Raw genomic sequence first — 143,006 nt, forward strand, 5'->3', positions numbered from 1 at the left:
GACCCGCAGGGGCCCCTCCGCGGCTGCAGTCCCCTCCTAAAAGCGCCTCCGGAGCGCACGACCAGAACCACTTTTTCTTTGCGCCTCTGACTCGTCCCCGCCTGCAGGCTTTCGCTCCGGGCTCGTCCTCTCCCTTCCCTGCTGGGCCCGCTCTTCCGGAGCCCACCCCCGGCGGCGGCGGCCGCTGGATTCCGACTGGCGCGGGGCACCGTGTTACCCCCTGCCTCGGTTTTATCTGTTTCTTCTCTCTTTCCTTCCCCGGCGTTGCAGCGGACCCCCCTCCCGCCCGGGTGTCATTCCTCACCGCTGAGTGACAGCCGCAGGCCACGCCCCCTCACGGGGCGGTCCCCGGGCGCTCCCCGCCGCCCATTGGCTGGCTCCAGCTGGGCGACGTTCGCTGTTGCAAACTGAGCTGGGCGCGCGGAGCCGAGAAAGTCTGGGTCTGGCTTAACCCTTCTGCTCCCGGGTCCGGTCCGCGCGGCGCCCTCCAGTAACCAGAAGGCAGGCCCCAGGCGCGCCGCGCCAGAAACCACGGCTCTTGGTTTTGCGGGTGCATTCACCTATTCCCGCGCTTTTACGGAACACTGTGTTTAGCTGAGCCAGTCTGGGGGAAGACCCAAGATACACGCAGTTCCAGAAATCACGCGTGTATTTTTTTTGTGCTCTAGAAAGGGTCACAGATTCGAGGAACAACACGCTTCTTTCTCCCCCTGAGAGTTCCGCGGCTCTTCCTGGCCAATCCTTGTCGCTAAAATAAATCAGTTCATTAAAATCACTCTATTACGTTTTCTTTCCTCGTTGCATTGGATTCGATTCGATTTCTGTGGAGGCATTGAAAAGAAGGAAAAAAGGGTACGGTCAGAATGATTAACGTTAGTGAGAAATGGGAAGGCACCTTTAGAAGAGTGTCTGGGCATTGCCTGATTATTCCCTGTCGATGCTGAATGTAATCGGAGTCAGTTAAAGTTCACGCCAGGAAGAAAAGAAAACCCCCTCCCAATCTGTTCTTTACTTATTCTGTCACTCGTGATTTGAATAAGATTAGGGGATATGTGTTTGTTTAAAAGAATTTCTAGGAATTCCCATAGCAAGGATTCTGAACGGACATTAAACGTTCTTAAAAAAAAAAATAAGGAACACATTGTTTTCTGCAAAAGAAGGAACCAGGCTAGGAAACACAAATACTGTGGGTGTATCAAAACATTTGTGACTTATTTGTGTTGTTTATTTTTAAATTAAAAAAAATCTGCTCCAGGACCATCCTGGACTGTCTCCCATAAATTTTACCAGGGGTTTAACTTAACACCAAATACACAACTGGAACCATGAAGTCAGTTTAAAGAACTGTGATTTTAATTTAGCAAATTGCAGGGACTGGTGGTTTTGGTGCCACTAAAATAAACAACATTTCCCCCTGGTTGCTTTCTCTTGGGTGGTTCCCGCTCTGCCCCGCAGGACGGGGTACACCCGCTGTCCAGTTTGCAGGCTCAGCGGGGAATGTTGCCGCATCCCTGCTTTCCAGCTCTCCAGCCGCAGGATGCTTCTTTTCATCGTGCGCGCACACACGGCACCGCAGATCCTATAGTGTATTTCGGGGTGGGGGGGCGCTCATACTTGAAGAGGTCATTGCCCTTCATCACTCTTGACGATGACATCAGTTTTGTTAGGGAAAGGTGCTTAAAGGTGGAGTCAGTATCCGGCAAGTGTAAGGAACCGCGCGCTCCTCAGGCCGGGAGGGGGAACAGAACAGGTTTGGAAAGAAAAAGTGTCCTTTCCTTCCTCCCTCTGACCTTTATTTATTCTCCAGGTCACCCCTACCTTCCCATCCTAAGTCATTGGTTGTCATTCCCCGGGGTCAAGGTGGGGAGGGGGTTGAGCCAGCTCGCCCAGGAGCTGAGAGCTGGGCAGGTGTGGACTGTGTGTCCCATTGTGGAGCTAGGAATCGGTGTGGACGAGTGATCGTGTGAGTCTGGACACACACGCAGGCAGAGATGTTTGGGGACTGAGTAACTGAATGTTAGAGTAGCTTTGGGGGCTATCCAAAGACTGACTTAGTTGCCTCCCGTGTTTAAAAGAATTCCGAATCAAAGTAAGGTAGAGCCCTTGACACAGGCTCGGGCAGAGGCGTTCACAGGGCGGAGAGCTGTGGTTCGGGGATTCTGTGTGCACCTAGTGTAACAGAGTGGCGGCATTCCGCGGCTGCGGGGGCGCGCGGCCCGGGAGGACCGTGTCGTCTCCGGCGACTGCGGCGGTCAGCCGATCTCCAGGTCTGGTGAACAGCTGCAGGCAGGGCCGGGAGTTGGGTGTCGGCGGAGTGTAAACACTCGGGTCTGGAGGCTGCTCCAAATAAGGGCTTGGGTGGGGACGAAAAGGCTTCGCGGGACGGGGAGCCAAGGTGGTCGGAGGCACGGAGATTTCTCCGGGTACGTTCAGAGTCGAGGCCGGGGAGGGTGTGTGTGTGGCGAGGGCTCAGCAGCTAACGCAGAGCCGGAGATCCACGGGGATAGAGAGGCATCCGCGCACGGGCGCGCGCGGACCCGGCTTCCAGTCCACGGAGGGCGATTTGCTCCAGCGTGGCTGCGAGCTGGTGGAACCCGCGGCTGCAGGCCCGCGCCTGGAGGAGTTAGGTCCGCGCGGCGCTCCGGCCTGGGCTGGCCCCGGGAATCCGCAAAGCTGAAGAGCCCGGCCGACCCGCCAATCTTCGAGGAGATACCGGCTCGCTCCGCGCGGTGCCTTCCTCCTCGGCGCCTCGCCTGGCTCTTTCCTGGTCTTCTCCCCCTCCCATCTTTCCTCCCCGCCATCTCCTTGCCTCCTCCGCAGTTTGGTGCCTGCGCACCCTCTGCGTGCCCCCAGAGCAGCCTGGTTCCGAGGCGCTGCTGGGCCGTGAGGTTTCCCCGGGCCGCCGGCGGAGCCTGGGATGTGGGTGGGAGAGACGAGGGGCCGGACAGGGAGAGGCCCCGGCTCTCCCGCGCGCGCGCGCCGGGAAGCTGCCACCAAGCTCCGCGCCCCTGCCGCCCTCCACCTGCAGCCTCCACCGCCCTTGGTGCCCCGGAGGGGAGTCGCCATCAGTGCTCCCGGTGGCCCGAGGACGCGCTCCAGGGGCTGCTGTACCATGGGAGGCCACGCGAGACTTGTCTCAGACGCTGATGGCCTTGACTGGAGACACTTGCCTTTTCTGAGCCGCAGTCTCCAGTCCTTTAAAACGAGGGTTTGTACCGGGGGCCCTCGGCGGCCGCTGCGGAACTGCGCGAGCTGGTGGTCGGGCAGGAGGCTCCACCCGGTGCAGGCTCTCCCGGGCCAAGTCCAGGCAGAGGCCGCACCGGGGACTGACCGACTGCTCCCACGGGCAGGCTCCCGTGGGGGCTCCAAGCATCCCAAGTGCCAAGCGACTCGCCATTTCTCCCCCTCTTACCCACACCAGCTCCCGAGGTCCTAAGTCGTCGGTTTCCAGACGCCAGGGTGTTGTCACGCACACGGCCCAGGTGTAGACTGCACAGAGAAGCATTGCTCTGGGCCGAGGTGGCTTTGTATGTAAAGACATGCCGCTCCCCAGCAAAGTTCCAGAGGCCGCAGCCTATTGCTTTATTTAATCTACATAACCTTGAGGGTGTGGTGAATAGAAAACATGAGTGTCCCCACTTTGCAGACGAGGAAACTGAGAGTCCCAGTTGAAATGACTTGACCCATCAGCAAGTGGCTAAATCAGGATTCAGGTCTGACTTTGTCTAATGCCAATCCTGTCGGGTTTTCCATTCTAACCGGCTTTTCTCATAAAGCTTCACGTTTCTTATTAAATGTTTCTCATCGCCCTCCTGGCCCATTTCAGTGGATCCATTCATCAGAAAAAGAAAAAGAGAAAGAAAAAAAAAAAGCTAGGAACTTAAGGAACTCAAGCCCTTAAAGAAGGAATTAGGCAGGAAAATCTAAGGATTTTTCTGTTTCGTGCATTTGAAAACAAAAGACGCCAAGGCCTACGGATCTGAGCCCGAGGCTTGTGATGTGGAAAGAGAGAAACACCATTACGATTGCAATCAACACACTAAACCCTGCGTAGTGGGAGACGACAGCCAGGGGATGGAAGTCTGTCAGGGTCAGAAATGCGGGGCCCTGGGCTTTGCATGAGGCTCTGCGCCGCAGCGAGGCGACTCACGGAGGACACTTTCTCGGCGAATCTCCAGTTTTCTTACCTGTACGCAGACAGCCAGGGCTAGAGATCACAGCTCAGGTTTACAAACCGAAGGTCAGGTCTGCAGAGCCCGCCTGGGTACAGTGGAGGACGAGCGCCACCTAGCGGGCACGCCTGCAGCACGTGCGGCGTGCCGATCTAGTGGAGCACGGAAAAGAAAACGTTGGCTTCACAACACGGAAGGTTTTTGCTGTTAGTTGTCTGTCTCCACAGTCTCACGTTATCAGGGATCTACTAGCGGCAGTGTTCCTTAAAAAAAAAAAAAGACTCGTGCAGACGCAGTCCGGATCCCCACTGGAGACTCACCTCGCTCAAGGGCAGGAGGGGAGTACTGGGGCTGGGCAGGGTTAGGTGGAGATTCGTTGTAGAGCCCAGGGGGCTGCAGAGCCCACAGACCTGCTGGCCTAGCACATCCTTGCTTCCTCTGCCCCGGCTCCTCGGGCTACCTCCTGGGGGTCGGCGACCCAGGCTTCCGCCGGATGCTGGTGCCCATGCCAGGCACATGTAGTCTGCCCGCTTGATGGAGTCACGGGAAGGAGTTTCGCAAGACTAACTGGGGTATTTCACCTTAAACATCAGAAAGTTCAGGCATCACCAACAAGCCTGTCTATACCTCAGTTTCTTTTTCATTCGGGTTGTCTGTTAAACATTGGGTGGATGATGATGCTCGCTCTTTTTCTTTCTTTCTTTCTTTCTTTCTTTCTTTCTTTCTTTCTTTCTTTCTTTCTTTCTTTCTTTCTTTCTTTCTTTCTTTCTTTCTTTCTTTCTTTCTCTCTCTCTCTCTCTCTCTCTCTCTCTCTCTCTTTCTTTCTTTCTTTCTTTCTTTCTTTCTTTCTAGAAGAGGAGGTCTGGGTGGATAAACAGGAAGATATTTATTATGTGCAGTTGCTTGTGTTGAGTTTTATACAAAACGCAAAGGAAGTCTTCTGAATTTACTACCTTTCTGAGTCTAAGTAATTACCCCAGGAGCTCTCAAAGTGTCATGCCACATTCTCCTTGCAAAGTTCCCCAACTAATTTCCCTTTCTCTAGCCTCTTCCTTTCATTCCTTTAATATCCAACCAGTCTTTCTTCAGATCCTACCATGTCTCAGGCATTGCTCTAGGCTCTGGGGTTCAAGGTTCCCCCCCACCCCACCCCACCCCAAGGGACTCGTCTCCGTAGCTAATATTCCAGGGGTGGAACACCATCAAGAAACAAGATGCTTAAATGCTACGAGGGACAAAACAGCAGCTGGAGGGCAGTGCTGTGAAAAGAATGGAAGCAGAGTGGCCTGGCAGAGGTGACCCAGGGCTGCTTGAGCTGGATTGCGATCCAAAGAAGAAAGAATATAGGGGAAGAGGTTTTTCAGACAGAGGGAAAAAACTAGTGCAAAGGGCACATGGTGGGAGCAATTGCAGCGTGCTCGGGGACCCAACAGGGTGATCCGGACACTGGAGCATGGTGGGTTGGGGGTGGGGCCGAGTGGCAAGAGTTGGGGTCCCAGAGGCAACCAGAGGCCAGACTGTGCAGGGCTGTATGAGCCACAGTGAGGAGTGCGGACTTGGTTCTAAGAGTGACGAGACGCCATAGGAAGATTTTAAGCGAAGAGTTAACTGCACATGATTTGCATCTGCAAAAGATTACTCTGGATGGGGGGGACAACGAAAGGAGAAGTACGGAAATCTGTTGGAAGCTACAAGCCGGAGACAACAGCAGCTTCTCTTAGGTGGTGTTGGCGATGGAGGGAGTGGGCAGGTGGGGCACTGATTTTGTAGTATGTATCATTTGTTTATTTTTAAACTGGGGTAAAATATACACGACATGAAGTTTACCCCTCGAAGCATTTTGAGGATGCCGCTGAACGGCGGAAAGCACATTCACGTTGGTGAGCACCAGCACCACCGTCCGCCTCCAGAACTTTCCTTGCAAAACCGGAACTCGCCCAGCTGGCCATGAAATGCTAACGCTTGATGGCCGAGGAGCACGAGTATTCAGGATATGAGCTGGAAGGAGGAGTGGCCATCGACTTGGGTACTTAGTGCAGATTTCAGAGGTGCTCAGGGACACCGGGGTCCAGGGGGATGGCGATGGGGGGAGGTGCCCTTCACCATATCATTCTCTCCACTTCCCAGCACAGGCAGGTGAAAGTCTGCGGTTCCTGGGAACACCTCGCCGCCCCCAAACCCTTGGCTCCTGTGTCTCCAGCTCCATGTCGTCTGCCCTGTTCCTCCTTGTGCACAGCCCACCCGCCCGTGCATTCTGGCCAAGGACACAAACAAGCAAATGTGCTCTTTTTAAAAGAGACTGTTCTCCACGGCCAGCCTCGGCTCAAGCAGTCCCCCCCAGTTCTCTGTCTGCCCAGGACTCTCGCACTCCTGTGACATTCTGCTTCAGGGACCCAGGAAACCCAATGTTTCATCCTCCCACGTGCCCAGTTGGACCTCTTCGTGTTTAATTAAACCCACTAACCTGGACCAGCTGCCACCTGGTGACGGTAAACAAAGATGCAGAGTTCAAGAGTGGGCCTTTCTTAGAGCAGCGTTCCCTGCATTACAGCCACCTGAGACCCCCTCACAGTTTGCCCTCTCTGTGTCCGCCTAGGTCACTCTTTCCTTAATACCCCATGTTGAGGATTACTGTTGGGGCTTACCCATATTTTCTTAATAGTACTTTTTTAAAGATTTTATTTATTTATTTTTAGAGAGGGAAGGGAGGGAGAAAGAGAGAGGGAGAGAAACATCAATGTGCAGTGGCTGGGGGCCATGGCCTGCAACCCAGGCATGGGCCCTGACTGGGAATCGAACCTGCGACACTTTGGTTCAGAGCCCGCACTCAATCCACTGAGCTACGCCAGCCAGGGCTGCTTAACCATATTTTCAAGTGAACCTTTGTATGAACGACACAGAAATAATGCAAGTGTATTTGTATAGAGATATATAAACAATACCACATATACTCTTAGCATATGCAACCTTAAAATATATGTCATGTCAACAAGGCAGTGCTAGTCAACTGGGTAGACGTGGCAGGGTTCTGAAGGCCGGGGCCTGAAGCGGGCTGTCTGTGGCGAAGACAGACGGGCAAGGGCTAGAGAGGTGTTACAGCACACGGGTGCCAACCCGGGCCTTGCTGAGATAATCAGAAAAGCTAGAAAAGAACGGACCCAATAGACACGTGCCCATAAATTCACCAGAAGACACACGAGGTGTGTCTGGAAAAAGCCCAGCCATTGTTAATGGAATGAGAATGGTTTGCCAACCTCCCTGTAACCTGGCAGCCAAGGAGAGTGGACTGGAATGCGCATGTGTGAACAATGACGACTTCACTGTACTAGTCAGTGGGGGTGGTAGACGCCATGGAGTGAGCATGTGCACTGTGTGGCCGTCACATTCAAAATAACTGAGTAGAGCAACAAATCTGCATCAACTTTTGCATTAAGCTTGAACGTTCCTCCGTGGAAACTATTTGGGTGATTCAGAAGGCCGCAGCCGTGGGCACCTGGTGATTGGCAGCTTCCTCACGACCGTTCACCTGCTCATGCATGGTGTCTCGTGCAGAGTTTTTTGGTAAAACATCAAATCAGCCAGGTGACTCAGACTCCCCACAGCCCATATTTGGAACCCTGAGACTTCTGCCTTTTTCCAAAGCTAAAATCACCTTTGAAAGGGAAGAGATTTCAGACCATTGATGAGATTCAGGAAAACATGACGGGGCAGCTGATGGCAGTAGGGAGAACTGTGTAAAGTCTCAAGGTGCCTACTTGGAAGGGGACTGAGGTGTCACTGTCCTGTGCACAGTGTTTCTTGTGTCTCGTATCTTTTTCAGGGAATGTCTCTATTTCTCACATTACATGGCTGGACACCTTCTGGACAGACCTCACATGCCAGAATGCCCAGAGCCTCATTTTCCACTTCCCCAAACCTGGAACCTACTTGGATGCTCCTTAAGAGTAGCATGGGCAGCCCTGGCTGGGTAGTTCAGTTGGTTAGAGTGTCGTCCCACCACCCCAAGGCTGTGGGTTTGATCCTTGGTTAGGGCGCACACACAAATCCAGCACAATGAATGTGCGAGTGGAACAGCACTCTGGCATTTCCCTCTCTCTCTTCCTTCTTCCCTCCCTCTCTCTCTAAAATCAATACATGAAAATTTTAAAAAATTATCCCATTAAAGTAGAGTGGGTAAAGCATTTACGATCATTCACAGAATAGGATACTACTTACTATACAGCAACAAGAATGAATGACCTACAGCTACATGCAGTCATAGGGACAAGTCCCACAAGTAATGTTTCAAATGACTCACCGTGTGTCCCCTTGGCCTAGAATGAGCCTGGCATGTGCTGTGCTCTCAGCAAATACTTATTGAATGGATGGTCTCATTTTATCCCCCACCACCCTGTGAGGTCAGTGGAACGGGTACCGCAATTTCTGCTTACGGACGAGGAGCCTGAGATGTAAAAGCCCGAGTGATTGATCCCAGGACGTGCACACTACTACCACTGAGCTAGGATGCCTGTCTCACAGCTCGCTCTGTAAACCGTGCTAGCTCACCCCAGGCCTCAGGTACACAGCGATTCCCTTTGCCTTTTAGCACAAATGACATATTTCAGTTTCTTTTGTTGTTGTTAAATCATTTTCCGAGGCCTAACTCGGGGATGTTTATTTCCATTCCGGGATATTTTGGACTGGGTTCTGAAAGGGAAAGGGCCAGAAGGCTGTGCTTTCAATGAAAGGGGCTTGGGGGGAGGGGGCCGTGCTGGGGAGAAGCGTCCTGGAGAGATTTATGTCCAGGAATTGCAGCAAACTGTCACTCTGCCTGAGTAAATGTGGCTAGAAACAGGAAGAGGGGAGAACAGGATATCGGGGTAGCTCTCAGGCTTAATGGAATGTCAAGTGAACAGATGGGGCCGGGCTGTCCTGGGAACCGTCAAGGGGACAAGCTCGAGGAGGCTTCGGAGAAATCTCTGCACAAATGCAGGTGAGCTGGGGCTGGGGCGCGTGCTTCCTGTGGATTCAAAAAGGGCCCTTAGTGAAATGTGAAAAGGAAAAACAAAGGCTCCTTCTGTCCAAACCCTCTTTCCAGATCAACCTATGTTCAGGTCAGAAGGAAGTAGGGGTTGGGGGGGTGGGGTGGAGGGTGGACACATTTGTTAAGACATGGCTTTCACTGAAGGGTTAGATTTACTTTTTTAATTTTAAGAATCCAAAATGACCAGTTATATCCTTTTCAACTCCAAGAAGAACGTTTACTGGGGAAAGGATCTCTCTGAAGCACCAGAGGACCCCAAGAGGGCCGGGACGAAGTCAACAGCAGTGTCTGAGGGTAAACAGAGACCCATGAGTCAAAAATAGGAAAAGGCAAGTTCTTGTCGAATATAGTTTCTTTTGGTTGAAAAAAAAAAAAAACCCAAAACGGTGAGTTTGACCATTTCAAGGAAGAGTCGCTGAAGACCGACAAATCAGTTTCTGCCAATGAAAACAACCCTGAGCTTTGATGACAAACTCATTTTGAAAAGACGACACTTAAGAAGGAGTGCAGACCGGATTCTGCTCGTGGTCACAGGGAGGTGCACTGTTTTAGGAGTTAACGGAGAGGCCGATCCATCCGCAGCTGCGAACTGAGTGAGTGAGGACACACGGTTTCTGCAGAGGATTTGAAAGGTGGCCGTAGGGTTTTTATGTTGGGAAGCGTGGCATCCTGGGCATTTGTCAAGGCCGGACTCCTGCAAAAACACTCGGGTGCTAGAAGAATTACACACTTGAATTGCACACTCAGAATGCATCACCGAGCTTACGAGGGAATAAGGGAAATCCACAGTCACGGGTGTTCTTGTGCAGACACCTATGTGCACAGAGGGCCGGCTGGATGGATGTGGGTGGGCGGGCCTGTGGGTCTGGCCGATTACTAAGCCGCTGTGTCGTCACTCCACCCAGCCATCTCTGTCCTGCTGTGTGGTGCAGGCCTGGGCCCCTGCCCACACCGTCTCTCCTGTGCTGGCTGGCTCCCCAACTGCTCTCAAGCAGGGGCACTAAAAAGAGACCAGAAGGCTCAAGCTCGAGGAGGAACTTGCTTCCTCTTCTTGGGCCACCCTTCCTTCCATTAGCATCCCCCAGCCAAGATGGCCCTTCACCTGGCAGGGACAGCGGCTTGCAGGGGCCACTGGCTCCAGATTCCCCAGTCTCTGAGAACGGGCCATGGTGTCCCGTCTGAGAAGCCACCAAACAGGCAGCGCCCTTCTGGGTCCCAGCTCTTCGTGGCCTCCCCTCCCAGGGCCTCCCCACCCCCCAGCCTTCCGTTCTGCTCCCCGAGCCCAGGGGCACCGTGAGGGCTGCTTCCTGAAGTTCCTCGACATCACCTCGTGTCGCCCTGGTGCTTCTTTGTCCTCCCATAGCTCTCGAAGCCCCTGCCCAGCATGGAAGGACCTGTTAAACTAACCGGTGTGGTCTCTAACAGCTGACCGCCCGGTGACCACCACAAGCTCTAGAGTAGTCACTCTACTGTGATGCGGCAGGAGGAAGATGCTGCATCTGGCCTTCAGTCCAACAGTGAGGGACACCCCGGGTACCGGGAGCAACTGACCTGGAGCAAAAACCCCTGTTCCCTCCAGCGTTGGGCCTTCAGACAAACAGCTAGAGGGGGAGCGGGTGGTTGGTACTTGGGGGAGGGCCCAAGTGGGAGATGCCTGGTCTCTCCAGGGCTGCCACAAGCCACAAGCAAAACCCTTGGAATCCCCTGATTTGGGGGGCAGGGCTCCCTGCGAAGAAAGCATCGCACAAGCTCTGGAACCACCTGAGATCTCCCGTCTCTGCAGCGGCTTTCGTCTGTGTGCGGAGCTGCAGGTGTCCTTCAGAGACCCCGTGTGCCAGTCGGGGCGTGTGCGTCCCGATGAGAAAGCCCTGGGCAGGCAGGGAGGCTGTCTGGGACTCTGGGCTGCACTTGGGCCCGGCAACCACTTACAACCTCGGATTAGTCAAGCTTGGGGCTGGGTAGGGTCTCTCATCCGTCTGAGTCTTAGTTGTTGCAGAGGCTGTTTCTCAGAATGCTCCTGGGGCTTTCAGAATCAAACTGTGGGAGTGAACGAGCAAGAGGAAGATGTGGGCTACCGGCCTTAAGGGACCCCAAAGGTAAGAGAAGTGAGGGGCACCCCCAGGACAACGGCCAGAGGAGGCCGGTCTGCCTGGAGAATCAGTTTCGGCAGCAGGCGTTCTGGCCTGGGGATCGTCTCTCAAGGTCCAGGGGTGCCCGGCCGGGGCTGGCCCAGCCTGTTCTGGGCACGTGGCTTCCTGGGGTCACGTGCGGGCACAGCTCCTGCTGTCTGCTCTGTGCCACAAACATGGTGGGGGGGCGTAAACCATCAACGCCTTTAGGAGAATATGTGATTTTAAGCCAAAGCACAAGGACTAACCGCAGAATGAAATTTATATTTAATTCCATTAAAATTAAAATCCGTTCACCAAAAAGTACCATAAAGAAAGCGAAAAGATCAAGTCCCCACTGTGCATATGTGTGTACACGTGTGTGTTGGGGGGTATTCACAACACATACACACACAGGTTTATTATCCTAGAATATGTAAAGATACGTTTCTACCTTTACATAAGATTATATAAAGAACTCCAACAAGTCAGCCAGGAAAACACGGAGACCAAAATGGACGGAGGACGTGGACAGGCGTTTCGCGGAAGAGGAAAACAAGGATGGGAACATGAGAAGATGTTCGGTCTCCTTGCAGCCAAGGCCGCGGAGACTTTCCTCCACCGGACGGGCAGAGCCTAAGAAGTCCTGTCCCTCGAGACGTCAAGGAAGACAGGTGTGCTGCCTGCGGGAATTCACTGCGGTGACAGCATGCGGGACACGGCTTGGCACTGTCTCGCAAACCTGAAAATGTGCCTCCCCTAGGAGTGAGCCCTTGCACCCTGCAGCGGAAAGCTGGAGGTCGCGGCGTGGGGGTGGGGCTGTGCTGGAGCTGGAGGCGGCGAAGCGGCGGAGCGGTCTGGTCCTCTGGTTCACAGGCTCATGTCTCCCTGGGCAGCAGCCAGCTTCGTCCTCCCACGTTCACCTCAACGGGCCCACAAACACCCTTTTCTCTATGTACAGTGATGATAATAACTCTGGGAGTGCCTGCCCACAAAATATTTATAGAATATTCACGGAAGTATTGTTTAACCTGACAACCCCAAGACCAGGAACAGGTAAATAACAGCTAAGTGTACTGTGATATAGTCTTCAAATGGGATACTTATACAGAAGTGAAAATGAATGAACTTGAACTACATAACACTAACCACAGAGGACTTTCAAAACACAGGTGCAAGAAAAAAGCAATTCAAATGGTCCTTAAAATAGGACTCTTATTTGCATCAAGTGCAGAAACATTCAAAACTTAAAAGTATTGTTTAAAATTGTATTATTTACATATGTAGTAAAATGATAAACCTGTAATTAGAAAGGTGGTAGGTCTTGGGGGCATGCTGGAATCTTCCAAGGCATTGTGGGTAAATTGGATTTTTAAAAAACAATTCTTTATATCATAATTATGTATGTACATTACCTATGTGTACATTATATACATGCATATAATAGCTCTGCATTTTTATCACAAATATTCTATAATCTTTTTTCAAAGACTATGAAAAGGTAGATGTGAAACTTGTTTTGCAAAACATCTACATAGTTCGTGAGCTGGAAGGCACACTTTCCCCTACACACGTCATAACATCTCTGGAATTAGGGTGCGTCTTAAGATCGTTACTGGGTCTGTGGCAGGTATGCTGTAGTTGTCAATGTCATTGTCATGCATGAACTTGTTCATAACCAGTCATAGCTTGTCACACCCGAATCATGTGCATCACTGGCTCCATGCTCTTTGATTTTAAACATTATTCAGAATCTCTTTAAAAAGATGGCATTATGACTTGATGTCACTGTGTCCTCAGAAAGTCACAGAAACCTCACAGCAAGAAATACACTTTGTATTGGTGAGGGCGAGGCAAATATTCAGTGTTCGAGAAAATGCTGTGATTTTACCGTTTCTTCCAAAGCAACGACTAAGCACTGAGACCGGAGAAAGAATATCCATAAGCTGGTGATGCTTTTGTGTTTTGCTCCGGAGATACGCTCGAAGGATTATCTAATCCATGCCCAGCCACCCAGCTAGAGGTGGAAGGAATTGAGGAATGACATTTCAAAGCAAGTGGGTATGACAGATTAATTCATTTCTGTGTCAGTTTTATTTTCCTTAGTAGGAAAGAAAAAGGATGAATTTTTATTGCCTATAGCATCTTAGATTTGGTGGAGTGTAGGTTTTGCATATATGTAAATCAAAGAAAGTCCAAAGGAATTACCCATGAGAGGTAATAGATCTGACTTGTGGGATTACAAATGATCCTCTCCATCTTTGATTTTTCAAAAAAGATTTATTTTTAGAGAGAGAAGGGCAGGAGAGAAACATCAGTGTGGTTGCCTCTTGTGCATCCCCTACTGGGGACCTGGCCCTGCTACCCAGGCATGTGCCCTGACTGGGAATCGAACCAGCAACCCTTTGGTTCACAGGCTGGCACTCAATCCACTGAGCCACACCAGCCAGCGCTGAACTATTGAGTTTTGTCTCTCCAGGCCCCATTGACCTTCTAAGGGTTTTTTGTTTCTTTATATCCTGGTTCCTCCCCTTATTTATCGAAGTACCAGTTTTTCAGAGTAGACTGCAGAATTCCTTTTGCAGCGTCTGCAGCGATCTGACACATTAGGGATCCGGTGGGAGGGCTGTAAACTCAGATTTTGAGTAGCTCCATCTTGCACCCCCAATGCTGGGCATGGAGTCGGGGCCCATCACCTGTGCACTTCCCAGAATGGCAGTCCAGGGGAAAAGCCTGGCTAGACCACGTTCCCCTCCCCTGAGAAAATTGTCCGTGTCAGCGTAGCGTGAAAACTTCTTGCTCTTGACTTAATCACAAAGACAGCCAAGCAGCAATTTTAGGAAATGTAAGATACTCTTGCACAATAGATGGACAATAAACAGACGAAAATCAAAGTGAAGCAGAAGAATAAGCACAGAACCTTTTTTCAGCATTTGTTTGAGTTCCAATTTTCCCACTCTGTGACCAAACCAGTTAGGTTTTGTCAGCTGCCTAGATGTTTGGGCAGAAGCCCTGTATCGTGGCTCGGGAGCCTGCCTTCCGGGTGGACATGGTGCCTCCCTCCCCTGCGGCTGAGCAGGGAGAACCCTGGCCTGGGGTTTGCAGACAGTTCAGCCTCAGCCTTGCCGGTCCGAGGTGCGGTCTGGTCCCAGGAGCAGCGCCACCTGCTGGCCTCTCGTGTCTGACTCTCCCGAGCCATGCCATCCACGGCTCCGTTTAAATGTGAACATGGAACAATACGGCTGCGACAAATCAGTTACAGGGAAGAAACGGTTTTCACAGGGAGTCATTCCGAAGTTCAGAGAAGAAAAACATCTTACTACTCAAGTTTTTGGGAAACATTTTATAATTTATATATAAAATCTCAGTAAGAAACCATGTAAAATGACAGAAATATCCACTTTACATTGCGTCAAAAAAAATTCACACACTGAATGTAAATTTTAATTACAAAACAAGAATATGAATAAAACATTTTAAAATAATCTCAATTATTTGGCAACTCATCACATCATTGCTAGAGACACATTTGATCTTAAGAAAACTTTAATCTTATGAAAAACATAAGTTGGACAGTCTGCTCACATGGGAGACTAACGATGTTTAAAAAAGGATCTGGCAGTGAAGCCAGTTTCTAGCCTGTAATAGCTACATAGGAAACAACATAAAACCCCGGAGCATGGCAGGAGGGGCCCGGTCTCCAGAGCATTGCTCTTCTCCGGGAACGGCGGTGGGGAGAGAACACGGGGACGCCTCGGAACAGCAGAGAGGCGGGGACACAGCCTGGGGGCGGGGCCAGGGGCGGGGGACACAGCCTGGGGGCGGGGCCAGGGGCGGGGACACAGCCTGGGGGCGGGGCCGGGGCGGGGTCAGGGGCGGGGAGGGCGTTTCTGCAGCAGGTGACAAACGTAACTTGACCTGAACCGGAGCCTCTTTCACCAGTGGGGCTGGTAGTTGAAGTCACAGATGAGAGTATAATTTAAAAACATGTGACATTCCTAAAAAAAGTCACACCTGTGAACAGAAAGGCCATGGAGCCCCTTGAGCTAAACTACTTCACTTGGACACATGCGAGAAGGCTCTGCATCTCCTGCCCGATCAGATTCATGGGTACAGGCGGGCAGTCCTAAAACACTGCTACTAGTGACTGCATAGCATTTAAAATCCTTTTTTGTAATTAAAAAAATAATAAAATAAAATAAACAGATATATAGTAAAGTTCACAGATAAGTTTTCTCTGTAAAATAAATAAAGTGTTCATTGATTAGCATCATACACAGAGTAAAATACAACCTATTTTTACATGTTTATATACTGTACACAGATGGCCGGGAGGCAGCCTGGTGTCGGATGGGCTGACGGGTTTGCGGCCGCGATGTGCCCCATCGGGAAATCCCAATGTCCAATGTTAAAATATACAACTACTTTGCTTTGAGTTGATACAAAGTAAACTTATTTTCCTTTATCTGAAATAAATGTACATAGTGTCTATCTTCTATGGACAACAGTTTATAAAGCCACTGAAAACAGAACAGAACAAGCCTGAACCTAGGAACTGGGAGCACATGCAGTCCTTTCCCCGTTACAACAAAAACGCCCGCGCCCGAGGCTGGAGCTTCCTCCGTCTCCGCCACGCGTCCACGCGTCCGCTCGGGATTACCGCTTCGCCTTCTTCCCGGGGGCCTCCTCCGCCCGCTGCTGCTGGCCCCGCGTGCGGGCCCCCGGGGGGCTGGCCTCCCTCTTGCGTTTGGTGGGAGGGGACTGCTGCGCCTTTGACCTGCAGCAGACACAAGTCAGGCAGCGGTGAGAGTTAGCAGGACCTGCTTCACATGATTTGGGAGTTCTTTAAAAAAAAAAAGACTTCTGAACTTGAGAGCCGGGAAAAGAAAACCGGGGTAAGGTTTACATGCAGGAAAAGGAGACAGAGTCTAGGAGAGCCCGGGCCGAGCGGTTATCTGCAGACTGCCCCACCCCCAGAGCAGTCGGAGGCCGGTGCTCCGGCTCCAGCTGGGCCACGCTCCAGGTGCTGGGCCAGCTCCAGGTGCTGCCTCGGTCCAGCTGACCTTCCTCTCTGGGCTCAGCTGTTCTGCCCGTGAAATAACCGGCGGCCATTCCCCCACACGCTGCCCCAAGCGGAAACAACCGGCAAGAACAGAGCACAGCAGGCTCGAAACTCCTCCGCCCCAGCAAGTGCAGCCTCAGCCGACAGTGGGCGGCGCCCCAGCAGACGCGCTCCACGCTCTCCCCGCCCGCAGTCCAGGCCTGCCTGCACGCGCTACCAGGACTCTCTGCGGGCAGCTCCAGGCAATCGCGTCTCTGCCACGGGGATGCCCATCGCCACGCGCGTCTCCACCTCTGCCTCGGTGATGCTCTCAGGATGCAGTCACCCAGAGCAGAACCCACCAAGTCCTGGCTCATACACGCTCGACTCGGCACCATCTGCCCACAGTCCCGCCAAACACACAGTGCTCTCTCACACTTCATGCTCTGGCGTGTGAGTTTTGGGCGGGGGGGAGAGTCACAGCACACCTCCCATCGGGCAACCCTCACGTTAGGCCCCAGAGAAGAGCAGCTCCTGGGGAAGCTGCTCTCTGGACGTCCCGCAGCACTGACCACTGTGATCCCCCCACCGTGCTTCTCCCAGTGGCAGGCTACAGGCACTACTTTGAAACACAGTTTGAACAGAGCACACAGGAAACACCCCCGGTGTCACTTCCTTTACGTCGGGCTCATGGGAGGCCGGCTTCACCTGCAGGAGCAGTACTGCATGTAGAACGCGTCCTTGCTGTGTGCTGCTGTCAGAAGGGCTGGGGAGTCCCACGCGCGGGTCTCCCCCACGAGACAGGGCGCGTCTCCAGGGCAGCGGCTGGGCTTCGGTCAGCTCCCAGGGGTCCAGTGCCTGGCACTGAGTCAGCACCCGGGAAGCTGAACCCGCAGGGGATGGAGAAACGGGACTTCACCCACAGGAAGGCATGTTTGCTTACTGGCCCGTTGACAGCGAAAGTAAATAAACTCAAACTGAGTCAAATATGGGTGCACATGACAGAGTTCCAGCACCTTTCACCCACTCTGGGTTGACCACGGCCCACTATGAACCGAGTCCAGGGCAGCCACCTGTCAGGAACCGAGCCCTGTGTACTGGGCAGGTGGGGGTCTGGCGCTGTGCCAGGTGCCGTGCAGCAGAGAAAGAAGCATAGGGTCAAGTAGGGTCGGTGTGCTTCTCCTCGTGACACGAGCCAGGGGAGTGGGGGGGGCAGGAGGGGGTCACCAGGCGTCCCTCTCCACCCAGAGTGTGGTCTGACCAGCACACTGGCATCACCTGGAGCTTGCTACAAGTGCAGCCTCTCAGGCCCCACCCAGCTGCACCCCCCACCCAGTCCCCCGACCCCCCAGAATCAGAGCCTGAGTCTTCAAAAGAGCCTCCCTGATAGGTCTGCACACTTTAAGAAATAATGGACAGATCTTCCTAAGATTCTCCTCACATAAAAAACAAGGAAAGCCACATTTTACTTGACAAGGGTTCACGGAAGAGTCTACGTGCACGCAGCCTGGCCCTTGAGCTGGACGCCCTCTCTGTGCACGGGGACGACAGCACACCAGGCGTTACAGGTCTGCTGTGGAGGTCCACGTGGCACGAGACGGCGGGGCGGGGCCTGTGCACCGTGAGGGCCTGGCACTTCCTGATGCTACGACTCACAGAGAGTAAGACAGTCCCTGCTCTCAGCAAATGAGCTTCTAGCCCAGAGGGAGAACACAGCTAATAAAGGGACGGCACACACCGCGCCACCGGCGCAGCCTGACCCGGAGTGCAGCGGGAAGGGGAGCTGGAGACCGCCGGCCTGCACGTGGGGGTGGGCGTGGGCATGGGGATGGGGGGCACTCAAGCAAGAGCGGCACCAGCGTCTGCAGCGGAGCAGGACCCAGCTCAGCCCGTGGGGGGCAGCCAAGCTGGCGGTGGGAGGGCCCCGGCGGCGCCGCACCCTCACTCCCTGGCCTCTCCAGCTCCGGCGGAAGCAGAAATGGCTGTGGGCCAGCACCGGCTCCACCGTGCGGCGCTGACCTAACCAGGCAGCCAGATCTGTGATCACTCAGGAAAAGCGCGCCTCGCCTTCCGTCCTGGCGGACAGGCGGCGCGTGTGAGGCTCACAGGTGCTGAGGACAGGCCTGTGCAGGGGACCCTGACGGGAGACTCCCTTTGCACCCTCGCCATCGCATCTGGATGGGTGTCCATCCGGGAAGGCAGTGATCCCCAGAGTTACTCGGTGAGACGGAGGTCAAGGAGCTCTGGGAGAAAGTGCGGCCGTGTCCGCAGTAGTCTCAGGGGATTGAAAATGACCTGAAGTGTGAGCAGGGACTTCCCTCACAGAGTGGGGCAGACTGACTTTTACACCGGTGGGTACCTTCCCTCTGGCTGGTTTTCGGAGATTTCTAGGAGACCCTGCAGGTGGCTCACCCCGGCGCTCTCCGAACTAGAGTGCAGAAGCCCTGGGCGGCGGCTGCCCTGGGCGGCAGGCCCTCGGGCGCTTCAGAGGACGAGGCTCCTGGGGTGAGCCAGAGAATACGGACCGAAAGCAGGAAAACAGCTGGCCCTCTGGGACGCAGTTAATAAGCTGACCCCATGTCATCTGCGGCTGCTTTGCCCTGACTGTGCGAGAGTGTGCAGTGACGCAGAGGACGAAGAATCTGTGACACTCAGAAAACGCACTGGCGACAAGGTAAGACCTCAGAGGTGCCCGTGAGACAAGAAAAGGGCCGAGGTCAGGAAGCACAGATTCACAAGGCTGGGTGCCGAGGCCCTGTAACCGGTCCACGTGGTCAACCACACGAGTCAGGTGATGGCAGACCCGAGTCGCCAGCAAAAAAACGCTAAGAACAAGGACTTGCTGAGCGAGCGCGAAGGTCAAGGTGAGGGCACTCAGGATGGACGCACGCTGAAGCACAGAGCCCAGGGCGTGAGGTGGGACAGGCCTCCTTCGTGTGCGTCAGCCTGTACCCGGTGCACAGCATCTGCTTCTTTGATTTTTTATTTATTTATTTTTAGAGAGGGAAGGGAGGGAGGGAGAGAGACAGACAGACAGACAGACAGACATCAATGTGCGGTTGCTGGGGGTTATGGCCTGCAACCCAGGAATGTACCCTGGCTGGGAATCGAACCTGGGACACTTTAGTTCCCAGCCCGCGCTCAATCCACTGAGCTACGCCAGCCAGGGCCAGCATCTGCTTCTTAAAGAGCAGCCAGACAAACTGGGGACGGGGCGAGGCGGGGCTCAGACGAGAAGAGAAGCCCAGCAGCTGCCCTCCAGTGTCCGAGGGGAAGCTGGACGGAGGCCCCACCCCAAGAGTAGAAGCTGCGGAGGGGCTGGCTCCCACTGGGCCAGGACACAGGGCCAGGAGGCGGCGGCTCCGTGGTACATGCTGGCGCAGTGACTGAGGCACTGATCGTTTCCGGTGCTGACCCGCCCACAGCCCAGCCTGCCCCCTCCCGAGAAGCCAGGACCAATCAACTAAGGCCAAGGAATCTGAACCGAAGAGGAAAGAATTCATTTGTAAACCAAGCACATTAAGGAAGAACATTGATAAATCCAGGTGATTATAAAACCGTAAGTCAGGTAACACTGATTTTTGAGGAATGAATTTTAAAAGGCAAATGTGACAGCTCCTTCTGGACACTCCCTTGAAGGTGCCTGGACGGCCTGTGGAGCTTTCTGAGATGGGCTGTACGGCACCAGGCGATCTTTCCACGGTTTTTAAGACGGGGGTGGGGGGGTTGGGGGGGGTGGCGGTGCTGGTGGGGTGTCCCGCACCCGAATGCAGGGGCGCTGGGCTCCAGCACCCCGACCCTCTCCTATCAACAGGAATCTCAATTCTGACTTCTGTTTACCTTCTATCTACCTGAACTGCCTCCCCTGGCACAGGAATACGAAACCTCCACTTCCCCTCTAGCCTTGTGAGCACCTGAAGACGTCCGGCTCTAGAACCTGACCTCTGAGGAAGTGCACCACGACGCGATGGGCTGCTAAAGTCCAAGGTCGGAATTAGAAATCAGGAGACTTTTAAGTCTTTATGTAAACATAAGACACCACCATGACAGGGGTTAGTAGGTGATACTCTCTGGAAATAAATATTCGTGAACTTAATTAATCTTGAATAAGGAAATTACCGACGATACCTTACCAGGCTGTGAACCACATTAAAAGCGGAAAACGCCCTCACTTTAGAAAAGGTCACGACAACTGTAAACTGACGTGATCTCTCTCAGAAGTGCCACCGGGGGCGGGGGAGGGGAGCACTGCCGGATGCTCCTCGGTGTAACGACCAGGCTGCGGTGCGGCGTGTCCTGTGTCCTGGGCACACCGAGTGCCCAGGCCAAGCGGGCGGGCTCCCTCCCCGCGGGGCTGTGCCCAGCCCTGACTATTTCCTCGCACACCGGGGCTTAAGGAGAGAGGTCACGGGCACTGCGCAAACTCATCTGCCACGGCACTCTTTTCCAGAGGCTTCCAGCTATGCTAGGGTTTGGGAAACACGAAATAACCAGTTATTCAAGTTAAAAACGGTCACACGTGGGCAACTGCACGCGACCAACCTGTCCGTGGCACTGGCTAGAGGCGCCTCCTGCAGAGATGGCCCCCGCCCGGATGGAGCCTGCCGCTGGGAGGGACTCCGTGTTTTCCCCACAGGGGTCCGCGCGTCCGAGAGGAGCACTCACGAGCGGTAAATACTGTACAAGAACTGAATGGGCTGCACCCCACGGGTACCCAGCATGGCAGAGACTCTGCAGCAAACCTCAATCACGGTTTGAGACGGACGCCAGGCTCTCCAAGGAGAACCAACAGGCCAGAGGGCCCAGAGCGCGCGCGGCCTGCTGGAGACGAGGGGAAGAGAAGAGCACAGCTCGCGCGCGGCACCAGTGCACCTCTGGACGCGACCCGGGACACGCGAGCTGCTTCCTGGCAGGGGAGCGGGGAGGGGTCTCTGGAAGCTCTGCTCTGCCCCTCACCTCTGAGCCTCGGATCTGGCAGCAGACCTGGTGGTGGCTCCGGAGGGCTCCTCCTCTTCCTCCTCTTCCTCCTCCTCCTCTGACTCCTGGTCTTTCTTGTCCTCGGCTGCTTCAGAAATGGACTTCTGGCGTTTTCTTTCTGGTTCTGAGGATTCTGTTCAAACGGAAGGGGACACCTGGATCGCACAATCCCCAAAGACGCTTCAAGAGGCCCGAGTCACGGGGTTCGGGACGCAGGGTGCTAGGGCCTCACAGGCAGGAGTGCTTTTCCACTTCCTCTCTGCTGCAGCCCTCGCCGCCCAGCACTGTTTAGCTTAGCCTCAAACACAGTCGGGAGAGTTTACTTAGGCGGTTCACGGCCAGCACTCACGCAGCCTCGCGTGCTCTCAGGAACGCATCTGGGATGTGCCATTTCTGACACGGGATTAGAGCCATTTCACACGTATTTATGTAATATTAATGCTAGCTGCACCCCGCTGACTTTCCCCTCACCCAGAGGAAAGCTCTCAGAGAGGCGGTTCTGGAATAACAAGGCCCCGCAGTCAAGCACCTGCTCGGGACGTACCAGCGTCGTCGGACGAAGTGAGCGAGCGCTTGGGCTTCCTTCCCCTGCGGCGCCCGCTCGCCACCGTCTTCTCCTCACCGTCGTCCTGCAAGAGCGACATCCGCGTTGACAGAGCAGTCCACCTCGCGTGCACTGCGCTTATTTCTCAAAGACGTGTCTCGACAAGAAAATCAACACTTACATTGCTTGCGCTTCTCTCTTGCAGGGCCCCGGTCTCCTTATTGGCCTCATCTTTAAGAAAAGGGAGATCTCTGCATTAACACTTGATTAGTGCAAGGCTAAATGCCAACAGTCCGGCTGGTGGTCCACGAATATACCAGTGCAATTAACGCATTTCTATACAATTCACCGTTGTGTCGTATTAGCCAAGTAGAGCCTGAGTCAGAACAACTGGCACGTCGGAATGCCTGCCGGTAGAAGACACTGAAGATTTGTCATTAATAAGCTATGCGATGTGGGCAAATGACTCAAATTCCCCAAGCCTCCGTTTCCACATGTAGGAGAAGCAGCTGGGTTCCGCTCAAATGCTCTGAACCCAGAAAGGGAGGAGGAGGGGACACTGAGGGATCCCCCAGAATGCACTGGGAACTGCAGGTCAGGACTGCAGGCGTCACCGAAGTCTCGATGTTGCTCTGTAAGTGCTACAATCCCACCTCACATTTAGGAAGAATGAGGCTCCAGGAACTTAAGCAATGTGCTCAGACTCACATAACTGAGGAGCTGGAATTCTTTGCCTACGTACTTACATTACGGTAACTAATAAATTTGTATTATAAGACTGTGCCAGGTTGTATTTGCCTGTTCTTTATGTATTTTGCTTTCTGTACGTGCTAAAATTTTCTGAGACTGGATCTTGGTAAGAAAAGTAAAGTTTAGTTCAATATACTATCTTCAAGTAGCTAGAATTATGGGATACTCATAGGACACTCCACAACACAGACACTTCTCCTTAGTGGTGAGGCTACAGCAGCTGCCCTTTTCTTGAGTTCAGTATGTTCCACACGAACATGCACAGGAGAGCTGATCCAAGAGAAAGGCCAGTGGAGAAGAATCCTGTCTTACGCTGGTCACCATTACCCAGGTTCAGAGAACTACTGCTGAACAACAACCCGAACATACCTGCACTGCTTCAATCTGAGTTTTAAAGGGCATTCAGGTTACGTAAGTCCTTTTTATATGGATTTAAAATACTATGATATTGTGACTCAAAATTGGTTAAAAGCCCAACATAAGCAGAATCTCCTTTTTAAAACAAAGAAAGTAACCAACCGAAACCTGATGTTACGCTGCAATGTGCTGATGCGGGAAAAACAAAATGAAATGAAAAAAAAGAAACTAAGCAAGCAAGCAACAAACCTTGTTTTCCAAGACAGGAGAGGAACTGGAGTGTGGTTCCCAGGTCACACAGGTAACTGTGGCGATGCTGTCCCAGCCTGCACCTGCTTGCCCCTGGTGACTGGAGTACGCCCCCTCCTGACCTGACCACGCTGCTTATTTGGTCCAAAGTAGCTGCCTCCCTCACTTTTTTGCCTATGTCAACCCTTTAAAACCCACTGGAGGATTTTCTTGCTTTTATGTAAGTTACTAAACCATGAAATAAATATATATGCATTGTGAAACATTCTGGAAAATGTAGGCAACACTAACAAATAACATGGAATATTCTCAGCATCCCATCACCCAGAACGAATTATTATCAACTATTATCAACGTTCGTTTGGAACAAGGACAAAACCACGTGAAACTCTTTTATCTCTTGTATCCAAGCTTTGTAAGCTGCAAAGGCTGCTTTCAGAATTCCTCTGAGAACAACAGGCTCTTGAGCTGAACTAGTGTCTACGTGCTAAGAGTGCCCCGTCCCCAGCCTCGCTACCTCTCCCTCCCACAGGCCCAGTGGACTGTGGTTTGCACACGGCACAGTGCCTTGCCTGCTTTGCTTTTTCTTGCCTTCATCCTCCTCTCTGAGAGCTCCCCAGACTTCTAACACTGAGAAAGGCTCAGATCACAGGAGAGGCCAATATGCACAGTCTCTCATGGCCATAAGAACAACTGTTTTTACCAAAAACACTTCAGCGAGAAGCAACGAAAAACTGTAAAAGCCACCCCAACAGCCTCCCGTGCCCCCCCTCACATCACACACAGTGCAACGCAGTCGGCACAGACCTGTTTGCATTCCTTTCACTTTGCCGCCAGGTGGAGACTGTTCTACCTGCATTGAAAGAAACAAACAGAGCACTGAAGCCTGCAGTTTGTCATCACCCCCTAGAAGGAAAGGTCAGGACTGCTGCTTATTATGCAGGCAGAACACCTGGGTCCTCTTTTCTGCAGGTGGGGAGGTGGACGTGCACCAAGGGAACGTGGGCGCCGTGCTTCTATCGGGGCTGCCTCGGCCCCCTCCCCGGTCACTCCAGTCCCTGCACCGGAGGACACGTAGCACGGCCCAGTGCTAGCAGTCCCAGCCCCAGCGAACCAGCTCACACAACGGGAAACGCACTCACACGTGCCCCTTCAGTTTTGTCGTCTTACAGTAAGTCTGTGGTCTCCAAGGAAACGGAGTCCCAAAAGGGTCTCGGTGCCACAGGGCTGGGAGTCAGTGCAGAGCTGGGGCTTGAATCCCACGTGCTTTTGTTAGGTCAGCGGACACAGGTCTGTCCTTCTAATAATGTCCCTGAAACTCATGCAGCGAGATCCTGACACAATGATTCAGTTGGCCATGTACTTCAGGGTCAGAGATAAAGAATGTTTAAAAAGAGCACGTATCACTGAGGAATTTTCTGCAGTGAAATCAGGGTACAATTTATTACAAAAGGAATGCCACAGAAAGTAGGAACACGGTGAGGCATTAGCAATTTCCCTAAAGAAGCCACTACCTGAAACCATGTAACACAGCAGATTTCTGTATTTTAATGACGGGAGACCACAACAGGGGAAGTCCCTAGAAAATCTGTATGTAATCAAACTCACAAGTGAGGAAGGAATCAGACTGAAAAACTAATAATGCTTATGTAAAATATTAGTAATCAGATATTATTCAAACAATTATTTAATGTGTTATTTAAAAAAAGTCGTTTAGAGCTTTTCAAATACTTTTTAAAAATAAAGTTGTTCAAAATATTAGACGCTGCAGTATACCCTTTCTAGGTCAAGAGCAAACATTCAAAGAGTTCTCATCTTTGCAATTACTTACAGTGCCAGTGCCAGTATCTGTTTTGCAGTCTTCTTCTAAAAAATGCAAAAATAAATCTCACTTAGAAACTCAGCTTGAAAATTGCTTGTGTGAACTAAAAATACACCAAGTACCTACTTGTTTTCAATGTTGTTTCTACAGGGTGTTTACGAGGTCTTCCTCTTTTCCTTTTAACAATTACTGGCTGATCTTCCTAAAGGGAAAAGAAAAAAAATGAATTTCATCCTCTATCACACAAGTAACATCTCATTCTCTCATAATGAGTGAGATTTAGACTTCCGTCTAAGAGGTCTCGAGTCCTGGGGCTCAGGGCCTCCTTCCTCAGGGCCCCCCCCCGCCTCCAGCACGGGCAGCTGCGTGTGGACCCGCAGTCCTGAGGATTCTGAGGTGACACAGCGCATGTAAGCAATCTGAGTCAGCTTTCACTTCTGGAACAAAAATACGCACATCCATGTAAACTGGGGGTCAGTTCGGCCACTGGTGAGCAAACGTCGTTCCTTATGAAGAATAGAGGAGGTCACTGATCTTCTCATACACAAGTATGAGAAAACAGAAGGGACTATTTACAAGACTGGCAAACTTGGCAGCAGTTATCCAGAAGATCTGGCTGGGGGACAGGCTGTTTCCCTTGTCTCCCCTGGTTCTGGGACCTGTCCCAGGCCAGTGCAGTCCTGGGCCCCACTGGGCTCTGCAAATCTGAACGGGTCAGGAGTGAGCAGCCTCCCAGGAGGCCGTGTGAACCTGCGCCCCAGGTGGGGCTGCTGGTGGGCCTTCTGCACCCCCTGCTGCTGCTGCTGCCTCCATTCTGTCCTGTCCAGACTCCTGGCGCAGCAGCGCCCCCTCTCTGGCCTGACCTGGTGTGTGCCTCGGCTGCGCTAAGCTGCCAGGGCGGGAACCTGACGTGGCCAAAGGGGCACAGCTCTGGGTGGATCCTATGCGGCTGTAACAGAAGTAGGTCTCATACAAATGTTTGGATAAAATGAAGATGAAAAGAACAAAATTAATCAAAATGACACTGATAAAATACCCTGTATGAAATGGTGTCCCACTGTGCTTAAAAAATAGCTTCTTCTACTCCTTGGAAAGTAACAAAGAAAATGTAGGTAACAGCATTCAGCGCGTTTGTTTTTAGTCCTTAAGTTAATCAGGAGAAATAAATAAGAAAGCCTTCCTTACCTCCTGCGATTTTGCGTTGTCGTCGTCATTGTGCTCTGTCTTTTCGCCAGCAGCTTCGCTGCTGCTGTACTCATCTGCGGGAACGGCAGGGCTCAGTCACAGCTGGGGGCACGGCCGGCCGCACGGCCGGGACGCCACCCAGGTGACGGGCACGGTCCCCGTCACACGCGCTCGTGCACTCCACTCCCAGGCCCGTGCCACCCAAGTTAACGAGCCCGAGTCCGGTTAACTGGTAAGCGGCACGCTTCGGGTCGGACTGGATCCGAGCGAGAAGTGACAGCCAAGCCCCACAGATGTTGAGCAAGCGTGTGACTGGGCAGTCGCAGGGGAGCGAAGGAGGGGGTGCCGTTTCGGGTGGTGAGCCCTGGCTAGAGGCGCAGGCTGCCTGCAGGGTCAGCCTCCTCTCACAGTTTATCGCGGCGGGTGCAGGACTCACCTCTCTCCTCCATGGCTCGTGAAGCAGTGCCGCTTGCCTTAGGACTTGTTTTAGACCGTTCTCCCAAATCCCGAGAGCTCTCTTCCTACGGAGCAGTTAAACAAGAAGTCTCTTTTTCAAACTGCCTCCAGTAATCCTCCCAAAGTTTTCCTTTCTATTACAAAAACAAATTTCCCAGTGGCCTTTCAAAACAGTTTGTTGCAAACTGCTTTAAAAAAGTAACTATTGTTGCTGCTAGTGAAACTATAAAAAAGATACAAATTCTGCGGGCAGAAGAACATGAGATAAGACTCAACCACAAAGCACCAAGGCTGCTCCTTTTTTGTTCGCCCCTGCAAAATTGAAATCACTCTTCTCCCTCCCCCTGGATTTTATGTTTTTAGAGGGAAATTCTACAGGAAGATAGAAACTTGTACAGATTTTCTTCTTCCCCTGGGAGGGAGGGATAAATTGGAAGGGTCTTCCGTGGGGCAGACTGACAGCAATGATCTCTCCCTCCAGTTAAATTACTCACTTTGGTTGCAAAAAAGTTTTGAGTATGAAACACCAGAATGTTTACATTATAATACTAACATATGAACAAAAATACATAAATAAGGCTTAACGGTAGAGTGCTGTTTTATGATACTGAAGTATTACACATGTGACTTTTTACTGAACATGACGGGAAAATTGAAAGACGCCCTTCAGTCAGCTCCTCCGTGAATCGGAGAGCATCGTCTCAGGGCTGCTGGTCTGGGGGGCAGCGGGGCGGTGATGGCCTTCAAGGCCCCTTCCTTCCTCAGCTCCAGCCAGTTGAAATTCATAATATGTGACTGACTTTCTTTAGCGGTTAAAAATTCTTTTACTACCTTTTATTTAGTTCATCGGCTATTAAGGGCAAAAGGGACTCTGAGCTCGTTTTAGTGCCTGGAAGGCAGCGGCATGTATTTTTACAAGCTGATTTAACTCCTTTCGGAACAAGGGACAAGGTGGAACAAATAAATTAGGGAAAGAGAGAGAACAAAGAGAGGGAGCAAGTCTGGAACAGGCACTAAGGAGGACCGAGTCTCGGAAACGGACGAGTAGCCCGAAAGCGGTATCAGCCAGCGGATGGAGAAAGCTGGGCCTCGAACAAGAGGAGGTGAGGCAGAAACAAACCACTGTAAGCCCTAAGATGGAAGCAGACCACAGGGAAAAAGGTAATGGGTCCTGCCTACCCTTGCACAGCATGTGATTTAGGGGCAGGGAGTAAGGTAGAGAGAAGGCAGGACGTTAACATTTTAAATTAACACGCATTCCTGCATTTCACTGATCTGGTGTATATGTATCTGTAACAAAGCACATCACACTTTGGAAGAAGGCACCTAAAAACCTAATGAAGTCAAGAATATGAACAAAATCTAAGCAAGGATTATATCTAAAACTGTGGTAAAATATAATCATATGGTATAAAATTATATAGAAATCTATACTTAAAACCTATATAATCTTATTAACCAATGTCACCCCAATAAATTTAATAAAAAAATAAAAAAGAAAAAAAAAAGAAAAAAATTGTTCCTGGATTTCTATTAGTGTCTATCTTACAACAAATACATTAAATGTAAAAAAATCAAAATAAGAAAATAAAGTACAATAGTTGTTTTTCTTGAGCCCAGAAATATACCTTTTATAATACAGAGATTACTATTAGAAATACATAAAGTAAAAGGGATAAAAGAATGAAAAAAATATGTAAGTATTCACAGTGATATAATTAGGTTACTCCAAAAATTTAAAATGAATTATGTGCAAAAAGTACCTTTGTGTCCCGTGGCTCAGTTTCAGAATGTTGCTTCTGTGCTGCTTCTACTTTGGGATCCAGGGCATCTGAATTATCATCTGTAAATCAGTTTGGACAGAATCACAAAGGAATACAAAACTAAATGAAAAATGAAATGCACAGTTCTATTTTAAGACAGTTTGAGACTTCTTTCTTAGGCTTCTGATGCAGTGAAGCTAGTGATTCCAAAAGTTCGTTTAATATGTGATATGAGCACTGAACACAGATAGGCCTTGGCCTTGGCCAAGCCCAAAATTAATAAATAATAATATAAAACCCGCCCTGGCTGGTGTAGCTCAGTGGATAGAGCGCGGGCTGCGAACCAAAGTGTCGCAGGTTCGATTCACAGTCAGGGCACATGCCTGGGTTGCAGGCCATGACCCCCAGCAACTGCACATTGATGTTTCTCTCTCTCTCTTCCTCCCTTCCCTCTCTAAAAATAAAAATAAATAAAATCTTTAAAAAAATATTATAAAACCCCACAAATGCTCACAACACCAAAACACAGCCATTTTATGGAAAAGGCTTAGGGTGGGCAGAGTCCCCAGAAGTATTTGAACTTCTGAACAAGGAATCTCAACTCCTTAACAGTTAAGGAGCAGTTACATTTGCACAAGCCTAAAATTACATTCGACCCTTTGAAGGCAACCTGGAGGCTGACGTGGCCCCCCGGTGAACATGAGCTGGACACCCCTGCTTTAGATTTTCTGTCATTAGCCCACTATTTTGCATGTGAAAATAGTATGATTTTCAAAGATGTCTGAACTAGGAAGATGTATACTCTAAATACCCAGTTCATCTTCTGAAGAGGGGCAATGCTTCTTTCTTTTTCTCTTAGGTGTAGGCCTTTCCTTCTCTTCCACCTGGAATTAAGAATGATGCTGTTAGAGGCACTGAAATTTGCATCCTGTCTACTGAAATGGGCGTATTAGCTTTTCGCCTTTGGAACATGTTTTTGTATACTTTTTAAAAGTCTAGAATAACACTTCTGGCACCTAGATTTGAATTAGACTAAGCTTGAGTCTTTTTTTTATGCTAACGTAAATCCATACACAATAGTCAAATCTGTTTCTGGTTACATACTGTATTTCAACAGTTCTAGATTACATTGAAAAAAAGCAGTTCTTATTTTACCATCTCTGAGGTCACCCTATGCCCGATCATCGATAGCATGTCATGCTCTAACTGGCAGTGTTTCTCTTCTAGTGCCCATGGAAGGGCCGATGGAAGGCAGGAAACGCAGAAGTACGCCTGAGCGCACCACACGGGCACGTCCAGTGACCGTGGGATCTGTCAGTCACCTGGACATTAGTCACATGAGCACACACAGATGCAAGTGCCAGGGAGAACTCTCACCACTCCACTGTGTTTTTCAGATACACCAAGAAGGAAAGCCTTTGTGCACAGGTGAAGTCTCTCTATATCAAACGTGATATCCGTAATTCTAAATTAGGAAAACCCACCTCTTTAGAATTTGCTTCAACACTGTGACCTCTTACGGCTTCTGTGTTGTCTTTGCTACCACTGGATATGCCTGAGTAATAAACACACAAAAGAAAAATCACCTTAAATGTTCATTAATTCCAACACTTATTTTAGGGGGCGTGTGGCAGAGGGAAGGGAAAGAGGGAAGAACACCGTACAGATGACTGTGACGACTCCTCCCGACAGCTATGTCAAGAAAACCCCACGGTTCCCACTTCTAGATGTGAGTCCACGGGGTTCAGGGAGGGAGGCGGGTCCCCGCGCTTTCCGCAACAGCCCGTGTGGCAGCACAGCACGCAGAAGTGTCCGAAGAAAACAAGTAGGTATCACGTCATGCTCATCTGTTGGCGAACATCCCAAACCACCTGACAATACCAGCTATGGGAGAGGTGTGGAGTGACAGCTGGGAAACCACCTGGCGACCATTTGGCACATTCAGTCAAATGCAAGAGGTGCCTACTGACCCAGCAATGGCGCACCTGGAGTGACAGGTGCACTCACTACACAGGCACTGGGAAACAGGGACAGGATCCCACGTGGGAGCACTCTATATAATTGGGAGAAGCGCCAAAAAACCCTAAAGAAGCAAAAAATAACAACTGCTCTATTCACACGTGGAATACTAAAGAGCAACGGAAAAAAGTGACTGGACAGTCACCCGCACGACAGCACCACGCTGAGTGAGCAGGTGTGGAGGAGACAGGCCCCACAACGCGGCGCCCTCCTCCTGGAACACGCGCCGGAGGCCGGACACCGTGCACGGGAACGCGCGGCGAGTGCAGGGCGGTGGCGCCCGGGGAGCAGACACAAGGAGACGGGGGTTGGGAGGGTCCAGTGTGGACTCCACTGTGTCTGTCATTAGCATTTTTCAAAAGTATCTGAAGCAAATCTACTAAGTTTCAAGAGATGACAAAACTAGGTCATGAGTACATGGACTTATAATTGTTGCTGCCTTTTTAATGTGAATTCAACTGTATCTGTAACATTTTTAAAAAGCTTCTGAAGCAAATACACTAACTTTTAAGATATGACAAAACCAGGTGATAAGTATAACAAGGATTTATAATCCCTGCTGCTTTCCTTTGGTCTGAAATACAGTGTAACACATTATAAAAGTAACTGCACAGGGGATCGCGGCCTCTGTCCCCGTTCTCAGAATAGAGAATTAACAAAATCAGTAGGAACGGAGAAAATTCTGTGTTCTGTTTGAGAAGAGAATTATCCCTCTGGAGCTGGCAGTCCCCACGGGTGCTGGGGAGTGAGACCTGGGCCCTGGGACGTGCCACTCCCGCTCCGGGCCCACCTGAGACCGCCTGTCAGGAGGCACGGGCGGCCAGCACTCAGCACAGAACTTCTCCGACAGCGCAAACCACAGGGACTGTACCCTCTGCATTCACAATGGACCGAGTCCACTGTGAGGTGACTGGCGAAGTGCTAGCGTTTCTTTCGGGCAAGGCACCACGTGTAAGGTGCACGGCCTTGACCTAGCCATTGGGCCTCTCACGCCCCACCCTCCTCAACCACTGACATGACGCTGTCTGCACTCACCTTACTGCGTCGCATCAATAAATGAGAGAAAATCTGGGAAGTACAGTAATCAGCACAGGGCCAGGCACATGGGAGGCATTTAACAAAAGGGAATTATAATTACTATGAAAATCACTGCTCTGAAATTCATCAACTTACCTTCTTTGTTATGACACTTGCTGTGAATTTCTTCTTTTGTTCTTGAGCCTGTGTTTTCGACCTAAACAGACAATAGAAAATGTTGTTGATGGATAATCTGAGAAGTCTTGAGAGCAGAAAGGAAAAAAAAAAAAAGGTAATTGACATGACTGGCTGTTTGTGGGATGATGAAAGGAGCTGGAATGCATGTTCTTTTTAATTTTACCAAGAAGTTCAAAAGCACAGAGCCAGCTTCCTTTTGAAGACGTTTCCATTTATTAAATTATCATCCTACTATGTTTACTCTCCTTTAAAATGGTATGGCAAAAGAGTAATATGAGAATATACTTATGAATTCTATGCATTCTTTTCCCATCCAATGATGCCCCATGATATTCTTTTTCCTTTATTTAAAAATGCTGAAGGATTCTGTCACTCTGTCCTAAGATTTCCCCTTGGTAAATCTTATCAGTTGTATTTCTTGATTTCTTCTTCTTTTTTTTTTTAAGATTTTATTTATTTATCCCCAGAGAGGGAAGGGAGGGAGAAAGAGAGAGAGAAACATCAATGTGCGGTTGCTGGGGGTCATGGCCTGCAACCCAGGCATGTGCCCTGACTGGGAATCAAACCTGCGACACTTTGGTTTGAGAGCCCGCGCTCAATCCACTGAGCTACGCCAGCCAGGGCTCTTGATTTCTTTATAGACGGAGAGATGGACTGATTTGTTGTTCCACTTATTTATGCATGTATTGGTTCATTCTCATATGTGCCCTGACTGAGGACTGCACCTGCAGCCTTGGTGTGTGAGGATGATGCTCTAATCAACTGCGCCACCCAGCCAGGGGTTTTTGTTTCTTTATTCACCGAGGGGAAGTCTCAGAATACCCTGCAGTGTTTGAGGTCCAAGCTACAGAATCTCACGCCTCCTTAGAAAGGATGGCTGTGCTGCGTGGGGCCTCAGACTCAGGGAAGCTCTGAGGTAGGACGGAGCACATATTCGGGGCTTAAACAATCGCCTCACTGGCTCTGCGGGGTAAACCGGAACCAGACAAGTGGGGTTTTCCTTCCTCCCTACTCAGCAGACTGTGTGCGTGCCTCCAGCTACAAAACAGGGTGTTCCAACGGGGTGAGGAGGGCCCTCTGATGCCAGTTGTCGGGTACTAAGTCCTCTAGGAGCTCAGGAAAGGACGTGCCTGTGTGAAGTTTGCAAGCGTTTACAAAATGTTCGCTCCTGGTATGAGATCAGGTCTCCAAAAATGCCTTCAGAAATACAAAAAGCAAAAACAACTTTCAAGTACAAAAGGGATTGTGAGAGCCACACGTGAAAAAAATATGTATACATGCCCATTATAGTTTGGTGTTTTCAGAAAAGCCTTCCAAAAACATAAAGCTAATGTCAGTTCTCAAAACAAAATCTGTTTTGTCTGCAGTATGGTGATCAGTGCATGTCACAAGTTGCCCTGCAAGGCCCTTATGGTCATCACGAATAGGAAGTTCAGTGCTTTGAAGGGTTTCCTTAGCACTCACACACCGGGTGAGCTTTCTAGTCTAAGCCATGTGGGCCTCCTCCTATGTCCTTGGTGTCATTTCGTGCCGCTGGCCTAGATTCCATGCTGCTGAATGCAGGAGGACTTTCCTGGGGGGGGGGAGAAACAACTATACATATTTCGTGACATCAGTGGTATGTCACAGCTGACTGTAGACGAGGCCAAGTAAACACCCTGGTCAGTGTGTTGAACTCCTGTGCAGAGCAGGCCATCTAGGGCCTCCTGTCCCCTTCAGAAACGCGCAGACAACCCCCTCAGGACGCCCCCTCCGTGGCCACTCTCAACACACTAGGCCAAGACAACACAGGGCCGATAACCAAACCCCACCACCGCAGCGACTTACCCTCAGTGGTTCGTTCGACACCAAAGGCTGGCTCTGCAGTGCAGCTGTTCAAAACAAAAATGAGAAATAAGGAAACTGAGCTGCAGAGAAACACATTTAGAGACATTCAGGGCAGTGGAATTATAAAATTCAGATGAATCTTCTTCTACAATCTACATCGGTCACCCTACAAGAAGAACCACAGAAACGACAGCTGCCCGCCTTCCTACAGCAATGGCGGTGGTCCCTTAGGTCACTCCGTGCCTGCTGTGCTCAGGACCGGAAGCTCAGAGGGAAGGTGGAAGACCTTTACTGACTGTTGAGCCACAGGGTAACACTGGTTCATTTAAAAATAATGCCATGAACTGAAAAGTCAGCTCCCAGCCCCTCAAACAGCAGAGATCTATTTATATTCTCTGGAAACGTGAAGCACAAGGTCTACTGTTTCTACTCAACAGTGACAGAACGCACATTTTTCTTCTAAACAACTTCCTTTTACGTAAGTAGACCTCCTATTGAGCCGTGCCTAAACACAGTAATCTGGATTCTAGCTGTGGGAACAACGGACTTCAGAACCTCCACAACGGCACCTTTGGGGCCGTGACAAGTGGGATGTGAGTTATGTCCACTGTAGTTCACACACACACACATTTTAACTAACGCCTCTCTCTGAGTTTTGGATCCCTTTGTCAGGGTCGGGGCTTCCACACGCCGGCCCGAGGGGCTCACCAGCCTGGGGGGGTCGTCCAGGCTGCCTGACAGACCCGTCTGCCTGCAGGCCCCTCCAGGTCACACACCTCGAAGGCTGCCTGGCAAGGCCCCCGCCCTGACCACCCCAGGCAGGCCTGGGTGAGGGTTCATGCACACCCCACCTTACATGCTGCCTCTCTCTTTGCCTGCTGCACCTGCTGCATACCTGCTCATCCCTCAGTATCGGGCTCCAAAAAGGGGAAGAGATAAGTATTCATCAAAATCAAAACATATATTCTTTGACCTCCCAATTCACCTTTATGGAAATACTTGGGGGAAACACACAATTACATGAGCGTGGAAGTTCATTGCAGCTTTGTTTATAATAGTAAAAACTATAAAAACCGGAGATGGCTAAGATCTACAACCAGGAAAATGCATTACGGATTACTATTCAGATGAAGTCAATCTGTATACACTGACAATGAAGGAAGCCCACAATATAAGGCTGAGTTAAAAAAAAAAATTACAGCGCAGACGGTAAAGTATTACGATTTCATGCCCTGACCGGTGTGGCTCAAATGGTCCTCCCATGAAGCAAAGGGTTGCCGGTGTTCGATTCCCAGCTGGGGCACACGCCTGGGTTGTGGCTCAGTCCCTGGTTGGGGCATGGGAGAGGGGTCTGATCAATCGATGTGTCTCTCCCTCTCTTCTTCCCTGCCTTCCCCTCTGTCTAACTACAGGTGACATTGTGGCTTCTCTCCTAGCACTTCCCCAGCCCAGGCTGTGGTCCAGGGCACAGTGTGGTTTCGGAGATGGCAACAGCACTTAGTTTAAGGTGCACACAGCTACCTAAGCTGAATTAGAGTAAATCTTAGGATTTTGGCCATGAATGGTAGGACAAGGATATTTTCCCAGAGATCATAAATGAGAAGCAGTTACCCCTGCTGGGGGCCAAGGGAGGGAAGAGACTGGGCCTTTTAAGACGTGTCTGTGGGGAGACCATCGCGCTCTTAAATCACGCTTTGCCTGTACTTTCAGGTGTGTGCATGCCATGGGCTGGACATGTGTGTGCCCTCAAGTGCACACAGAAGACCTAGCCCCCAGCGTGACGCTGTTTGGAGCTGAGTGTTGAGAGGTGATCAGGTTTACATGAGGTCCTGAGGGTAGGGTTCCGGTGATAGGATCAGTGTCCTCATAAAAAGAGGAGATATGAGATCTTCTCCTGTGTGCCCCCCGCCGCCCCCCCCCCCCAAGGAAGGTCACGTGAGGACATAACCAGGAAGAGAGTCTTCACTGGGAACCTGACTAGGCTGACCCCATTAATTCAGACTTCCCAGCTCTGCAACCCTGAGAAATAAATATTTGCTGTTTAAGCCACTCAACCTACGGAATTCCCGCAACCTGAACTAAGACAATGAGCTAACAGATTTAAGCAAGTATTTGCAGACTTTTATTACTTGCAACCAGATCACCCTGACTCTTCCATCTGACTGGCACCGACATTTCAATGTTGCAAAAAACAAAAAACAAAAAACTAGCTTATATTCGATCACATAGCTACAATTCCTATTACTTTTTTCCTGGTTAATGGGTAAATCAGAAGAAAATGTACAATAACGACTGGAGTACAACCCTGGAAACTTCTCTAACGTCACCATTCTTCTCATTTCCATTTCCCTAGCCCTGTGGTTCTCAAAGTGCGGTCTAGGCACCCTCAGGAGCTCCTAAGACCTTCCATTAAGACCTTGGGCAAGGGCCCAAGCACAGTCATAAGAAGAAGATGCTATTCGCCTTTAAACTCATGGTACACGGTGAGCTTTCCAGAGGCCATATGATGCCCCCACAATTATCTGAAAAGACTGTTCTAAAAATCCAACCACACGTGTGACGCTGGAGTTTCTTCATATACTTCAGCCAAGACAACAGACTAGCAACAGACTGACTGCAGAAACATTTAAGAGAAACCAGCTATTTTCTCTTAACCTAGACTTAGAGATTTGCAAAAATACAAAACAATGTTACCTTTCTCACTAGAGTTTGTTTTGGAACATCTAGCTATTTTTCATGAAAAACAATGTTACTTATGTTAACTCCTCGTGGTGAGTTAATTATACTCAATGCATATTTCATAACTTTCTCAGTTTTAATTTCTTATTTGGTAAATGTTAACAGGTATAGTCCATACAAAAAAAGCTCTCTGTGGTCCTCACTGAATTTTGAGTGTCAAGTGGTCCTGGACCAGGGAATCTGAGTCGCTGCCCTAACCTTTCCTGACACTGGGCAGTCCCCTCAAGTCTGCAGTGGACACTGACCACTGAGGCTCCCGGAGACCGGAAGAGACTCTGCAAGCTGGGAGGAGCCCTGGCAGAGTCCAAGGACCAAGAGCAGGGCTGTAAAGAAGTGGGCGCACCGCACCAGCTGCGGACCTGCCTACTGCAAACGAGCTGTGGTAACGGCACCCAGAAGGGAAGGGAAGCACAAAGACACATTTGGGGATGGGGCAAGAGTTTGCTCCAAGCAACTTTCTATTTGCCACAATGATTTGGAGCTATCAGATTCAAAGAATCACCTCATATGAAACTGACTGACACTTCATAAGAAAAGGTGTATGTTAAAAATGAAGTTAAGTCGAGTGTTCTCACTAACCTATTTTAAAAAGTGAGAAGCAAATTCCTACAGCCTGCCAGCATATCGCTACGAACCAGCTACCGATTTTAAGCTGCAACAAAAGGCAAACAGCCTGCTAAAAGGAGCTTACTTGTCCCAGTCAGCTTTCTCCCACGTGGACGCTCTGATGGTGCTGGAATTTCATGACTCTTCTCTTCTTCTGCCTGTAGAAATGTCTAAAAAGTCCAAAGTACCACAAAAAAGAGTTAACTGCAGTTTTTATAACAAGGCAAGACGAACCTCAAATGACTGAAAACAAAAAAAACCCCCCAAAAAACAAAACGTAACCCCAGCACCTTGTAATCCACAAGCCTACTTTCAAGTCTGTGCATAATTCCAAAATGAATGTATGTCAGCCTTTAAAAACAAACCCAAAATTCAACCTAATCCATTTCACCTAAGCCATCCACCAGTGGTTCTCCTACTGCTTTGAATTCAAACTCCAGTTCGGTGCAACACACAAGGCCCTCCCTGCTCAGCGCCACCCCCCGCCAGGCTCGCGCTGCAGCACCGCTGACCTGGAGCCACCGCAGGGCCCGGGGCTCACCCCTGGCCCTTCCCTCTCTGCCTAGAACACGCTCCTTTGACTGGAAGGCTTCCCTTCTCTGGAACACTTGCACTCCAGCTGCAGAACTCAAACACTACCCCTGCCTGCCTGCCCACTGCTTCAGCCCGGTGAGGACAGCCCCTCTGCAGTGCCCACAGCGCCCACGCTCACCGCTGTGCAACTGTTGTGCGTGCCTGCAGGGTGCCACGAGACCGGGTGGAGGGGGGTAGGGAGACTACGTTAGGTATTACACCAACAGGCCACTACAAAATAGATTTTATTCTGAGTATGATGGAAAGCCACTGGAAAATTCAGGCAGCAGAATGACATGACCTAATTTAGGGTTTTCAAGATAGCTCCCAGGGCTGTCCTGATAACCCCAGACTGGAGGGCGCTGGGGAGGGAGGAAATTCGACAGGAACACTGCGCAGGCCCTGGCTTAGACTAGTGCAGTGACTGTAGAAGCAGAAACAGAGGGACTCAAGCTATACTTTGGAAGTGGAAACTGTAAGAACTGACAACGGAGCCCTGACAGGTGCGGCTCGCTTGGTTGGGCATCATCCCGCCAAGTGAAAGGTCAGCAGTTCAATCCCCAGTCGGGGCACATGCCTAGGCTGTGGGTTCAGTCGCAGGTTGGGTGGCAAAGGGGTGGCAACCAATTGATGTTTCTCTCTCACATCGATGTTTTTCTCTCTCTCCCTCCCTTCCCCACTCTCCTAGGATAAATAAACAAATACATAGATACAAAGAACTGGCAGTGGATTAAATGTGGAGTGACAAGGAGAAACAGAGTGACTCTCGGGTTTCTGGTTTGAGTAAATGGAAGTGGTGATGGCGTTACTTGTGGCGATCACTGAGGAATTTCGCTCCCCCACACCCCGATGTAACAATGACAATACTTAGGTGTCTTAAGTACAGTGAAAACAAGAGAGGTGTATGTAGACTGCTTAAACGCATGTGTGTATACATAGGGCGAAATGGCTCTTAACACCATTTACAGCTCAGCGTAACTGCATTATCAGCCATACCTCAGTTTTCAAGTTGGCTTTCAAGTCCAATCCTCCCGAAACATTCGATGGAGAGTCTTCGTGGCCTAATGAAATTTAAAACCATTAAACCAAGTTAAGAATCTGCTTGCAAAATACAATCTGGGCCAAAAGGTAACAACAAAATGTTCTCATCTAGCACGCCATGCCCACTCTGCTGTTTTACTTTGCAGTCAGGAGAAAACAGTGAAGATGAATAGGCATGAAACGCATCAGAGGAAGAGCGGGGTCACTTCCTCTCCGCGGAGAGGGTGGACCGTTCCTGCCGTGCAGATGGCTGCCCAGAAAGTGCTATTTGTGGACACATCTTATTTCCAAGAGTTCAGGGAAATATTCTGGGCCACTGAGGAATATTCTTGATAAAAAAGGTGATTTATGAATAGACTCATTTCACTCACTTTATGCGGACACAGCAAAATTAAACATAAAGTTAAAAACCTGTGAAGCAGACAAAAGAAAACCGAGTTTTTCTCTAGTGGAGACTCAAGTCTATCCCTGTCTCGGGCCTTTCTCCCCTCTGTCCCCTGTGCTTCTGTGGCTTGTGGCTCATCTAAGCCTCCAAAGAAAATCCCTTCTTTCTCCAAGAGACTGCAGGCTTTTCCTTGCTAAAGCATTTCTATTTTTGCTCCTTCAAGGAAAAAGAAAAAGGCGGTGCAGGGGTGGGGAGGGAGGAAGGGATAACAGACTATAGGAATGATTAGGTCATAAAACTCGCAGAGCATTCAATGTACCTCAGGCTAAGTCCAATGAAAAATTTTAAAGTTACTTATTTCCATGCTGCGAACATTTCTTAATGTCTCCTACTTAAGTTCCTGCAGTGGACAGGACAAGAGCACAAGCCTCCGCTTCCAGAGGCTGCCTTAGAGGACACCGGAGTCTGTTCCAGTCTGGAAGTCCAGGATGCCGCGATTCACACAGCCCGAGTGGGGAGGAGCCAACAACGCCCCTGACCCTCTGGAGCGCAGCCCAGGCCCCCTTGCGTCCTCACAGCATCCTGCGCTTTACCCAGGTCTAAGTACCTGTCCCACGACGGTGTCGCTGCCCACTTCCAACACACGGCTGCACTCACAGCTCCGCCCCACGCTGACTACTTCCCTTGGCCCCCCCAGGGCCTTGCACCGTCGGAGCTGGGGCACAGTGCCCGCAGTCGGATCGTATACGGAATGACTGCACTCAAAGCTTGTATACTGAATTATCGACCATTTCTAATAAGACCAACATTCCCTGAAACCTGCCAGGACAGGAGAGAACCCATTTTCTCTTCAACAAAATCTAAGCCAGAAACTGCTCATTTTATCTGAATAAAACTCAGGGTTGTTGGTTTTTTTTTTTTTTTAAAGTGCTCCTTTGATTAAAGTAACCAGTTGGATTGAACTGACACATATTGCAAATCCGTAAGTCAGAGGAGAATAGAAATGATGCTTATTTTTGTGTTATTATCCCCATTTTCTAGAACAGAGTTAATGTTTTCTAAAAGGCACTCAAGTACCATGCAAGATACTTCGACTCCGTGAACCTGTCTGCTCTCCTGTAAAATAGGGGTGATTAAAAACCACTGATTGCACAGGGCTGCTGGGACACCTGGAGGTCCCTGGGACACCTGGAGGTCAGGGAGGCCCAGTGGCCCGCGGCAGTCTCCCGCCTCTTCCCTCCCTGTCCACGAGAAAGGGCTCTGGGGCCTCACGCTCTGAGCACAAGTTTCTTTTGGAGAAGCCTGACCTCCAAGTTTGACAAATTATCTTGTGACATTCAGGAACCAAAACCATGTTTCGGAAGGCTGTTGTAAATTTACTCTATACACAATCGCCTCTGTAAAATGTTCGAGTTTTCAATTAGAGAGATTCTCACCTGGGTCACCCACGTTTTCTTCAGGAGAAACAGTGACCGTGAGGCCTCCTCCCTTCTGGAAGGGTTTCACCGTGCCATCTCCCGTTTTCTCAGCCGCCGCCTGAACGGCCCGTCGCGATCCACGGTGATCACTCTTCCCGGTCAGGTCCTGCTTACACTCTGCTGCCGACACAGCCACAGGGCAGGCAGCTGGAAGGGCTGCGCGGCAAGGAGCGACTTCTGACTCTGGGCCATGAACACTCTCGGTGGTGGTTTTCAAGTCACCCTCAGGCTCCTGCTGGGTGGGAGGGAGAGAGGGCTGCTCTGTGTCAGCGGGTCTGACACGTGGCATGTCACCAGCCGGTTTAGCACCAGTATGTACTGCTGCCAAAGAGCGAATGCTGATGGAGTCCTCAGCTGTCGACGTTTGCTCTGGTCTTCCCAGGCCGACAGGCGAGCCAGCTCCCTTCTCCAAGTCCCTCCCTGCTGAACAGGGTGCTTTGGGGCCGTCTCCAGCCATCCCTGCCGCAGGGCTTTTATCCAGGCTCCGAAGGGAGCTCAAGGACACACTCTCCTCCTCCTGCGGCGGGCCTCCCTCTGCAGAGAGCACGTTGGCTGGCGCCCTGATGTGCCCTTCCCCAGGGCTCATGTCTCTGCCTTCTGGGAGTGGCCCAGGGCACTGACAGCTGTTCTCGGCAATGAGGCTGGGCATGGGGGCCTCAGACTTGCTCACCTTCGCGGCTGACAGGTCATCTCCTCCTTCTGGGTTGCTAGCAGTCAGCGGGTTCTCTTCGTGCCTGTCCGGGCCAGCGACAGCCAGCGCACACTCAGCCGTGCTGGTGGAGATGATGGCGGCGTCACTCAAATCCTCCATCTGCGCACCCGCGGGCCGCTCTTCATCCCGGGGGACGGCACCACTCATGGCCGCTTCCCGTCCTTCCGAGGTGCTCGTGGAAATCACGGTGGTGTCGCTGATCTCTTCCGCGGGGGTGGCCGCGGGACGGACTTCCTCCCGAGGGACGGCGCTGGACACCGGGCCCTCACAGTCCTCCACCGAGCTTGTGGAGATGACGCCACTCCCGTCTTTCTCCTCCACGGCTGTGCCAGACCGCTCGCGCGCACCCCCCGCAGCTCCCGGGGAAATGGAGGCCTCACACTCCTCCGCTATGCTGGTGGAAATGAGCGCGCACTCATCCTTGTCCTCCTTGCTGGTCGAGGCACGGGGGCTTTCCACTTCCCTGGGTGCGCTGGGCATAGGCACCTCGAAGTCGTCAGTGCCGACCAAGACGGGGCCCTTGGCTCTCCCTTCCGCCGTTGCCACGGGCTGCGGGCCGCCGGCACACAGGGTGGTCGTGGCGCTGGAGACGGGCACCTCGCACTCCTCCCCGAGGCTTGTGGAGATCATGGCGCACTCGTCTTTCTCCTTGCTTCTCGCCGCGGGGAGCTGGCCCTCCTCCCCCGAACCCGCACTGGGCATGGGGGCCTCGAACTCGTCCGCGTTCACTCTGGGGCCCTCCGCGTTTTCTTCGGTTCTCAGGGCACTGGAGGGGCCTCCCACGTCCCGAATGGTGCTGAACTGTGAAGTGTAACCGTGGGTGCTGCTGGTGGAAATCACCAGGCCCGTGCCTTGACTCTGGCCCCCAGGAACACCGGTCTGGCGGGTGACGCCGTTGCTGGCCGTGGTCGCCGCGAGGCCGTCGCACTCCTCATTTTCCACAGAGGTGATGACCCCCTCGTCTTCCTTCTCGCTCGGCGACGTGCGGGGCACCCCGTACTCTGCCACGGCGCCAGACACCAGTTCCTCGCAACTGCCCCCCACCAGACCAGTGGAAATAACGGCGTCTCCGGCTCTGCCTTCGCCGGCCAGCTGACTGTCGCGTTGGCCCGAAGCTGCGCTGGTCATGGGCCCCTCGCAAGCTTCGGGCTCTGGTGCCGCTGCTCCGTCTGCCCTCGCAGCCGCGCTGGTCACGCTGCTTTCCACGATCGCCTTGGCGCTGGAGCAGATCTCTGCATCTTTCATCTCCTTCTCGGCGCCGCTCACACTGTGGACGCTGCCCTCCTGCGCACTTCCGGCCGCAGCCCCAGCCTCGGCAGGCCCGTGGCCGGCTGCTGTCCCAATGCCACCGCCGCCTCCTCCTGCACTCTCACACACGGGCGCCTCCTCGCTTTCTGCTTCTGTCCCCGTGCAGGCCGAGGCGGGCCCGACCTCGTTCCCTCTTCCAGTACTAGTCACAACACCCTCACCTTCGTCATCCTCCTCCTTGGCGCCCGTGCTGGTGACGATGCCTTCGTCATCACAGGGGCCAGCAGCGACCACTGGTACGCTGGCGACCTCCTTGGCTCCTGTGCTGTCCATAGCACTCTGTCCGGTTTCTTCGGACTCAGAACTTATTGCCAGGCCTTCGCTGCTCTCTTCCAAACCTGTGCAACTTGCCGGCCCCTCTGCATCTTCCTCCGTGATCCCGGTGCTGGTGACGGCACTCTCCCCCTCTGTGCCGTCATTCCCAGAGCCATCTCCGTCCTGGGTGGCATTAGCTCCTGGTGGAGGGTCATTGTCCACCAGGGCAACAGCTGCCCCTGTAACCATACGCTCCTCCTGTGGCCCTGCACCCGTGACTGGGCACATCGCAAAGCTTCCGCTTCCCCTTTCTGCTCCTGTACATGTCACAGTCCCCTCGGGTTCCTTTTGGGGGCCCATCCTCGTCATACTTCTCTGGAACCTGTCTGCCTCTCCACTGCTTAACGACTCCTCTCGCATTTCTGTCCCCGCGCTTGTTACGGCTCCATCACTCTCGCCTTCCCCGGTGAAAGCGACAGCTCCCCTGAGTCTTTCTGAGTCTCTGCTGGAAGAACCGTCACACTTCCCTTCAGAGCCAGCACTGGTCACAGCATCATCCTTCTCCTCTGTCACAGCACTATTGACACTGTCTTCAACGGCGACTGCCTGAGCAGTCACCGGGTCTGCCGCTTGCTCTTCAGATCCAGCCAGAGCACACTCCCCACTTTCTCCCTCCTTGGTGCTGGTGAGGAAGGTTTCCCTTTCCGCCAGGCCCTCTGTGACCACACCCCCACCTTCCTCTGCTGCGGCCAACACAGTGCACCGCCCAGCTTCCGCCCCCGAGGGGAGAGCATTGTTTCTGGAGCCCCCCGTGAGGCCTTCGTCTGCTTCAATGCTCGTGCAAGGCACGGCCACCTCCTCCTCTCCCCTTTCCGAGGAAGTGGTGGTAGCGTCCCCAGCTTTGACTGGGTTCAAGGCAAGGCCTCTGTCCTTCCCTTCCGTACTAGTGGCCAGAGAAGTCTTCTCTGCTCTGCCAGACCCCGTTGTCACATTCTCAGTTTTTCTGTCCCTTTGGCGTGAGACAGAGGCGGCAGAGTCACCTCCGGCACTGGTGTCTACCTCACTGTTTTCCCTCCTTCTTTCACCATCAGCGGACACACGCACTACTTCACCCGAGCCTCTACTGTGCTCAAGTTCAACGGTTTTAGCATCTTCCTTGGTGCTCATGCCTACAGTGCAGTCCACAGCGATGCCGTCCTTTTGGCCATTTGCGATTGCAGCTCTAACTGTCTGCTCTGAAGTGAGCTCTCTACTTATGTCACCTTCTTTAACATTCTCACTTCCTACAGCTGTGTCTGTTAACTTGCTATCAAGAGGCATGCTTCCTTTCCCTTGTTTACTGTGCAGTATGGTGGCCTGGGAACCTTCCGGAATGTTTCTTTTGCTAGTGAGGCTTGCTTTTGCTGGCCTATCTGCTGTGGAAATTGCACCACCTTCTTTGCTGTGACTCGTCCTGGGGACTTCGGATTCCTTAACAGTCAAATTTTGGTTAGGGAGGTCGGAGTGGTCCCCCAGGCAGGTGCCGCCTGTGCCACCTTCTGAAACATTTCTCCTGTCAACTACAGGAATTACGTCTGCATCATGAGATGGTTTCTGAGGCACAACAGGCACCGAACTTAAGGATGGTGAGGGGTCTACATTCGTGGAATGTTCAACAGTGTCTCCTTGAGCAACACGCTCTTCGGCGGGTCTTGTATGTTTCAAGTTCTTTTGTGCCTTCTCATTTTCTGATGGAGCACCAGGCAACACTTTATGACCAGCTTCAGACTCTGCATTCGAGTCCTGAGTTCCTTGTTGACTTGGTGTTTTCTCCCTGGGGTTTGGTTTGGATGCAGCACTTTGGATATGCACTTTCTTGGTCATGGTGCTTTTATGGTCAGCGTGCTTTTCAGAATTACCAGCAGCCCCTGCTCCACGCCCTGATTTACAGGCTGGAGCGGCTGTTTTTGCATCTATGGTGGAAGTTCTTCCTTCATCCTTTAGAACCATGCCTGTCGCCTTCTGCTTCATCACGTTTTCAGAGTCAGCATCTTGCTGAGAACTATTACTGCTGCTCTCATGGATTTTCGAAACTTCCGGTACATTTTCCACAGCAGCTTCAGAATCAGTTTCCATTGGCTCTTGTTCAGGGGTCAGTGTGGTGTCACCACCTCTTTTTGGTCTCTGAAGGGAGGAACTACTGAGAGAGCTCGAAGTGTTTGCTGCTGATTTATCTTCTCCTTTGGTCATTTCTTGGGATGTACTTCCTTTCCGATTTTCACACGACCTTCTGCTTAATTTCTTTTCAGTCACTGGACCATTGCCTCTGGCCCTTTCATGATTGCTGTCAACTTCTTTACCATCCTTATCATCTGATTTGTTATCTTCCTTCTTTTTCACCTCCTTATTACTATGCTTTGAGCTTCTGCTTTTGTGCCCATCTGATAATTTTCTCTCCAGTCTAGAGGAGCTTGACTCCTTCTCACTCTTACATCTATCCTTTGCTGACAGCAGCTTGGCTCTGTGACCAGAGTCCTTCTGGGCACTGTGGGCAGAAGGTGCTACACTCTCTAATGCAGGTTCAGCACCACCTTCCTCGGAAGATTTGTCCTCAGCTTTAGACTTTCGTTGTCTATCTGGGTCATTTTCTTCTGAGTTCTTCTCCTTATCTGGTTTTGAAGTGGTTGTCTGTTTTGCGACACCCTCTTGTAATTCTGTTTCAGTGACTTTTGACTGTTTGCCTTGACTTTTTGACTTAGACCTGGACACAAGTTTCTCTTCTAACAAGCTCTTTGTTCTCCGCTTCTCCTTGTGGCAAACCTCTTCTGGTTTTGAATTACTGTCCAAATTAGTTGAATCTGTATCACATTTATCCTCGGAATAACTTTCACTTCTTCTCTGTAATGTGGTTCCATGTTGCTTGGAACTCAGAGAATCTTTCTGAATTTTAGAATCACTCGATCTTCTTGATTTGTGCTCTGCCTTAGTTTTGTCGGTTGAGAGGTGTCTCTCTTTTTTGTTTTCTTTACGAACATTCTCATCTGTTTTTATAATATATTCAGAAACTGGCTTTCCATCTCTGCCTAAAATGGATAACTTCCTTTCATTCCTATGTTTACTTTTTCGTTCGGCTTTATCATCCGAAGAAGGCTTCATTTGTTGACTTTGCTTTTGAACACTTTCATCTACTTTTAACCCTTTCTCGGAAGAATGAAGCTCCGTCTCATCACCTGTTTTATGCACACTGTCCCCTTTATGTTTATGTTTTGTAGACAACTTGTCTTCTGACACAGTTTTTTCTTTTTCAGCCTTTTCCTTGGAAGATTTCATCTCTTTCTTAGGGAGGTTTTTCACATGCGCTGTTTCGGAATCATCTTTCTTTAGATGCTTTTCATTTTTAAGGGTGCTCTTCTGTTTCTGGGGTTCTTTTTCTTCTGTGCCCGCGTCTGAGCGTTCCATTTGCTTTTTCCCATCTCGCGTGTCAGTCTCTTCCTGTGCCCCCTCCACCACAATGGGGGTAGATGTCCGCCTTTTATGTTCTCTTTCTAGTTTGGATTCATTTTTGTTCTCATCAGCTGAATGCAAACACTCGGAGAGTCTCCGGGTAGGTCTACTTGCTTCACTTTTTGTATGAACATGTTTCAAATCCTTTGAAGAAGACACCTTTTCCTTTTCACAATGCTGTTAAGAAAACAAAGGTTAAAATATGAGAAATGCTAGAGATAATTTTTGTATTCAAATTTAACATCTGGGTCCATTTAATATGTTGAGTGCTGTCACCTATTTTATACCTTACTTACTCTTTGCAGGCAGGCTGTGGTTGGCATCGCTAACTTCATACTAGGCACCAGGAAACCGAAGCTCAGCATGACCCCAAACTTGACACCCAGGCAACGAGTTTAGATGATCTCAGTCTAAGTCCAGTTCTATTCCCACCATATCACAGGCATCTTTAGAGACTACTTACTTAACTCTCAATTGCTAAAGCCCACAAATGCCCAAAAGTCATTAATAAATATAAAATGAAAGAGTGATAATCCCATATTCTTTTCAGTCCAAAAGTATGATGAAGACAATTTAAAAATTTACATTGAAATAAAGGTTTCTGATATTTTAGACATCAAAAGTTTTTAGGGAAACCTCATGAATTTAGGCTGCTCATTGGATGACATACTTAGTATGCTTCAAATGCACACAATTTAACTCACAGTACCCACATCATATAAAATTGATGTGTATGTTTATACAACCCAGGGGAGATATTCAGAAATCACAGCATCTGAATCCCCTCCCCCCCACCCAAGAGTATGGCACAGAGTATAGATTATTAATGTTAATAAGCAGTTGCTGACAAAACATACTTTCATAAAGACTCACTGACTACTAGCTATAATTATTCTTACACGAATAATGGGCAGAAGTTTTCAGAAAAATCTTTATGCCTCTGGATCGGCTAACCATGACACCTCCTTACAATTTAACACGAAGATTGATATACTTCTACTAATACAGGGACCAAGACAGCAAAATCTTAAAAAAAAATACTTTAAAATTAAATTCCTCAAAGAAAAAACTAAAAGAGAATTTATCAATCTAATTTTGACAATTTGGTTATTGCCACATAGGAAACAGGGTGAGCGAGGGAAGGGGAAGGAGAAAAGTAGTTACTATCTAGACAAATGATCACACGAATCAACTTGCCAAAATGAGGAATTCAGCTTGTAGCAGGACGGGGGTTAATAATGAATGTGAGGGATGTTTACTGAACTCAGAAAGGATCCAATTGCATTTCTTGGTGTTACTCCAAAGGACTGAATAGCCTGTATCTAACAAAAGAGCACTCAGAATGCATTTATTAATTAGGACACACCTCACTGGTTTTGAGGGTTTCTTTGGAATCTTCTTCAGCTTGCTGCTTCTTTTTAGAACTCTCTTCAACATTCCTACATGGGGGAAAATGTCAAACATGAACTTTGAATAAAATATAAGAAATTTTAAGGAAGGTTAAAAAAAAGGTTAGCTTCTCTTTTCTATAAACATTTGATCCATAAACGAAGACCTGTCATATTTCAATTGAAATCCTACTCCTAGTCAACAGGGAACACAATCCCAACCAAATGTGACATGGCTATTCTTGGAACAGTACGGAAAGTATAATCGAAACAAAAGTTCCTGAATTGTTGCTTGAAATTGAATACTTTGTAAAATATAATTACATTTTGAAAATCTTGCTATCTTTTGAGTAAACAGGGTAGTCTTATTTATTCAGATCAATAGGAATGAGGCATGAAAAAATTGAGAGCTGACTCCTCTCACAGTTTTGCAAAATGTTGATTCGGGCGTCTTGGAAGTTGTCATAAATTCACACAACTGCATCTTCATGGCACAGCAAATTGTAGCCCATGCCTACATGACTCCACAGCCACTCCGTCTCTTTAGCCTTCTAGTTTTTATACGACTAACTATGATAACACAGCACTAAAAAAAGAGTCTGGGTCAGACATCTGGTTTACGGGGAGAGGCATAGGATACTGGGAGAAGAACTGCCTGGAACGACTGGAAAATGAACAAGTAAGTGGTCACTGCATGTTCAGAATGGAGATTCTTCCTCAGCCCTTCCAGAGGGCCCACAAACCCTTTGAAACTCCAGCAACAACTGTTCATGCACAGGTATTTCTTTGGGGAGAGAATTCGAAGCTTCCATCACATTATCCAAAAGGATTAGCACATGAAACATTACAGATATTAGCACAATGAGTTATGCTATAAAAAAACGAATCTCCGAGGTCTTTAATAAGCATGCAGCAACACACACATTCAAGGCCAGGCTCTTGGCTGGCACTTCTGGTGCCTCTCTTCTGAAAGCATGCTGGGAGAATGTTACAACGGGAATGTTGCCAGGTAAAATACGTACTTTGAATCTTTTTTTCTTTTTTTGCTTAAGGCTACTTTTTTTTCTAAAACTTTCCGTTCTTTAAGGACTTCTTTAATTCTGGGGGCTTTAGGTTCCAAACTCTTTGTTGATGGTTCTTCTACGTCCATACTATTTTTGCCTAGGAAATAAAAAAATCAACAAGCTATTTCACAACAGTCCTAACAGTATAATACTGATTTTTCACTAAGATGTTCTAATTACTAGAAAAATGCAAAATGGCTTTAATGTCACATTGTGCTGAAATAAGAATAATTATTTGAGATGAAGAAGACTTGTCTTTTTATTTGAAATGCTTATACAGGTTAATAATAATAATAATAATAATAAATACAATAATTAATGAATGAATAATAATACAAGAATGAATTGTTTTGTGTACTACAACTGTAAACCTACATTTGCCTACCCCTGCATATGTGTATTTGGGCATTACACAGGATCAATGTCCAGAAGAAATAAAATTTTGTTCAATGAAATACTATAGGCAAATATTTGACATTTTAATTAACATAACACAGATTAATTCCAATAACATCACCAGCATAGCTTGATTACTCGTTAACAATTCATTTTCCAGTGATATTTTATTCCACAGCCACTGAAAAATAAATTGCTAACAGTTGTGTAATCTGGTACCTGAGAGAATGTTTAATTTAGACACAGCAATATAATTTTTAAAAAGTGACCACACACATCAGATTAAAAAGTAAGAAAATCTTCCACACCTGAAAATAGATAATTTTTGAAAAATATAACAGCTTTGCCCTGACCAGGTGGCTCAGTTGGTTGGAGCCTCGTCCCGTACACCAAGAGGCTGCTGGTTCGATTCCCGGTCAGGGCACATACCTAGGTTGCGGGTTCGATCCCTGGTTGGGGAGCCTATGATAGGCAACTGATCAATGTTTCTCTCTCACATCGATGTTTCTCTCTCTCTTCCTCTTTCTCTAAAAATCAATAAACATATCCTCAGGTGAGGATTAAAAAAATATACATATAATAGCTTTACTGAGATATAATTTAGATTGTTATACTTTATAATCAAATGTCATGAGTAATATACATCTCCGGAAACTAATGCATTATATAAGATTGTTTAAAATATTAAAGTTAACATCTTCTATACCTTGGCTCTTAGCTTTCGATGTCTTTGTCTTTTCTGCTTTCTGTTTTCGTTTTTCTTCAAGTTTTTCTCTATTAATTTGCCTTCTTAAAAGCCTCTCTTCTTTTTCTTTAGCCTGAAACCACAAAATAGTCACTATTGTGATTATCAGGCAAAAGCAGGAACATTCCAGAAAAAAAAAGTTTCCCCTTCAAACATTCTTACAAATTAACAGGCTCTGCAGAAGTGCACATATACTACATAATTTGAAAACCACCAGAACAAACGAGACAGATGTGAAAATGTTCCTTTACTCTTTCAGAAGGCCAGCAGTTTACAGAATGGGAAAGGCACCATTTTGAAAAAGGCTGGTTTATGAAACCGGCTGCCTCAAGCAGGAGGACAGCCGTGAAAATGTCCATGAGCATCAGGGGGACACAGCAGATTCCCGTAATTTTTGCATTATTCTTAAAGGAAAAAGTTAAAATGCAGACTCAAGTGACAGGCTACTCCTACAACAAGTGTGACTTGTTGGTTGCACTCTCAGGACCCAGGTTTGGACGGGGGACTCTCGGCTGTTGAATTCTAAAGCCAGAGAGCATCCAGTCACGGGGTTACTCCCACCACCCCTCTCTGGCCAGAAGGCACCGTCCCAAAGTGTCACAGCCATAACCCCTGAGCAAGCAAACTTTTCAAGAGTTAAGCCACTAGTAGCATTGCGTGTATGTCCTTCAAGTCACTTTTCTATGTAGTAATCTTTTCTTGTTCTGAGACGCACAACTTTCATATTTTACTGTTTCTGAAATTTTAAGTCATCTTAAATCTGACATGCACATACAATAAGGAAGCAGTGTTTTTCCTCTACGAAGCTGTTGTTAACATATCCAGTACGTATGTGGATTGTACTTCCTCCTCAATATTAAGTTCATAGCTTTATACCACAAACTCAATTCATGCTTGATTAAAACATTTCCATGCCTTGAAACATGCAGGTTTTTACCAGTCTTTCACTATTAATCATTACGACATGGACACCTCTGCCACACGTTTATGTCGATTCTGCTCAGTTAAATGACAAAGTTCCCAAAGGCAGGACCCGCGTGTCGCTGTTCTGTGTGCTCACCAGCAGTAAGTACCCTGCACTTGGACTAGACAAGACTGGCAGCCCGACTTAACGTGTGAAGACAACAAGAGATCAAGTGTGACTTACGATCGACTGTCGCCGTTGTTCTACAGTGAGTTCGTCGTCAGAATCACTGTAATACTTTGAGTAAAGGAATGGTTTGTGAACGTACGCCTGTCGTCCACCTTTCGCTTTTCCTTCACTGGGTTCACAGGTCTGAGTTTTTGTTTTATTCTGTTTGTTCTTCTCTTCATCTGGGAGAAAGGCAAGAGAAAGAGGAATGAGAATTAGCAGTAACATCAACATTATGCTTGCTCACCATCAAGCAGCAAGAGCAGTATGGATGTAGCTCAAGTGTATTCACATACTGAAATGGCGCTATGTGAAATTTCAGAAATTTAGGCATTTTTAAAGGTCAGAATCCATATCTTAATTTACTTCTTAACAATCAGCTTCTTACGTATACAGGAAGACAGTCAAGAAAAATTAAACCTTGTGGTTATTTATGTTTTCTTGACAAAGAAAATTCTTTGACAAAATTAATTCTTGACAAAGAGTTACTTCTCATTTGTGTGTCAGTGGACTTGATGTGACTGCTTTACCCTGTCAAACCGAACCAAGGCACCTGAGGTTTTACCTTAAAGTAACCCGGGGATTTTTACAACCACCCATGAACTTTACACTTATGGAAGAGGCAACAATCAATAACTGGTCCTATACCAGGTAAATGCCAAAACCTCTCCACCTCAGGGAGGCAGAGTGCCTTCCCTATGAGACAACAAGAGAACTGAAATGAGGGGTTCATTTCCTACCCCTTGGTACTCTTGAAATAGCTATCTTCTTACCTTTTGGATTCCGTACCTATGAAATCTAGCCCTGCCCAGCAAAACTTGAAAAGACCCGCAAAAGCATTCAGAATTAGAATTTTACTTAGGCTAGAAATAGAACTGCAGTACTGAAAGCTTCTGGTTTTCTTCTCTCTCCAGGTATTCTATCTGAAAGCAGTATCAAATTTATAAAATGCTATCTATAGGCAATTGCAAATAATGCTCAATCTTACTGATTTTTCAAGGTCATAGACAGAATTAAATCATGTGGTAAAGGGCAGCATATGGTGTTGGTTAGAAGTCCGTCCAGACTCAGGTCTGAAATAGCTACCGGTGCTCACCAGCTACATGACTCTAGACAAGAAGACATCTCCCCCTGATGACGTTATTGCTTCACCCGGACCTATTTCTCAGGGTTGTGGGAGTTACAGGGGTCGGTACACAGAACAGAGTGATGACTCAGCACGGCCTGAGATACAGTACTCAATAAGGTTTAACTGAAAAGCAAAACGTGTAGTAAAGAGAAGTCCAGTTTTTGCCCTTCTGGGAGGCCACCTCTGAGCCTCTGGAATCCCAGGCCTGACTGGAGTGTTTCGTTCACTTAGAGGTCCTGTGTGAAGCCAAATCGTCTAAGAGCGTAATTTAGGGTGGGAGCTTTGGGTCGTGGCGCTATCAGGCTTGACTTCTAGAGGGGCTGGAGACTGAGGCCAGTGGCTCGGGCAGTCAACTGCTACTTGATGATGGAGCCCAAACAGAAACTCTGGACGTGAAGAGCCAGGTGAGCTTCCCGGGGGGCAGTGACCACACGCGCTGTCAAACAGCAATGCCGGGGAAGGAACGCCCCCCGCACCTCCACAGGGACAGCTGGGAGCTCCATGTCTGGAGCCTTCCTGGACTCTGGCCTACGCGCCTCTTCCCTGGTTGATTTTAATCGGTGCCCCTCAGTTGTAATAAGCTGTTAACTGCGAGTTTAACAGATTTCAGGGACCACTGGGAGTCTTTTTAACAGGTTATCAAACCTAAGGGTAGTCTTGGGAACCCCAATCTCGCCACTGATGTCAGAAGAGAGGGGGGTTTGTGGACAGGGCTCCCTCACTCTCACTCTCACTCACACACCCTCATGTGCATTATCCCGTCTACATGGAACAATAATCCTAGGGAGTGGAGATTGGAGATGTAGAACTGAGCCTGGCTGAGGTTTAGTAACCTACCAAGCCTGCTCAGACAGAAAACCTTGGGGCTGGCACTCAGAAACAAATCTTCCAACTACAAAGTCCCACGCTCTTGACAGTACACCACACTGTCTTTCACGACATAGCCATCTGAATATACAAACAATGCCCGATGGGAAGCTTCACAGAGGCAGTATTAAGTAAAATGCTTTACCGTCTGATGTAATCTCTCCTTCTTCCATGCTATCAGACATTACAACCTCTTCCTCAGTGTCTTCTTCAAAAGATGAGAGGTCACTGGTGTGGACAGAGCTAACTGTAATGTCTGTGAGACCATCCACATCAGAATCTATCACAGAGCAATCTGCAAGAAAATGATACAGAAGATAAGTGATCCTGCTACAAGAACATACTCGGCACCCAATTCCCAAATTACGTTTAAGATTTTCTGCTTTAAATACATTTCAAAGAACTTCAATTTTAGCAATAAAAATCTCTCATTAGCAAGCAATATCAAATAAAGCTATTTCCAGAAAATACAAAAAGCAAACTATTATCCAGTTAACAAATGAAACTATGTTTCATTTATTATCCAGTAAAAATGAAAGTATTAATTTATGATGTAAATGACAGAAACAAAAGCAAACTCTAAGTAACTAATATATTTACTCATAATATTTAAAAGATTAGGATATACAACTATGCATGAAGTTGCCTGACATAATGCATGGCAATACATTATATGAGTTAAATTATAAGGTCCAGAGCTTCTCTGTCCATTTACTTTGTGAATTTGAGCATAGGAAACAAATAAACAAATGTTTATTGCTCATTTTCTTTTCTTTTTTTTTTAGCAAAGTAAATACAAGTTCTCAGGCTGTTGAAATATAACAATCAGATGTATTAAAATCTGAAGGCAAATTTGATGTACCCGAATGGACACACTTTGTTCTTTAAACAGTTGTAGACTTTTGCAAGATTTTACCTTCTTTTGTCCCTTCAACGGTTTTAGCTTTGTTACCGTTCTTTTCTGAAGGAGCTTTTGTACACTCTGCTTCTTTATCCTTCGCTTGTTTTTCATCTTTGACTTTTTGTGTATCTTCATTCCTTTTTGAGTGATCAAATTTCTTTTCACTCTTTTCCTTCTTTTCTTTCTTCCTTTCTCCTTTTTCACTGCTGTCTGGTTTCTTTTCACCTTTGTCTGGTTTATTTTTTTGGTCACTGCTTTCCTGTGGAACGTCTTTATTTAGCAGAACAGAACTATTGCTCTCTTTTGTGTGATTTTTAACTTCTTCTACCGGACAAGGGAGCTCGCTAGGTTCCTCAGACTTGGGGGCTGCTTCCTGTCCTTCCCCCGCGGGGTCCGGCGCGGCCTTGTCTTTGTCAGCCATGTCCTCGGAAGCTCTCTCCTTCTCAGCGCTGGTGTCGGCGCTGGGCTGAGACGGGGGTTTTTTGGATGTTCTCTCACTGGTCTTAGCGTTGGATGCCTCTGTCGAAGCCCTGGCAGCAGTAGCCTCTTGGTTAAGAGAAGTTATGGTCTCCAAGATTGACATGGCATCGTTGGCTACGTTCGCACTGGGCCCAGGAGCAGGGATGCCTTTGGGGGAGAGACAAGTTTCAGAGTAAACGTATGCAGAAGGCTAAGCTGGCTGAGTCGGTGCTACGTGCCACCGTCACCTTTACGATGCATATGCCGAGCAGACCGTTCACACGCCTTTAGACTGTCATGCACCAGTGCTGGTACTCAGCATACTCTAATTCTCTACTTTCTAATACAGTTACCTTAGAGAAGCACCGTGGAACCTGAGGAGAGTCTAGTTTCCAGGAAAATAATAGCTTCTCTAATTATTCTCACTGTTGAAACACACATACATTCCCAATAATGCATCATGAAAATGCACATTATTGTGTATTAAGGAAAATAACGGTTATGCCACTTGAGGAGTCTGGGTGATGTATAATACAATTTCACTACTGTGGCTGAGTGGAGAAATGTTTTAAAAACCGAATTTCCTCAACTTGCTACTCAGTTCAAGAAGAAAAGCACTGGAGCTCAAGAGCAAAAGCAAAGCACCTTGCGTGATGACGGAAGAGTCTGGCTTCTCCTCCTCGGGGGCCGCGCTGCCACTGGCTTCCTCCTTGTGATTCAGCGTGGCCAAGAACTCGTGCACAGCTTTCTCCACCTGAGGTCTGAACGTGTGGTTGATCTTTGGGTCTACAACCTGAGAAATAATTCGGTCGATACCAGACTCCAACATTCCTGATCTGAAACACAGGATAATTTACAGAAAGGTTAAAATGTACACATATAATTTCATATTATTTACATCATTTTTAGGTTTAGCTGTATCTCTCCAACCTTAAACTTTCCCAATCCATTCAGCTGGGAAGGGAAAGAATAGGCAATGGACAGTAAGTTTCACACCACAGATGCATTTCGGTACACCATACCACAAACAGTCTCTAGACTTTTCACCACCGTGTGATCAGAACTATGAAAGCAGACTAAACAAAAACTAAACGAAACACCCTTAGGCTCTGACTGGTGTGGTTCAGTTGGCTGGGTGTCATCCTGCAAACCGAAAGGTCACGAGTGTGATTCCTGGTTGGGGCACATGCCTAAGTTGCAGGTTTGGTCTCCAGTTGGCATGCACGTGAAAGGCAACTGATCTATGTTTCTCTCCCAACCTTTCCTTCGCTCTAAAAATAAATTAGTAAAATATTAACAAACAAACCAACAAGCCACCGTGAGAACCGAACAAGACCCCTACCTACAGCGCAGGCTTGTGGGCGATGCTATCTTACCATGGCCCTGCTCGTGGCGTAGAAAAATAATCAATCACTAAAGCTGAGTTCTGGGTATAAAATACATCAATGGACTTTGCACCTTTATTTTGAGAAACAGAAAAATGTGAGCCTTTTATAAGTATTAAAGAGTCTCCAGGAAAACTGAAGAACATAATTTTATCAAGCTTAAAAAAAAAAGAGGAAAACTTTAGAACAAAAATAAAATAAGATTTCTGACTTTCTTTTTTATTCTTGCCACTAAAAAAACTAGATAATTTATTTATTCAACAATTACGTCATGAGTGTCTGCTACATTAACAGGAACCACGCTGGCCACTAGGCTGCCGTGACTCAGACCTGGTCCCCGCTCTCGCGAGGAGACAGACACAAACAATTAAGATAGCAGACGGCAGGCATGAGGACACCCCTATTACTGCAGGAAAGGACTGGATTAAGGAATTATGAGATCTCTCTGAGATGACAAGGAATGCTTCACGAAGGAGGAAACATGTGAGCTGACTCTTGATTCCCACAGAAGAGAAGAAAGAGCTTAAAGAAACATCACAGACGAGAGACAGAGGAGCAGCAGGGCAACTACATCTCAAATCACAAGAGCACGTGAGCAAAATAAGAGGATTTATTTTAAGGAACACATGTAAACCTTGTTTCTTCCTAAACAAGAGCTTGGGAAGTTCCCCGGGCAGTGTTCAGTGTTCGGAGAACAGGCGCCGGCCCTTTCCAGCTTCCAGCGCTCAGGCTCTCTGCAAAGCGGGTGCAGAGTCTCTCCGTACAGCACAGATGCTGTTTCTGAGTGCGGCTCTGTCTGGAGTGGAGGGTGAATCTGACTTTCATTTCCTGAGGCGCCTGGCGGCCTTGTCACACTATAATGCTCCTTATGTGGGCCGCAGAGAAAAACGAGTCAATTCCTCACAAAGTAGGTAACCTGATTTTCAAAGCCCTAAGATTAAAAAAAAAAAAAAACATTGCTGCATCTTAGAGGTGTCTTTACAATGTAGCAGGCGGGAAGAAATAAGGACAAACAATCTGAGAAATGTTTTAAGGCACAAGTATAAAGGCATAAGATAAAAAAAACCCTTCCACCCAGAATTGCTGCTCCAGGCCTCTCCCACAGTGGCCGGCTCCAATGGTCACAGCACGAGGGGCCAGCACCAGTGGCCCCACTGCCCTCGGCGGGCCCATGGCAGATGGCTGCATACCAGAGAGGAGCCCCACTCTAGGTTCAAGGACAAAGCCAAAATGCTAGCAGCCGGCACTGTTCTGGTTAAGGTTATTTCCTTGTCTTCCCTCTAAATCCTGTTCAATGTAGACAATTATTTCTGAGCTATTTAGCATTTTTGGATTTTGTTGTACAAATGAATACATAGATAAAATAAGATTTTCTCTGTACTGAGCCAGCAGATTAGCTATTAGGTTGAACCACCCAGAACTGCTGACATTAGACTGTTTTTGTCCTACAAGAAAGGCAACTGTAGAAGGTTCAACATGACAGATTCACCTGAGTGTTTCTCAAAGTATGTGCGTGAAAAGCTGCTTGAAATTGTATTTATCAAGGCCAGTGTGTCCCCACACCCCTAGTTTGACACAACTAAATCGTCTCTTTAAGGGAACTTTAAAATATTATTATCAGTAACAGAAAACTTTAGTAATAGAATTTAAATAAGAATAGTTCATGAAAAATAAGTAACACAGCTAGAAGAAAATTTACCCACGTCCCAGGAAGAGCACTGACTGACTCCTCCAGGAGACAGCTGCACCCCCGCCCCACCCGCCTGCCGCCACCTCCTCTCGGGCCGTCACAAGGACCCCGTACTGAGTGGCCCGCAGCCCCTCGCCGGGCTTGCTTCTACACCGGCCGGGCTGAGTTTGGCTTCTGTAAAAGAACAGAATGAACGGCTGCTTCCCTACTCTACCGGTTCTGTGTGCTGAGGAGGAAATGCAATGACGGGAAACTGGCCTTCCCCTTAGTCTTTGCACCTGAAGAGGAAGGATGCAAACGTGCTTTCAAAGCAATGTCATCACCTGTGAGAGGGAGGCAGCCACGTAAGTTGTTCAGTGTGAGCACTCAGTAATCGGCAAGGCACAAGTGTGCGGGTGACAGTTCGCCTCCCCTGGCCCCTGCCCCCCCATTTCGGTTATGTTCCCCTAAATGCCTGGAGTGAGTAAACTTCCAAGCCTGCAAACCCCACAGACCCCTTCAGCCTCTCTTTCGGGAAAGGCCTCACCTTTCCCCCACAGGTGCTGTCACACAGCCCTCTGAGGGCAGCTTCTGATCTCACCTGGACCCTGTGCAGGGTCCTCTGGTGTCCTTTCAAGTACAGACAACAAAGTCACTGCCAAGTGTCCCTCTTCTCCTCCTCGCCAGGAGACAGTCGGAGCCCCCAGGCTCCCGGATTCTAGTATTACCTGTGGCTAAATGGGTCTTTGAGCCGGAGTGGGAGCTGTGTTTGTGGGGCTTCCTGGGGGCCAGGACCCTCACCGGGGAAGCACACCGGGCGGGCCTGCAAGGCCCCCATGGGGCACGAGGGAGTTAAGAGGCAGCAGGCGTGACACAGATTTGTTGAACTATTTTACAACAAGACGGCGTTTTAAAAGATGTGCCCGAATGTAAATATTTGTCAAGGCAGGAGAAGCAGGTGCTCCTCAGATAACTTATTCATCTTCCTTGGGGGCTGAGGCAGGGACAGAAGGTTTGAGTCTTCTTGTCTTGGCAAACATTGATGTTTAAGAACAAGATAATATTGCAAATCTGTTTTGGGAATAAGTATGATTTTTTTTTGGTCCCTGTAAACATTTCAGCTTTTCTCATTCTCTTTATCTTATGTTCATCAAAAAGATAAGAAATAAAAAAATTAAAAAAAAATCCAAATGCACTTTTTCCCCAGTATCATCACTAAAAAGCAGAATTAAAATCACAATAAAATGCAAGAAACAAGATTGCGGGGGGCAGGCTGCACTCAAAAATATAACACACAGCCTCAAAAATCAGGAAAAATATTTTAATTTTAGTGATCTTTAATGTTTTTTATTTGCAAAATAATCACAAAGCCTACTGTTTTAGGACCAAAAAAATGGTTGTGAATGTAAACTGTAGGGGATATTCCGGCATTTACCATCTGTTAGTATTACATCTAGGATTTCTTTTTTTTCTTCTTAGTGTCTGTGACCAAACTTATCCCTGAGGCCCAACAGAGGGACAGGGCCCATGAGTCACAGTGCTTCTGTGGCAGCCTGCGGAGCCGGGGCCCGCCACGGGCGGGGCGGGCCCCGAATTTGACTCGGCTGCTACATCTAGGAATTTAAAAAAAAAACCAACACATTGTCCTTCCCTTCCTTCAATATTTCCAAAGGGCTACAGAAAAATCAGACTGCTAAAATTTATTGGAGAAATGTGAAGTGATTAAAGCCTTTTATAAAAAGATCACACTGCATCGTAACACGAAGGAGCCAAACTTCACAAAATCAGCACGAGGTGAACAAACTTCTGCATAATGCCTCTGCTTTTAGGCAAAACAGGCCGTGACATTTTCAGGCCTGGCTCGGAACTCTGTAATTCTGAGACTTACTTGAGTACTTGTTGTCTAATATTGTTTCTTAGCTGGTTCTTATTGAGGTGGGGACTCCACGTGTGAGTTGCTAAGTGGTTTGCAACAAAGTTGTCAACGCGTTGTCTCAGGTTCTGATAAGCAGGCTAGAAAGAAAAAAAGACACAGATGCTGAAAATCTCTAATATTATACAAACAATACTGACATTTTCAGGATTTGAGTTTCTTTAACAGTATCGACATTTCTTAGACTAGAGTATCAACATGGCAACAAAGTTTTCCAGTTTATGTTTGAAGATAGGAGGAGTACAAAAAAGAAAGGCATACCTGTCATTTGTAGACAAGGAAGGGCAAAGAAAACAAGGCACCAATAAATGTTACTGCGATAATTTGGAGCAAAGAAAGGGAGAGGAGAAGAGAAGCAAGCCTTCAGTGAGAATGTGGCATATTAACTGAACCTTCAGGGTTTCACAATGCAGCTGGGGATTCGGAGACTGCCTGGTAGGCATAGCCAACTATATAAGCAAACAGCAAGTGGACGAGAGATTGGGAGCATTTGAACCCCACCCCCGACCCCCGGGGCAACTGTTAAGTCCGATTTGGTTGGAGAAGAGAATACAAAAAAGCAGAGAAATGAGACCGGAGACATAGCATGGGGCCAGGTCCTGGACTTGGGGACCTGAGTAAGAAGTTTGGAATTATGGGATAGAGAATGGTAAGTCACCGCACATATGAGCAGAGTGATATATGGTGATAGCTGGGCTTTCTGATGATTAATCTTCTTACAGTGAAAGAGTAAAGAGACACAAAATACACTTCACACAGTGTGCAACAGAGTGATGGGGGTCATACTGGGGTGGCAGAAATGGGCTGGCAGGCGCGGATCCTAGAGGTGATGGAGGGACAGCCACCGAACTAGGCATTACATCTGATGTCAGGCAGTGGCTCTCAACCTGAGTGGCCACCCCCCACTCTCACCCCCGGGACACATGGCAATGTCTAGAGACAAATGAGGGGGGCTGCTACTGGCATCTAGTGGGTGGAGGGTGGGGATGCTGCTGAACATTCTATAACGCACAGGGGAACTCCCCACAACAAAAACCACCCAGCTCAACATTTCAACACTGCAGAGGCTGACAACCCCTGATGTACGGGAAGCAGGGCAGGGGACACATATTACATCATCTCTTCTTAAAAGGCCACTGCCTAGAAGGAATGTCTGGCCCTCAAGCAGGACTATACGCTCTGTTCCTAACTGTCTCCCACCACTCACATTCTTCTTATCTTTCTTTTAAGTGGCTGCAGTGCAGATGGATTTGAGTCTCCAAATGACTTTACACAAAACTCTACAGCCTCATCTCCCACCATTTGCTCCCTTACCCTTCAGCGGTAAGCTCTCATGCCTTTAATCTTCTGCAGCCACCATTCCCTCTACTTGTCCACTTGGCAAACTTCTCACCTGCAGAGCTCACCCTATCCATGGTCTCCGTTTTCTCTGCGTACTACCATCTCAGTAGTCCTTGCGCTGCGCTGCATTTTGGGAAGGCGGATTTTTACCTCCCCGCTGAAGCATAAGCCTGCTCTTTCCACTCTCTTGACCTTTGTTTTTAGGAAGCTTATCACACTGCTTGGCAGACAAGCAATTGAAGCACAGGCGCTAGAAGAGATGACAGGGGAACCGTCTCTGGAAGGGATGACGGCTCTGCCCCTTGGTGGTGCTCTTGTATCCCTTCCGGTCTCCAGACTTTCGCTAATTCAATTCCTATGACCAGTCCTACAAGAAACAGTCTCGTGGTCATTTGTCATGTTCTTCTCCACTTATCCCGAATCGATATGAACTAAAAAACTAATCCTTTCTCTTGATGATTTTCAGCAAAACTGTACAAGATATTTCTTCTTGCCAGTACTCCCAAATCTCAGAAATATTAAGCTAAAAACATCACAAGGCCCTTAGCACGCTAGTCGTCCTACGACAAGCTCAAATTTGAACAACAGGTAATTGTCCTTGTTTTCAGTTTTCCTTTCAGTAAAAAGCCTGGTGACTCAAGACAGAAGGATTCCATTATTTTTCTGGGAATGTTTCTCTATCTCTTCCTCCTTTTCCAGTGCTCAGGTCAAAAGCCTTGGAGTCATTCTTGACTCCTCCCCTTCCCTTTCACCGAAAATCCAAGCCATCAACAAATTCTGCCAGCACTGGCCTCACAAGGCATCTGGAATCTGACCACTTCCCATTACCAGTCTGGCCCTGAGCATTCTCTTCTGTCTAGATCACAGCAACTCGTCTTCCTGTGTCTACCTTTGCCCACCTGGAGTTTATTTTCTATACAGCAGCTACTGCAAATCTTTTAAAACTAGGGCAACCATATAATTTATTGTCCAAACCAGATTACGACTGAGCGTGAAGGGGACCCCCTTAATAATGACACACGGCCACCACATCTAAAACGGAAGTCAGCACGTCCTTCTTAGGCACAACACCTGCCGAAGGCTTCTCCGCTTAGGTGAAAGGTAAACTCTTCCAAAGGCCTCCAGGGCCAGCTGGAGCCGTGAAGGGAGGGAGGGGCGCTCCTACCACTCCCCCTCGTCACTTTCTCCCCACCGTTTTCCGCCCAAGGCTTTCCCTGCGGCCTGTGACCTCTGCCTGGGACTCTCAGCCCCAGAGGGCTGCAGCGCCCTCAGCTCCTTCAGGGACGGGCCAGGCCACACGGCTTCTCACTTGCAATCGCCCCTGAATCTGCTCAAAACAAGTCAGTCCTGTGCAGCCCCATCCCGCTTCCTCTCTTCCATCGGCCCCACCTCGCAGTATTCATTGTCTGGTTTTCTCTGCTGGGATTAAGTTCCAAAGCAGCTGGCACTTTTTGTTCACTGCTGCATCCCCGATATCTAAAACTGCGTCTGGTACATCGTAAATATTTGTCGGGTATATAAATGTATACAGTTTCGTCTTTGTTCTAATCTAAAATCGAATTTCCTTTCAAATCGAAGGGGAAAAAAAACCACAGACAATAATAACCAGTGGCCAGGAGTCATCTGCACCTGAGAATGTATCCACAAAACTGGCCTCTGTTACCTGGGGAGAGGTGCCCTGTTTACTTGTTTGGTAAGCTCCCAGCCTGGGGAAGAAGGGTGGACCACTCAACATTCCCTCCTCACACTCGCCAGTTGCTCATCAGTGCAAAGGGGTCAGAATGGCTTTGTAACCTCTTGGTTTTCTCCACAGATGTGGGAATTGGGGGTCTGGAGCACGGGAGCCTCAGCATTAGTTGGATCCTGGGGCTGCCCAAGGTTCCGGTTCTTTGGGTAGGAGGGTCGATTCAGTCTACTACCCTCAGATCTCTTTTGGCTGGACCAGCGATGACCCCAGGACAGTTTGAGGGATTCTGTGGTCTTCTGGAGTGGCAGCGGCCTTTGGAACTTCTCATCTTGCTTTTGATACACGGGGCTGGATGATAGTGTTGCTCTTGGAGAGCATCTGGTAGGTATCAAATGTCTTGATTCTTAACGATGCATGTGACTGACAATGCAGCGACTGCCACAACCCTCTGTACTGTACACTGCAGGTCATAGTTTGGCGAAGTCGGTCTTAAGGGTTCAGGGATCAAAAGCTCCACAACACGAATGGTCTAAACTCTAAGGTGTTCCGAACAGATGAGACCCCAGGATTCCATTAAAGCGACACTCCTTGCATGAACTGGGAATCTTACATCTACTTTGGCCCACCAGCCACACTGATAGGAACGTCAAAGTTTTCTTTTCTCCTATAAAAGTCTTTTATAGGCTTTTGTATGTTTTTGAGACTTTCAAACTTACTACTTTGGGGGGGGGAGAGGCAGAACACAAGACCAAACTCCGCTGGGAATGGGTCTGATTTCAGTTCTACTCTTTTCTAGCATCAAACATTCAAACAGGAGACCTTATTCTGTGCTCCCTGAACACTCTCTGAAGCTACATAGGAGGCTGAGCCACAGACACTGCCAGACAGTCAGTCATTTCCAAACTGTAAAAGCAGCATTCTAATACATATGGGCGCATCTTTCTTGGGAGAAGATCCTAGATTTCATTCCACTGTCTAAGAAATTGTGCTTTTCTCCTTCTCCCCGAGAAAGGTTATAAAGGCTGCACTTTTGGAGGGTCTGGCAGAAATATCAGACACAGCAATAACACTTAGTGGGGACAGAGCGAAGAAGAGCCTGAGCCTTATCTATGGTACCCCCATCAGTATATTTAAATTTTTCAATCTGCATACACAAGAACAGATCTGTAGGTTTCCGAGAAAAGCAAAGTGAAATCTCTACTTGCAGGGTACAATCAGCCAGCTTCATCTGGGTAACATTTAGATAAATGTTACCGTATCTATCTATCTAACCTTCTCCCATTAAAAATTATAAAAGAAGGCAAAGGCAGTAGGCATTATTTAAAAAGAGGCGGCTGTGCATACTCCCTACAACAAAGCGAGAAAACGACATACTTCCTGCGGAGATAAACATTCCACGTAAACCGAATTCTCGGTGGTGCAAAAACTCCAGGGCCCCGAAAAGGCACCCTGTGTGTACTCTGGTCTACGCGGTGGGCCAGGGTTCTTGGAAAGAAAGACGCTCCTAGATTCACACCGAGGTGTCCCCAGAGGAGACAGCAGGGCTGTGTGTGCGCAGCTCACCCCCGAGGCCAGTGAGCACAGAGCCGCAGGGAAGAACTGGTGGACGTCGCAGACACTCCCCTCCCAGAGAAAGGAGGCTCCTCAGAACAGCTGAGCATGTGATGAGGGAGCTCCCACCCCATCAGGGCTGTCCCATGGACCCAACCAGATCTCCGCCAAAACCAACCAAACCTACCTCCCCCGGCCCCACTGCCCCAAACCAAACCAACCAAAGGACCAAACCCAACCAACCAACCAACAACAAAAAACAACAAAAAAACAATTTTACAATCACCCCCAACGGAGGCTTCCTGCCTCACTTGCTTCCACAATTCCAGACTCCACTGGTTTCCATCCCTCTCACCAAGACTGCTCCTTCTTGGCCAAACCAGGTGAGACGACCTGACTCCTGCACTCGGACACGTGGGACTGACGCCGCCCTCCCCCTTTGCAGACCTGGCCCCTCTTCTCCTCCCTCTCTCACACTGAACTCTGCCCTCCTCACCCTCCTCCCCTTCCTCCTCTGCGGTCACTGGCCCTCCATCCTTCCTCCACGCAATAACGGACGGCTCGGTCGCCCCCCCCCCCCCCCCCCCCCCCCCCTCCGCCCCAAACCCCATTCTCCCCTTGGAGGAGAGGCTTGGCCTAAGTTACCTAAGTCAGACGGTCACGGGTAGGCACTGAAGTCCTGATGCCCTCAACCTACCTTTTCGCGGTCCAGCTCCACCTGCTTACCTTTGCACCCCACCCCCCGACCCTCATCCAGTAATGCACACGACAAATAACTCGGCTCGACGGCCAGGTAACTTCTCCAAAGGACGAGGATATGACACTTCCCGCCCAGAAATCTTGAAGAGAGGAGCATGGATACAAAGTAAACCGCGGAAAAGAAAAAAAAAAAAAAAAAGAACCAGAGGTGAAAGCAGTGGTTAGTGTTTCCAAACGCCTCTGCCCAAGAATAACGGAGTCTCGCTCACGGGCACATTCCGAGCGCCTAAGCTGCATAGTAGGTGCTCGGCACCCACGGGTCGGCGGGACGGTGGCCCCGGCGGGCGAATGAATGAACGAGCCGCGCCGTGCACGGAGCCCGGCGACGAGCGGCAGCCCGAGAAGGAAGCGGCTGCACGGGAACGAGCGGAGCGGCGCTCGGAAGGGCCCCGGTCCGGGCGGCAGAGGCGCAGCCCTGCCCCGAGCGCGCGGGAGGGCGCGCGAGAAGGCAGCCCCGGGGGTCCTCCCCTGGCCCCGCACGCCAGCGCGCCCCGCACCTTAGTGTCCACGTCGGCCAGGCAGTCCCTGCGGAACTGGTCGAAGAGCCCCTGGCTCTTGAGGTGGTTCACGATCATGGCCACGAGTTGCGGGTCCCCCGCGCCGGCCCCTGCGCCGCCCGTCCCGCCCGCGCCGGGGCCAGCCCCGGGGCCGGGCGGCGGCGGCGGGGGCTGAGGCTGAGGCGGGGGAGGCGGCGGCGCGGGAGGCGGAGGCTGCGGCTGCGGGTTGGTGGCCATGACGGCCTGGGCCGGCGAGGGCGCGAGCCCGGGCGAGCGGGCGCTCCTGGGAGGCGGCGGCGGCTGCACCAGTCCCGCCACCTGAGGGAGGCCAACGGGATGTTGTTACGGAACCAGCGGATCCCGTGCGGCCCCGGAAGTGAAAGGGAACCAGGGGAAGAGGAGGAAAAGGCGGTGACAATAGCAGCGAAGGACCAACGACGGAATCCGCCGGGGGCCAGTTCCGGCCGCCCACCGCGCAGGCGCGCTCGGGAGGCCGGGTTGCGTCCTAGGAGGTGGCGGGGAGGCGCAGCGGGCCGGGCCGGGCCTGGGGCTGGAACCCACTGTGGGCCAGCGTCCCACCCGTGCGACTCCCGGTGGCCGAGGGTCCACTGGGATCTTGCTCGGAGCCGTCCCGCGCGGGGATGCGAGACGCTGGCCCCGGGCCATCGTTGGCGTTTAGGCTTGACGCTCTGGCTTTCCTGTTGCACGAATCAGTCGAGATCCACTGCTTATTCTAAACTCTAACCAAACCTTCGTTCTCATGATCCTTCCCAGTTTTCCTGCAAGGAGGTAGCTCCAGGGGCCTCCTGGTCCCCACTCCATCCCTTTTTCCTTGGGTCCACCCCTAGGCCAGCCGGCTAGAACCGGTCCCTCCAGCGCCGTTTTCCTGCTCGTGAAGACGAATCCACAGGCTGTTAATTTTAAGGGTTTTGCTTTTGATTCTTATAATCGTAGCAGGTCACGCCTGCATAGCATGCACTGTGTGCCAGGCTTGGCGTCAAGAGCGTCTATTGTATTAACTCATTCAGTCTTTGCGACAACACTACTCTGGGTCCTACCGTAACCCTCAATTCTCCAAGCGGGAAACTGAGGCCCAGAGCGATGAGCTAAATTGCTGGAGGTTGCAGAGAAGGCAAATCGCCTGATTTTGGACTGTTATCTTTAAAATATTAGTACACGATCAAAGCAAAATAAATATTACCGATTTTCATAGCTATTAAGTAGAATGTGAAAGTTATTGGAAAATGCCCCTCGATGGAAGAAATGGCAATCATTGCTTTTTAAAATTCGTACGTTTGCGGATGAATATGTCATTGCTATAGAACCAGAAGGGCTGCACATCAATTTATTTCTAGTTTTTATAGCTGCATGCTCTCAGAAGCCCTGTTCATAATAAACAAGTACTGTACCCGGGGACGGCGTTTTATTGTTGCAATGCCACTCAATTCGTCATCTCGAAAAATAAGATTTGATGACCTGTGAGGTGACTATTCAATTAGGCCCTCCAATTTTATTGAAAGTAAATAATTGAAAACCACCTGACTTGCCAAAGGATTTGTTTACCTCGTCGTTACTCCTTTGGGGATCTTTGTTTTTTTCCAGTTTCTAAGAAATACACCAAATAGGTTTTCCCAGGACATCAAATGACTTTGAAGTAGACCTATTTTCCCCTCAATGAGATGTACCATGTTTACCTGATACACTCAAACTTCAGGGGAAAATCTAACCATTTTTCATTCTCAGGAAGTTTTGGATAAAATGCTTTTTATTGTTGTTAGGTGGTTCAATTTCGTTTTTGCCAAAACTTTGCAGTTTATGATTCAGCTCATTCAAGGTGAAACTGTCAAGTATGAAAAATGTTTGTCATATAACCTAATTCACAGAGCCTGTTTTCATCCTCACACTAGCCAAATTGGATTTACTTTCCCTCAGAAACAGTTTGACTTAATTGCTTCAATTTCAATAAAGTGTCATGCATTTTGAGGAGTATAATGAAGACGGTAGAGACAGTCATGAAATGAATCTTAAAAGATTTATTATTGTACTAAAAGCAATCAAGATGAAAATGGGGTAAGGTATAATTACTTTATCCATTTTCAAAATTAGTTATGAAAACAAGATGAAAATATGACATGTTTTCCCCTTTACCTAATTACCAACAATGCAATCTGTATTGCTAAATATATGTTGTAATAAGTATGTAGTATGGTAAAACACATGGTATTTTTTTCCTTGGATATAGATATATCAGATTTATTTGGACTTGGGGGAATAACTAAGTAAGAATGATCCATAAAAATTCAGTGAAATTCCACAGATTTAATTAATCATAATGATCAAACTTTAAAAAAAAAATGAAAAATAAGGTATTTGCTCCTGAAAAGGAATTGGTTCAGTAACTAGAAAATAATTTTATGTTTGTGAACAGCATACACAAAATCTTAAGTATCTCCAAAATGTAAAGTGAGGATTATAACTGAAATAAATCCCAACTGACTTTATAAAATGTATGTTAACAGCTCTATTGAATAACACATTACTGAATAAATGAAGAAATGTAATATTTTTGTCTATGAGTTCAAGGTATACACATACTGGATATAGTACAGTTTGAACAATGTTGTAGCCTTAGAAAACATTCTAGTTGAGAAGAACTGGGTACCAGACGCCTTTTCTTTTCTGCAGCCCAGCTGGCTCCCCGCACCCCCAGCCCTCCCCCGTCCAAACCCTGCTTCCTGGGGATAATCCAGTGACAGTCAAACAGTCAAACGGTGATTCACAATGCGGTCATCTCCTAACCCCAGGGAGCCCACCTGCTTAGGAGGCTGTTGTTTCCTTTCCCTCACTTCCCCAGGGCATCCTCACTCCAAATCGTGCCCTAGGCCCACCCTTGGGTCACCAAAGGCTGATGAGTAACATTTCCTAAATGACTTCATCAACCCAAAGCCCAGATGAAACTTGGGAAGTTCACTTTTTCCGTAACAGAATACATGCTTAGGTGGGGTTCCAACCATGAACAGTTTCTGTCAGAGGAGGGTGGAAAGGAGAAGCTGCATTATTTGCCTTTGCAAAGCAAACTCCATGGTCTCAGCCATTTCACTATTTCCATTGCAGAATAAAATAGCCAAAGAAGTTGCAGATGGTGGTTGGGCAGAGCAGTGTACAGTTATACATGGAGGAAAGGGGATTGCTTTTTCCCCTGAAATAACTTGAAAAAAGTGTCACTCTTCTGGGTTCAGGATATGGAGAGGAGGGTGGCATCTGGAGATGGCGGGGTGGAGAGGGAGAAGGGGTGGTTCTGTAACATTTGGCAGAGCCTGGAAACCTCCTCATTCCCTGCCAGTCCCAGTGCCCAAGAGTCGGCGTGCTTTGAAACTGGTAGCTGTGTGAGCATGTGTTACCTGGAGAGGCTGCAGAGTTGGAGGGGTGGGTGAGTGCCAGTTGCAGGGAGATGGAAGGTGGGTTTAGGGCAAGAGAGCAGTGATGGCGACAGAGCGCTAGGGTTGGGTGTCCTAAGCCACTGGGGCATGGGAGCAGGAACTCCAGAGGAGGAGAAAACTCCTGACGTGGGGTGGGGAGGAAGGCTCTCTGGTGAAGTAGGGCTTATCAGTCACCTTAGTGACTGTTCCTTTATGGGAAAGAGTCCTCAGGGTCATCAGGTGGGTCATCAGGTGGTCATGAGCAAGGAAACCTCCTCAAAAGGAGTCACTCACACGGTTGTCTTTCCACAATGCCAGGTCCTTAGGGGCAACTCTGCAATAATCCATTAGAGTCACACGCAGCTTGCACACAGAGAGGGGGAGCTTACGAGACAGAGCCCGAGTCTGGCGTGAGGTCCTGTCACACGGCCACACCCGTTGTTTTAGTTTTCAGTCTGTGCCTGCTTGTGCGGCAAGGCCAGAGTTGCGATGGACTGTGTGGCTTCCAGAGCTGAAAGTGTTTACCGTGTGACCCCTCGCAGAAAACGTTTGCCAATCCTGGAGTAACAGGGGCGGCAAAGGTGTGGCTGTGAGACTGTGGAGTTGGGAACTTCTGCGTTTAGCAGGCCACAAGCTGCCTGTCTGGACAGTGGAGACAATGCCCGATTTAGAGTTGTAAGGAATAAGCCAGCTCATATATAAATGGCAATGGTTTTTCATATGTAGTGCATATGAAATGAATGATTAAGAATGGATGGAGTTTGGACTAAGAGAGAGGGAGAGCTCTACCTGTTGAAAGAACAGATTAAAGGAAAAAGTCAAGGTCAGAGTTTTCTTTTGTAATGGTCTCTATCATGTCATGAATGAGAAGAGAATCAAGGAAGAAAACCAGGTCTCTACTATGGTACTGGGTGCACGTGAGGTGCCTAATAAATGCTCATTGAGGACCTCAGTAAATGCTCTTAACCTTACTTCATTTCTGTTAGAAATACTCTGTGATGCAGCCCTGGCTGGTGTAGCTCAGTGGATTGAGCGCAGGCTGCAAATCAAAGGGTCACTGGTTCAATTCCCACTCAGGGTACATTCCTAGGTTGCAGGCCTGAGTAAGAGTCAACCACACGTGTTTCTCTCCCCCTCTTTCTCCCTCCCTTCCCCTCTCTCTAGATAATAAATAAATTTTTAAAAAATCTCTGAAAAAAGAGGTATTCTGTGATGCAGCTCATGTCCATTACACTCAGATTTGCTAACCTGTTGCTCCCATGCAGACCTGCCTAGGAAAGGAAGGTCTGTGGGCATGGGCCCCTGAGCCAACATGCTACTTGTAAACACAAAATACACTTGTTAGGCACACACAGGGTCTATAAGATCAAATAAGAGTAATCGGATAATGTGGAAATGAGGGCAAAGAGGAAGAAAACCAGTGTGTGCCAATGTGGAGAGGTGCTGAGACAGGCTGAGTTAGTCAAGGAAGCCCTGTGCAGGAAGGGGGCCTTGAACTTAGTTTTGAAAGAGATGATGGATGCTGGACGGGCAAGGGGAAAGGAAGGCGTGAGCAAGTCGTTAAGCAGCGTCACACTCAAGGTCGGCCATAGAAAAGATATATGCATACAATTACAAGCATATTCACTCCCGAAGTGGGCATTTTTCTCAATTTTGATTTACATGAAAGAGTAGATAGCTTTTGGCTAACGACTGCCAGAGAAACTAATTTAAATTCACGTCTAAAGCGGAGGCAGATTTATTTTCATTTCTTAGACTAGACGTGTGATGTCTACAAGGGGAAGGGTGGACCGAGATGCCTGCTTTTCCAATGGTGACGAGGCGGAGGCGGGGCTGCGACCGGGTTGGCATCTCAGCTTTGCCCTTTTCCAGCTGCACGGCTGTGGGTGAACCGCTCAGCCTGTCTGTGCCTGGTTTTCTTACCTGTGAAATGCAAAGAATAAGAGGCATACCACAGGGTTTCGGGGGTGGATTGAAATGATTTATTTATTCCACAAATATGTTCTCGGCTCCTCATATGCTCCCAGAACAAGCGAGAGAAAACACAGGTGAGAAAAAAAGGCAAACCCTTGCCTTACCAGTGCCTTTGTTTCAGTGGAGGTAGCTGGTCAGCCAACAAAGGCGTGAGCACAATAGCAGGCAGAGATAAGTGCTGGACAGAAGGGGGCGGAGGGTGATAGAAGGGAGGGCGACCGGTTAGCGACTTGCCTGTTAGGGGAGGTTGTTCCCGGATCTGCGCGTCCCAGCCCTGGGAAACGCAGAGGAGCAGCCCCCGCAGGGAGAAGAGCTAGCGCTGAAGTCCTGGGGCAGAAACCAGCTCGACGTGTTTGAGGAGCAGCTATCAGGGCGTTGGAGATGAAGAATATCGGGCAAGGGGTAGAGTAGTGGCAGATGGAATCAGACCACGGAGGGCTTTCACAACAGGGACAGGGGATGTGCTTTGTCTCTCTCCAGCGCAGCGAAAAGCCCCTAGGGAATTTTAAACGGGTGGATGCCATGGTTTCATCATGGACATGCAGTGCTCACCCCTGGTCCCAGCGCAGGAGAAACACTCGGTGTATGCTCACTGCTGCTACCCTTTCATCGCGCCCTCACACCCGCCCCGTGGGGTGGCTCCTGTGAAAGGAAACCCCTCCGAACCCGGTCTGGGGCAGAACTGGGGGGCCGATGTGATTTTCGGCCCACCGGGGAAGGCTGTAACGTTCCTGATAAAGCACCGGAGGAGTGTTTTTCTGACGGACTTGAACGCCATTGAGAGGCCTCCTGGGAAGCCGGATGGACTCCGGCGACTGTGTTGGCTAGATGTGCCCAGTAACCTTTCACCAGATACCAAAGGCGCAACGAATGCTCTTTTGAGCCTGATGTTATCTCACTAACCTTTAAATCAGGCATTCCGCTTTTCAGACTCCAGCTGAGTAGTGTTTAGTAAGTCACATTTGTTTTTCTCCCTACAGAACATCTTTAAACTAGTTCTTTTTTTTTTTTTACGTCATTTCCCTCGCCAGCAAGCTTGAATTAAAATGTGGGTACATGTTCACAGCCAGTTTATCGCAGCAACGACTTCGACGGTATTGGTAATACTGCCATTTCACAGACAAGAAAACTGAGGCTGAGAAATGTTAAGTCACTTGATCAGTTCCACAGGTCTCCCCCCAAAGCCTATACATGTAAGCTCTCCACTGCCCTTCCCCCCAGGGACACCAAAGTCAACTCAGCCCTGTGTTCTAAGGAGCAAAGAAAATCTGAACCAGAGGGAGGGCCTAGGTCTCGGCTATCACATTCCTCTTCCTTTCATAGCAATTCCATTATTACTTGTTTTATTTTATGCCGATGTTTCGAGACTGTCATTCTGTGATTCGTTGTGACCCACCCTCAAATATACAGGCGGGAGAATGTAGGGTTACAGTTGTTCGGATGGAGAAAGGCAAGCGGATTATGATTATTACAATAACTGTCTTAACTCTGAAGAACGTCTCCCATAACTATGAACTTGCTTTTGCAAGTTGCCCCCTGTAGGGGGCGCTCATCACTCTGCTTTTTGAGCGTTAAGAGTTCTAATTTGTTCTTTCACTAATTGAACCCAGTCTTCACTAGGGTGGAGCTTCTCTCCCGTGTGTGAACAGCCACGGAATGAATTCTTCTGGTCCCGGATGTCACTTGCCCGCAGGCAGAACCTTCATCCGTGCAAGCCCAGAGCTGTAATTCCATAGCGTACGGGACTCACGCCCGTCACACCACTAGACGGGTGTGGGCCTGCCGACTGAAGTGAGTGAACCTCGCGAGAAAGAAACCTGAATGAGATCCTTGAGGGGTGCTAAACCACTCTGGATTATTTGGGGCTGGAGAATGGGGGGGCGTTCCCCACTTCTAACTAACCCGCATTATTTCCTTAGAACAAAATGGACTTCATCAGTACACTGGAGTCAGTTCACACAGGCGCAGGTTAAATTGTCAGGAAAATTTGTGGAGTAGTTGATGCCAAGCTGGTGGCTTGAAATGGGCCACAGTGGGAGCATTTACACCACAGAAATGGGCAAGAGCCACAAACTGGGGTTTTCTTTCCCCCAGAGAGCCAGTTTCAAATGCAGAGCAGCACACCACTGCGAGTGCCCCTGCGGTTCACCCTTTTTCTGGCTGGTTACGGAACAAGTTGAGGGCATGGGGAGCCGGTGGGACCGTTGCCAGGGCAGGTTTTTGGCTGGCATTGAGTCCCTGCCCGCATCCTCCCGCCACAAACTCTGCCCAGAGTTCTGTTGTCAAGCAGAGGTCTCATTCCTAGCAGCAAATGGGAACCGCTATAATTTCCCCGTAAAGTGGAACCCCAACTCCAGCACTGTTTGCTCTGGGACTGGGGCCGGTGAGTTTTATTCCTGACTCTAGGCCTGACTCCTCTTCCCTGCAAGGAGGACAACAGTGCCAGCCTCAGAGAGTGTGTGTGTGTGTGTGTGTGTGTGTGGTAGTGGTGGTGGTGGGGTGCCTATGAAAGGCTTTACTGAGGACTCGGTGTATTGGAAACCCTCATCGAACAATAGGTCTAATTATATTATTCACAATAGGTCTAATTGAAATTATACTATTTACTCAATATTCACAGACACTCAGAGGGCTACTGCCCTGAGTCACTCACTTGTAAGGTGCTGGCTGGTTTCCTGAGGCCTCACATCTCTGATGGCAGAAGCCCTGGAACCAGCCTGGCTTGCACCACCTCCGCCACAAGGTGGCGTGCTCTCCCTCTACCTGAGCTCCAAGAGGCTGGGAGCCCAGGCCCAGGTGTGTTGATTCCCTTGTATTCCCAGCCACGCCCGCTGCACACTTTCTCCCTTTCACTCAGCGCCTGCCTCCCAGGGATGCCTCCAATGCATTAAGCTTGACGATATTTTCAGTTAGAAAGAACTGGGAGGAAAAACCCTTTCTTGAAATAATGTTGACTAGGCCTAGATGGCTTTTCATTAACAAGCAAGTGTGTCCGTGCAAACTCCTCCTTTTACTCACTGCAAGAACTTTTTTAAGAGGTAGGAAGCTAAAGTCTTTGGAGGGGGGTGTCTTTCTGCTCTCTGTCTTGGTTTCTTTTCCCTCATTCTCCAGAATCCTCAAGGCGACATAAAATAAAATAACTATGAGGTCAGCAAACAGCTAGATTTGACATGTGAGTCTGCTACTTACCTGCTGAATGACCTTGGGCTGCTCGCTTGAATTTCTAACCCTCAGCTTCCTGATCCATAAAATGGGGGCCTATCTACCTACCTACCTACCTACCTACCTATCTACTTATCTATCATCTATCTATCAACTTGGGTCAGTGCTCTACTCCACAGCCTGGCTACACATTAGATTCAGCCTAATCCTGACTGTAACCCTGTCCCTAATCCTAACCCCATTTTGCTAAACTCTTCTGGCTCTGACATTTGAGCATTTTTCCCTCTCCATCGTCTTTCCTCCTGTTTTCTCTGCCTCCCCCGGAGAGAGGGCATTGCAAGGTATATTTCAGATTCAAAACAGTAGCCCTGACGTGGGTGGGGTCTGTGCTCACTGGGTCCTCTCCACCCTCCCCAGCAGACTTCCTTCCACCTCTGGTCTCTGAGGGGGTGCTCGAAACCTACAGGAAAGCAGAGCAAACCGAAAGCGAGAAAGGCAGGCAGGGCTCTGCAGAGGATGTGTGGCAGCACCTCACTCGGGATCAGCTGCTCCACGAGCAGAATTCCTAATGTGCTCGTGTTTGCAGAAGCAAATCTGCAGAACTGGCAGCCAATACCCTGTTAGTCTTGCAGACTGTTGATTCTGTCTTGCTCCTTTTGAACCATCAGACGTCACCTGTTTTTATTTACTTCTTGGCAGAAAATCATTTCCTATGTTCCCTTTTTAATTCTCTCCTCATGGGATAATGCATGTCGATTTTTCTCGTTCTGGATTCCAGATAATTCATCTGTAATCATCATCTAAAGATACACGCATTGGTGTCCGTATTTGATGACGCGCGGCATGTCATGGTGGACAGGCCTTGGGCGCTGGGGCAGACAGGCCTGGATTTGAACCTGGCTTCACTACCTGCGATCTGTGCACTGGTGTTTCTAACGTAAATCAGCTTTGATATCACGTTCTTTGACTACTCAGAAAGAATTATGCTTCTCTAATAGAGTTTTAGTGGGGATTTAAGAGGCATCCCCCCCCACACACACATACACTGGCCTGAGTTTGTTGAGTATTCGATGCTAAAGGAAATCAGTTCTTTTATCATCTTTCATAGGCTCAACAAACCTTTGGACTAGATGCTACAGACAAGGCAAAGGTGAGTGACGTAGGTGGGCCAGGATGGTACTTAGGTTTTCTTTCACGTGCCAGCTCCCGTGGAGGGTGCGGCTTCAGGGAGAACTGTGTGCACACGGAGGCCAAGGGTCAGCGGGGAAGAGTGTCATAGTTGATTAGCCAAGTGGTCAGACTCAGGCGAGCGCATCTGCCATCCCTGAGACAAGCCCTGCTTTGGAGACGTGAAAGCCGATGGAGTGTCAAATTCCTGGAGAAGACGGGGGAGCCGCTGAGCGTAAGGACAGTCAGCAGTGGGCACTTTTACATGTACGAGTCAACTTCTCTCTGCAACCCGGAGAGGAGAGAACTGTTACTCTCATTTTGTAAAAGAGGAAATGGAGGCTCAGGCAGGCTCAGTAAGTTTCTCAGTGTCTTACAAGGGAGGAAGTGGTGGAAGTGAATTTTGAACCCAGCTTTGTTTGAGGTTTTTTTTGTTTGCAATTACTGATTGTTTATACCTCTCTTGTTTTTCTTTAAGGATTCTATGTGTACACCCCAGCTTAATTACTTTAAAGTTTGCCAAAGTGCACTAATTTTTAAAAAGGTAATAAAAGGTAATAATTCTTTATTACCTTTTTATTAGAGAGAGAGAAAGGAAGGGAGGGAGAAAGAGAGGGAGAGAAATACTGATGCGAGAGAGAAACATTGCTTGCTTGCAATCTTGCACACACCCCACCCGGAGACGGAACCTGCGACCCAGGCATGTGCCCTGACTGGGAATAGAACCTGCGACCCTTCGCTCTGCAGAATGACACTCAACCAACTGAGCCACACCAGACAGGGCAAAGTGCTCTAATCTTAAGTGTTCAGCTTGAAGAACTTTTAATTCCACCTGGGTAATTTAAATACACCTGTATAATCATCAATCAGATGAAGATACGGAATTTTCTCACTTTTCTAGAAGGTTTCCTTGTGTGCTTTCTGACTCAATAAACTTTCCATCGAGAGACGACTACTATTCTGATATTTATCATCCCTGATTAACTTTGTTCTTTAGCTTCATGGGAATGGCATTCTATAGTAATTTCACTTTAGTGTCTTGCTTCTTTGTTCAACAGAATGTCTGTAAAATTCATCCATGTTGTTGTATTAGTAGTTTGTCTTTTTTTAAAAGACAAACTACTAATTTTATTTATTTTTTATTTTTAGAGAGGGAAGGGGGAGAGAGAGAGAGAGAACCATCAATGTGTGGTTGCTGGGGGCCATGGCCTGCAATCCAGGCATGTGCCCTGACTGGGAATCAAACCTGCGATGCTTTGGTTCGCAGCCCGCGATCAATCCACTGAGCTACACCAGCCAGGACAGTTTGTCCCTTTTTAAAGCCATTGTATGAATACACTACAAGTTCTTTTTCTATTCCCCCTTTTCCAGACTTTTGGGTCATGTGAAGTTTTTGTCTGCTATGCTAAAGCTGCCACCAACATTCTTGTGATGTTTTCCAGTGAACATAGGGACATATCGCCTTGTTCTCTTGAGCACACACATAGACAGTAGTAGAATTACTAGGCCCAAGGTTAGGTACATATTTAACTTCAGTAGATGAAAGGCCTTTGTTTTTCCAGTGAAAGCCCCACAGAGTCAGGGGCTCGGACCTTCTCCATCTCGGGTGCACCCAGAGCCCCCAGAAATTCCCCGCTCAGAGTCAGTACTAATGAGTCCCTTTTGGGAAGGTGAAAATGCCTGCATTTGTGCACCTGGGCTCTTGGCTCTGGATTGGGGCTGCCATGTTTCAGTGGCAATGAGGACAGAGCTGCCTTCCCTGTGCCCAGCGTCCCTGTCCAAGTGAGTGTTTTTTATAATGCCTCTTTAAATACCTTGAAGCTCCCAGACAATACAACCTGTCTACATGTGTATTTTCTTTTTCATCAATGTGGCATCCTAAGCATTCTACAAAGGAAGAATGTAAAGAAAGTAATTTATAGTAAGGGAATGAGTTCCCAAATGTCTGGGGACTGCTGCACTGGAAGACACAGTGAGGTACACAGATGCTTGTAACCACGCATGCGATCAGTCTGGACGCAGGGTGCGGAGAGGTGGGGTGGTCTGCTAACTCCTCTCATGAGTCGCATTGTTGTTGGTGATATGATTTTCCAAAGACTAACCAACTCTTGGTAAAGTTGCTCATAAAAGTTCAATTTTCCCTCAATCGGCGCTGCAAAATTCATTGTATATTAAAACTGTATAAGAACGATTTATTTCTTTTTTAAAACAAGACTTTATTTATTTACTTTTAGAAAGAGAGAACGAGAGGGAGAGAAACATTAATGTACAAAAGATACATTGATTGGTTGCCTCTTGCATGCTCCCAACTGGGGACCTGGCAACTCAGGCATGTGCCCCGACTGGGAATAGGACTAGAAGCTTTCAGTTTGCAGGCTGGCACTCAACCCACTGAGCCACACCAGCCAGGGCTGATTTCTTCCTATGTGTAGAGTGGAGCTGGGGTCTAGGTTCATATAGGTTTTCCAACTACAGGAATGTCCTGTGGAATATGTGTGGTGTGAGCATGTTCCTGCTTGGACAAGACTGTCCCAAACATCACAAAGGGCGTCCACTGTTCTTGGGCCTTGACCATGAAAAGCCAGCGAGTGTCTGTTAGTCACAGTGACAATCGTCCCCACAAATTTCTAAAATATCTTTGGGGGTGGTTCCCCCTGAGAACCATGCTTCTAACTCCACTCCCTCATTTGACAGAGGAGGGATCATTCCCCTGGGATTTCACAGCGACACAGAGATTAAACATGGATCACAGTCTCCTGACTCACTCTTCTGAATCAGGATTCTGTCCACCATACTAGCCGTTGGAGCTGGGATGTGGAGTCAAGCAGACTCAGGTTCAAATCCTGGCTCTGACTTTAGGCATTTCACTTCATTTTCCTGAACCTCTGTTTTATGATTTCCAAAACTGAGATTAAAAATAGCATTTATTTTAAAGGCTTGTGAGAATTGAACAAGATTTTGATGATAAATTCCTGGCACATAGTGAAATTTCAATACATGGTAGCTATTATCACACCCCATTGATTTAAGTGCCAACAGAATTTGGTGTATCATATTGCTCGAGAAATTCTCCATTGGAACTTTTTTTTCCTGCAGAAAAATACTTATTTATCTTTATTCTTCTAATTCTTCACACAGTCCCTTTCCAGGGCAAAGTATTCCTCCACCAGAGCTGTTCTAAGCCTCATTCCAAAACCACATGACCTGGGCTGAGCAGCTCAGAGCATCCTCTCACCGAAAACAAACACAAAAACAAAAACAAACACAAACCTTGAGACTCCAGTTTGGTCTGGAAAGGAGGAAGCCAGACGATGACATGTTTGAGCACTTATTTTGTACCTGAGGCGTTGTAAGGGGTCTATGTTTTTCATTCTCCCAACTCCCTGAGGGGTGGGTGTTACTTATTATTACCCCCATCTTACAGACGAGAAAGTGGGAACTTGGAGTTATGAGGGCCCCTGCTTGAGTCATGCACAGCCAAGATGGAAATCAGGTCAGACAGACATGCTCTGGATTTGGGCTCTTCAAAAGCAGACCCTGAGACCAGGAGCTGAGTGCAAGTATTTTATATGGGGGGAGTATCGGTTATCAATTTATTGCCTCTCTGCTCTGATGCACCTTCATGCTATGCTCTGTAATAAAGGAATCCCTTATCAAAGTATCGGTGTTTCTCCTCCGATGTGAGCACAATGTTCCGTTTTCCAGTAGAGGGCGCTGGAGGGATACTGCAGGAGGAGGAAGGCCTCCCGCCGTTTCTGGGCCGGATGGGGCCCAACTGTGGGCGCGAGGACATTGAGTGGAGCCTGCCTCCGCCACGGGTCAAAACGGGTCCTTAGGCCACTTTGTGGTCTTGGCGTAGTGATAACCTTCATGTGCCCCCCCTTGACATGGAAACCAGAGTTTGCAGCACAGCCCACCCTCTCCAAAGGGTTCCTGCCCCGTTGGCCCCTGGACTGTGCACCCCGAGACAAGAGGCTGAGTGTCTGCTCTCTCACGCGCACTCTGCAGGGCGGCCTGTCGCATCTGCGACCCCCGCAGACCAGCTCCAGCCTGGCTGGGGCGGCAGACTCCTCTGCTATTCAGTGGGCAGACCGACGTGTTCCCCAGAGATGTCCGGACCCCTCCCAAGTTTGTCCTTGCATGTGCGCTAAGCCATAGAGTGCCCTCTGGAGCTTTCTTGCATCTTACAGTTATTCTTTACCATAATCATTCTTTGCATTGAACTTTTGTTTGTTTGTTTAAATTACGACGTGGTTTCTGTCTCCGGAATGGACTCAGGCTGTCATGGAAGGTGATACTAGGAAGAGCCAAGGGAGTGGAGAAGGGGAAAAAAGCCAGTAAGGAATGGATTAATGAGTGGTCAGCTCCTTGAGCACCCGGGGCTGCACCGCACGGGTGTCCCTCTGAGAGTCTGGGCCCCACACTCTTCAGTGTTGCCCGAGCAAGAGGCGAGAGGGCTGCATGTTTCTCTACCAGACCCCATCTCTCATTGATCGAGGGTTATTCTTGGGGACCTTGCCTTCTTGACACTTCTGCCCTGCATGCCTGAACTATCCAGGGCATACTTTGGGAGCCAGGGGAAGCCCTCAGGTAGAGAGCAGCAGGTCCTTGAAGTCAATATATCTGTGTGCTTAGGAACTCCTACTGAAGCTGCGGGTGAACTTCATGGTGGGCGCGGGTGTGTTTATTGCAGATGAGTTGCAGGTGCTGAACAGCAGAAGGAAATCGATCAGCTGGAGGCTGGTGAATGACTGAATCCGAGGGCGGATTTTCTAGAAAACTCAGTGGCAGATCAAATGTTTTCCTAACTGGTGTAATTTAATTGGAGAGTCAGTGTTTACTAGGCATAATTGGATTTTTCTTTGACCTTGGCAGTCTCACTGGCTTGCTGTCCGCACTGGAAGACACGGTTTCTTCTTTTTTTCTTTGCCTCTTCTTTTTTAACTCATTTTAATTCAACAAGCTAAACCTGGCTTCCACGGAGAGCCGGCAGCCCTGCCATTTTCAGGAGGTGCCCAGGGCTGGGGTAGCCAACCAGAAAAATGCAGTGGAGTTTGTATTTTCTGTGTTGCCCTTTACAAGAACATTCCAGCTGAAGCAAAAGGTTTTTTTTTCCCCTGTCTCCCCGGGTGTTTTAATAGAAATCTTGGTGGCATTAAATGTTTTAATTCTGAGCACCAGCTTCTAAAGTTCAGTGACGGCCAGCTCTGTCCTGGCCGGGAACACAGTGCATATCAAGACGGGAGATTTTAATTAGCAGGAACACCACGGTCAAAATATCGGCAGGAGGCACGTTTGTTGATTACAAAGGGACAGGGACAGTGTTTGTTTTGGGGTAATGTGGGCTGAAGAAGGTTGTTTTCACACTCAAAATTTTAAGTCATTCCCATCTTGCAGGAACGGAACCAGCTGACCTGGTTTCTCAGCTGGTGATGTGTTCTTTCCACAACTAAAATGCCCTGTGAGGAAAGAGCGAGAAAGCTTACTTTGTCCTGAACGGGAAAGATCTCTGGGACATGGTGTTAGGTCACAAAAGAAGCATGTAGAACAGGGTGCAATAGCTAACTATTGCTATGAGAAAGAAGAAAAAAAAAGATTATGTAGTTATATTTGCTGTGTTTACATAAAAATCCAATAACACTGTCTTCGTAAGAAAGGCAGAAATGGAAACAAGGGGTAATATTTTTTCCATTGACAACTTTGACATTGCTTTGAGTTTAAACTCATGTCCATGTATTTCCTGCTCAAATAAATAACAAATTGCCCGGTGAAAAAATAATCACTGGAGGGCAATCCTCTGTTCTCTGATCATTTTTATAACCTGTGAAGGCAACTTCAGATGGAAAATGCATTTTACCACATTAAAGCGTGTACACCTAGTGAATCCTTTGCAAATGTTTAGGGTTAGAGTCTGTTTATTTAACCATGGATTTTTTTTTTAACATCTATGCTGCTATCTGCCATCCAGACAGCAGGGGGTAGTGTTTCCCTGCTTTTCTTCTCATCTTGCCCCACCTCCCTGACTGCACAGGCAAACCTTCCAAAAATTCTCTAATTCAGACCTCTGCATAAAATGCACCACATTTTCTAGATTCACGTTGTTCCTCTCTTATCCCCCAAACTTTGGGGGGACTCGAAGCTTCCAACAGGCCGTTTAATGACTACTCAAAGGGCCCGAGTATTGGGTCTGCGGGTGTGAAGTCTTTCCTCCCTCTGCCCTCCGCCCCTTCTTGTCATGCACTTGCTCCTGTGAATCACTTTCCACAATCAAGTCGCAGAAAAAACTCTTAAAGTATGAAAATTTACAGATCTCTCTCCCCCTCTCTCTCATACTTTGCAGAGGAGACTCAGGTTTGGGAAGGCAAAAACAAACAATCAGGCAAACAAATCCGAAGAAGGAGGATTTGGGGCCTCTGTGAATGGTGCCAAAGGGGGGGGGGAGGAAGCTGAAAAGGGAATAGAACGAGTTTGGTGTTATCCCGTGTGCCTGGCTGGCCCTGGCCCTGGCCCTGCCTTACCTCCTTCCGTCTTCATGACACAGAGACATGATGTGTCATCAGAGCCATTCAGTGAAGGAGGAGGTGAATGGTCACAGGGGTGAGCCACTCGCCCAAGTTTGTGTTGCTGCAAAATGATAGAACTGGAATTGGAAGCCAAACTGCATCCGAAGCTGAACCTTGGACTACTTCCCTGCACCATACTAAATAAACGGGAGCATGCCTTCCCTACGGCTCTCTTTCTCGTCCCGTAGCTCCCGAGTCCCCGTGTCTGCTCTCTCACACCTGTGCACGGCCCTGTCCCTACTCTACACGGGGCCTGTGAAGAGGGGAACAAGAGTAAGGGAAGCCACCCCAAGAACTCCCTCAGTGTTCAGTAGAAGCTGGTCTTTGTGGCGCATGGGCAGTGATTTTTTTAGAAAAGGTAGCAATATTGAACATGCCCAAAGGTTCCTAGAGCTTTGAACTTGAGTAGGTGCCCAGGAAGGCGCTGCACTGTTTACAGAATCTTTTGGAGCATTCTGGGCGTGGGCTCCCCGGTGTGTGTTTCTGTTTCTCTCACCCCAGCTTTCTGGCAATGCCCGCGGGTGAATGTGTTGGTGAAGATGGAGAAATGAACAATTTGGAGCTTTGGATGGTCACTTTGCCCAAAGTGAAGTTCTTGGGGGGGCTTGGATGGCATTCAGCTCTGTATTAAATGACAGCAACACCCGTTGGGAGGGAGTTGCAGTCCTTTTGGTGCTGAGGAGGGCAAGGAGAACGTCTCCCTTGGTGCAAGCAGTGACCAGAGGGGAGAGAAGAGGGAATTTCAGGGGAGAATGGGTAGGGTTTACAGGAACAAATTTAAAGGACACATGGTAAAAGACTAGGGGTAGGTGGTAATGGGAGGGAAGTAGGGAGGGTTGGGTGGGTGGGTTGGAATGGGAGTAAAAGGGAGAAAACTGTACTTGAACAATGATTAAAATAAAATTTAAAAAAAAGCATGCCTTTAGCATATTTTAACACTTGCGACGACGCTGCCCCTTCAACAAGCAGGGTCAGATAGCAGGCCAGAGTCCTTGGGTGGGCAATGGCATCCAGCTGGCGTTTTCTTAGGTGGTTCTATTTTCCTTTAGTTAGAATTCTGTTTGTGGCAAATGATTATGGTTTTCTGTTTATGCTCCTGTTGAGGTGCCTGCATTTAAGTAAAAAAGTCCACTTCCAGAAAAATAGTTGAGTAAATAATGGAACACGTGGTGTGTAGCTGTGGCAAAAACGAGGTGGCGCTGAACACAAATGCGTGTTGTAGTGAATTATTTCTAAACGTGTCTTCCATCTCGGGCAGTGCGGGTGACTTTCATTGCAAAATCATGGGAAATTAGAACCGTGAGGTTTCCCAACAGGAAGGGATAAGCTGGCCCACCCTCCTCATTTTAGAGTTGACGAAATGGAGGCGTGGAGGGACGTGACTGGCCCAAGGTCACACAGTGACCGTGTGTGGGCATGTGCGTGCGTGCCTGGGTGTGCGTGCATATGTGTGTGTACTGCAGGGGTGGGGAGGGCTGAGCAAAATAATAGCCTAGGTATAGCCTGGACGTAGAGCTGGTTTAGGTAAGTTGGGTTGTTTTAGAACCATGAAGGAAAAGAGAGAGAAAAGGAGGGAGACAATTTTTGAACACAATGAAAAACTCCTAGATAACAAAGGGGAAAACCCTTAAAATCTAAGTATGTTTTGCTTGCTGCAGCAGCTGGCTGGTTCCCGCCGCCACAGGCAGCGGTAGCTTCTTGCAGGGAATGTGGCGTTAAACACAATAGGTCAGTATTAAGCTCGAACACAATGTGATGACTGATTAGGAAATGAATGTAAGTCCAGAATGGCGAGTCCTGATGGTGGCGATGCTTATCAGCACCCTCACCCCGCTGGAATAAACAAAGCGGCCGCGCTGAGCTTGCAGGCTGACCAAACCGAACCCAGATGTCCTTGTCCTGGGGGCGATTGAATTCTGGCTACGACAGTCATCTGTGGGGCAATCAGGTGTTACAAAACCCAACCATGCTCTGGGCACTTCAGAACCTGCTCTGGGGGTGAGGAGGGGAGAACCATGGCCCCCTACCCGCCTCTCATGGTGAGGTTGGCTCTGGTCAGCTCTGGTCTTGCTTTTTTACGGGCGTGCTGAGATTGTGCAGTGGGGGCCCAGGATTAAAGACTGCTCCCCGCTGTGGATGGGGCTGGGGAGCCCAGTGCATGGTCCAGAGCAGGAATTTAACATATATTTGTGGAATGAGTGACCAGAGGGTGAAAGATGCATCAATAGCCTGTGCATGGTGCTTGGCATAGAGCCAGCCCCATTGCTCACCCACATTCTGATGTGGGCAAGTCACTCGCCCTTTTCAAAGTCACTATTGCTTCATGCCTAATGTTTAGATAAGCAACTTTGTCCTGCTCACGAGTTGTTGGGATACAAGAGCTGAGTGTAATGAGTGTGGTGGGTGCCTTTTCGCTTCTTCACTCATTAAATCACTCCTTCCTCCAGCCAGCTGATTTGATTAAGCATTCTGTGGGGGAGATGGGCCGGATCCCTTCTTGGGGAGGTTAAGATCTAGTGGTGAAGTCGGATGACAACTTAGTAAATCAGTAGATAACCAAGATAATACTTTCAGACTATCTTGAGCGCTTAGAGTGAAATAGTGATTAGATAAACGTAGTCATAATATTGATAAAAGCCAACACGTATTAAATACTTTCTCTGTGCCACACTTGTTGTAAACACTTACTTGTATGATGCATTGAATCCTCACCACCTTCCTAAAAGAGGTATGTATAATCATGGAATTTTATTTTATAAAGGGAAACTGAGACGCAGAGGTAGGCTCTACTGGACAGATGTGGGCTATTTTAGACAGCATGATCAAGAAAGGTTTCATGGGAGGTGACATTTAAGCAGGGTCCAGAGTGTGCATTTATATGTGCCTCTAAAATCCACGAGTCCCTTTCTACCCACGCTCCTGCTGCCCCCCCACTGTTTGGTGAACCCCCCCATGTTACTCGTTGTCATTGTGACAACCTTCTAACCAGACCGGCCTCCTCACAGCCAGCGTGGTGTGACAATGGCCAGAGGGAGCAGGCAGACTGCTCTGTGCATTGGGGCCCACTTCCTGCTCCGTTGACCTTTCTAGCGTGTGACTGATTGGTGTCCTCTGAACTTCAAGTTGATAAGGCCCGGAGCCCGGAATTACAGAGTACGCAATAACAGCTTACCCCCGTGGCCTCACTCACCCCTGGGCAGGCGGAGGGTGTTTCTCCCCTTCCCGTAAACACGGAGCCCTGGCCATGCACTGTGGGGATGGGGCAGAAAATCACCCGGTGGTCGGAGCAGTCATCAGGATGATCGCACCCGCACTCGTAGTGCAATGAAGCTCACGGTCTCTCACTGCCAGGATGCCGTGGGGGTCTCCCAATGACCTTGGGGAACAGAGACTGCTGTGCATGTCTGGAAGATCAGAGAAGTGAGGGCCCAGGTGCTTCAGAAGTTTAGCCAAGGTCCTGTAGCTGGTGGGGAGGAAAGCTGGTGGTTTAGCTTTCTGATACGTAAAAACCCTGTTAACCCATCTGACCATAGGCTATAGCGATGACGTCTTCCTTAGAAAGCACCGCCGTTTACTGTTGTCAGTACTGACCCTGTGCTGGATTCTGAACCAAGAGTTTTGTGCAGAGGAACCCCATTTAATCCTGTTGCCTGGCGCAGGGCCCAGTGTCCCACACGTGGCACGAACCCAATGTCACTTTATGGGACTCTGTTTTTGGATAAGGGGAAACGGAGGCCCAGGAAAGTTACATAGCAATGGGGCTGAAATGGAAATGCGGGCCATGTGCTTATGGGGTTTGTCTCTTGTGCGTGATGCACGCTGCCTGCCTCACGTTTGGGTCCCCGGTGCCCCGGCGTGTGTAGGGGCAGGGCACACTGAACTCCAGGCTTTTGCCACTTGTCTCTGGTGACACCCAGAGTTTCTTCAGTTTTTTCTCTGCATTACTGCTCAAGACGGTTTCAGCCCAGGTCTTCAGCCCTGCAGAGGTGAATGGGGCTGTCAATTCCCTCAGGAAGCCTTCTTCGCTTCCTCTTCCCTCCGGAGAGGCGGAGAGGCGGAGCATCTGAGGTCCTGGAGAAGGAGGGTTTTCCTCGTGGGGCCTGCAGGGTGCATGGTTCTTGGAAGGGCTGGTAGAATTCTGTCCCTGTGAAAGGGTTTCCTGCCTTCTACTGGCCAAGTTTTCAAATATAAGTAGCAACCTTGGCCTCCCCTCGTCTCTGCTCCAGGCTGCAGCTCTGCGTTTTGTTTGTTTCTGTCCTATCAGAGCTGACCTGGGGGGCCCTGTGCTCAGCAACACAGAGAAGGTGGACTGAGGGCTCTGGACTCTGTTTGCAGGTCTCGGGGACGTGGTGGAGAAAGCGCAGATGATTCCCAGCGGAAGCTTTCCCCTCGGGGGTAGAATGTGAGCCAAGCTTTCAAATGCATTTAGACTTTCATGGATCGGAGAGGAAGGCGAGCACATCTGATAAAGGGTTATATGCAAAATATAAAAGAAACTCAAACAACTCGATAGCAAAACAAAACAAAACAAAACCCCAAATAACCTGATTTGAAAAAATGTAGGAAAGAACTGCATAGATGTTTCCCCAGGGAAAACGCACGAATGGGCAACACATATGTGAAAAGGGGCTCAACATCACTACTCATTAGAGAAATGCAAATCACAATGCGAAATCACTTCACACTTGTTACAATGGCCATCGTCAAAAAGAAGATAATACATGTTGGCAAGGAGGTGGAGAAACTGGGATCCTGAACACTGTTGGTGGGAATGGAAATCGGGACAGCCACTGTGCAAACAGTATGGAGGTTTCTGAAGAAATTAAAAACCACATAATCTCCCTTCTAATTGTTTATCTACCCAAAGGAAGTGAAACCAGTCTCTTGGGGCGATATCTGCACCCCCATGCTCCTTGCAGCATTGTTTCCAGTAGCCAAGACATGGAAATAGCCTGTTGAAGGACAGATGGACAAAGAGAATGTACTGCATCTACACAATGGGCTATTATTCATCCTTCAACAAGAAGGAAATCTGACCAGCAGTGACAGTACGGATAACTGTGGAGGACCTTCTGCTAAGCGCAATCAGCCAGACACAGAAAGACAAGTCTTGCATGATCCCCCACGGACTTGTGGGATCTAAAAGAGTCCAAGTTAGAGAAGCAGAGAGTAGAGTGGGTTGCCAGGGCTGGGGGGTGGGAAAACGGGGGAGAGGCTGATCAAAAGACAGAGGTTTTGGTTATGCACAGTGAGTTAATTCTGGAGACCTCTAATGTACAGGACGGTGACTACAGTTAATAATACCGTCTTGTATACGTGAAGTTTGCTAACAGTGGATCTCAAATATGCCTACCGCATACAAGGCAACTGGTGACTATGTGAGGTGATGCCTATGTTAATTAACTTGATTGTGGTGATCATTTCACAATGTATACATATATCAAGATATCTCCCTGGCTCAGTGGCATAGCTCAGTGGATTGAGCACAGGCTGCCAACCAAAGTGTCACAGGTTCGATTCCCAGTCAGGGTACATGCCTGGGTTGCAGGCCATGGCCCCCAGCAACCGCACATTGATGTTTCTCTCTCCCCGCCTCTTTTTCCCTCCCCTCTCTAAAAATAAATAAATATAAATCTTTAAAAAAGTGTTTTAAAAAAAGATATCTCACTGTGTGTGTGCATACACACACACACACACACACAATTTTATGTGTTAATCTTAACTCAGTAAAGCTGGAAGGAAAATAATCTACAATGCCACAGACTGGGTGCCTTAAACAATAGCAATTTGTGTTTGCACAGTTCTGGTGGCTGGGTGTCCAGGATCAGGGTGCAGGTAGGTTTGGTCCCAGTTTGCAGACGCCCGTCTCCTAGCTGTGTTCTCATGTGGTCTCTTCTGGATGTGCCTGCATCCTTGGTGTTGGTCTGTGCCTCTGAATTTCCTCTCCTTATAAGGAAGAACACCCATCAGATTGGATTAAAACCCACCCTAATGGCCTCGTTTTAACTTAACCACCTCTTAAAGGCCCTATCTTCAAATACAGTCACATACTGGGGGTCTGAGGGGGCTCATACTTTAGCATATGAGTTTTGGAGGGACGCAATTCAGCCCATAACAGATATCAGATGAAACATTTTATGCAATTATTTTAAGGTTCACAATAACCCTATGACTAGTACTATGAGTAACTTCATTTGATTCGGGTCACACAGTGGCGAATGGCAGAGCCAGGGTTTACCTGTAGCCAGGTTTGTCTGATAAGAGTCTTGCCTCCTACCCTCTCACTTGGCCACGTGGAACACGGCCGTCTTCCCGATGGGTGCGCTTGGGGTGCGACCGAGGGCCTGCTGCACCTCATTGCAACTGTGTGCGGAAGAACAGCGTCATCAGGGGCAGGTCTCCAGAAAGGCGGAGGACTTGAGAGCGCAGGTGGGTTTCATTGTTTCTTCAGGTACAAATGTGGACCCTAGAATGGAGTGGCAGATTTGGGAAGGGCAAGGCAAGCTGGGGAGACAGGGTTGAGTAATGGGATTGGCACCTAATGAGCTAAGGAGGGGATGGTAATGGCTTCATGGGCGGGCTCCGCCGCTGAGAGCGAAGAACAGGTTATTTGTTCTGCAGTCCAGCCGACTGAACCACGGGGATCCAAAGTGAATATAAATGTGCATTGAATTGTGTATCCTCAAAAAGGTACACTGATGTTTTAACTCTGGCACCCGTGAATGTGACTTTGTTTGGAAATTGGATCTTTGTGGAAGTATTAGCTAAGATGAGGCCACACTGAGTTAGGACAGCCCTAAATCCAATGACTGGTGTCCTTATACCGAGGTCATGGGGTGACACAGAAACACAGAGGGTAAAGGTGGCTGCATGAAGATGGAGGCAGAGTCAGCGTGCTGTCCCTAAATCCAAGGGACACCATGGATTGTGGGAAGCCGCCGGGAGCGGGAGAGAGGCCTGGACCGGGTTGTCCTTCAGAGCCTGCGGAAGAAACCAGCCTTGCGGACGTCTGGACTTTGTACTTCTAGAACGGTGAGCCAGTGCCCTTCTGTCACTCAAAGCCACCAGGCTTGTGGAACTTTGTTAAGGCAGCCCTAGGAAACTAATAGAGATTAGAATGGAGAAATACTCATGACAAGAATTGCTCTGAATGACAGATGCTAAATACGACTCAGAGAGAAAAATCAAGGTGCAGAATGTGCCTGGGGATTTACAGGAAAGAATAATTGTAGAGAAGGATGGGAATTGTGTTCTCAGAATCTCTATACAAATGAGCAGATTATGAGAAATGAAAGAAACTAGTGACAGCAGTGGTAGATGAGATATTCTAGAATCACCAGGACTTGGGATGGAATTCAATATTGGGACATGCAACGCCTGGCTGGCATAGCTCAGAGAACTGAGCGCGGGCTGTGAACCAAAGTGTCGCAGGTTCCATTCCCAGTCAGGGCACATGCCTGGGTTACAGGCCACAGCCCCTAGCAACCGCACATTGATGTTTCTCTCTCTCTCTCTCTTTCTCCCTCCCTTCCCTCTCTAAAAATAAATAAATAAAATCTTTAAAAAAATAAAAATAAACTCTGATTTAAAAAAAATATTGGGACATGCTAACATGAAGGTAGTATACCCATTACGTGTGGGGCTAATCAGTATTAAAAAAAATAAAGAGACAGCCCTGGCTGGCGTAGCTCAGTGGATTGAGTGCGGGCTGCGAACCAAAGTGTTGCAGGTTCGATTCCCAGTCAGGGTACATGCCTGGGTTGCAGGCCATGACCCCCAGCAACTGAACATTGATGTTTTTTTTCCTCTCTCTCTCTCTTTCTCCCTCCCTTCCCTCTCTAAAAATAAATAAATAAAATCTTTAAAAAAATAAAGAGACAGACATGCTCCTCATGGAAATTGGACAGCCTGAGACAGCAAACAGGTCAACAGAGCATAAGGTGAGGCCGTAAACGTAGGTGCACGGCAGTGCCGCCCTGAAAGGGGTAGCAAGAGCCACGTGAATCCCCCAGAAAGTAGCCTGGTGTCTTTCTTGCCCAGGTCACAGACTGGCTCTGAGGTAGGGTGTTGTCAAAATAGAAGCTCAGATCACCTCTCCAGGTACTGGCTGCAAGCTTTATTTGGCTGGGGGTGGGGAAGTTTGACATGTTTTTGCCTTGCTTAATGGGTAATTTCATGTCACAGTGGGTAGTGACTAAGGAATTTCCACTCTGGACTTAATGATGAATTGCTAATTGGTTGGTGTAGTGGACATGATGGAATCTTAAGATAAAGCCAGCTGGGATTTCTCCTTTTGGGGTGACCATGGCCTCAGGGAATTCATGCACTCCAACGAGAAGAAAAGACAAACATAGTCAGGATTGTACCCTAGACTTTAAGAGGAAAGAGGAAAGAAAATTTGGAGAATATCTTTTGTTTATTTCTTGTTGGCAGATAACGCAAAATTCCATAGGTTTTTCCTTCTCTTCCTCCCTCCCTTCCTCTCTCCCTCCTCCACTTTTCCTCTTTTGATTTCTACAAGTGAATGCCAGTATTTTTACCCTTTAAGAGAGTCATTATGGAATATTAAACTTTAGCCCTTAGAAATTGAAACTAGCCAGTACCGGAGTTTGTAGAAGGCTGGCCTGGGTGTTCAGGAGGCGCTCCCACTGGACTCCGGAAGGATGATTAGTTATCAGGTATCGTCAGGGCTGTCTGTTGGCTGTGCTTCTCACGTGCTTGTTAAATATATATGGCAGCTTGCTTTGTTTCATTATCATTCATTTAGATTGTTTATATTATTAGATGAACGATTTCAGTGTTTTGTCGGTCCTCTTGTGGAAAACGAAAATATTTGCATCACTTGTATTTTGAAACTATAGTTCTCAAATAACTGTATCTTAAGAGGTTTATTACTGTGAATTGTAATGTGAAATAAATAGCAGCCTGTCATGGTTATAGCAGGGGTATACATCATCTTCATCATCCCCAAATGTTATACATTTGAGTCCTGACAGTAGGGTCAGACTGACTCGTGTGAGTCATGGTCTCACCTTTTTTATAAAATCAGAATTACGGAACCTGCTTCAGTGATAGTTAAACGACACCATGTATGTACACTGTCTGGAGGTGTCCAACCTTTTGGCATCTCTGGGTAGCACTGGAAGAAGAAAAGTTGTCTTGGGCCACACATTAAATATGCAAACACTAATTAACAAAAAAAAATAAGGTTTTAAGTAAATTTATGATTTTGTGTTGGGCCACATTCGTAGCCATTCTGGGCCACATGCTTTGGTTGGGCACCCTTGACTGCTCTGTAAAATGAGAACTAATAATCACCAATAGTTAGAGAGCACTCACAGTTTGTTGGGCACCATGTGCAGTGTTTTGCATACATTGACTCATGAGTCCTCGGGAAGCTCCGTGAGGTAGGGGTAACTTTCATCCCTGCTTTACAGATAAGAAAATGCCCGAGGCACAGGGCACTCAGGTAAGGCACCAGGCAGCAGAATTAGTAAGTGGCAGAGTGGGGATCTGAACCCAGAAGGGGTGGTTCCAGACTTATTTCTGGGGACTGCCATACTACTTAGGATGATAATAAGAATACACCATTTCTTTTCCAAGTGGGTCATACAGTGGGATCAAAGTCAAGTGCATCGTCTCCATGTACTTGCAAACGGTTTATTTCCTTCCTTGCTGTAGGCATCGGGAGAGGCTGTATGTCACTCGCCCTCAGATCCCCAGAATTTAGCTCGGCCCTTGGTCCATGAATGGCTGAGTCAAGGTTTTCCTCTCACTGAACATTTCTCATCCTAGTCCTTGCCGAGGATGCTAACAGAGGGTTGTTAAACGATGCTCACCAGGACTGCCGCCTGCAGAGGACTCTTCTAGGTTCCACTTTGAACCCGATGCCCCTTGAGGGCAACTAGTTGAAGTTTCATGAGTTTAGGCTTCTTCCAGGATGGAGCCATTCAGTTGAGCATCTGGAAAATGTCATTTTCTTTTCTTTTTTTTAAAAAATTATGTAGAATTTTTTTAGAGTTTTTTAAAAAGAGTTTATTTATCCATTTTTAGAGAGGGAAGGGAGGGAGAAAGAGAGAGAGAGGAGAGAGAAATATCAATGTGCAGTTGCTGGGGGTCATGGCCTGCAACCCAGGCATGTGCCCTGGCTGGGAATCGAACCTGCGACACTTTGGTTCACAGCCCGTGCTCAATTCACTGAGCTACGCCAGCCAGGGCAAAAATGTCATTTTCCATTAGTACTTAAAATCCATGGAGCTCAAGTGAACCTTAGTGGTAGCCTACAAGAGAGGAAATAGGGATCCAGAGACATGATGTTATTTTCTGGAGCTTGCTCAGACAGTGAGGGGTAGATTTCAGGCCGGAAATCACAACTCCCGACACTGTCCAGTGTACCTTTCAATGCATTTAGCAGGAGAATCTGGAATATCAGGGATTTTACAATATGGGCTTTGCTTGTATGTGTTGTAACATTTGGATTAAAGCTAAAAATCTGAACAAATATTTATATACTGCTTTTTTAATGAAAGGAAACTGTAGCTTTAAGAGGCTATTTTAACAATGAACATGTTTGGGCCCCCCATAAAGACATCTGTAGAATGCTCATGGGCAAAAACGATGATAAAATTACTTAAGGCGTTCAGTGAGATCTCAGTAAAATTCTGCACAACTGCTGTTTTGTTCTGTACACCATAAATCAAGTATGTGTGCTACAAAAGAAGAAACATACTCAAGATATTCAAAACTGTATCATTTGTGGAAATTGCTAGACATCCATGAAGCAAACGAGACAGCGCTTTGGACAAACTCAAATGATGCCGCTAAAGGAAACTTTAGAAAAGTGGGTTCGAATCAAGATCTACTAAAATATTACTTTAACAAATGTGCTGTTTGTGAAATTGGATTTTCAAACAAATGACTCCTCCATATTTCGAAATGAGTGGCTTATGGTTTTCCTGGGAAAGGAAGAACTTTGTGCATTCAGGGGAAATATATTTTCCTAGTGACTATATCAATAGTGGTCAAAGATAACAATGGTTATCAAAATCAATCAATGCCGGACAAGAACTAGAGGCACGACCCGGTCCAAGCTGTTGCTCCCTCCTCAGAGCTCCTCTGTCCTTTGCACATGATGCTGGTGCAATGCTTGTGCAATGCTGGTGTAACAATAATCGTACCCTTAAAGTATACGTTGCCCTTCAACTGTGGTGGGTAGGAACCCTGCCTCTTTCATTTTTTAAAAAGTAGTTGAGTTATTTCATGTCACATTTGGAATGAGCGGTAGATCCAGCAGCAGGACTCAGATCCATTAAAGTCTATGGCAATAAATGGAGATCAATTCAACGAGAAAAGCAAAGGCTAGTTTTTCTGAACTAGGTGTATAGCGAAGGCGTCAGCCACCATCACCCGCGTCTGACAGAGATGAGAGGCGGGCAGGGGAGCGGGGGAGTTTTCTCGTGGAAGAGGCTTCCGGTGAGCCCTCCCTGGAGGCTGTTCACATGAGAAAGCTGTCGAGGGGCAGCTGGAAGTGGGGCACCCTAGGCGATAGGTTAGCGGTAGAGAGCTGACTAACTCTGTTGGGTCCTAATGTGGAAATGGGGACAAGAATTAGGAAAGCTGTCAGTTATTAATCAAGTCCTGCTTGTTTGGGGCCAATTACTACAGGAGTCAATATTTGGCTTCTTGGACCTGTTGTTAGAGAGTGGTCTGACTTCCTACAGGTTGGTCGTATCGGGAGCAGGTTGGCTCCCTGAGCAGGTTACTGTACATAATGGATTGGGTACATGGGCCTGTTGCTCTAGATTGTGGGTCAGGATTCAAATGGGTTCACGTGGGTCATTTTTCTGTGGGGTGTGGCCCGTGCACCTGTGTGCATTCAGCCTATCTGTTTGGTTCTCTTCTTGCTAAATCAGGGGGGAGCAGCCTTTCTGAAAAGGGCCAGAGAGAAAACGTTCTCGGCTTCCTGAGCCATGAAGTCTCTGCTGTAATTACTCAGCACTGACATTTTCGCAAAAAGGCAGCCGCGGACAATATGTAAACAAGGGGAGTTGGCTGCGTTCCAACAAAACTTTATTTACCAAAACAGGCAGCAGGCCGGATATCGCCCCAGGGCTGCAGTGTGCTGACCCCTGCTGTACAGTGAGGAGCCTGCACAAAATCAACACATATGCACACGCCAGCTGTCCGCTGTGTCCCGACTCGTTCCCCTTGGGCCCCCGTTCACGCTGTGGAAGCGATGGGCTTCCCTGGGGGCTGGTTTCTGAGTGGTGGTGCAGTCGAGAGGCATAAGGAATCAACAAATGTGTCAATTTTCATTTTTTCCTTCCTCTCAAAGGACATTATATGACACCCATTTAATAACTAAGGTGATCCTTCTTATAATGTTGTTTCCTTTTTTTTTCCTATTCCCCCAAGGCCCATACTTCATTTTCAGAACCCCACAAAGAAACCCTCTGCCATGCACAGTGAAACGGCACAACGAACTGTCTTCCCGCCCAGGTGTCACATGTCAGACAAGAGGGGATGAGAGCAACGCTGTTAAATGGGTGAAGGTGATCTGTCCTGAGCCCAGCCCCCTTAGGTTTGCTCCATAGCTGCCGCAGTTCCAGGCACCACGGACAGAAAATCGTCCAGAGGAGGCAGAGGCCATGTCTTCCTTGTATCACCCAGAAGTTTCCTGGTGGACTCATCCTCATGTCACATTGACCCAACTATTTCACATGCCCCAGTCCACACTGGGGAATGGGACCACTGCGACTGGCTTGGATTAAGCAGTAGTCACCTGTAGAGGTTGGGGGTAACTCTTGCTTCCTCTGATGCTCGTGGCATTACAGAGCGGGGTGGATGCGAGTGAGCGAAATTGGATTTCTGTAGGAAGGACGGGGCCAGGGGTCAGTACTGAGAAGCCAAGCGGCTGCCTCTTCAGCAAGAGGCAAAAGGCCAGGAAGAGCAATGGCCACAGAGAAAAGGAAGCAGGAGAGAACAGACAGCCTATGAGGAATCCCCCTCTCTAGGTGCTAAAACCAAAATTTTACAAATTTACACATTTTTTGAGCCCTCCTCAGAGTAGAAATAGTTAGGGATTCCTCTTTGTGGATGACAAAATGCTTGAATTGGTTGATAAAGAGTTGCTCCCATCTTTCCTCAAACACATCACACATCAGATGGGATATAGGTAACAACAACATTGTCAAATTGGCAGTCTGTCTTTCTTCTCTCCGGCCCAACGCTGATGGCTGCTTTCATAGTTTCCGCGAGTCTAATGCCCTGCACACCTTGCACACGTTACCACACACGCTTTGAGCGGAGAGAACTCCAGATATGGGGATGGAGATAACCTGGGATGAATCCTGGCTCTGCCGCTCGCATGCTGGTCCAAAACCTCGGGCAAGTTAGGCAACAGCAATGGGTGCTCGTTGCCCTGCCTGTGAGGAGGGAAGAGGCCTTCCTTCCAGGCCCATGGAGTTGGTGTGAAAACTAGATGGTATAATTTTTCAGTGCCTGTGGCACTAAATAAATAGTTTGTTTTTTTTTCCTTTGGTTGAACCAGGCCTGTCTACTCATTGTTCCCTGAAGTCACATATTTGTTTTATGATTTTCTTCCTTCACACATAGCTCATGGCAGATTTTCTCCACTCTCTCACCCTCTCCACTCACAATGCCTTTCCCTGTCCTCTGCATCTTGGGCCTTATCTTCTGTCTGAAGTCTGACTTGACTCCACCTTGCTTGTGACACCCCCTGTCCGTTCCAGACCCAGGGTACGGTTTTCTGAAGGAGCCACTGGGGGTCTGTGGGGTTAAGGGCATCACTGGGGAAGCCTCATGGCATCGGGTGGAGCTCCAGAAGATTGTCCTTGTCCAGGAGGTAAGTGGTTCTCAGTGTCACCAGGGCAGTGGGACCAGGAGGCTGCCAGCTCTGGGGTCAGGGCTGACATGGAAAATGGACAAGGAGCCCAGGACAAAACAGAGAGACACTATACTGGCAGCCTTTGGCTAAAGTCCCATTTCTCCATATTTAATCCTTTTTTTTCATGGATGAGTTACCTATGTCATTTGGGCATCAGTGACCTCATCTTCAAGTTGAAGTTCATACATACCCCTTCTCCCTTTCTATTTTCCATGGGGATATAAACTCTAAAGAGACTGGGGCTACATTTTATTTTTAATTTACCAGTTACATCCGGCTCGTAGTATACCACCTGGCCTTCAGCAGGCATAAGACATACTTGTTGAAAATAAAATGAGTATAAAATAAGAAAGCATAGAAGTCAATGTTTGTAAACTAAAGGTGTGATACAAGTGTAATGTATTTTATCGCCACCTCCAAGAGCTCACCACAGATCTCTACACATTATAGTCATGCAGTTTATGTCAGTGGATAGGCCACATGTCCCCTATGGAATGTGAAGCATGCTGTGAGGTTGTTTGATCAAAATCTGGAATCAAAATCTTTCGGAGGAGAATGCCTGTCTTGGGTCAGATCATTACCTGTGGGTCTTGCCTTCAGGTTGTCTAATGTCTCACGGCAGATGGGCAATGCGCATGCCTCTCCTGCCTCCTGCACGCTCGGGGAGGACATAGCTTATTGATCATGATGCTTCTGTGCTGGATGTGACCTCCGCATTCTTTGAAAACCGACTTTACAGGCAGCTGCTTTCAATTGATCAGCATTGATCAGCATTCAATTTAATTGGAAGCCGATGGGTTATCCCTGGTCTTAGTTCAAGAGCATTCTCCTTTTGCTTGTTGGCTTATGTCCTTGGAGGCCTCCATCAGCGATCTCCCCACAGCCTTCTCTTGTAGATCATTTCTTTGTTTTCTTCGTTAGCTTTCAGAAAGTTCTCACATCCAAATACAATCTCTTGCTGGAAAAAAATAAGGTTGTCCTTATCCTTCAACCCAAAACAAATATCTCAAAGAAATATGATTTGGTTTTGCTTCAAAGAAATAAGAGAAATATCAAAGGGGAAAATAAATCAATCCACCTCCGTGAGATTCCTGTGAAATTTATTAGAAACGAGCCGCGTGCACGCGGAGGTTGCGCCTCGAACGCCGGATTCACTTTGAAGTGGGCTGCCCTGTTTCCTTAAGGGGCGGCACTTACCCACACTTTTTATTTCTTTAAAGCACTTTACAGATGCTTCCTAATTGATTTATGGCCCGGGACCCTGTTTAGAACATGGCAACAAGAGTGATTAAGAGGCCAGAAAAGCTGATTTATGATGAAAGATTGAGAACAGAATATGATCTGAAACCTGACCGAACAAAGACGCACAGCAGACATCTCAGCCACCTGTGATTACCTGGCCGTGCGTGAACTCTGGAGGGAGAGACACATTATGTCACTCGACCAGTAGAGGTTTAACAAGAGAAAGTTGATTTTTTTTTAAATGAAGAAAAACTCAGGCAGATTGATTCTCTAGGGCTATGGGCTGTCCCAGAAAGCTGCGAACTCAAGGTCGCGGCAGGACCAAGGTCGCCAGCAGAGCATGGTGTCTTCTGCATTCAGAAAATGCCACCCAGCCTCTGTCTACCCCCTGTTCCCATCGTCCCCTCTCCCATGGCCCACCGGCTTGTCATATATGACTTTGGGAAACTGTACTCTCTTTGTGCCTTTGGGGACAAATTGAGTATCTACAAAACTCAACCTAAGGAAAATGAATCTGATTCGCTAGTGGGGCGGGGGGCTCCCAGTCAGGAAGATTGTCTTACTGGTTAGAGGTACCCATGTGGGCATTTATGTAATTCATTGTTCCAGGTTTTCCGTTAGCAAGTCTTCTCAGGTTTACAGAAAATGTATAATAATAAAATCAACAAAATAGCTCACGGATTCTTTATGTTCCAAAAAGTTTGGGTTTTATTTTTGTTTGTTGTTTGAAGAATGCATGTCTCTCAGCTAAAGATAAGTAATGTTTCTTAGCTCCAAATTATTCATCAACTTACAAATATATTCCCCTAAAACCATTAAATGAGTTATTTACTTTGTGCACCTTGTGTTTTAGCCACTTTTGGGAGACAGGAATAGAAGGGGTGACCCTCGTTTGCAAGGAGCTGCTGCTGAGGCTGGAGAGGTAAGAGGACCCCGAAGTCTTCCTCTCATGCGGCTGAATTCTGGATACGGAATGGAGGCCTGGGGCTCTGGCCAGGGTGGGGTTTTGGGAATTGGGGTGCTGCACCCAGATTTCCACTCTGCCCCCAATGGAAATCAGTGACACTGACCCAGGTGAAGTTGACCGTGAGAACTAGTAGGGAAATGAATACTTGCAACTCCCCAAGCGTAAGATCTGCAGAAGAGGACAGTTGTATGGAGTAAACAAGTTCAAAAAGATGGGCAGATCCAGAAGAGAGCCTGAGGACTCACAGGCAGGGGAGAGAGGCTCTGTAAAGGAGCTGCGGCCAGGGCTCTCAGGGGGAGGTATGCTATGGGGAAGGTGGGGTAGGGGTGGGAGGCGGAGGGGTCAGCAAGCGACTCAGGTGCAATGGCTCAGCGCCGCCATGTTGCACAGCCCCTGGGACCCACTCTTACTGTGTCCAGTGTAAGTGGTGCCCCTAGAGGTGGGCGTCCAGAAGCACTGAAGAGGCTATGGCAGGGGTTCCAGGGTGCAGAGGAGGAGACACAAGCTATTCAGAACGATGCGGGAAGGGTTTCGGAGGAAATGACATCTAAGTGAATTCACGAAGATGCAGAATGGACGAGACAGAGAGAGAGGAGGAAGAGGCAGCTGCAAAGGAAAGGGGGTCTGTGAGAATGGCGAACGTCAGCTGCCCTGGGCGTGGCCCACAGGTGGCAGGAGGGACCCCTTGGGTGTATAAGGAGGAGTGGGCAGAGGAGGCAGGGGGAGGTAAACCAGTCTACGGAGATCTGTAGACAGCACCTTGGGGAGTGGGGAGGCCGTTGCTGAGTTAGTTACACTGGAGGCCCTTTGATCAGAGAATGATGGAGAAAGATCACATTGCCCGTGGTACGGAGGATGAAGGTGGGTGAGACCAGCGACAAGGGACCAGGTAGGAGGCTGTTGAAATGACCCGGGCAGGGAGCAAGGAAGGGCTGTGTAATGCCATCGTAATGTGACGGCGGAGCCGCAGACCTCCCAGTGCTTCCCTCCGCGCTGTAGTCCAAGTCTGTCTCCTTGTAGGTGACTCAGGGTGGATGCCTTTCCCATCTGTGCTGTCAGGGTCACTGCTGGCTAATACCCAGAAATACCTGCAACTGGTTTATTTTTAACCAGCTCGGGCACAGAGTCTGACAAATATCTAGAACAACAGAACCTGGCACACCCTTCATCACTTGGGAAAATGACTCTGCCTTATTAATAATGGGGGCTAGCTCATAAGTCTTTGTCGCCTTTCTAACAAACACTTCTCTTTTGTTTGGGCTTGATGAATTTGATCAGAATTTGGAGTAGGGCGAAAGGGTTGTGCGGAGCGTATCACATATCTCACAGGTTGAGAAGCAGATGGATTTTAAGTCACAGACTCTAATAATGTGTGGTATTACAGGGAGCGAGACACAAAAAATATTACAGCAGGTCCCACGCACTGTACCTACTCAAAGTCTCCTGAGTTTACAGCCCTCCCACCAGATCCTAATACGTAAGATTGCTGCAGAGGTTACAAAGGGAATTCTACAATTTATTCTGAAAAACTGGTACTTCGATAAATAAGTGGAGGAACCAGGATATAAGGAAACATAAAAAACCTTTAGAAGGTCAAGCCTGGAGAGACAAAACTCAATAGTTCAGCCCTGGCTGGTGTGGCTCAGTGGATTGAGTGATGACCCATGAACCAAAGGGTTGCTGGTTCTATTCCCAGTCAGGGCACATGTCTGGGTTATGGGCCAGGTTCCCAGTGGGGGGCACACGAGAGGCAACCACACATTGATGTTTCCTTCCCTCTCTTTCTCCCTCCCTTCCCTTCTGTCTAAAAATAAGTAAGTAAGTAAGTAAGTAAGTAAATAAATAAATAAATAAATAATTCAATAGTTCAGAGACAGGAACAGGATAGAGTTTTCTTTGTTTTAGAGAGAATATTACAAGGTGCTATTTAAGGTTATGGCTAGAGTTGGAATAGTCTCTTGCAAGAGTGTAGTTCATCAAGTCAGCTAGGTATCTGACCCTGTCTGCATAGAGGAAACAGACACATTTTTGTTGGTTTTTCACCGTGATGAGAAATATTCCACCAGAAAGGTGACTTCAGAGGGGATGAAAAATGTTTGTGCCTTGTTTTGGGCGGTGGTTACACAGAGGTGTGCAATTGGCAAGACTCATGACACCGAACACCTAAATGGGTACATTTTACTGAGGTCCATACATGAATGAAAAGAACATAATTTTTTAAAAGAAAAAGAATTATTCTGACACTGTCCTGGTGTGCTGGTGGCAAAACATGAATTGGGCAGTGGGGCAGATCAGACTCTGCACAGTGGGGACTTCAGGATCACAAACCAGACCTCTTGCTTGGAGTTGGAGTCCAAATGTATGCACTTAACGCAGTGGATGGCACCGGCCATCTCTGAGTAGCAGATAGACTGGCTAGAGTATAGGCATCATCTCTGCCTTCAGCTTCTCTGACCAAGTACAAAGTCAGTTAAGTCCCTCGGTGAACTTGGAGCCCCATGTGGGGCTATTTCTCTTACCCATGAATCACGAATGGAGACTTGGCTTATGAGGATTGCCAGCCCTCATCTGTGCCCAGAGAGGAGAATCATCGTTGATTAGTGGTGTCCGCTGCGGATGCAGTAGGGTGACCTGGAGGCCCACGTGCCCAATCTTTACTAACCACTCTTGCCCTAAATCTCTGAAGGATGGAGGATGGGGCTGGACACTCAGGACCACCAGGAAATGTCTCTAGTGGGGAAAGCAGTGACTATGGTGGTGTTGGGGATGTTCAGACACATCGGATCTGGAGATCAAGTTCTATTCCTTCTAGAAGCTTCCAGAGGTAAAGCTGGCTTGAAAAGGCCAAACAGAGAGTGGGACTGAAGTGCTAGTCTGAAGGGGGCAGGCAAAGGTGGACACCCAGTCCAGGAGAAGGTGACTGAAGCCAGAGAGAATGGGGGCAGGGCAAGCGAGTGTTGACCAGTGTCGGGGGTGGTCTGGGTCAGGGTGTGTCCTCGGGGGTTTTGTGGGAGGGGTGCTGCCGTCAGGGTTTGAACTGTGAATGAAAGCCACAGACTGCTGAATTCTGGCTCCTTTAACCCCCTCTCCCTTCCTTGAGGACAGAAGTGGTTCTAGGGCTTGGGGTCCAGTGGTCAGGTGACAGGGAAGGGCAGAGAGGGAGGGGACGACGGGACCCACAGGGATGCCATCTCCTCCATTGCAGGCTGTCTCATTCCTTCACCTGTTTTAGGCTGGATGCTTTTTATTCTTAAAAAGAAAAACACCAGATAGCACATGTCAGTACATGCTGTAAAGTGCAGGTGCTTTCATCTTTGGTGCACCTCCCCTCCCCTCCCCTCCCCCTCCCCTCCCCTCCCCCTCCCCTCCCCCTCCCTCCCTCCCCCTCCCCCTCCCCTCCCCCTCCCCTCCCCCTTCCCCTCCCCTTCCCTCCCTCCCTCCCTCCCTCCCTCCCTCTCTCTCTCTCTCTCTTTCTTTCTTTCTTTCTTTCTTCCCTCCTTTCTTTCTTTCTTTCTTTCTTTCTTTCCTTTCTTTCTTTCTTTCTTTCTTTCTTTCCTTCTTTCTTTCTTTCTCTCTTCTTTCTCCTCCCCTACTTTCTTTTTTTCTCATTGAAATATAATTGACATATACATTATATTACTTTTATGTATACAACATTTCAGATATTTTCTAATGGGAATAATGAAGGCACTGATTAGCCCACAAGGTATATACCTGCCTTTACTGTGAGTTTCTTCAAATTCATAGGAATTAGGTAGAGAGATAAGTTATAAGCACATCTATAAGCAAATAAGGATTGGTAATTCCTCCATTTCCTTAAAACAATTTCTGGGACATAATTATTTTATTTGCCTGATGATCCTATGTGGTACTATAGTCATCCCCCCATTTACCAGATGAGAAAACTGAGGCACAGAGAGGTTAAGTACATACCAATGTTAGAAGTTGAACCCAAACCATTTGGCCCCAGAGCTTGCTTTCTCAAGCATTTCACTCAGTTCCTCTCTCAGAAATGAGCAAAATCTTATCAGGAAGGGATTCCACCTTCAGTCTCCCTGAATACAACATTGAAATCTGTGTGGCTTCTGTAAACGTGGAAGATGTGTGCTTTCCCGCCGACCTCAGGGCTGTGGATGACTGTGGACCCCAAAGTCGTGAGTGCTTGTAAGGAACCGAAGAGTTTTTTCTGATAGTGCCGTGGTCCAGGCATTCTGTGGCTTATCCCTGAGCATGTGCCACACCCTGTTCCTGATTTTGATGGCCTCTGGTTTTCCCAGAAGCTCTGTGGTCTTGAAACAGTATGATCATCCCCGACTTAAGGTATTTATTGGGTGTCTTCTGTGTTGTGAGCAGCCGGATGCTCGGAAGGATACAACGGAGACAGCAAATGGAGATGTCAGTTTTATTAGCGGACTTCCTCTCTTGGGCTCCCTGGCAGCCCTCAGACAAGAGCAAGTTCTGGTCCCCGAGGCACTAGTGCCCAGGGGGCTGCAGGCAAAAGACCTACGAGTGTTTTGGTGGAATGGAGTTAATCAGTATTATCTTTAACTGAGTTGTTTTCCACACAAACCCAAGGTTAAAGGTACAGCGGGCAGATAATTGCTTCATTTCAAGGGTGATGCATTCCCAGCCCCAGGCACTTACTAGATCTACATTTCGGTTTGCGTTCGTCACATTCCTCCCGTCACACCTGCTTGAGCACAGAGGTTCATTTCCACCCTGGTGGGCCTGTGGGGTGAAGCCACTCGGCGAGATGTTTGGAAGTGTAATAATTCAAGCAGATGATGATCTGTGAGTAATCAAAGTTCCAAACGACCATGACTTTTAAACTCAGGGCCCGATGAATGGCAGGTGGTGACTGAAGAACCTGCATCTTGGCAGTCTTCTGAGTTTCCATCTGCTTCATCCGTATCCCTCACCTCGGAGCTTTCTCCTTCTCCTTCTCCGCCTGACTCCTCTGTGTCTCCTGCTCCTTTCAGGGCGTCCACTCGTCTCCCGCTCTCCCGCGTGCGCTGACTGGGCACGACGTGCAGTGGGAGCGCTGAGCCCTGGAAATGAAGAGCGGCCTCTGTGTCCCGGAGAGGAGCGACCCGGGGCCTAGGCTGGGGCCTGACGCAGGGTCAGGGCAGGAACTCGGCTCTTGCGATTGGCTGCTCAATACTCTCACTCAGTGTTTGCCAGAAGTATGGAAAAGTATTGATTATTTTTCTTGTTGTCACATATTTGATGGCCCTTGTAAAATCTGTTTAAAAATACAGAAAATGCTAAAGAAAAAAAATCAAATCAACTATTTTGTTTGCCTGGTGACCCCTATGTGGTATCATAACCATCCCCCCGTTACTATCACTTCACCCAGAGATAACCACTCTTAACAATTTGGGTATGTGTTTCTTCCCAGCCTCTTCACATAAACAGAAATTCAAATAAACAAAAATACATCTATTTTAATTTTTATTTATTTATTTATTTTTTAGAGAGGGAAGGGAGGGAGATAGAGAGAGAGAGAGAAACATCAATGTGCGGTTGCTGGGGGCCATGGCCTGCAACCCAGGCATGTGCCCTGACTGGGAATCGAACCTGTGACACTTTGGTTCACAGCCCGCACTCAATCCACTGAGCTATGCCAGCCAGGGCTAAAATACATCTATTTTAAAGAAATAAGATTCTATTTTAGAAGCACATTGGAATCTTTGTTTTTAATGCTGAACCTTCTCTTGTTCACATTGTCTCATTAATTTCTGTCTTATCTCAACTAGATATTCTTGAAATATGACCTTTATTGAGGTTATACTATACCTCTATGGCTGTACCATGATTTGTTTATTCGTTTGCGGAACTTATTGAATGCGGTTCCCCATTTTTTATTTAAAAGCAGGTGAGTGAGATTTCATTTGTCCCACAGGGGAGGGTGAAGGGAGCTATCAAACAATCCTAAGCGAGTTGCTCTTCTGTTGCTCAAAGAAGTCAATTAATTTCCCCGCCATGGTTCAGAGACTGTCACGGGGGAGAAAACAATGGTTCTGTACTGGGAGTGTGCTGATTTAACTGCCATGTTTGCCTGGAGACTTCCTGTGCTCTCTGTCCCTGCTCTGGGCAGGGAACCACTTCCTTCTCCAACTGTCACTGCCAGTCTGGTGTTAAACCCAATAGCTTGGGCCCTGGCTGGCGTAGCTCAGTGGATTGAGCACGGGCTTTGAACCAAAGTGTCGCAGGTTCGATTCCACGTCAGGGCACATGCCTGGGTTGCAGACCACGGCCCCCAGCAACCACACATTGATGTTTCTCTCTCTCTCTCTTTCTCCCTCCCTTCCCTCTCTAAAAATAAATAAATACAATCTAAATAAATAAATAAAAATAAAAAAATAGCACAATATTAACAAAGACAAACAAAAACCAATAGCTCACTCGTGTGACGTGCCCGAGGGGGATCACCCATCCAGGCAGCATTGATCAAACTCCTCCTGAAGCAGAACACGTGTCTTCTAGGCACAAGCCAAGCCTAGCCAGAGGGGGCAAAAGAGAAACTTGTTCACTGTCTGAGGGTGACACTTTACAGTTTATACATCCTGACCTGCCCTGGGGACAGAGGAGAGAGAGTGTCCCTGACATCCATGGAGACTTACTCATGGACCCAATGTTTGGATTTTTTTTTTCTTCCATTGCAAAGACAAGGCAGTACATGTAGCCCAGACCTCAGTGGCAAACAGACCTCTGCCCCTCCGCTCTGTGTCGTGGGACTTCGGGCAGATTATTCACGTCAATCATCTGAGCCTCCGTTCCCTCATCTGTCATTCAGGCCCTGACTCATGGGTTGGACGAGGATTAAAAGACGTAATACAGACGAAGAGTGCAGTGTGGCGTCTGGAAAGTCAAGGGGTCAGGAAATGGTGGCCAGCACAGTCATTTACCCTGCCCGTCCTGTCGTTTCCATGGTCAAGGTCAGCATCTATCTTTTCAATGGATAATAGGAAATGAGAAAGAAAGTGATATCCTTGAGATGATCCTTTCCATATACACATAAAATGAAGCATGCTTGGGCTTAAATGAGGGGATGAGAGGCTTTGAGGATTAGGGCTTGATGAGGCATCTTACTATACATGTTAAAAGCAAGACACTTAAAACTTTCCCTTTTCTCAATGCTCACAGGCCTGTGGAGCTCTGCAGTCACGACTTTGAAGGCCTCTGCCCTTTCCCAGCGAACTGTGGGGACGATGGCTGCTTTCCGGAAAGCTCCCTTCGGATCCCCGGCCACCCCCCTCTGGCTGCCCTTTGGCTTTGGAACTGGATCAGAGCTGTCACATGCACTTACTTGGACGGACATGACCTTCGCCCCACACCCGAGGGTGTTCTCTGTGAGCCGAGGATGGATGTGCCTGGTGCAGAAAAGGTGTTCTGTGCCGGGGAGGACAATTCAGAGTCACATTGGCTCGTAAACAGCCATTTCCTCGGAAGGTGCTGCATTCGAGGCCGGCTGGCTGGCCGGCGCTGCTCCCTCAGGCTGAACGGCAGAGCCCCCAAATCACCTTCCCGAAGTACCCCGTGGCAATTTGCTAATTATTTTTATGATGCCAGGTCAGCAATAAAGGTGGCCTTCCTGCTCCGCTCAGCCGCACGGCAGGAGAGACCATTTTTCAAAGCTGGGTTCCGCTGCCCGGCCTGCCGGGGAGGGCGGCCCCGAGTGCGGGCTCAGTTGCTCTGCACGCCTTTCTTGGTGTGTCCTTGTCCTTTTCCTAGTCCTGCTTTGCTGCCCTTGGAGTCTGAAGGTGCATTCTTTTTTCTAGGGCTGCCATAACAAAGCACCACACTGAGTGCTTAAAACCCCAGAAACTCATTCCTTCTCAGCTCTGGAGGCTGGACGTCCAAGGTCAAGGGGTCAGCAGGGCTGTGCTGGCTCTGAGGGCTTTGGAGAAGGGATTGTGCTCCATGCCTTTATCTAAGGGGCCGGTCTTGCTGGCAATCTTGACCTTCTTTGGCGAGCTGCAGTATCATTCCAGTCTCCGCCTCTGTTGTTACCTGTGATTTTCTGTGTGTGTTTGTGTGTCTGTGTCTTTCTTCTCTCCTCATACTGAACTAAGGGCCCACCCTACTGCTGTTTAATCTCGTCTTCACTAGTTACTACTTCTGCAAAGTCCTTATTTCCAAATAAGGTCAGGTTATAAGGTAGTGGGGGTTAGGATTTGAGCTTATCTTTTGGGGGGGCCATAGCAGAAACTATGACAGAAGATATCGAAGGGGACCTCGTGTATAAAAGCTTGGGGCATTATTTTCAATTATTCCCCAGCCCTCCGACTGGTGGGGAGCTGCTGTAAGTGTTTGCTTTGCAGGTGAAAAGAGGGCCTGAGCTCCAAGCTCACATTGGGGGTGTGCACGTGCGGTTATGGGTGTGCCCCCCGTGGGCTGTTTGTTCGTTCCGGTGAACACAAGTCTCTTAATAGTGTAACAAGATCATAGTGGTCCAATGAGTAAAGAAAAAGAGCGGTCCCACCTCCTCTGAGTCACGGGACCCACGCGCTAGGGCCCCCCTCATTCTTCCGGCACCTCTTCTGTGACAAAACCCTGTTTCCAGCCTAGAGGAAGAAACACACAGGGTCCTATTCAAATTACCACAGGAAAGTTCAAACTCTGGAATTAGTCGTGTCAGAAAAGCCCAGACTCTTTTAGCTATACAGGGCAACTTCAGATTCTAATGGAAACCTTGCAGGCTGTCATGTAATGTGAAACAATTCATTCCTTTCAGTTATTTCATGAAGAGTTGGGCCCGTCTGCGGTGACTTGCATCCGAAGTGTCACAGATGCCATCCTCATTTTGTAAATTACACTGTCTCTGAGGCTTCCAGAGCCTGCCCTAGTTTTTTTTTTTTTTTCTCTCAATTTCCAAATCCTGTGGAGCTTCACCCCCTGCTGAGGTTCAGGTAGAACGGCTCAGTGCAGTAACGATGCTACTTAAGTTAAGGTGTTTTGGGATTTGGGGGACTTCTCATTCCTAATTTATATCACAAGAAAAATTTTTGGCAGAGTAGAAAGAAACAGTGCATTTGCAACTAGCTGAGGGCCCGGGCCTCAGTTTCCTTGACTGAAAAACGGAGCGTTTGCAGTGCAGACTCGGGAGGTCATCTACCGAGTCTCGGCTTCCAGGAGTCTAGAGTGCGTGATGACTCTTCTAAACGGCTTCAGAATGTTGATCAGGAAGTTCGCCGTGCAAAAGGGAACCGTCTGTGACGTGGCACCCGGCTCAGCTCTGCTGACAAAAATCTTCTGTCGCATGAAGGATTTTCCTGGAATTTGACCTCCATGTTCTTCGGGCTTGTCAATGCCTGGAGCACGGCAGTGACCTTGCAAGGGGAAACGGCCACTTTGCATTCTTCCTGCCTGCATGTTTGCTCCCTAAAGGCTGTCCCAGGGATTATTGATGAGGGCTGCGGCCCACTGCGATCCCTAAGATTTGGGCGGCTCTTTGTACTTTCCACAGTGCGTTCATGAACATTCATTTATTCAGCCCCCACAATAGTCTGGGAGTGAGTAAGACTGGCCTCATTCTCATTTGAAGAATGAGGAAAATGAGGAGCATGGAGCCTGCATCACCTTAACAAGGTCACAGAAGAGATGAGCGGCCGAGCGAGCGCTGGAATACAAATGTTCTGGCTTCGTGTTCAAGGGTTCTTCCATCACCTTTGAACTGAGCTTTCCAGGTGGGGCAGGAAAAAAACTTAACCTATACACTTACTATGTGCTGGGAACTCTTGCATCGTAGACAGGATTCAAACCACCATCTATTTGATTCCAAAGACTAAATTCTTTCCATTACCCTTGGTAAAGGAAATATCTGTCCCTTGGTGACTGGAAACAAAATTTAAGCACCAAGTGTCATTATGTAAAGTCGATCAATTAGTTTGATTTTACAGGCAGCTTGAATACTCCCAACCGTGATGGGCTAGTGTGCTTAGTGATGCAAATAGCCCCGAGGTGGGTTCAGTCTCTTTGGCGACCTCCAGGTAGATTCTGTGAGAAGAGAGAGGGGAGTTAGAGAGACTGTCCAGGGAACATCTGCTTCACCCTGGAAGACACCACCAGAAGATAGATGTGAGGAGCCAGGAGTTCCACTGTCCGCTTTCCCGAATGGTTGGTGTGATGTTCAGAGGTACCAGGAATTGCTTGTGGATGCTTGTAAGTCCTCCTCTCCCAATGGCTGGGCCCACAATTCTATCTCTAGGGACTGAGCTCAAGAAAGTATTTCGGATACTTGTAATAAATACCTGCCTGTTTTGCTCATTGGTGGTTGTGAGGATCAAATGGGAGGATATATGTAATTGTGTTGTGGAAATACAGCCAGCTGGTCACAATAAGGAAACCACGTAGTGTTTTCATAAGAGACTGGACTTGGGGTGCAAGAGCTGCCCTGTCACTTACTAATTCTGGGATCTTGGGCAGGCGTCTTATCTTGTGGGACCCGGTTCCTCATCTCGCCTGCTGGGGGCGCTGAGGCTTCAGTGAGGTGATCTGTTTAAAATGCCGGGTCCAGCTCTTCTGTAGTCCGTCCCTGGTGAGAAGCTCTCGTTTCCTCTTTTGTCTCTTTTGGGTTAATGACTTGATTTCTGTTAAAATATTCTGGGATAAGAAATGGTTTTTTGGAAGTGGTTTATGCTTTTTAAGAACACGGGATCTGCAAACATAACTTAAAAAAAACAAGTTTTCAAAGTTATTTTCCCTCATTCACTTTAATAGCATGTAGCTTAGTTGTTCCTTTTTTTTATATTCTCTGCCAGAGAGTGTTTCTTCCTTCTGGGAACTCTCCTCTCTCTCCTCATGTGTTTCTGGTGGGGCTGACAATCATGTGGCTCTGACTTCCTTGCCACAGCGATTGGTCCAGGGATGGACATGTGACCTTAGAGACGCCAATTATAGCTTTTGCTTGAGTTCACTGTGGTCATGGGTGGATAAGGAGCAGCATTCTTGTCTCAGTCTGTGAGCAAGGTTTAGCCTGGAGCTGCTGGTGGTTATCTTTAATGCTTTGTACAAAGCACCTTCTGAGGATGACGCCTTTATGATGGAAAGCAGATCAAAAGAACGCTAGAAAGAAAGATTCCGAGTGGCCTATTTGAACCTTTGTATCCTGCCATGCTTCAAGTCAGCCCTCCCCCTGTCTGACTGCTTAGATCCTTTCTTAAACTAAGTTTAAGCTTGTTTCAACCTGTATTCTGTCATTTTCAACTGACAAAAACCAGATGAGTACTTGCAGTGGCTGGGGGAGCCTCGTGTCCTGGGTGTCCTGGATGTCTAAGGAAGCGCATAAGTAAAGGTGTCCCTGTGGAAGTTGGTCAAGGTGTTCAGAAACTGACGACTAGCTTTTCCTAATTAAAATGCCCAGGGGCTGGCTTGCTTTTTAGAACAGACTTTACGTAGAGAATGCAGGATGTATGGGCTGAGTTACATCTCCTGCTCAGCTGTAAGAATGACAGACATTTCTGAGGAATAGGGCTCCAGGCCACATTCCTGCATGCAGGCTCTTTCAAGCCAGACTGCAGGGAATCACGGGCCTTACCTGGCAGGCCTCAGGGGGAAAGCCACCCTCCTTACACACCAGACATGCATTACTGTCTCCTGGAGGGAGTTTCAGGCTAGGATCAGGTGCACCCCCTGCTCCCAACAATTCCCGCCCCCACCCCAGTCTGCCCCGGGCCAAAGCATACTGCTAGTGCATAGCTTCCTTCCCAGGCAGGCACTTCCATTCAGAGGCTGCTTTATTGGGGGCCAGGACTGAGGCACTTTTCTCCACTTGCACTTAGTACTTTCCTATCTCTAGGCCGTTCTCTGTAGCTCCCTGGCCCACACCTCTGCAGAGAGAAATGGGAGCCGTTTATTGAGAGCATCCTCTATCTGCTGCATCCACCTGACCTCTCCTGCTGCCGTTTTGGTCCAGAAAAGTGGAACCAGCCCCTCTTTTTTTGCCTCTTGCTTGCCTTGTGGAAGTGAGTAAATAAAGACTCCATTGTTACTTTCAGTTTGGCTCATTGCCCTAATTGACCACCTGGACATCTGGAAGCTCCATGGCTTTAAATTCATTGCTCTGGATTCTTCTAAACATGATCATGCATAATTATCCAGACTGGCCAGGAACAGAGAGGCACGGTGAGAGGGGATCTCAAACTTCACTGTAGAATTTTCAGCTCCAGCTGTCTGTTTCAATGAGATCAGGCGCGTTCAGAGTGGTACGGCTGTAGACGGCAGGTGTCTGTTTAAATGTGCTGATGCACAGATCCTGTCCCAGACTAGCTCTATGAGAATGTTCGTGGATGGAGCCCAGGCATGGTAGTCAGGTAATTTTAATATCAGCCAAGGTTGTGAACTCTGCTTAAATGATACCTGAATCACTAATCTGGGAAGTGAATAGCCTAGACTCATGGGTTCTCCTTAACCTACTGGATGAGAATCATAGAGGGGTGGATTCTGGGAATCTGGGGAGTCCAGGTGATTTTGATGCAAGTGGTAACTAATTTGAGGACAGTTGAAAAATATTGACCCAACTATGAGTGTGTGTGTGTGTGTTGGAGGGGAGAGACCAGGGGAAAAGAAAATAAAGAAACCAGAACCCAGATTGAGGAGAATCCAAGGAGTAACCACAAATGACCTGTCTATTCAGCCACCCATCCATCTATCCAGTTGGGTGGTTATGCAGGAAAACAGTTAGAAGCATGGGACTCTATCAAAAGCACTTACACCTGAATCCTATCTGTGCCTTAGGCATTAGATCTGACTCCTTAGGCAAATTATGTAACCTCTCTCAGCCTTGGTTTCCTCATCTGAAATTTGGGGACACATGTGCAAAGGTTGTCATGACATCTACATTAAATATTTGTAAAGTATTTAGCAGAGTGCCTGGAACTGCACCCTCGAATATGATGATCCCTAGCCCTGTGTGGCTAGTGAACACTCACGTGTGGTGGTCTGAACTGAGATAGAAAATGCACAACGGATTGTGAAGGCTTAGAATTAATAAAAAAAAGGTAAAATGTCTCACGAAGAATTCTGAAATATTGACGTTATAATGTTTTGTACATATTGGGTTGAAATAACATTTTACACATATTGGTTTAAATACATTATTGAAGTGACTTTCACCTGTTTCTTTTCATATTTTTGTCAAGCAGCTACTGACATATTTAAGAACAGCACATGTGGTTATATGTAACCAAATAAGACAGTGTTGGCCTAGAACAGAGTAATCTCTCAGCAAATGTTAAGTGTCATGTTGTTATTGGTATTGTTCTATGTATTCGATTCAAAAGTAGCTGGTGAGTACTTGCTATGCAGAAGTAAACATCCATTATTGATCACGTGGAGTGCTCAGAGTCTTGTTAAGGCGAACAAAGTAATCAGGGGCGTGTGGGACTTGATTCATCCAGAACTCTGGTGTGTGCCTGACGTAGCCCATATTTTTACAACACATGCAAGATGAGATGCACAATCATCTGTGGGATATCGCAAATTATCATGATGGCCGCTAGTATCCCAGAGCATATACAGTGTCCGGTGACAAGAAGGTGTCTCAGAGAGGGTGCTAGAGTTGAAGAACCTCGCAGACTATCAACCCACTTAAAGAAACCTGATTCTAGTACACAACATGTAGCCCATCATGTTATGAGATTCCCTTTCCTGAGTTTATAAAAAAAAAAAGGAATCAATTAGGGTAGTGGGACTAACAGTGTCGCTTCAGAATTTATGTCCACCAGGAAGCTTAAACTATGGCCTTATCTGGAAATGGAGTCTTGGAAGATGGAATCAGTTAACATGAGGTCGTGTTGGATTAGGGTGAGCTCTCACCCTGTGACTGAGGTCTCTGAAGGAAGAGGAGGCAGAGATGCAGACAGACACACGGGAGAACACGTGTGAAGACAGAGGAGTCATGCCGCCTCAAGCCAAGGCGTGACTCTTGGCAACCACCAGAAGCTGGGAGAAGAGAGGCAGGATTCTTGTCTAGGGCCTTTGGAGGGAGCATAGCCCTGTTCACACCTTGATTTCAGATTTCTGGCCCCCTGAGCTGTGAGAGAATAAGCTTCTGTTGTGACACACTGCTCAGGTTTTGGTAATTTAGGACTTCTCTAAGAAACAAATACATTGGATGTTACTTGAGCCTGCCTGGCTTGGTCTTCTTAACACTTTGTGGGAGGTGCGCATAATAGCAAGGAATGCCTGGTGATTCTCGGACGAGCAAATGCATTGGGCACATCAGGGCAGAGAGAGATGAAACCAAGTGCTAACCTGCAACTTTTATCCCTATCTACACAAATGTTTCTAATTAGGAAAAACTTGGGATTTAAGTGGCCTAAGCTTATCTTTTGTGGAGCTCTCCTGATGCAAATCAGGGCTCTGAGTCTGTCTCTGTTTCTTCTCCAAACCTGTGTTCACATTGACATTACTCTTCTTTTAGTGAATTATGGGAAGGCATGTGCGATTTTAGTGTCTGCATTATGAAGGAAAGATGATATTTTTTTTCCAGGCCAATTTCCTGTGTAGGGCGCTGCTTGTTCTTGCTCAGCTGCGCAATGAGAGGACGAGGGACTCTGCGAAGACGCCTGGGCATCACGCTAGCTTCTTTCTTCTTCCTTCCACCATCTCATCAGTCACTGCGTCCCGAAAGCCACCTCCGCTGGGCTCTGCATCCATCCGCTTCTCTTCATCCTTGGCCCTAGATACGAGAGGGAGGAAGTTAAAGATTCTAGAATTAGCACATAAGGTGAACGTCACAGTTAGTGTTACCCGTGGGAGAGAAACATGGGGAAGAAACCCCTTAAATTATGCTGAAATCACCCAATGTGAACCGTGAAACTCAAAACCACGGGCTGAAGTGTGATTTCTCTTGTTTTTCCAACTGAGACCATTCTTTGTCTGGGACAAAGGGTGTTTTTTGACAGGGGGAAGGATGACAGGGTAAATAAGGAAACCTCTCTATTTAAAATTGCATTTCCTTTCTGCTCAGTGAAAGGCTGTGCCGGCCTCCCTGACACGGGCAGGCTCCTCCCCAGCCTTGGGGCCGGCCGTGTGATCCCAGCCACCTAGGTGAGGGCATCAACCACACGGGGTGATACTGGCTGAAGCACTAGTTCTGCCGCAAAATGTTATTTGGACCCGTGATGTCAAAAAAGATAGTGTTAGTCCCAACTGGCTAGAAAGACAACAAATCAGAATGTGGGTCTTTGGGGTGAAAGTGAGTGGGGTTATGGATAAAGAACACTCTGGCCTTCTCTGCTCAGGGAGACTGCCAACTGCTTGTCCCCAAGGGTTAGGTCTGGATCTTCCCTCACCAGGTGGCCAACTGTGGGCAGTTTTCCTGCTGACCTCATTTCCGCTGGCTGGGAGTGCTGCAACTGAAGGTCGGCGGGCCTGGTGCCCAGACGGGCGCCCCTGACCGAGCCCGCTGTAGTACGGCTGCAGCCACTGACGGACCACAGGGTGCGGCGGCTGGGGCCCGCTTTGGAGTGGACAGACCCGGGTTCACATCCCCGTCTTGCCGCAGAGCTGAACATCTCTGGGAAAGTTACTCAACTCGTCTGCTCCTTCATTCCTCTCATCTGTTAAGTGGGGATGTTCTTGCGAACTTCCTCAGGTTGCTGTGCAGATCACAATCACACATGCAGCTCCTAGAAGTGTTAAAAATGAGCTTCTTCCTCTTCTCTGGCTATTCTCAATGGAAGAAAATTCCCAGAGGTCCCCAAAGGAGGCTGCAGCTGGCGGCGGGGTGGGGGAGTTTGTTACCAATGTATGCTGTGTATTCCACGCATAGGAGTCACATGAAGGCAAAAAGGACTTTGAAAGTGGCTTTGTTTGAGAACCTTTTAATCACAGGATTACCTCCTGTCTTTTCTCGTACACAGTCACCCTCAGGTGACTGTACAGGTTTATAAGCCGTTTGGCCTTGGCCTCAATTCATGGTGGCCAGTCACTCCTGGTGATTATAAAGGCATATATGGACATGCTCCTGGCCATTCTGGCTACAATAGAGGAAGGATATTCATTTTGTAACCCCTGAATGAAATGGTGTTTGTCAACCACTTTCAGTGTGTGGTCACCTAGAATAACACCAGGATACACTGAAGAGGGGAAACCTGTCTTCTTTCTCTTTCTGCTGTAGCCACCCTTTGACACAACCTCCCGTTCATCCCACGCTACAAGTTCCACCCTCTGGGGAGACAAAGAGTTTTAACTTGGAAGCCAACTTGGTCAAATGGTAGTGGGCACCTGTGCTGCTTCGCCGGGAAGGTAATTGAGCTCACATCTGCACTCCACAGAAAAAGAGCCGTGATTCCTTTATGATGTCTTCTGTGGACAGGGGTGAAGGAGTGGTACCACGTTTCCCATATCTTCTCCATCCTCTGGCTTTCTGTCCAGGTGCCTAGGCCTTCTCTTTACCTTTTACCTTCTTAACAGGTATTGGCAGAACGTAGGAAGGAAATGCAGAAAAGGGTGGCAGGAATGAACTATTCCCATCATTGTGTGCTTGGCATTTTGGTTATATTTTAACTCGTGCCCTTACTTAATGTATCGTTAGGTTTTCCTGTGGCTGTACATGGCTTCCCATGGCCCCTCTGTAGATGTCTTGAGGTCACAGATCATTCTTCTTCACTCCTGTTTTATCCCCATCTTGTGCCTCCCTCTCCAGAACCTGGTTCAATGCCAGACACATAACAGTCAGTTTTATTGCCCAGTTCAAACTTCTTCATTCTGCTCTCTTAAATCATCCACGCTGCCACCGGAAATCGTGTCCTAGTTCTACGTCAAACCCTGCAGTGACTCCTAGCTGGCCAAAATAAAACTGTCCAATTTCTAAATTCTTTATTTTGGCAAAACAAGTCTTTCCAGGTTGTGTTCTCACCCAGTTCTCTGAATCACCAGCCACTGTTCTCTTTTCTACCTCTAGACAGCACCTTATTTTATACTTTTGAGCCTTCATACCTGTAGGTTATTAAGTCCAGAATGCCCGCTCTCCATTGTTTACCCAATGGACTGCTCTTCACCTTTCAGAATTGTGTCGTGAGGGGAAGTGACAAAGTACAGTGGTTAAAAGTATAGGTTAGGCATCAGGCTGCATGGGTTCAAATCCTGACTCCAGTTGGGTGATCTAAAGCAAATTATTTCATTTTCCTAGCTTGGGTTTTCTTATCTGCAAAAATGGGGATAGTAGTGTGCTTGGTGGGAGAGATCAATGAGCTAATCTATATAAAGTGCTTTGCAGATGCCTGGCACACTGTGAGTATCCAGTTAAATTGATCTCTTCTCTTAAGTGGGATTCAGAGCAAAGCTAAAAGTCCATTGCGGGAAACAGACAAGATTGCAATGTCGTGTGGCAGTGACTGCTGTCACGGTGTGAGGAGGATGCACCAGACCCAGCAGGGGGATGGGAGTCGAGGAAAGGCATCTGGGCGGAGGGGAGGCTGGGGCCAGGTTCTGAAGGATTGGTGGGACATGTGGCAGTGTGATGGTGACACAATGATGTGTGCAGCTGGGGCCTCACAGACCGTGCCTGGCCGTGTACAACTTTGTTCACATGAACAGCAATTAACCACAAGTGAATGTCCTTGCCATGAGTGCTTCCCATCCACCCCATTCAGTATGATTTTGTATTAGTTTCAGGTGTACAACATAGTGGTTAGACAATCATATACTTTACAAAGTATTCCCTTTGATATTTCCAGTACCCACCTGGTACCATAAATAGTTTTTACAATGTTATTTATTATATTCCCTATGCTGTAACTTTACATCCTTATGACTATTCTGTAACTACCAATCTGTACTTCTCAATCTGTTCACTTTTTCCACCCAGTCCCCCAACTCCCCTTCCCTCTGGCATCTGCCCTCTGTTCTCTGTATCCATGAGTCTGTTTCAAAGCCGTGAATGTTGAGTGTCTTTTCATTGCTTTTGGGTGTGGTAGTCTGTGGGATAGACCATCCACTCTCTGGGAACCTAGCCCATTTCTCAGAGGCAGAAGAAGAAAGACTGAAAGAAACAGGGCTCAGATAGCAACAGCTTTCCTCCTGGCGGAAGGACAGGTGAGAGCGGAGTGTGCGCCTCTCCTAGTGACCTACAGTGTGGAAGTGTTGCTCCCAAGCAAGCTGCCCCTTAGTCTCTTATTCTTGATAGGTAGAACAAATAGGGTTGTGTGGAGCAGACTTCATCCTCTTCTTCATGGAGAGAGTGGTGGGGGTGGGTATCCAGCGCTGGATGGCCCTCTGTGAGAGAAGAGCAGGCTATTTCGTCCTCGGCATTGAGGTAGACCAGTAGCCCAGCTTCTGTGATGAGTGTTCAAATGTCATAGCTGCCTTTGCCATGCATGAAGCAAAAGCAACTCCTGATCTCTCTCTCCCTGTCCAAGAGCGTCATTTACGATTAGTCAAAATAATTTCCCCCACTCGATAACAAGGAGGAAGCTATTTTTGTTTTAGGTAGAGGAGTCCAAAAAGAGAGGGCTTCATGGGGCCTTTCACTGAGGCTTATTTTAATCAGACAGGAGCTTGAAGTTTAGCAGAGTATGTAGGGTGAGGTGGAGAGAGGGCACTGGAAGGACCTGGCATGAAGAGAAGTATGGCACTCTGATATGTTAAAGATTAGAAGAAGCATCATGCATTTTTTTTCTTTGACATCGCAATGGGTCATAAATATCACTGAGTAAAACTCAGGGGGAAAAATCAAGTCTGACATGTGAAAAGGCGATGTGACTGTTATAAGAGATTTTAGTCTGTGAAACTTAATTCCATCAGAAAGTAATGCAAGAGAAAATAAAAAGAAATGTGTTCTTGAGTAATTGCCTTGAGGCTGATAGGAATACTGAGCAAAAGACGGATAGAGGAATAAATGTCCCAGAAGACAGATATTGAAGTGAAGCCCTGGAATGGTAAGAGCACACTCATTCTTTTATATTCCTTTAGTCGGCTTCATGCGGATCTTGAATTTGATTCAAAGGAGAAGCAACATATTAAAATGATATTAACTGTGTGGTTAGGAGCCTTGCAGTCTGTGAGCAAACATTTGCGAGGTGCTGGGAAACGGATCAGCCTTCGGACGTCCACCTGTCCAAGTGGCACAGCGAAAAGAAATGGGCTTTTTAGCTGCGCATACTAGGTTCAAGTCCAGGCTCCACCTTTATTAGCCGTGTGTATCTGGAAGGGGATTTGTAAAACGTGATAGGTAAGCCCTCAAAAATAAGTTGCCACTATTACTAGCTGTTATGTGGTATCAAAAAAATGAGGTGATTATTGATCCTTTAGGGATGGAAATATGAGTTTACCAATGATGTTTTTGCTATATAATGGGGTAGAGAGTTAATATGTCATTCTAATCAAACATTGACATTGTATTTTCTGTAAGATAAGGAACAGGCGATAGAGTGTTAGACATTCTCGCCCAGAGTCTGTGAGTAGGTTTCGTGGAGTTTAAGAACATTGTGACACGTTGTTGACAGTGGATGTGAGTGTGGGTGCACGTGCACAAGTGTGAATATTTGTTTGTGATCTCCCTCATTCTGTAAGTGAGCATGCATATTGGAATCCTTTGCTTTCTGATTAATCCCTAAGTCCTCTTTCATTTTTTTTAAAGATTTTATTTATTTATTTTTAGAGAGGGAAGGGAGGGAGAAAGAGAGAGAGAGAGAAACATCAATGTGCAGTTGCTGGGGGCCATGGCCTGCAACCCAGGCATGTGCCCTGACTGGGAATCGAACCTGCGATGCTTTGGTTTGCAGCCCATGCTCAATCCAGTGAGCTATGCCAGCCAGGGCTTCACTTTTCTTTTTTGGTAGATAAAAACCGTGAAATAAAATTTAAGTGACTTAACTAAACATTATTAATACCTGAGGCTTGATTAATACCTAGTTCTTCTGATTCCAAATTTGTCGGCATTTCTGTCACATTATGCGGGTCCTGTTTGGGCACATAAACATTAAACACGACACAGGTAAATTCAGCTGGTTGTGGAGAATAGTAACCCTTTCAAATTCCATTTTTGTTATAAATGAGAACCTGAAGAGGTCATTCTCCCTTGTTACCTACTGGAGTTCTTAACAATGCCTAATGTCTATCTCTCTTCTTGAAGATAAACACTCCCTTTCTCCATTCTAGATGCCCACATGGAGAGTTAAAAAATCAGTCTACAGTCCATATTGCATCTTGTGATTGAGACAGTGTGTCCTGGGGACAGAGAGTGCTAGGTCTTTACCTGGGTGCTTTGCTTCCATCAGACACGAGGGTGCCATGGAGACATGCTCCAGAGTTCTCTTGTTTCATCCTGTGGTTCCCAGTGACCAGGCCCAGACCAGCACTTCTTGTAGACAGGGTTCATCTGTCAAGGTCAGTGACTGCTGGTTACCTGATTCCTTGTTATGAGTTTGAATTTCAGGGCTCATTTGCTAGGCCTTGCTGACCTCACTCAGCTACGAACCTTACTCCCAACACTATTTGAAATTCTATTTTATCATTTCAAACTACTTTGGATTTGTTTGTTTTTCTTTTTTCCTAAAGCATCCTCTTTTCTATTATTAAAGAATGACTTAATAAACGAATAGGAGAAAACATTTAAACTGTGCAACTGGTGCAAAATTGTAAAAGTTAGAATATGAGTCTTCTTCCCACTCAAGAAGCGAAGTTCCTCTTCCACTGGAAAAGAGGTCAGTGTAAAACATACGCATTAATTTATTTCATATTCTGGAAATTTTCTGTGAAAATTTATGCAAAACATGTACATATATCTTGAAACAAAATCGAGACTGAAAAGTACATGGTCCTGTACTTTTTTTTAGTTAAATCTGTGTCTCGCTACTTCAACACAAAGGATGATCTATTTCAATAACACACTTTCTTAAAGGGACATTAACTAATATTTCATCATATTAATGTGGCGTACTTCATTTAATTAGCCCCATAGATTACTGTTGCCTTACCCTCCCCCTGCCAGTGCACGCAGTGCTGCAGGGAACATCCCTGTGCATGCCTGTGTGCACACGTGGGCAGGGATACCTGTAAGATAGTTGTAGGTTACGTTTTCAGAAGTGGAATTGCTGGGTCAAGGTATCCGTTCACCTTGCTTCGTTTTGCAATCTTTATTTCTATATCTATCCAATAGAATCTTTAATTGATCAACTAGTTACCTAATTGCTTTTCAACTTCTTAACATAGTTATAAACATACAAATTTGGTCAAAGGTTAAAAGAAAAAAAACAAACAATTACAGCTTCCTGGTCATTCAATTGACTTCTTTGAAATGCTGGGTCAAGACAATTTTCTTTCATCTTTAAAACTCTTCTTGGAATTTTTACTGCATCTGGATTGCTATTTTAATGCCTCTGGATTGTTCTAACCTGAACTTGACTGATGAAGGTGTGAGGGTCAGATTGCTTCTCTAAAATTCCTGACAGCTCCGTGTCCATGGGATGCTTTAAGTCTTCTCTTGGTCGATTTCTTGGTCTGTCCCGGTCTTGCTACCATACAGCCATTTGGACTTCCTCTTCATATGTAGATACGTAGCATCTTGTTTCATAGTCCAAATCTCCACTATTGAATCAACCCCTCGAAAAGCTGCAATAACTTCCATCTTACTTACATGTGGCATCTCATATGCTCGTAAAGGAAGCTGAGAATCTACCCTAGGCCCTGGGGTTTGTCCTCATCTTGGGACAATCCTGTATTACAGATTAAGTTCCCAGCTCAGCCAAGTCACCTTTACCCAACTGTATGCTTCACCCATACCTACCTTGATCCAGGCCCCTCAGTATCCAGTCCTGTACATACTCCGCCCAAAACTGCTGGTTCTGGTTGACCATGCCTTGCAGCTCTTTTGGAGTAGAGCCCCTTGGCTCCCCCAACAGTCCAAGCCCTTCTCTGGGAGGGTGACATTGTGATTTGCCCCTAGTAACTGGTCTGGTGGCCAGGCAGGGAGATGGAGAAGACCTGGGGGTGGGGGCGGGCTCATGGTATCTTGCAAGACAGAGAGCCTCACATCATTTTTAAGCAAGTGGTGGGGAATGAGGCTTTCACCTGGAGAAATGGGTCACTTCTCCAGGTCCGCAGAGGTCAGAGAATCTGCATGCTTAAGGTTTCTAAAGACTTTGACCCTGAGGTCTGCATCCCGCGTCTGTTTACTCAGGGCTCTCATCAAGACGGAGCAGGCCTGCCAGGACTGAGCATTCAGTCTTCTCTGAACTCCTTATCCCTGTGTCCCCATCAACCCTATACTTAAATCCTGAGTCTGATTCTTAGCTGTTTTTTTTTCTCCTGTCTTCTGGCTGCAGAAGATTTTCTGTCCTATATGGGCTTTGCACTTTGCCTTAAATCTGTGACTGATCATCCTCAACGCTTCACTGTATTTCCCTAACGCATCCCCGGTAGAAGCCACTCACTTCCATAATCCTTGTAACTATTGCTTTTCCTAAACATCTGCAACACTGGAGATATCCCCCCTGCTAGTTCATGCCCATCCACTGACGTTACGTCTCAGTTCTCCCCCAGTGAAGCTGTAACAACTGCAGCTACAATTGCCTATGACTATTAGTAGCTGACCCTTGTGATGGAGTCTTCATTGCCAACCAGCTGCCAGGGGCTCCTGCCCCCAAATCCCAGTGTAGAGTCTGTTCTTCAGATCACTCCTGGCACTAACTGCTGTGTTCCCTGGAAAATACTCTGAGACAAAGACGTGTGGACCAGGAGTTTACTGAGGAGTGTTTTGGGGAACGGCAGTAAATGGTGAGGTCGAACGAAGAATCAGTGCACTTGCAATAGAGGTCTCAGGTGATTTCATGGTGGGTTTTCTCCCAAACCTGATGGCAGCTGGGTGCGTGTCCCCTACATCTCCTAGTCGTTGAATGTGGCGGTCCCTGGGAAAGTAGTGTGGCATTTGGTGAGGCAGCTCACTTGTGCTGAAGGTCATGGGGAAAAACTCAGCTGTGAACCATCATCTGCCAGCACCCCCAGCAGCTGGGGAGTCATGCGTATCAGATGAGACACCATGGAGGACAGTGTTTATGAACAGCTTCATCTCATAAGAGCCAAATTGCAGAGTAGCCCGATAAAGTAGCAACAGCAACAATTTGACATCAGACTTTTTACCAGCGCTGTTATTTTCTGTTTACTCCCTATTCTTTTTGAGCCTCAGTTTTCGTTTCTGTAAAGCGGGGATAAGTATATCTATTTAACATTGCTTTGCTTATGGTTCAAATCAGTGTTTTTATAAAAAAACTCTTTTGGAAGTGACCTGACAGAGCTCATCCAAGAAGCTGGTGAGGGTTAGCTCTGCTGGGGTAAAAAATTCAGCGCCCTGGGCTGGTCACATTGGAATACTGAGTCTTGACTTTTCCAAAGTGTCCCATCATCATTATCTGCCTTCCAAGTACAAGTCAATGACATTTCACTTGCCAGAAGATTCAATTGCATCTCAAGAATTAAGATCGATACAATCATTGCAAGTAAACCGTGTCTGACCTTATTCTTTGTAAGATGAAAAAAACCCAACAGGGCATGAGAAGTGTCAGCACTTTCAGTTTTGAGAGGTGAGAGAGGGGGAGTAGTTTATGCAGCGCCCATCCATCACTGGACTTCAGTCAGATCGTTAATGCTCAAACTAGAGATAAAGAGATCGCTATTTATTCTTTTCTGCTGTTGAAAATCTGAACACCAATTCGGTTCAGTTCAATTCCATTCAATTTAATTCGGTTCACATTCATTAAGTGCCATCGTTGTGCACGACTTTATGGTAGCTGCAGAAAACTCGCATTGTGATAAATACTAAAGGATATGAATAAAATAGAGTAGGACTACTTTGGAAGGAAACGCAAACTAGGTATTCATAGAAAAAGGAGGTGAATTTTGAGATGGAACTTCCAGGATGAGTAGGAATTTGCTTATGAAAGGGGAAGGGTTTAGTTTAGTTCATGTCAACAACCATTTATTGAGGTGCACTCTGTGCTGGACCCTAGGGTGGGCACGGGCGTTGAGGAGGTGAGGGGAGCATCCTTGCTGCCCTCAGGAAGCTCCCTGGTATGAAGGAGCAGGTGCAGGCAACCCTTTGAAAGAGGTCGTAACCTGGTAGAAAACACAAGAGAATTGACAAGGAACAGTCTCATTTGCAACTTTGTTCAATATATTTGCTTTTCAGTCTTTGGTTTGGTACAGCTGTTATGTTTTGCCCTCCTCATGGCAGTAGCATTCCCTGAAAAAATTCTAGGGACCTGGAAATAAGGCAGGACATGTGAAGCTATATAGTATCAAAGGCATTCCCAGCATGTTTATGGATTATGGCGCATGTATGCAATGGGCTACAGCACAACTGTTTAAAATGATACAATCAAATAAATATAACACAGAAAGTTATGATGTATAGTTGAGAGTTAAAAATGCAGGTAACTATATACTATGTACAATGTGATTCCACTCTTGTATGTTTTTATTGTACATTCACAGGAAAAAATATAAGATGATGCCATAAAATGTCAATAGAAGTTCTCTTTGGATTGAGGGCTTATGACTGCCTCCCCTCCTCTCCCCTCCCCTCCCCCTCCTCTCCTTCTCATACTCTGTTCTTCCTCCTCCTCTTTTACTTTGCTCATGTGCATTTTTTCAATGAATGTGAGTTAATTGAGTAATGAAAAATAAAGCAAACAAAGAGTTACTTTTAAAAAGCCTTCAAACCCGATAAGCATTTCTATAGTTACAACAATCCTTTTATGTTCTTTGTTTCTCAGGAGAAACCAATACTGTCGGGAAGACTGATACCATTACTACTATTGTTGTTGTTATTTTATTTCCATGGACTGATAATATTTTGTTAACTCTTGTGCTTTCTTCATTCCCAGATTATACACCAAGACACCAATAATCTTCAGTGGGAATAGAAACAGAGGCTGCAAACCTTTGCTACAGGAAGATTTAGATGCATTTTTTTTCCAGAAAAAAATGTTCTTATTGGCAAAGATCATGCAGAAATGGTGACAGACTGGGGATGGGAAGGCATGACAGAGCGGGGTGGAGCGTCTAATACGGGAACGCTGCAGAGACATGGAAGCTGAGTGGGCCGGGTCTTGGTGCTCCCGTTGCCACGTAGGAAGGGCCAGCCTGTGGAAACCCACCCATCAGTCCACCAGTCTTCCAGGCTGGAGTGATGCTCGTCTGAGCTTTGACATTCTGCTCCATTCCCATAAAACTGTGTGGACATTGCCCACCTCTTTGCTAGAGCAATCTGCTATTTCATTCCCATATTTTTTTTTTTTTTTTTTTATGGAGGAGTGGAGGTTTGAGAAGCCTGAGCAATGTGTGGAGAAGTACCAGTAGGCTGAAGCTGGGACATGAGCCTCGGGAATCCTTGTCTCCTCAGCAGTGCATAGTACTGCCTAAAATCTGGTTTGTGGACTACAGTGACTCCAAGCCAACAGTTCTGTCCCTCATCGCACCTTGGGCAATGACTCCTTCTCATGATGAGAAATAAACAAGATGGTGACAGGTTCCCGAAGTTGTTGTGTCATTTCTAACCGGGTGCTTCACTCCTGCAGCTAGAGACAGGGTTATTTCTAATGAAATCCTTGCTGTTCAGCGCCCCAATCAATTTTCCTTGCAAATTATTTCCTAATATGTAATTATGTAATCAAGCACTCCCATAAACAAGCTGGGCCTTGACATAGAGTGATGGGGTGCAGTAATATTTTAAATAAAAGATGATTGCAGAGCTATTTATTTTGAAGTCCAATTTTCAGGGTTGGGAACTATACATTAATGGCAGTTTAGAGATTCACAGCAAGCTAAATGTGAAACTATGCGTCAATGCCTTCGACATAAACAAATGCACAAAAATAGTACCCTGCAACTGTTTGCAAAGTCTAACAGAGTTACAGGGCTTTCTGCAAAGCAGAGGGTGCAAAGAGTACCAGCTTCATCAAATTCTGGCAGCACTCTTTTCAAAAATAATGGTTTTGTCTACGAAGGGAAACCGCTAACAGCTCTCCCCCTCCACGGCGATTGTCTTTCCATCTGCTTGGGTTTTATCATCACGTCGCCTTTGGAAAATTACAACACAGAGCATATTCTCCTGGAGGTCTGCGGCTGAGCTGAATATTCTGGGCCACGAAACGGTGACAACAGTTGAAGAGTTTCCCTGCAAAAGCGTTACAGCCACCGCATGCCAACGAGCGGCCCTGATGCGGCAAGGCTCTGGCAGGAAGGGAGCGGCGGGCCGTGCCGAGTGGAGAGCGATTTAAAAAAGTTTCACGTACGCTCACACAGCCACAATCTAACACTTGCAGCGCCTGGAAATAACGGCTGCTTCCGTCACCCTCCCTTCTTCATCTTTCCTTCTTCCTTCCCCCGCCACCCCATTTCCCTAGCAAAATGTATTGTTCTCTAAGTGCAAAGTCGTGAGGGATCTGGACAACTCCTCTAGCCTGTGGTCTGCTCAAGAAAGAATGTTATTTATTTGTGTCTCGAGATTCTTTGCTCAGACTCCAGCTCATGGGACTGGCCTAGTACCGAACTGATGCGTGAGTGAATGAATGATGCTATCTCTTTCCTGTGATGCTTTATACCTTGTAAAACCCTACGTACTGTGCCAGACACTCTCACTGACACCATACTCACAACAACATATGAGGAGGTCACTGCCTCAATGTGTTAGGTCGGGTTCTTAAAGAGGCAGATGCTCAGATGGAGTTAAATGGGAAGAGCTTGGCTATGGGAACCATCCTCGAGGGAAAATGGAGAAGGAGCAGTAAGGAATGGGGAAGCCATCAGACCGTGCCGTAGGTTTTACTCCGGTTGAGGAGAGAGGAAGGAAAGCTGAGTAGCAAATGTGCTTGATTGATGTGCAGTGTGAAGGAAGTTTTAGCAAAGCTGGCGGAGAGAGTTTTTGGGCCAAAGTTGCTGGTCAGAGGAGTCCTACATCTCCAGTAAATGTGCCTGCCTCCCCCAGAAGTGGTCGGGCCACAGCGAGTCTTTGGCTGATGGTGCCAGTGCGGTGAGGGACTTGGGACAGCTCAGCTGGGACCCTTGGTCAGCTACACCCTGTGGGGTGGGATACCCGAGAGTCACATTCTCATGGCCCCCCACACCCTATTTTATAGATAAGGAGACTGAGATCCTGAGAGGCACAAGAGCTCATGCCGAGTGAGTGAAGATTATTGCCAGGCTCCTGAACCCTCGCCCTTGATTGGTCTTCACAGACATAGCACAGTTTCACTTGGATCGCTGACCCCCATCCAACTAGATTGGGAGTATCTGGTGGGGAGGGAAGAACACAGGGAGTCAGAACACGGGGCAGGCCACGCGCTGGGCAGGAATGCAAGGAGATTCAGGGAGCGGGGCTTCCTTCACTCACGGGAGAAAGCAGACCGTGAGGCTGGAAGCGGAAGGCTAGAAGTCTCAACCTAGAGTGGAAGTATTGAAGACATTCACTCTGCTGTCATTAAAATATACCATACGTAACATCAAATCATTTGATAATCAAATAACAGGTCATGCTCTAGAGCAGGGGTGGCCAACCTTTTGGCACCTCTGGGCCACAGTGAAAGAAGTGTTGTCGTAGGCCACCCATTAAATACACTGTGACATGTAATCGCAAGAAAATCTCATAATGTTTTAAGTAAATTTATGATTTTATGTTGGGCCACATTCAGAGCCATCCTGAGCCGCCTGTGGCCCGTGGGCTGCGAGTTGGACACCCCTGTTCTAGAGAATCACAAGCTTCCTGGAGGTTAAGACGCTCTTGGCTGTTTTTCTTCAAGGCTAGCTTCCCAGCACCCCGACACTGCTTGGCACAGAGGCGCAGTGTAAATACTCGCCTTTGTTGGATGAGTGATTGTCACTTCAGACTTGGAAGTGACCCTGGAGAACATCCAGTGTACTTCAGAAGATAATGAGACGTTGACTAATTGTTAAATCACTTCTCAGAGGAAATGAGACCTTGAGACTCAGGACTCCCTGTGCAGGGGGGTCGGGTCTGTCCCCCTCCTCTCTGGGGCCGCCCTGAGATGCGGGCTGTGCTTTGCCAGCCCATGAGAAAGTAGATACATTAATGTTGGTCTGAGAGCATCTTACATCTCAGTGTGGTGAGTAGATGAAAACCAAAGTCTCAGACAAGGAGGGGACTGAACAATGGGTCACCTGGAGGAAAGCAGTGCGTGAAACCTGTATGATGAGACCCATATATTGCGAGTGTCATGGGAATCCCCAGCTGACAGATGGTAGATAGCAGAGAATTGGAAGGGAACTGACATACATGTTAATGGCCCTTTTTTTTTTTTTTAATATTGGCCTTGGTGGTTGCTCTTCAGGGTTAGATATTGTTTCACTTATCTTCTCAGAAAATATTTACTGAGCACCAACTCTGCTCCACGCAGTATGCCAGGCGCTGAAGATTATTGGAAATAAGACCCTATTCTGCACTGACTGGTGTGGCTCAGTAGATTGAGCACCAGCCTGAGAACCAAAGAATCGCTGGTTTGATTCCCAGTCAGGGCACATGCCTGGGCTGAGGGCCAGGTCCCCAGTATGGGGCCTGCAAGAGGCAACCACACATTGATGTGTCTCTCATTGATGTGTCTCTCATTGTCTTTCTCCCTCTCTTCCCCTGTGCCTAAAAACAAATAAATAAAATCTTTAAAAATTCCTTAAGAAAAATACTCTATTCCTTCCTTGGTGGCAGAGACAGGCAGTAAATGCACAAACACAATAATTCAAGACAGTTGGGAATGGTATCGGAGAAATACGCGGAATGTGGGAAAGGAGTGATTCCATGGCGATGGGAAGACTCTGAGGCAGTGACATCGGGCTGGAACCACAGTGATGAGGAGTTGCCTCTGCAAAGATCTGAGGGCAAGAATTCCAGGGAGGAAAAGCCAGTGCAAAAGCCCACGTGTCCGAGGAGCTGCAGAAAGGCCAGTGTGGAAGGGACATGGTATGGGGGGAGGGTGACTGCGGGTGAGAGGAGAAGTAGGCAGGGCCAGATTTTGCAGGCCTGTGAGGGCAAGTGTGTCACAGGCTCTTCAGAGTGTAACCAGCTGATTCACGCCACAGCAATGAAGTCAGTCTGCACGAAGGCAAGGGTGGACGCAGGGACACCAGGTTAGTCTGTTGTCAGAGTCTAGGTGAGAGCTAATGGCAGCTTGAGCTGAGCTGGGTGGACAAGCTGGAAACAGGCTAGTGGACACTACAGAGAGAGGGGTTCCTGGTTGACAGGTGACACGTGCAAGGCAGGGAGGTATAGGGGCAAAGATAGGAGGCTTGCAATGGCTGCAGTATTGCGTGTGCCTTGGGTAGCAGGAAGAGGTCTAGCCTGGGGAGGACAGTGTCTACTTCACAGGGCGTTGGAGGGGAAATCTTGAGATAACAAGCTACTTCCCTCTCCACGCCTCAGTCTTCTTCTCGGTAAAATGGGGATGGGGTTGCGCTACAATCACTGAGATGCCTTCCATTCTGCGGTCCCCACCCCTCCGCTCCGTAACCCAGGATGTGAAACCTCATCGAAATATCTCGTTTCTGCAGCATCGGCCATGCGAGCGCGCCCCCGTGTGGGTTTTCATGGCCTGCGTTTGGGAGTCAGAGACGTGAATGACGGAATAGATGTTAAATATCACCAAGCATTTGGAAGCCCCGTTCACGGCTGATATAACACAGTTTGCTACAGAAGACACCCAGGCACACAGATTATTTCTTGTTTCCCCTCCTCGCCAGAGCGGAACCTCTCGCGGATGTGGTAGCTGTCTCCCCACTGCCCCCAACACACCAAAATCCCTTCTGCAGAAAGCAGGGGAGGCCAAGAAATAGTGACAACCAGCTTGCATTTCTGTTTTCAGAGGCTGCTCGTTAGTAACAGTGCTTCTTGTATGCCCGGTGTGAGCCCGAGCAGTTCATTTGTAGCAACTTGGGGTCTGCACGACCCTGCGATGTCCTTCACAGTGTCCCCCTCATTTTACAGATGGGGAAGGGGAGGCTCAAAAGGTAAGTCATTGCTGGAGGCCACATAGCTCTTGTACAGCTTTCATCAGTTGGGGTGTAGCAGAGACTTCACTGGACTGATCACGGAGGGACTGGGCTCGGCCATTTGGCAGGGTGTGACCTTGACTTTCATCATACTCATTCTCGCTTAATTTTCTCACCTGGGGAAGAATAATGGCTGCCTTAGGGAGCCACTGTGAGCACTGGGAGAGATTGTGTGAAGGTGTAATAAACGTTAGTCCTCTCCACACATAAAGATGCTTTGTTAACCTCTGTTATAAAAATTTTTAATAATCCTCCCTGAGCATTTCTAGGCAATTAACTTGGTTTTGTACCGAAATCACATTTAATGTGACGATGTTTATAGTGTGGGAGAATTCATAGGTTTCTTGGGTTTCTGTAGGTGTGTGGAGGGAGGTGTTGAGGAAAAGAGTCTGCCTGGAAATTAGAAAGAAGTGAGTCAGAAATTTAAACAAGTTGATAATAACTTTGGGCAACATTTCCTTCTGCCTCACAAAGTCAACATGGAAGAAATAAACCAAATGTGTATGAACTGCTCAGCCATGTTCTAGGCACTATGGGAAAAGGGGTGGGGTTGGAGATGCACCCGATGGTGGAGGCCCTCAGGAGCTTGCCATCTACTGTCTGGTGCGGAGACTAGAAGGGGTGGCCTTCTGCTTGGGGGAGGAGGGTCTCACAGCAAAATCTGTGTGTGTGTGGTGTGTGTGTGTGTGTGTGAGAGAGAGAGAGAGAGAAAGTTTTCATGTTAGTCAAAAAAGGTCTTGGATTAGCCCTGGCTGGCGTAGCTCAGTGGATTGAGCACAGGCTGCGAACCAAAGTGTCACAGGTTCGATTCCCAGTCAGAGCACATGCCTGGGTTGCAGGCCATGACCCCCAGCAACTGCACATTGATGTTTCTCTCTCTGTCTCTATCTCCCTCCCTTCCCTCTTAAAAATAAATTAAAAAAAAAAAACGGTCTTGGATTACTGAGGGTTGAGAAGCCTTGGTCGAGACAGAGATCCATGAGAGAAGAAGTGAATGGGTGAGTTTGTGAGCGATCCAAACTAGTTTTTACATAGATCCCAATCACGTATGGGTGACCAGACTCTAGTCTGGGTGCTCTGGGTCTAGGTCCAGCTGCCCAAAGCCAGTGATTTACGACCTCATGCCTTCTTTTTACAAAAAGTATTTCATAACATGGTCTTCCCTTTACTGAAAAGGTAATACAGCTCATCTACAATATAATTTCAAACACAAGTCAGTATAATGCCCCAATATACCAAAAGGAGGGCTTAAAGAAAAGTAACTTAAGATGAAGTAATATGTATAATATTTCATTCAATACTGCTCAGCTATGACTACATGAGATAGCGAACCACATGCGTTTTCCTCCAGCCATGTCTGCAGGCACAAAATAGTGGAGAATTGGCTTTAAAAAATGGTTTACGTTGTTTTTAAAGGTTTCATTTATTTATTTATTTTTAGAGAGAGGTGAAGGGAGAGAAAAAGAGAGGGGGAGAAACATCAATTCTGGGGACCTGGCCCGCAACCCAGGCATGTGCCGTGACTGGGAATCAAACCAGCAACCCTTTGGTTTGCAGGCCAGGGTGCAATCCACTGAGCCACACTACCGAGGGCTAAGTTTTTTGTTTTTTTTTTTTTTTAAATCAGGCAAGAATAAAGGAGACAAAAGTTGGGAGCATATGTGGGGGACATAACAATGGTAGGCTATGGATTTTAAGTTGAATAAGAGCAAAGGGGTAAGGGACAGACAGTAAACAGATGGAATGAATTTTAACCTGGGTGAGGTTGAGGGATTGTCGGAATACGGGCGTAGCAGGAGAGAGCTGGAGAGAAGTTGCAGTCAGTGTGAGAATCTTACAGTGGATACGGTGGAGCGGTGGCCGAGGGTGGTAGTCCGGGCTATGGCCATGGGATGGGTGGCTGGGATGGGCGGGGGCACAACCGATGTGAGAGAAGAATCGGGAAGCTGGAGTGCTGGCTGGATCATCTCTACGGACACTGAATTTACCAGCGTGAGTCTATGTATATCACCACTTACCAGGGCAGCTCCTTTCCCGCAACACCAAGTTCTCGGGGCATGTTTGTTGAAGGCATTGTTCCCTGTGACAATCGAATTTCAGTCTGAGGCCAGTTCCTTATGTGCACAGCGAGGCAGAAACAAATGGAACTTATTCCACCACTAGCCAAAGTGAGGATACTAATCTCCAAAAATAGAATGTAGCAAATTAGCTCTTTGGGGGAATTACTTGGTAAATTCTTTCTCGCTGGACCCCGCAAGCACTTAGCTCCCCAGAACTTGAGCAAAATGAATTCACATCGCATCTACAAGCATTTTTGTCTTTAAAAATAGCATTTCTGTTTCTATATAATGAGGTCTTTGGAAAGGAGACAAACATAAGCAGAGGGTATTATGTACAGAGAAGGTGACGAAGGGGAAATGAGGCAAAGGAATTTGGATTTTCCTCATCATTATAATGGTCCCTGGAGTTTAGGGCATTTTATTTCGTGTTCCAATTAAAAGTGAGAGCTTTGGAGCTGACCCTCTCTTAAGAAATAGTGAGTACTGTGAGAATACAGTGCTACATTTATTGTGATAAATGCATTGTGTTCCTAACCTTTGTGGGCTGGCTCCTTTGGAAGGTGGAATGTATTTTCCCTTAGAAGCAATGGTACATTTGCAAGGTCCATTCCTAGGCAAGTCTGTTTAATCATAATGTTCCCAAAGTAAAGTGTGTTATTCTGTTGTAATAAATAGGGCTGTAACATTCTATAAAGCTATGTTAGTATAATTGGAGGAGGGATCATCTTCTCTTTCCTCTGGAGCTATTTTAGCCCCTAAAATAAACAATTCCGTTAATATTTCTTCCGTTTCAAGGAAGAATTAAGGTTCAGGTCAAAGTGTTGAACGCGACTGTTTTGCATGGCCTGACATCTTTGTTTCCTCTGGAAATACATCTCCGGGAGACTGTGGGGGAAGGAAAGACATGGCCTTCCAGAGGCCTCTTTTGGCCTTGAGTCCAAGCATTGTTCTACCACTTAGCTTTTTCTAGCAATAAAGCAAAAACTGAATCTAAATCCCTGCTGAGCTCCCGAGTCTACTTCCCGACTGGACCAGAACCTTTAAGGGAGAGGGAAGTCATGTGTGGGTCAAGCCCCAACAGGATTATGGAACAGTAGACCAAGATGCACCGGGGCAATGTACTTCATGGGTGCCGGTGAAGGCAGAATTTTCCACCACTTTCTCTGAAGCCTGCACCTAGCCCCACCATTTGAGAGTTCCTCTCTGCTGTTGACACTGTGTCCCCCTCTTCTCTCCTTCCACGTCTGAGATTCTCCTGCCATGACGTCAAGTCCTCGGAGACATGGTGTGATTCAAAGAATTCTGGAAAACGGCGTTCCATCTCATTGCCACTCAGCCTGTCTGCTATGAACCCAGGCACTCTCTCTTTGGCGGAGGAGGCAGGGTGGTTTATGGCAAAGAGATAACCTTGGGGTAGACAATTTGTTTAAGCTTGGGTTGACTATCCACTGGTTTTGGAACCCTGGGAACCTTAATTAGCCTCCTGTTTCCTCATAGGTAAAATAAAAGATGACAACTAATCCCCACCTTGAGAAATTGCGTGGGTTTAATGTGCCCCCCATGAGCATCTAAGGTGGTGCTCGCCAGTCTTAAGAATATTAGCGTGAATGCTGCCTCCCTCTTCCTAACTTCAGGAGGTAGGACTTGTCTACATGTTGTGAAGTGAGTTAGCTTGGGCTCTGGGAGGGCGAACAGAGTGCAGCACTGGTGTTCACACCCAAGCTGGTCTCACTCCCCTTACGTCACACTCGGCTCCCTCACGAGAGTCCTCCCTGTCACCTGCAATGATGGGGTTGCCAGTTGGCGTTGCTGCTGGTGCCACCCACTGTGGCCTCCCAGAATGCCCCTGTCAGACTGGAAGAAGGTGCCTGTTAAGGTATGACAAAATAGCTACCCTATTCCAGGCTCTTCTCAAGAGTAATTTCGACTTGTGGTGATAACATTTTTTTCAATAAGAAGTTATGCCATTTTCTTCCTTCCTGAGATATCATTGGGCCCTACTTAAAATGGATATGTTTCAGACCACAATGAGAAAAAGGCATCCTGGGTAGAGTGCCAAATCCAAGAACCTCAGCCTGATGAGAAATGACTCTCAAAGCCAAAGGAAAGAAAATAGAGAGAGACCTGTGAGACACTTTATTTTGTTTTTTAATAATTAGAAATGAGATAGAACTTAGTTAGGTAAAGGTAAAGGTATGGTTGATCATAGTTCTTTTTGTAGGAGAAAATAAAAAATCTTCCAAGGCCCATTGATCTCAGTAAGAGTAACAATGAAACAGTCAGACAAACAAATAAGAGAAATTACCAGGGAGGGCTTCAGAAGATTTTGGGTTACGGGTAACTTTTTGATCAGGAAGTCAGTATTGGGAATGTTTTCCTGTGTAAAGTTAAAAAAGTTGACCAAATCTTTTCCTCAGAGGATTAAGCTGTCTTCCATGTTGCGTGGGTCACCGGCCAGCAGTGACCACAGAACGCTGCGGATGGCTCATCAAAAACACGCGAGAAAAAACATGCACAGAGACAGACTAGTTTCTGTGGAGAAGTAGGGATAGAATGGCCACCCCCTCTAGGGGGGAGAGCACTGATCTACCATCCAAACCTGCTTTTATTGGGCTCATTTTGCATACTAATTCAGGTAAAGTACAGTACTCATTAGGGGGAAGTAAGGAACCATAGAAAACAAGGAACTCTGCCGGTCTATTTTGAATCAGGGTCAAAGAGCTGTAAGACTGAGGAATAAACTAACTGCCTCCTTGGACCCTTCTCATTCAACTGAGAGCATTCTAAACAAAGAAGGTTTCACAGTAATTTACATGTTCTTTCTTAGGCCTGCTCACCCTGGGGAATCTGCACTTCTCAGTACCGAGCTGCACCACCCTGTCATTGTTTCAGGCTTAGGTGGAGCACGGGAACTAAGGCAACCAAAAGATAAGGAGATTTTCTCCCAGACGCTGAGAACTCAGGCTATGTCAAAGCTGAGGGGCGAGGGTCCATCACCCCCTTTTGCTGCAGCCCCCAAAGTCCTTCTTTGGGGGGCTCCCACGTGATCATGCCTGTCTTAGATCATTCCCCCCTTGGGGAATCTTACCTGTCTTTGGCTAACCGACCAAGCTTTGGGGTTCAGTTATGAATGAAACAGCAAAAACAGCACTCCTGCCAGGGAGATAAGCTTTTGTCTCCTTGCTGGCCTACGGTTCCGAGGGCGTTCCCTTAGCCTTAGGCGGGGGTTACAGCTTCTGATACCAGGCAGGGCGGTTCCCAACACTTCCAAGGGTTCATTTTACCTACAGAGGAGAGAGATGGGGAGGGAGACCAAGTGATGAGAAGAGAGAGCTGCTTCTGGAGACTGGGCAGCAGGAAGCCACACAGGAGAGGGCGACCATCAGCCCCAGAGAGACTGCGCACTATCTGCTGTGAAAGGAAAAGGCAACGTGATGGTCGGGGGGTGGCGTCCGGCCGACACCGTGGACTTTATCTGCTGCTTTCATCAGAAACTTGGGGGAAAGCCATCATCATTTCTCAGCTGGAGTTTGGTCCCTTTCTAGCTGTGTAGGTGGGAAAGAACTTTGGACCACCATGTTGGTCTGAAAGGTTCCAGGTACAATAGTGTGTCACTTGTCCACTGCAGCCATCTGTAGATAATACATGTCTGTGTGATTGTTGTGTGTGGGTGGGGAGGGACTGCAGCACAGTTCTTTATTTGGGGACCTTTGCATATATTTCTGGTTGTAACAAGTACCCTGGCACCAAGGACATGAATTCACTCTAGGAACCTTAAGTCTCATGCAAATAGGCATTTTTAGACAGGACTGCACTGGAGTTAGAAGCTTCCAGCACTACAATGCAAGCTTGTGTGAGCCTGGGCAAGAATTTAGTATCTCTGTGTCCACAACAAAGAGGATCAGGCTCCTATAGGTCTTTTTTTGTAAAGGTCAAATGCAATTATATTCGTAAAAATGCTTAGCATGGTATGTGGCACATTGAATCGGTCAGGGTTGATTTGGGAAAGCAACAATCTTTACTGATATTTTAACACGAAATTTAATATAGAGAATGGGTTAAATAAGGTTTGGGAGATGAAAGAGGCAAAAACCAAACCCAAACAGAAAAAAACACCGAGGCAGCACAGGAAGGGTCCCTGGGGAAGGGGAGGGGAAAGGTGGGGTTATCAGAACTTGGATGTTGGGATGCGGGGCTTGGGCCCTAAGCATCTAGGGAGGGAAGACTGGCCAGACAGAGCTATTTAGTATTTCTTTCCTTTTTTTTTGTTCTTATGTTTTTCACAGTTTTAAAAAATTTTTATTTTAATCATCGTTCAAGTACAGTTTTCTGCCTTTTACTCCCAATCCAGCCCACCCACCCAACCCTCCCCACTTCCCTCCCATTACCACCCTCCCTCTAGTTTTTGTCCATGTGTCCTTTAAGTTTTTTTCCTGTAAATGCTTCCGCTTCTCCCCTGAAATTCCCTCTTCTCTCCCCTCTGGTCACTGTCAGCCTGTCCTCTATTTCAGTGTCTTTGGTTCTATTTTGCTTGTTTCTTTGTTTTGTTGTTTAGGTTTCTGTTAAAGATGAGATCAGATGGTATTTGTCTTTCAATGTCTGGCTTATTTCACTCAACATAATGCTTTCCAGCTCCATCCACGCTGTTTCAAAGGGTAGGAGCTCCTTCTTTCTTTCTGCTGCATAGAGTTCCATTGTGTAAATGCACCATAGTTTTTTGATCCATTCATTTACTGATGGGCATCTTGGTTGCTTCCAGCACTTGGCTATTGTAAATTGTGCTGCTATGAACAGTGGTGTGCATAGGTTCTTTTGGATTGGTATTTTAGTGTTCTTAGGGTATAGTCCCAGCAGTGGGATTGCTGGGTCGAAAGGCAGACCCATTTTTAGTTTTCTGAGGACGTTCCATACTGCTTTCCATGGTGGTCGTACCAGTCTGCAGTCCCACACAAGGGGGCTCACAAAGAAATATGATAGAGTGTGGAGAGAAAAAAAAAAACAAACAATTTGGACACTGGAACAAACTGTAGCTGCCCGGGTGAAGAGCTTCGGCTGCAGTGACACAGACAGGAGTTTGTCTCTTCTTCCTCATCCATCCTTTCAGCCTTTCTCTAGTGCCCCCTGTTGGCAGAGCATACATGGGACAGCTGACAAAAGGGGCACAGAATTTGCAGCCTTGGTCCCAGCCTCAAAGTAGAGCACAGAAGTGTGGACGTGAAGTTGAGAGACAATAGCCAATAACTGGGGCGTAAGTACTTGATAAATATTGGTTGATACTGCTTACCTGGCCTTTCCTCCCCTGCATTCTTTCCTCCCCTTTCTGCTCCAGTCACCTTGATTCCTTCCATTCTCCCAACCCCAAGATTCTCAAAGAGAAGAAACCAAGGATGGTAAGGACAAGGGCACAGGCCTCAACAACAGACCAAGGCAGAGAGAGGAAGCCTAGTCTTCTCACGGGAGGTATGGACCTTCTGCTATAGGGTCATACTTCTGTTTTGGCCGATTAGGGCTTTTGGAGCAACTCTGTGGGGCTTTCCCAAGAGGGAAATTTGCTGATATCTCAAGTGAAAAACTATTCTTCTATTGGACAGGAAACGCTTCTCATACGAAAATCAAGGTGAACTTAGTGTTTGCATGTGCACTAGAGGACAGACGACTGCTGGTAGAACCTCTCCTAGGAAGGAAGGCAGGAGCAGGTGCAGAGACACCTGCTGGACGTGACTGGAATAGAGGGCACCCGAGGAGAGGCAGGGGCGTGGCTGCCTCACCGGTTTGCCCGGACATTTATCGCGTGTCTGCTTTGGAATTGCAGTAAGTGTGCTCAGGATTAAAGATGTTCAAGACACAGTCCTCATTTTCAAAGTGCTCAGAGAAGACGAGTATGCAAGTACCTAAAATACAAAGCAAAGTTACAGAATCGGCCCGGCTGAGATATAACAACAATCCCGTCTCCTTCACTGGGCCAACTCCAATTTTTGTGTCCTTTAAAAGCTTTTTGTTTATTTTTTTTTTAGACATTTAGAATAGCAAGCTGGTTCTCTAAGGTTTAAAATAGAAGATAATTTAAAATTATCAACACAACTTAGTAAGGATGGAGAAAATACACATTGTAGTTTAAAGATGATCAGATACTACTCTATGAAACTCACAATTCAGGATTCATCTAATCATTCATCCATCCATTTATCCTTCCATCCACCTATCCATCCATCCATCCACCCATCCATCTATCCATTTTCTGTCCTTCCTTTACTTCTCTTCCATCTATCCAGCCCACAAATCTCTAGAGACTGATGTGCCTACTGCCTACAATATACTAGACCCAGTGCTTAGTGCTGGGACTGTTACAGATGCCTACAATATAGTTCTCACCCTCAAGGAGCTCACTCTAATGAGACACTTTTATTTCATAAAAATGAAATTATACCAAAAATGGTAAATGCTTTTATAGAGGCATGGACAAGGTACCAATGTCTTGGTCTGATGGGTAGTATTAAAAAGAAATCTAAAGCAACAGAAAAAGAGTTCCTAGGATGTTCGGTATAGCACCTTAACCAAATGGGCAAGAGCCTGGTCTCATATCCTGAATCTTGTCAATACTGGCTTTGTAATTATAGAAAGCTTCTTAATTTTTTTTCTTTTATTTTTTTCATATTTAAAATGGGGCTGATAGTATTTAGCTGACAAGATTGCTGAGAACATGAAAGGATTTAACATATATAGAACATTAAGCATCATGGCTAAAACACAAAGTATTAAAAAGTGTTGGCTAATATTTGCATAGCACCTTAGAGTTTAAGTTCATCATTGCATTTAATCTTTAAAATCTCTTCCTGTCCTGGAGAAATACACAGGGTAGTTACTGCTTTCAAACAGGGCAGCGAGGTCGAGAGAGGTTATTTTGTCGGGGGAAAGTCGCAGAACCGCAGAGCAGTGGGCCTGAAAATCTCTCCCAGTGGTTTGCCTACAATGTTCTTCCATTTTGCCAGGAAGTATCATATACTGACTTGGAAAACAGCTCTTGTCCCCAAGTGTCACAGCTACTGACTGCCTGCAGCTGGGCTGACTGTAAACACAGCCAAATGACACAGGTTGCCGCATAACCAAGTCACTGCTGCTTCGCCCGCGTCTGCCACTCAATACAAGGTCCCTGCTGATCCAGGGACAGAAGGCATGGGTCAGGGAGCTGCCAAGCGCCGAACACACATCTTAATCAGCTGCCAACAGTCACCTCCATCCAAGTCCTTGATGGAAAAATGCTCCCATCGGGGTCCATTGCATTAGGAATTCAATATCCTTTTAAAATCAAAACGAGCTTTGGAGTTTGAAATCACTCAAGAAAGGCATATTTTTATTGCGCTCCATTCCGAATGGGGATAGGTTTTCTTGATTGTTTCATTTAGTCTGGGGTCAGGTCCTGTGAAAACGCATCAGAAGGCTGAACGCTGAGGTCCAGGAAGCTGAGAGAGAAGTAGGAAAGGGCGCCGCAGCCAGTGTTTCCAGCAAAGGAAGCACAGAGCACACGTGTGGATGCCACGGAATTAAGTGGGTGCGTGACGATCATGAAAAGGGACACGGGAGGCATGAGGTCGTTCATTCAGATCCCTCTCTTGAAGGTCGTGTGCTGAGCCCTGGGTCAGTGAGTGAGATAGCCCTTGCTTTCTAGGAGTTCCCAGGCTATCTGGGGAGATGGGTGAACACACACTTATATTACAATGTCACCTGGGAAGATGCGACCCCACAGGTAGCCGGAAGGAAGAAAGGATTCATCTTACATCTGGGAAACTGTGGTTTCTGAAAGTAAACGCCATCTAGGCAGGGTTTGAAAGCATGAATAAGAGCATTCCAAACATATAATTTCAGGAGGTGCATTCCAAGCAGAAGCATAGCTTATCCGGGGACCTGGAATCATGTACATGTTCAATTCAACACAAATTGGTTTCTTAAGGAGTTGGACCAATTACCAGCACTTGGTATTATTGTCTTAATTTTTGCCAAACTAGTGGGTGTAAAATAGCATCTTACTGTAGCTTAATTTGCTTTTCCCTAATTACTCATGAGGTTCAATGTCTTCTCATATGTTTGTTGACAATTTAGGTATCCTTTGCAATAACTGTCATTTCTATTCTGGTGGATTGTAGGGTAAGCAGCTCAAGTGGTACAGAATTAACTTTTGTTTCACATTTATTATGTAACATTGCGTGGGCACTTTGAATACTTTTGTTAATACGATTCTTTTTAATCACCTGTTTTTTAAGAGGAGAAAAGTGAGTTCCATAAAGCATTTATAACCATCCCATGTTACTTAGCTATTATGTAGCAGAGACTTGATTTAATCATGGTCTGTCTGACTCCAAAGATTATGCAGGAATTACTGTTGTAGGCAGATGCCACCCACCCCCGGCCCCCGCCAGTGCTATTACATAAGTAAAGGCTCCATGACAATTTGAGGGCCTTGAGATCCTGCCAGCCCGGTGTCAGACTTTTCCAGCTTCACTGTCACTGACCACAGAGGTCCCCAAGGCTGCAGACCAGACCAGACCCCAGCTGGGCGGTGGCACGGAATTACAAATTGGAGCTAAGTGAGTGCTATCATTGTTTTTAACCATGGTGATAATAACGGCTTACACTGTCATGATGCTTTGTGGATTGCAAAAACATGTGTCCATGTGTCACACTCCCGGGAAGTAGGCATGGCAAGGATCAGTGAGGTTTTGTCCTTCATCCAAGCACACCCTGCTGATCAGTGGCCTGGATGAGTCTGGTCTTTTTGCTCCTCTCCTGTGATATGTAGAATAATGAAAGACCCTCTCAGTTTAGATAGACCCTATGTATGGCAACTATAAGCTAACCTAGCAGATACACAGATTTATAGCCAGGATGGAAATAGCAACAATATCATTTCATAACAGCTCACAATCTATTTTCCCTGTTGGCAAGGAAAGATCCCTTTCTTCTCTCTTCCTTTGTGCTTTATAAGAAAGCCCAGTTGTGGGTTGCAATCAGGAGCAGAGAATGGGTCCTCTGAGTTTGTTCAATTTTCAGACCATCAGAAAGGAAGAAAAAAGCTTTTTCAGACATTTGAAAATGGTAATAAATGGACTGTGAGTCAGGCAATTTGCAAGAGACCTGAGCAATTATGATACTTTAACCTGTTCTGAAAGGAGCTTGCCACCCGAGATCCGCTTTGCTGGCCTCGTGATGTACTTACGTTCCCCGTCTGAAGCTGCAGCCGGGGAGGACACCGGAAAGCACATCTTGTTTTTCTGGCCCAAAGAAGCTAAGACACAGGTAACCTTTGAGCTGGTCATTCACCAGGAATTATAGGCTGTAGCTTCTGTGGGCTTCAGCGGTGGTGTTTGTTTTCCTGTTCCCTTTCCTTCTCTGAGTTACCTTCTGCCCCCAGAGCCTCTCTCTGTTCCTCTGGAGACAAGCAGTTTGGTCCAAGAAACACGGTGGGTGTAGGAGACTCAGTACCGGGGGTCTCCTGCCAGCTCCACCTTTCAGAGGCTTCGTCATCCTGGAAGAGTCATTTAGTGTCGTAGGCCTCACTTTCCTATCTGTGAAATGGAAATAAGATGGACTCGCAGGGTTACTGAGTGAGTGAAATGTAACACTGTGAGGAAATACTTTGCACACAGGATTGTTACTGTCTTATGTCTTTTAACATTTCTTCTTCCTTTCTCCCCCCGTTCCTTCCTCTCTTCCTTCCTTCCTCCTCCCATCCTTTTTTCCTTTCTCTCCCTGCCCCTTCTTTCCCTCCCTCCCCTTTCTTTCTCTCCTTCTTCCTTGAACCTGACACACCATTTCCGACAAAATGCTCCTTCCCAAACTCACTTCGTATTGCACTTTGTCACTCTTTTTGAAGGACTAGGGTCTGTGTGGTGGTTACTTTATGTGTCAACTTTTCTGGGCCCTCATGCCTAGATATTGGGTCAAACACTATTCTGGATGTTTACGGAAGGGTATTTTTAGATGAGATTAACATTTTTTTAAAGATTTTATTTATTTATTTTTAGGGAGGGAAAAGGAGGGGGAGAGAGAGAGAGAGAGAGAGGGAGAGGGAGAGAGAAAGAGAGAGAGAGATACATCAATGTGCGGTTGCTGGGGGTTATGGCCTGCAACCCAGGCATGTACCCTGACTGGGAATCGAACCTGGGACACTTTAGTTCCCAGCCCATGCTCAATCCACTGAGCTACACCAGCCAGGGCTGAGATTAACATTGAAGCTGGTGGGCTTTGAGCAGAGCCGATTGCCCTCCCCGATGTGGGTGGGCCTCACGCAGCACTTGAAGTCCCGAGGAGCACAAAGACTGCAAGAGGGAGTTCTGCAGCAGATGACCTTCAGCCATGAGCTGTGGCACTGACTCTGTCCTGGGTCTCCAGCCTGCTGGCCCACACTGCAGATTTTGGACTTACCAGCCTCCATGAGCGTGCGAGTCAGTTCCTTAAAATAAACCTCGTTCTGTGTACGTACACAGGGACAACCCTGACTGACACCGTCTGGTTTTTGACGGCATCCTTCTGAGGCTGCCGTCCTTCGCAGCAGCTTCGCTCGTGTTGAGACATCATGGCCCCCAGCAGAGCCTTTGACCTGCCCGGTCCAGCAGGGTGCTGAGCGGGGGGTGGGGAGCTGGCACTGGACAGCCCTCAGGCTGGTGGTCTCCTGCTCTGTTGACCCAGCTCCAGCATGATGGGAGCAAGCGCACCAGTATTGCAGCCTCCCACAGGAAGCTCCGGGGCTCTCCCTCCCTCTCTGTGGGCTTCCTTCCCCGACAATTCCAGACAGGGCCCAGGTCTTTCCCAAGACCATCGCTCGTGGGGATATTGGTAGATTTTAGATTTTGTGCCCATTGGCTTCGGTTAAAAACCGGTAGCACCATGTTGCTCTCCTCTTTGGATGCCCCCAGGAGTTCCCTGTCTCCACCACGTGAAGTCTACCCCCCGTGCTTGGTTCTGAGCAAATCACGTTCTCTTCTTTTTGGCTCTTGAAGGTGCATGCTCATTTCTGCCTCCATTCTTCTGCTCATTGTCATCCTTTCTGAAGCGGTTTCCCTCATTCCACTCAGAGCTGCCCTGTCTTCAAGACTCCTTTCAAACCCCACCTCCCCATCAAATTCTCCCTGATGGTTCCTACTTTGTGCTGAAATTCTTCTCTGAATTTCAACCCCCCTTGACAAGTAGGTACCACAGAATTCAGCTACACATTATGTACTGGCATGCAGCATTTTTTTTTAAGTGTCCATTTTAGATTCTTAATGGACTTGAGAACTTTAAAACTCAGTCATGTGAGAAATGGTTAATTGAGCAACTACTATTCACTCTATTAGTTACCAGAGATAAATGTGTAGGGGCATGGTTTTCTGTTCTTCACTGGCTCATATCAAATGGGAGAGACAGACCAGTAATCAGAACGTTAAAATGCAAGGTGATGAGTGCGGTAACAGAGATGTGTGTGAAGTCTTTTGGGGGGAAAGTGGGTGCAGGAGAGTGACTGCAAGGAGGGATCTTGCGGGGGAACACCTGTCCTGTGTACGGCCCTGTGCTAAAAAGTTGTATGCTCCATCTCATCTAACACTTACAGCAATCCTGCAAGGAGGACATAGAGCAGTGTCCCCATCTTCCCAGTGAGGCCAAGAAAGAAGCGACTTGTCAAGATCAAAGCATTTGGTGGGTTCATGGATCTGCTGGCTCCAAAGCCCCTGCATTTTTCTCTTCCCTTCCCTTCCAGGAGGGTTGCTTGGTAACCACTAGCAAGTCCTGTTCTGCCACTGACCTCTGGGACACTTTCTCCTTCTTTATTTTTGGTTCCGTTTTTTTTTTATCTCACACAAACCTTTGATTCTGCTGGAGATTACCGAAGTAAGGTGACAAATAATAACAGCAGACAACAACACAACCCCTCTAGTTATTAATTTGCTGTTAAAACCTGAATTTGAACAAATGAGTTTTACATCTTTTATTAAATTATTATTTGTTTGGTAACCAGACACAATCATGAAAACTCAACACACGTGAAGATATTCCATTTTATCTAATTATAAAACAAGATGTTTCTTTTTGTGAGTTTGTTATAAAGCCTCTGTTATTCAACTGGGCTTGTTTTTCCTAAGAAACAATAGACTTAAACATGCCTTTGGTATGGAGGAAGAGACAAAGGAACAAAGGGAGGAACGAAGGTAGTAAAGAAGGAAGCCTGGACAGTGGACCCCTGCAAGGCATTCTGGGAGTGGCAGTCTACCAGTAGTTCTGAATCCACTGACAGTGGATACCTGCACTCTTTTCCTTGGACAGGTTTAAGATTCCAGGTTCTCCCCCTTTTGCTCAGGGGAGTGCCTCCCATTATAGAGCTCTTTTTATTGTGCACTGCTATTACATATTTCCATAAAGTAGAGGGCTTGAACAATAGCAATGTATTTCTCATAATTCTGGAGGTCAGGAAGTCCAAGGTCAAGGTGCTGGCCAATTTGGATGCTGGGGAAGGCCAGCATCCTGACAGAGATGGATGTCTTCTTGCTCTATCTTCACATGGCAGAGAGAGAGAGAGAGAGCGCACACTCTGTTTCTTCATTTCCTTGCAAGGGCACCAATCACATCATTAGCACTCCACTCCCAGGACCCCATCCGAACCTCATTACCTCCCAAAGGCTCCGTCTTCAAATTCTGTCCCCTGAGGGATGAGGGCTTGAACACAAACATTCAGCCCATAGTCCAAGGGTTCCTCTCTCTCTGTTCTGTGGTCCCAGCATTTTGTCTCCTTTTGTTTGGCTCCTAAAATGTCCAGTGCCACAGTGATGTAATGATCCTGCTGGTGAGAACGAGGTATCTTTCACTTGACTGATGAATCTTTCTACCTATCACCCTTTTTTCCCAACTTTAACAAACCCTACTGTCACTTACCTTCTAGCCGATCCATGATTCTCCGTCCCAAGTACTCCCTTGGCTTCAGTTTTCTCCTCCCCTCGGGTCTACATCCTTGCATTCCTGCTCTCCTCTCCAAAACCCACTTTATGGAAGCCCCCTCTCACCGCTCCAGTGGGAATCGACCTCTCTTCCCCTGTTACTAACTGTTATAGATGGGAGACAACACTCAGACACAAACCCAACTTCTGTCACTCACCAGCTGTGCGATTTGGGGCAAGTTCCGTAACGCTTACAGCTTTCTCTTTTATTAAATGAGAAACTTAAACCTTTGTCATGATGCCTTTGGGACTTTGCACGTGTTACTTTCTCTGCCCAAACCATCTTTCCCTCTGATTTGCTTGACTGATGCATTCTTTAGGACCCAGCTTAGAACTCACTTCTTCCTGGAAGTCTTCTTTGATTTTCCAGATTGGCACCCGATGACCTGTCTGTTCGGAAGCTGCTTGCACTTCCCTGCCACTACCCCCTGTTACCTTGTAAGTGTGTGTGTGTGTGTTTGTATCCCTCTCAAGACCGTATCACCAGGCCTAGAGAACAGAGTAGATGATCAGTACACATTGCCAAAGATACTTTACTAATTATGTGTGCAAAGCACAGGGCCCGTAGTAAGCAGTTACTCAATAAATTATAG

At 47.7% G+C, this 143,006-nt stretch overlaps 2 protein-coding genes, 1 long non-coding RNA gene and 1 other non-coding gene across 7 annotated transcripts in view; 1 reads left to right on the plus strand and 3 right to left on the minus strand.

The window, feature by feature from the left end:
• Window positions 1–255, minus strand: part of NKX3-2 (NK3 homeobox 2) — a 4,303-nt gene extending 4,048 nt beyond the window's left edge. Inside the window, exon 1 of the mRNA XM_045834471.1 lies at window positions 1–255. This exon is cut by the window's left edge and continues 789 nt beyond it. The gene's annotated coding sequence lies outside the window, so the exon portion shown is untranslated.
• A 14,907-nt stretch (window positions 256–15,162) lies between these two features.
• Window positions 15,163–65,349, minus strand: BOD1L1 (biorientation of chromosomes in cell division 1 like 1). Of its 4 annotated transcripts, none has more exons than XM_045833977.1 (27): window positions 64,992–65,349; window positions 59,112–59,236; window positions 54,815–55,005; window positions 53,726–54,337; window positions 52,955–53,104; window positions 50,829–50,995; window positions 49,643–49,754; window positions 48,499–48,637; window positions 47,455–47,527; window positions 41,001–46,265; window positions 40,289–40,562; window positions 38,423–38,487; window positions 36,939–37,023; window positions 33,509–33,552; window positions 31,640–31,700; window positions 29,932–30,002; window positions 29,259–29,331; window positions 28,448–28,527; window positions 26,665–26,749; window positions 26,229–26,302; window positions 25,170–25,245; window positions 25,053–25,087; window positions 24,029–24,074; window positions 22,047–22,096; window positions 21,851–21,950; window positions 21,301–21,454; window positions 15,163–16,080 (listed from the first exon to the last, which is right to left on the minus strand). In XM_045833977.1, the coding sequence occupies exons 1-27, from the start codon at window positions 65,226–65,228 to the stop codon at window positions 15,960–15,962; spliced, it is 8,565 nt and encodes a 2,854-aa protein (XP_045689933.1). In that variant the 5' UTR covers window positions 65,229–65,349; the 3' UTR covers window positions 15,163–15,959. The 4 variants fall into 4 exon arrangements, with proteins under 4 accessions (XP_045689933.1, XP_045689931.1, XP_045689930.1 ...); XM_045833975.1 differs by having other exon boundaries at window positions 40,289–40,565; XM_045833974.1 differs by having other exon boundaries at window positions 21,866–21,950; window positions 40,289–46,265.
• Window positions 58,700–58,832, minus strand: LOC123815998. Its single transcript, XR_006785210.1, has one exon. It is a non-coding gene; the product is annotated as a small nucleolar RNA SNORA5 (small nucleolar RNA).
• Window positions 65,350–88,136: 22,787 nt separating the features above from the next.
• Window positions 88,137–107,312, plus strand: LOC123815827. Its single transcript, XR_006785176.1, has 5 exons — window positions 88,137–88,308; window positions 97,278–97,346; window positions 102,371–102,574; window positions 104,188–104,329; window positions 104,538–107,312. It is a non-coding gene; the product is annotated as an uncharacterized LOC123815827 (long non-coding RNA).
• Window positions 107,313–143,006: the final 35,694 nt, after the last annotated feature.

The sequence above is a fragment of the Phyllostomus hastatus genome, unplaced genomic scaffold (genome assembly GCF_019186645.2).
Source record: "Phyllostomus hastatus isolate PE091 unplaced genomic scaffold, TTU_PhHast_1.1 phas_contig_196, whole genome shotgun sequence".
NCBI lineage: Eukaryota > Metazoa > Chordata > Mammalia > Chiroptera > Phyllostomidae > Phyllostomus > Phyllostomus hastatus.

What these genes read in the sequence shown, in the direction of transcription:
- BOD1L1 (XM_045833973.1), bottom strand. Translation starts at nt 65,228, where the DNA reads ATGGCCACCAACCCGCAGCCGCAGCCTCCGCCTCCCGCGCCGCCGCCT. An exon ending in TGTCGAACGAACCACTGAGG is followed by an intron (nt 31,701 to 33,508) that starts GTAAGTCGCTGC and finishes TTGTCTGTTTAG; the next exon opens with GTCGAAAACACAGGCTCAAG. An exon ending in CTGAGCCACGGGACACAAAG is followed by an intron (nt 26,750 to 28,447) that starts GTACTTTTTGCA and finishes ACTGCTCCGTAG; the next exon opens with GAAGAGAGCTCTCGGGATTT.